Raw genomic sequence first — 111,302 nt, forward strand, 5'->3', positions numbered from 1 at the left:
CCGCCTCTGCTTGTGAGGCGTTATCACAAACAACACAAATGCCCCGTGTAGCCTTAACATACTGTACTGTGGAGGCAAGTGCTTTTAGCGAGCACCTATGAAGACCGGCACGGTATACTCGGGGATGGATGGTCAGCACCACTCCCGACTGCCTTTGGCTCCCCAGTGGCGATGTTTACACACCGCACCAGGTACTCAACTCAGGCTGAGTTCACCTAGGGGATGGCCAGATACCGGTTCAGATAATTGTCACTGGTGTTGGCCGTGAGCGGGAATCGTGGGGAGGCCCATGACCGGTTCAAATAATCGCCACCCAGGGGTTCGTAGCGCAGCGCGCTAACCGCTACACTTACCGCTCCCCATTGTTATCACAGCCACAGTGGCACACCCAGCCCCAATTCCTCCCACACCCACGAACAGAGTCCACTGGTGTCCACTAACAGCTCCCTGTGCAAGGAAACAACACCCAGGCGAGTTTGCAATGCCTCACCACCCTTCCTCCCAGCCCTCACGCCGACACTTATGCCCCATGTTGGGTTGCCACCTCAAAAGTACACAAAAAAATAGACATTACCAGAAGAGGGAGAGAACTACACACACAGATGCACCATCTCGAGTGCGAGTGGTGTATTGTTTACACAACACTGGGGCATTTAATGACGTACATATTTGGCAGGACACTTAACGCAAACAAAAAAGATGACGATCCCTGGAAAACCAGGACAGGTGGCAACCCTAGTCGCATGAGGCCACCCTTCTTCCAGGTCACCTTCATTTATCCCCACCCAATGTCACCCCCCCCCCCCGCCCTAGGATATTCTTCTTCCAATGCTATCTCCCTGTCCTTCTGTACCTCGGGTGGCATCCTTAACTGCCCCCTTTCCAACCTCGCATGGTGCTGCCTCTCTCTCGTGCTCGACTCCCCCCCCCCCCCCCCGTAGGAAATGGGTCACAGGTCCATTCCAGCCCATTAATCCGGAGGAATTTTGGTGGGCAAATTAACAACAGCTGGCGATATATATATAAAACTCCCGCAGCTATATTTTTGCGGGTCTTTTCAGTTATAAATAACACGAAAAGAAAAAAAAATCTACAAATGCAAACCTTTTTTTTTTTGGGGGGGGGGGGGGGGAATGCGTAGCTAACAATTGCGGTATTTGAACAACATGCAAAATGCATGATTAGTTAATTTGCTATCAAAACAACGCATGGCCTTTCAGAGAATGTCTTTAAAACCAATGATATAATGTTTGCGCAAAACACGTATTTTAAGTTAAAAGTGATTGAAACCACAGATGGGGTGGAGTAATGCATACAAATTGTGCTTTTCAGTCATGTGAATAGTCGGTATATGGAAGACAACATTGTGACTATTGCACCTGGAATGTTTAGTCATGTTCTAAATAGAGGGCTCCACGGCAAAATGACCAACAACAGAGACAACTAGATTTAGGAAATTGCGGTAAAATTTGGAAAGAATTTTGATTTTGGTATAGCTAGGATTATGGTTAGATTAAAAGTGAATTCATTACTTTAAACATGGAGATTATGTGACCACTAAAAACTTTACGAAGGTCGCAAAGCTGTTTTCAAGACAATTTACAAACAAAACAAACCTCATGTACAACTGGTTTGCTAATTAAAATAATTGACTGCCGGAGGGACACAACTGAAAACATATCAGAATACAGATACATATATACACACACACACGCACGCGCGTGTGTGCGTCTAACCCGGTGTTTCTCAAACTTGTTTTGGCCCGCGGGCCACTCAGGCCTGGAGACAAAACGCATTCACTTCTCGCTCTCTATACCAGTCATACTAAATGATTCATATTACCGGGAGATAAAAAGGTCTTAGTTTTTTTTTTATATAAAGCGGTGGGGGGAGGCATTTCGATCTCAGGATGAGGGTAGTTTAATCAGGGCAGTTTACCCAACTTAATTTTTTAAATATAAAATTTCACGAGTCAAATATCAATTAGTGCCCGAAACAAAAGGTAGAATAAACATTGTCATTAACTTCCGGATCAACCTGCATTTGCATCACAGCCCCGCGGACCACCTAGAGGGCTGTCGCGAACCGCACGTTGAGAGCCACTGCCCTAGAGCAGTGGCCTGCCAGCTCTAGAGCAGTGGCCTGGCAGCTCTAGAGCACTGGCCTGCCAGCTCTAGAGCAGTGGCCTGCCAGCTCTAGAGCACTGGCCTGCCAGCTCTAGAGCACTGGCCTGCCAGCTCTAGAGCAGTGGCCTGGCAGCTCTAGAGCAGTGGCCTGCCAGCTCTAGAGCAGTGGCCTGGCAGCTCTAGAGCAGTGGCCTGCCAGCTCTAGAGCAGTGGCCTGCCAGCTCTAGAGCAGTGGCCTGCCAGCTCTAGAGCAGTGGCCTGGCAGCTCTAGAGCAGTGGCCTGCCAGCTCTAGAGCAGTGGCCTGGCAGCTCTAGAGCAGTGGCCTGCCAGCTCTAGAGCAGTGGCCTGGCAGCTCTAGAGCAGTGGCCTGGCAGCTCTAGAGCAGTGGTTCTCAGGCTGCGGTCTCGGAATTCAAACGTATGAAATAAAAGAGGCGATCAAGAACGCGGGAGGGGGGGTGTGGGGGAACTGATTTGACGAAGAAAAGCAACGTACCATTGTGTGTAAAAAAATAGCTTTTATGGATCAGAACACGAACAAAGAAAGGAACAAAAGCTGAAAAGTGCGCAAACAAGCACGTGGCGACAGTGGTGAGAATTGCACCATGTGTCGCAAAGAGGAGCACTTGGATCAGGTTTACAAAATAATGCAACAACGATAGACGCCACATTGACTGCTCATCGAGTGCGGTGGGCCAGGGGACGACATGTCGCCGGAAGGAATGACTGCCGGTGCTACAGAAGCACGACGGAGACTGCCAAAGGAGAGGACACCCACTGTGGAGGAGCAGCAGCAGCAGCAACAAGATCGACTCATGCGCATGAGTCGGATGGATCGTGGCAGCGCAGGTTCATGAAGCACGTTTGAAGGCGTAGGGGAGGGCTTCATCCAGCAGTGGGTAGACAATGGCTGCAGATAAACGAAATACTAATACGCATTCAAACTGGTTAAGGTATATTTTTTACCAGGGCAGTTTACCAAATACAGTACTAGTATACATTAAAACTGCACTTAAACTGCAAGCGAGTTAAAAAAAGCATACGGCCTGCATATATTCAAACACCGAATGTTACAGATACACAAGAGGTTGTGTCTAATTTATGCTGGAATTTCAAATAAGTGGGGATTTAAAGGGACAAAAAACGGTTAAAAAAAGGTACAGGCTCCAATATTTTAATATCCCAAGGCACTAATTCACGACGCTACAACAGTTGCAATTTTTTTATCACGAACAATTCAGGTGTCACGCAGCCACGCACTGGCCTGGCAGCATTTGTGTTGCACGGGACACCCGCACACCGGCATGGGACAACTGGTAAGGGTGAACTTATTATTATTATATCTGACCAGCTCATCGTCAGAGGAGCGTGTCAATGCAGGAATGCCGTGCACGCCACCGCACCACGGGCGCTAGGCAGAATGCAAGACCTAATGTAAACAAGGAGGGCCAGTGTTGGCAGAATGGAGCGCAGGAGGCAGCAACAAGGCTTGGGACACGTGGCATGAATGAAGCCAGGTTTGGCAGAGGCCCCCAAGTTATCATATTTCACCGCTCGCACTGTGACGAGTGCCACCTGTTACCTATTTCACGTGATCTTTTTCTCCCCCCCCCTACCCACCTCTAAATTTGAAATGCTTATCAACAGTGTGCTACAGTTATTGCACGTATGTTTAGCTCAGCGTGCGCAGCTAATAAGCATTTCAAATTGACAAGTGACAAATAGAGTAAGCGGGGGGGGGGGGTGTTATAAATGCCCCCAAACAGGTGGCGACCCCGTGTAACCTTCGTCTCCCCGGCCCCCTGACCGCCACTCGTAGGGCGTGAATTCACAAAGCGCCGTTATTCCCCAATGCCACGCAAGAGGGCTTCACAAAGTGTCCTGAAGCTGCAAGGGCCACGGAGGAACGAAGTCCTGCGATGTGTTTTCGGGCCGTGGTGTCCAACGTTACGCTCCCAGCACGTGCAGCCAAAGGCGCCGTAACGCCGCACGATACAACCCGGAAAAAATGTCACAAAAGAGCTGCACAGCACAAATCGCGGAAACCCTGTGCAGCGAGGGGCAGTGTTTAGATTTGAGGGGCCCCCAGACAAAGCTAATGATGGGGCACCCAGCCACGACTGACAGCCTACAATTACATGTGATAGACACTACACTTGGATGTATCATGGCTTTTAGATTATATGGTCAGTCTCTGGGTTAGTAGGCAGCGGCCATATGATTTTAAAACATATATTTGTTATTTTTTCCCTCCGAGCGTTATCCCGCTTGCGCTATTGGTGTCACGTCATGAGATGAAGCGACCCGATTGGAACTCGCGTAGGCAGCGCAATGCTTTGTGTGAAAATAACGGCCCACGGGTTTCATATGCATATCTCTGAGTTCCCTTCAAGTGACTTCTTGACCACACAGTCGGGGGGGGGGGGGGGGCAGGACTTCCCCACTCACCCTGCCGCTATGCATAATGCTGTAGCATGGAGTCCAACCGATATTTCGCACGTTCGATTAGAACTACGTACGGTGCAAAAGAGGTTCAACCTAAAAAATGTAACCTCAAAGCTGGAATTTAACTAAATTAAGTACAGAACCAAATTTGATACAATGGGGTTTACTTTGTACCGGCATTGGTGACCAGTCCGAGACCATCGACTCGCTGAACTTGCATCACGGATGGGCTGCCTGTATTGAACCCAGGCTCTTGGGGGTGCCAGCTCAGCACTCCGTCCTCTGAGCCACTCGGCCACTTCCACTGCCTGACCTGGCTGATGCTTGTATTGGTCGCGTGGATTTTCCTCTCAGTCCTCTGGTTTTTTCCTCTCCACATTTAGAATGAACATGCGTTTCTAGTATTTGGCTACTGATATATATTTTCACGTGATAAGCCACCTCATTGGGCTATCATTTGTGGCCACGTCGCTTCTGAAAAAGAGCTATATAGCTCAGTGGCATTACCTGGTAAAATTAAAAAAAAGTTTAGTTTAGTTTGACATATGCTCGAGCAAATGCAGCGATGCCTCCCTGGGATAAGATCTCCCAGTGCGCGATCAGTTACACTCGGTTGGGGCCGTGCAGGGAAGCGGAAGCTGGTGTGTGGGCCGTCTTAACCGAGGCGTGGGATGAAGCTGCTTCGCCGAGCGTTGCCTGCCGTGGCGCACACGACAATTTATCTGGAGCAGTGGAACGCCGGAGACGGCGTGACGTCCAACACCGCGGACGGAGAGTGGAACGCTGTGGCCATTGAGTCCGGCGTCGTGGCTGGCGCGCAGGACGACACGGCTTGCGCGCGGTGAACTGCGCTGGGAGAACGGGTTGCCTCGGTCGGTGTGCACGGTGGGAAGAGGGCAGCAGCAGCAGGGCTGCTTGGCTCTCTCCACGCTCTCATCGAGTGGATCTCCTTGCCCAGGTGCAGCAGGGATTTTGCCAGCTGGCAGTCCTGTTGCCGCATTTCTAACTGCACGGTGTACAACACACACACGCGCGTGCACAATAGACAATCATTCACCCGAAATCCTACGGCCTTTCACTGGAAAAACCACCTCTGCAGTACTAAACTCTACTGACCTGGTATCAACAATCAAGGGGATTGCCCTGTCCCCAGACGACCTGCTTGTCAGTTTTGATGTGGTTTCCTTGTTCACCAAGGTGCCTGTGCCTGACACCATCGCAATCATTGAAGACTTGGTTCATCAAGGACTGAATGCTGGGGTACCCCCCCTGGTGAGACACTGCTTAACCAATACATACTTCACCTGGAATGGAACCTTCTACAAGCAAATTGAGGGCACCCCAATGGGCTCCCCCTTATCTCCGGTTGTAGCCAACATCTTCATGGAGAAATTTGAGACGGACGCCATCCAGACTGCGACTCTACGCCCGACCTTATGGAAGAGGTACGTAGACGACACTTTTGTCATCTGGCCACATGGCCGGCCTGCTCTAGACCAATTTCTCGACCATATCAATTCCATACACCCAGCCATCAGATTCACCATGGAAGTCGAAAATGATGGCAAGCTACCCTTTTTGGATGTCCTAATCAAAAGGAGACCTGATGGTTCAATGAGCCACTCTGTCTACAGGAAAGCCACCCACACGGATGCTTATCTAAAACCGGATTCCCACCACCATCCATCCCAGAAGAATTCTCTCATCAAGACTCTATATCATAGAGCCCAATGCATCTCCGACCATGAACACATTTCCAGTGAACTCAAACACGTACGCCAAGCTCTTAAGGCTAATGGTTACTCCGACTACACAATCCGCAAAGCCATCACTCCAACCACCAAGAAAGATCCTGTTGAGGAGCCTTTCAAGACCATCACCTTACCCTACATTGCTGGGGTCACAAAAAAGATCTCCAAAATCCTGATTAAACACAAGATCCAGGTCCGATTCAACACAGTACATAAAATCCGTGATCTGGTACCGTCTGTAAAAGATGTGGTTCCAGACATACAGTACCCTGGTGTCTACAAACTAAGTTGCCTCTGTGGTAGCAGTTACATTGGGGAAACCAAACGACATGTCTCGGACCGCATCCGTGAACATAAAGCTGACCTGAAACACTGTAGGACAAACACCTCAGCCGTGGCAGATCACTGTTACAACTCAGTGGGCTCACATGACATTGACTTCTCCAAGACAGAGGTTCTCTGCAAGCCATCTGGCTATCATGAGAGATTCGTACATGAGGCGATCCACATTTACAAACACAGAGACAATTTTAACCGAGAAGATGGATTCTGGCTTAGCAATCACTGGAAGGACGTAATAAACCATTTTGATACACATTAGGGTGGGTAGAATAATACATAGTGTTATATTAAAAATGTATAAGGTATAGGGTGGTTTATAGCAATACAGTATGTAATTTAATGTTGGTTTTGCCTATGGAAGTATATAGTACGGTATAGACGCGTGTGATGTAAGAGAATAAAGTTTAGATGGAAGCATATTATATAATTTTTTACAACGTAGAATTTTTCATGTATTACTTACTGTTAGTAACTCAGCTTATTGTAGAGTATAGTAAGTTTACTGATGATGCTATGTAGTTTATACTTTAGTTTGTCATGCAGTTTATACTGTAGTTTTTTACGTGGTTGTTTAGTAACTACAGCTACATACTATTAACATTCCTTTCCTTTGTTAATGCTCCCCCCCTTCCCCCCCCCCTTTGATGCTGCTAATCCTGCATAATGCACGGGCATAGTATTGATTTGGAACCCGTGTACTTATGTAAGGCTCAGCTGACCTAGAGGAGACCCAGAACAAGATGAGAGACCACTTCCCACTGACGTTATCAGGTCGCCAGGGTTTCAGCAGTGCGCTAAGTTTCAGACAGCAGACAAAACCGCGTAAAAGGCATTCAGCCTTTGTGCAAAAGCCATGACCATTTGCCTCAAGAGGTGCATTGTGGTCCTCTTCGTCTTAAGCCACCAGACTCGAGTGACCTGGCAACCGACGACACGAGACACGCGTGTGACACGCTGCGGAGAACATTACACTTCATGCCCCCATTGTGTCTGCAACTCGGTTGGAATTTACAATATAACATACACGCTGTACGAATTCGTATGATATATATATAAATGATGTAGCACAAATCCGTTTGGAAATATTGTTCGATTGGGTGAATGAAGCCCCCCCCCCCATCACACCGTGTCAGCCATGGGGTTGTTTGATCATACTTCGCTGTGCTGGTGAAGATTGTTTAAATTATTTAGATGTTTTGGCTGCTACAAATTTACATATGATAAGTCGCTTCGTTTGTGGCCAGGTCACTTCTGAAAAAGAAGGTAATCGGGGTTTTACCTGGTACAATAAATAATAGATTAGTTTTACTTTTATAAAAAGTTATTTGCTTACCTCTTTCTACTGTGCACTCCTATCGTGTTTTTGTATTGTTTGTTGTTGTAACTTTCTGACCCCGTGCCCCTACTGCACATATGTGACAAGGAGCTTTATATCTCATCGGATTCCTCCAGTATAAATACATATCCTGATTCTGATGATTCTGATATGAGGGGGCAGAGGGGGGGGGGAGGCAGGACCAGCTCAGCTTTCACGATCCATGTTCGCCACGGCTGAAAATGTAACTCGGGGGTTTTATAGCGCAATGCGTCAACCACTACGCCTTGCACCAAATAATTGTATTTCATGTATGCACGTATGTTGAACTTATTTTGCACCATATGTAGCCAACCGTGCTCATCAGAGGTGCGGGGGAAGGACAACAAACCAACCACAACAAGCAATTCGAATTAAATGAGTTTTCAATCGAGATTTTAAAGTGCATATCTCCAGTGGCCTTCTAATATCGGAAGAAAGAGCGTTCCAGACGGCCGCAGAGGCGCATCTGAAAGCGCGCGATGTGGTGACCGTCTTTGTTCGATGGTTAGCCAAAAGCCGCTGCGAGGATGACCAGAGTTCGCGTGGTGGTTTATGCTCCTTTCAAAGTGTTGCCAGCTCTATAATACAGGGTGCTTCAAAATAATGTTAACACTACCATGGGACTATCGTTTTTGATGGAAAAGAACGAACACTGTAACATGATAAGAAATGTGATGCTATTAGCTTCTAAAAGTCAAAGAGTCTCCACTTGTTCGCCATCATTGTCAACACGTGCCTGGAATCATCTCCAGGTGGCACAATTCTTGTGGTATTGTTGCAAATTCTCAGAAGTGTTAAACACATTTTTGAAGCACCCTATATAATTATTTTGTTAGATAAATGGATAAATTAACGCTGATGAAATAAAAAGGATGTATTGTAACAAACACATATTGGACAAATAGTGTAACAGAAGGGAATACATTAATTATGAATTTACTTAGCTTTAATTATCACGAGTGTCTGAAATTTAAATGCCTACTCAATAGATGTTTTTACAATGCAGAGCTGCTTTGCTTCGTGTGGTAAGAAACTGAAGGACCTGGAGAAACCCCATCACGCGCATGAGGGGACAACAGTCGAAGGTCCACGATACAGATGCTTGCACGAACCAAGTTGCTGTACTGCCGCCTTTTGTTTGCGACCAACAACATGCCAGCTTTCGATATGTTCGTAATTTTGAGGTTGAACGCAACGGAAGTTGTCCAGCGCAAATGTGAAATAGTCGATGTTGAATCTCTGTTTCCCTGAATCCCTGATTCAACCGATGCCAACAGAGATGTCGGGCAGGAAGCAAAGTGAAGATGGTTGTCACGGCGACACTGGACCGATACTCTTCGATGCAAAGCGACGATTCATCGGTGAGCATCAATACAACAGATAACAATGCACACATTTCATTGTGTGAGAACCATTTGCGTGCTGTTGATGGAAATTGTACGCAAATTACATGCCCATGTGTCATATAGATTAGACGGTGGTGAAAAATATGGCACTGACATTTTTTAAAAAGTATACAAATAAAATGGGAAAAACGAGACAAACAATGATGATAGATATTTGATTCAAACTATGATATGCAAACGTTTGCAAATTCACCACATAACTGGGGGGTGGTGAATTGTTGCATACCACTGCATGACTGCTTTGGTAAAAGAATGTTGTTTAAGAGGTCAGGGCTTTAAATAACGCTTGGAAATGAGGCACATTAATTTGCGAACTAGCCAATAAAGCAACCATAATGCAACATTAATTTAAATAATCGAATAAAGAATGTCATAGTGTAATTATAATGCTAATTGGACATTATTAGCACGTACATTCATGACTAATTTAGCCAGGCACAGTTCAAGCGAATAACATCAGCACCTCTTGTCACTAGATACCGAACGTGACGAACTTAGAACGCGGACGAACTTCCACACGACTCGAGATGAACGTCAATATGGAATCAACGTCGAAGCCTCACCAGTTCAGTCCTGATCCAGCTCAAGGCCCCCTCGATCTTGGCCCTCCTCAGCTCCTCGCTGGCCTCCCGGTGTGCCCCGTGTGGCCGCCCCTTGCCCTCTCGCGCCCCGGAGCTGCCACCCGGGTGCCCTTGCCCAGCCGCCGGGTTCTGGAACGCGTCCCTAAGCCGGTGGCGGATGCTCTGCAGGACAAGCTCGGAGACGGAGTCCTCCTCCAGGTCGCCGTGGCCGGCGTTCATCGCCGCTGTGCCGGCGTTCTAGGGACGCCGTCGGACTCCCTCGCGGACGACGATGACCCAGCAGCAGCAGCAACAAAGCTCCCTTTAGTATGCTAAACCTCAGAATGCCACGAGGTCCCACGCGTGAATTGAGGAGACAGCTCGGGGGGGGGGGGAGGGGAGGCGAAAAAAAAACAAAAAAACTTTCCTCGCTGATAATCAGGATGCAAAAAGGGCTCCACACAGAGAGAGGGACGACCGTCGTCTCGGTCGACCGTTAATCGAGCCCCGCACAAGAGAAGTTGGTGTGTGAAGGGAACGTGTTTGACAAGCTTGACCGCACACCAATATGTAGCGGCGCGGTCCCATGCTGGTTGTGTTGCCTTGCGTGGGGCGGCCACGGATGCATTTGCATACCGGCCACATTTTTACGGTGCCGTTTGCGCGTTGTTTCGCGTGTGTGGGGGGATTTTTTCCCACCGGAAAGCAGAGCCGCTGGAAACCAACATTTACTTCGCCTCCTCGACGACGCGGCGTGTGTAGCCAAACCTGTGAATGTGCCACTTAACGCTGACGTGTGCATGGAACGGCAAAATAAATGGGGCGCCTTTGAAAGGGCCGCATAGATAGACGGCGCTGTGCAGTCGGGCCAACGTGTTGAAAATCCCAGTTCAACATGTATTTCATTTATAAACGGAATGGATTAATTAGAAATGTCCGGCTCTGCCAAAGGCCAGAGAGCTAGTCCCAAAACGTGTCAGCAGTCAGGGTGGATATCGTCTGGAACGCTGCATTGTTGTCGTTGCTGAATATTGAACGTGGCTAAGAATTTGACACCAGTTGTCAGCTTTCAGCTGTCTGTGACTGAATTGCACCATGGCTCACTGCAGTCAATTATTCCGTGGATTAAAAACAACATAGTTTAATCTAAAAAGTTAAAGTAATTATTATAAATTAGAGTAATTGTAAGTAAATGTAATAATTGCAGTAAAATAATTTTTGGCAAAATGTTGTTATTTTAGTATAATTATTTCTAGGTTGCTGTATGAAATGTAGGAAATTACACTGGTAGCACGGTGAACCTGGTGACCTGAGTTTGCTTCATGGCCACGGCTAACATCCGTGGCGAGTGATATCTGACCCCCTGCTGGGCACCTGCTACTTCACCAACTTACAAACCCACGAGGGCGGTGAAGTGAAGGGAAACAAACCCCATGGCAGACACGGCATGGGGAGGGGGCCTTCATCCAGCAGTGGATTTGCCAAAAGGCTGTACATTATTGCTTTATTACCTTTTTTTTCAAAATCCGGGAAGATAGTGAATTGAATATACTGTGACCAATTTGAACTACTGGATGCAACTGGGAGTGTATTGTTTATAGTAATATCATGGACAGAGCTCGACGGAAGAAGACCACGATCGCCAACGTGTTTGAGAATGGACATGGCGCACACAAAGAGAGAGACGTCATTATGATTGTGATTGTTATGGCACAGGCAAACCTCCCTCGATGTCTCCGTCCTCCACTGAATGTTTTCTCAGCAGTGAAAAGCCTCTTCGAAACACGGTCGTGCACAACTTTTACGGCAACGAATCTTCTGCACTGGGCAGCATTTTCGTCTGCTTTTTTGTTGTTGTTGCCAGTTTTCACGCCGTAAATAATCGTGAAGAAAGCCCGGAGACCCCCATCGCTGTCCCTAGGGGGGGGGGGGGGGGGGGTCGGGGTTGGCGCGGTGGGGGTGCCGGGAAGAGAGGGGGGGGGTCAGGCCTGGCGGTGGTTGCTGTGGGAGAGAACCGGGCGCTGAGCAGGGCACGGCGATCGTCTAAATCAGTCATTTGCATAATCAGAGCGCCACTGTGATGCCACACTTGTGAGAGATTCAAAAACAAAAATGAGCATATTGCGGATTGTCACTAGCCGGGAGATGTTGGCTTAAGTCTAGATTGTTGTCCGTCGCAATGTATAGGCGAAAGCCTACGCGTTGAACCGATCGTAACTATTGCTAACACGGTCGGGCTTGTAACAAGGCGTCGTCCCGTTCACCGATTAAAACCGATTCTCGTGCTCATTATACACGTGTCGAATTGTGCGCGCAAGAACAATTAGCGTGCGACGTAGGCGAATCACATGCTGTTGTGACATTTATTCCAATGGATAACCATAGCTATGAAAACAATAATGAAAAAAGATTAACGACAGTAAAAACGTCGCAGAAAAACGATAAACACTCGCATCAAATCGCAAACCCCCGAAAATCGCGGCAGTTCACATGCCTCGTCGAAGCCAATGAGTTTGTGTGGGTCAGTGACCATGTGTGTTGGTGTGTTGGTGTGTTGGTGTGTTGGTGTGTTGGTGTGCACTCACAATGAACCAACTGATAAGCCCTTGCGTCGGTGCGGCCTGCAGCGTGAAGTGTGCTGTGGCTTCGCAGAATGTGCTACAATCTGATGTGCTTCAGTCCACAGTGCATTCACCCACTGGACCATACACTTGTATATATGTACATACACACGTATAATGAGATCCTTAAGCCCCCCCCCAACACCTCTGTCCACACATTCGTATAAATGGGTACAACCAACGGTGAGTCAATCGCGAAAGGTGACATGTCGTTGGGTAGAGTGTGGGTACTCCCAACTTCTTCAAAGATGTCTAGCCGGTGTGGAAGAGGAGCCCAAACTACTGCACCCTCTAGAGAAGTATCTCTCCCCAGGGAGTAACAAAGCATGGAAGCGGCAAAACACATTCGCAGCGCTGCATATACATTAGAGCAGAACACACAATTTAGTTCGAACGGTCGTCGCGATCCTAAGCCGACTCATCACAACACAGCACGTGGCTGACAATCGCCGTCACTCGAATGAGAAGGCGGCGCTTCAAATGTCTCTCTCTCGCGGAGCGCTCGTGCTGGAGTCAAGGGTCAAGGTCAAGATGATGCCGCGTCCCCCGTCTCGCTCTGCGAGCCAGCGAGCGAGCGAGTCAGCCATTCATCACGGAACGTCACCGTGGCCAATGAAAGCGATGCTTTGCGGACTTTGGGATTAGAGTAAGATCTCATTCCCGATGGGTGGAGAACATTGCCACAATTGTTGTGGAATGTTTGCCCTCTTGGAAGCTGCACAAGTTACAAATGTATGCCGAGTGTATACGCGTGCAGCGGTATATCGATCGTATAACAAAGACTTGTGCATTATATTTACGAGTACAATAAATGTATATGTTTTCGTAAGATTATGTCCACTTTCCTTAGTTTAAATGCTTACGTAGTGCCGGTGCTAATAATATAATTAGATAATTTATTACAGCCCCTTGGGGCCGTCCATAAATGACGTCACACACTTAGGGGGGGTGGGGGTCAGACATTTGTGAAGATGTGTGACGAGGGGGGGGGGTTGAGAAATGTGACGTCACATCAAAATGCGCAACTTTAAATAAATATAGACAACACGTTCTACTTAATTAAATATACTTTTTTATAAAAAAAAAATTCTCCTACAACATCAGAGTGCAGCGCCACATTAAATACGCACTACAATGACAATAGTTTAAAGCGATTTGAAGCATGTTAAAAAAAAAATTTGGGGGGGGGGGCAGAGCTTTGTGACGTCATATTTGAGGGGGGTCTGACTTTTTGTGACGCCGTGTGACGAAGGGGGGGGGGTCAAAAATCGTCCAAAATTGCGTGACGTCATTTATGGACGGCCTCCTTGTCAATCCCGCCGATGGATGAATCCGTGTCCACGGTGTGCCGGTCATCGGGGCTGTTTGACCATACTTCACCATACTTCACCATACTTCACCATACTTCACCGGACAGATCGGTGCAGGTTGGTGAACTTGGCGAGGCCCAGGATCGGATTGATATGTAAATTGCCACTGATGCTAGCCGTGGCCGAGACTCAAACTTCGGCGGCCAGATTCATAACACAGAGCGTCAACTACTCTCCCAGTACTCCCCATTTCCTGCGGTTTGAAAACATCACTTGTACTTTGATTTGTTTGTCTATACTCTGTCTACTCATGTGCTGGTGTTTCTCTTGTTATGCCGTTTTCCCTTTCTTTACGTAGTTTTTGCAACTTTTTTTAAACCGAGATTTCACTTGAAATAGACTTGTATTGTCAATAGTCGATCATCATCAGCAGACATTCTCTACCCACTGCTGAATGAAGGACTCCCCAAGCCGTCACCATCCCTCGTGGTCCTGCAATGCCACAATCAATCTCATTATTCCACGGTAAAAGTTTTGCGTATTCTCTCCTTCGGCTGCCATTCCATCACTAGTCTTGATATTTCAGAATGTCAACCTTCGCAAACATTCAATCATATTATGAGGAGCAGCGGTGCAGTGTCTGACGCACTGTGCTCTGAAACATGGATTCGATTCCTGGGCGTGGCAAACATCAGTGGCGAGTGAGATCTGAAAAAATTCCAGGCCCTCTCTTCCGTAACCCGCACTGGCCAGCGTGGTTATAAATGACAAAACAAATCCCCGTGAATGACGTGGCATGGGGAGGCCTTCATCCACCAGTGGATTGACCAAGAAAAAGTAGTCAATTATTATTCATAGGATTACAATAGTTTGAAATAACTAGTCAGTTAAAAACACGCAGAAAAAAGAATGCTTATTGCAAAAAACGTAATTGTAAATTATGTTTCAAGATGTTAACGAATTGTACGGTTTATTGTTTGATTGGATGTCTCACGTTTCGCTCCACTCGCTGGGAGCTTCCCCGGGAAACTAAAGTTTCTTCAGGAATGCAGAGGAAGCTCCCAGCACGAGCAACGAAACGTCGGCTTTCCCGCCGGACAGCACACGGGCACCACCCGGACACAACAACAATAAAAACCCACGTCCAAGTGCTGCCCGCAACAACCGCGAACACCCTGCGTGGTTGGCATCTTCCGTAACCATCTTGGACATGTTCGTTCGAGGTATCTTGGACATGTTCGTTCGAGGCAGCGCTCTCAACAGCACACTGCAATCCAACCGCGCAGCTTTCAACGGACCGAGCGAAAAAGCGATTTCAATGACATTTATTCAAACGGCAAAAAGATGTATAGCGAAGCCCTTAAAGGCTGTCTGACGCGTCGCCTCCACGACAAAGGGCCTGGCCGTTGTGTTGCTGCACTCCTCGTGCTCGTGAAATGTTCCATTTAATCCAACCATTGAGGGCAACCTCGAACCCCCCCCCCCACCCCCTTGTCCTCGTCAGGCGCTAAACCCCCACACACTCAACTTAACACATTCACACGTGAAGGCGCGGCAAGCCAGGAGGGGATTCTGCCCCCCCCCACTCCCCACCCACAGATGCCCCCCAGGGCGGGCGGCAGTGAGGTTTCCCACAGACCCGCATAAAGCGCTGCTGTGCGCCGCACAGTAAATCGAGATGGGAAAAAAGTACAAAATACGTGGGTGCAGTCAATTGCTTTGTCAAAACCCAACGTTGCGGTGGGGTTTTTTGGGGGGGGTTGGCGTTGTTTTTTATTTTTTTATTTTTTTGTAAGCTCCATTACAGTGAAGATTAAGAACCCTGCTGTTGCGTAAAGGTTAGCAACACTGGGATTTGGAAATCCAGAGGTAGCCGGTGTGAGTGGATCTCCGCGGCGAGGCAGTTGAAACAGTAGGGCAGGCCTCTGTCCGCTCAGCGGCATGAACGTGGACACGGCAGCAGGTCGCGTGGGGGAGGGTAAAATGTGGTCACCGACACGACCTCGAAGACGCGTGAAAGAGCAGGACACATGACACTGCAGGGCATCTCGAGAGCTCGCTCGAGTGGAGGGGGTTTTGCCAGCAGTGGCCTGAGTGATGTAATTGCTGGCCTGCACCTTTACCTTTTACAGTAAATCAGAAGTGGACATGAAGCCCGTGGCCTGTGACAATTCTACAAGGCATTGATTTGTTTTTAGCCAGGTATCCCTTGAGAGATCGTGCTTGGATGGGCAACCAATATGCATAACAGGTATGAGTTACATGCTGCTGGGGGACTACACTGTGGGCAACAGAGAACAGTGCAGCAACATCTATTGCATGTACTGCTCCTACATGTTGGCGGCAGAGTGACGCAGTGGTTACATTTGTGCCTCAACGTCAGAAGCCCCGAGTTCAATTCCCGACTCAGGTGTCGATCTGGGTGGCGTTTGTATGTTTTTCCATGCCACACTGTTCTCTATGATTTCACTGCGGGTTCTCTCCTTTCCTCCGACCTTTCTGATTTAAAAATAAAGAACAATGTAACTGGTATTGGCCACGTATCACTATTGATAAATTACCCGCAAATTTCTCAAGGTGGAATACACATGAACTTGAATAGCAAGATCCACCACCCCTCTCCCCCCATCGTGAAATATAAAATACTGTACAAACGTGATTCAATGTTAAATAATAAATTGACTCTGGCAGGTAACTTCTTGAAACTGACCACAGTACAATTACAATTAAGTTTCAGAAACGTTCAACGGATATCGGGTGAATGTCGTGCTAATGTGTGAAAAGACACGGGCGTACATGAGGGCATGTCAACCGCAACTCCTGCGTGATGTCACATCGTCGGCCTTGGCCCTGGTGGCCTCATTTAAATTACATCTTGCTGCTCCTCATCCTCCCTGGAAACTGCCTCTTAACGATAGTTTGGGGGGGGTGGTGGTGGTGGGGGGGGGCACACAGGGAGCAATGTTGTTTATTATGGGGCCGTGTTTGCAACCCTCACCCCGAGACCTCACCACTGAATGACCGCTGCTTGTAACTGGTCATTGCCCCGCCAGACCACAGCTCTTGAGAAAAGAAATCTCAAAATGAAGCCACGCACAATGTACATTGCCTGACTCGCATTCCGAGTGGATAGCTGCCTTCGTCCGTCCGCACAAATGAAAGGAAAGGACAGATTGGCTTCGAAATTCCTGGGACCGCGGACAGGTTATGAACCTCTCTTGGAGCCTATTGAGATTTCAAACATGTGTGTAAGCCAAGAGAACATTTCTGGAATTCCATAGAACATTTTTTTTTACAACAAAATGACCCGCGTAGCTGACATGAACTCACTTTTGCTGAGCGTGCATTAACAGCCAAGGACAGGAGGCCCGCGGTACCCTGCAAAGAGTTCAGAGGTCAGAGAAAGCCATGCCAGACAGGGCAATGACCATGCATCTATTCAAACACGGCCGGACCTCATAATGATTCACTGTTTGCAGTGCAACGAGGTTGCAGTTTAGATATGGAGTTTATTATTAAAAAACAAAACCTCTTTACAAACCGTAAAGATAAACTGCAGCACTGCACGGCAAAATGTGTTAGCGTTTATTGCTCAACAGTTTAATATATATAGGGGTTCTAGCCATTGGCTGAAGTTATTTACATCTTTAAAAAAAAGTAGTTCTGCTTTACTCAACGTTCCACACAAAGTTACATTGTCTCATGAAATACTGTTAACCTGAAAAAACGTTGATTACATCGATTGTTGAAATTGTGTTCAATGTGCACAAACGTAATAAAAGCAAGATTGCCAAGGTTTGCACAATCGGCCATGGTGTCATCGGCACATTTTATAGCAGCAATCACTCAGTTGGTAGACTAAAAAACCGTGAAGTTACGACTTTTATGAAGGCGACTTAACGAACGTTCCAGATTGACTGAGGTCAATGACTTGCTGGGATTCCATCGTGCGTTTGATGTATGTGCACGGCAGTGGCGCAACGGTTTGAGCACTTGTGCTCGAAACCGAGCTGAGTTCGATTCCCAGCCATGGCTAAACAGGATAGCAAAGGTTTCTGGAATGAGACAAATATACAGAAATAAAAACTCATAGAAGAGTGGAAGCATGTTAAGTTTGACAATGGATGGATAACGGATACAAGAGGTGAGAGTTCAGGTATCTGGGAATACATTTAGGATGATAACGAAAATGACCATGGGAAGGGTGGCATTCAGCAGGAACAAGTTGCTGCTTATAGGACGGATGAGAACGCACTTCAGGAGGCTGATTGAAATCCCTCATATGGACCTTGGTGTTGTATCCGGCACACGTCGACATTAAGAGATCAAATCGTAAATATAAAATGTTTTGAGATGTGAGTTTTGGAGTTGAATGGAGAAAATCATCTGGGCAGGGAGGATACCGAGGAAGCGTGGAGTGGGTTCACTAAGAGCGGAGTTTGATCTTAACAATTCAAGGAAGGCAAGCGACGTGGATTGGGCATATTGTGAGTGACAACGGCCTTCTGAAGAAAGCTCGAGAGGGATGGTTTGAAATAAAAATAAAAACAAAAGGTAGAAAAGGGAAGGCATTGCTCAACGTTTTCACAAATGAATGACACGAAGGACAACGTGAGCTAAGAACCTGCCCTTAGGCAAATTAACTTGAGAAAAATAAGATGGACGAAGCAGCGTCAAGATAAAAGGAATGAAGTCACTTGAACGGCCTTGTCTGAAATCGACAAATGCTGATGCCATCAAATAGATAATTATATAAATAGACCGTTATCGGTTGTCACAACCTAGCTTCAAGTTCGTTGAACTCGTGTTCTGAGCACACACACACGCACACACACATACATGCACACACACACACATGCACACGCACACACACACGCACACACATGCACACACACATGCACACACACACGCACACACACACGCATACACACACACACACACGCACACACACACGCACACACAAACACGCACACACACGCACACACACGGAGAGGCCAGGATGACAAAGTTCCCTCTCTGGGGTTGTTAGCCGAGTGTGTGGGGGGTGCTGCTATGCCGATGTCACCTCAGGCTTTGGGTGGCATGGGTTTTGTGGATTCATGTCGAGGTTTGTAAAACTCCCAATCTCACCTGGCTGTGAAGTGGGCCAGAGATGAGATTAACGAAAACAAAAAGATTCATGAACCCATCCTTCAGAAACTCTAAGTGCCATCCTCTCACACGAATGGATTTTCTACGACTACTGTGGTTTTATTGAAGGAAATTACGCAACCATACAGATGAAAGAGCCTCTTAAAAATCATTATGATCCTCATTCAGGCTTTGCTGGATCAGCGAAGAGTATTGTTACATTAGATTAAACCTTGCTTTGCTATTTATTGATATTTTGATCTTCGTAGCATCGACATGGACAATGCAGCACGGGCAGGCTTCATAGTTTACAACCTGCGGTTTGTGTAAAGTCACTAAAGAACCAGGGCCGTTGGGATTACAGCGCAGTGCATTAGACGCAATCAGCACTGATATACAAAGACGAAGACAAAGATCGCCTTATAGACGCATCAGACTGTTGGGGCAAGTGCTGTTAGCGAACACCTATTGAGGCCGGAACGGTACACGAGAGGGTGGGTGGCGAGCACCACGCCCGGCCTCCTTGGTCTAGCCAGTGGTGATGTTTTACACACCGCACCGGATACTCTTTTGAGGCTGAGTCGACCTAGGGGAGGCCCAGGACCGGTTAAGATAATAGTCACTGGTGTTGGCCGTAAGCGGGATTCGAACTCGGGTCGCCAGGTTCGTAGCCACCGCTCCCCAAGATAATATAATATACACACTCATCAGATCAAACACATGTACACCATTACATGAATACATTTATGAAAACACAAGGATACATGTTGATGAAACATGCAGATATTATAACGGCTCAGCTGGGAACATTTACCACTCGCACTGATATTAGCCGTGGCCTGGGAATCGAACTCAGGTCACTGGGTATGAAGTGCAATGTCTCTTTAACACATTCACGTGTGTAACACAATTATAGCCAAATATTATCCTTAAAAGATTGTCATATTGCAGGATATTGATTTCAAAAAGAAATCTACTCATTATATCATCTTCAAGTAATCCACTAACCCCATCACCTGCTCAATTGCAAAGGTTAACCATTCTAAAGGCACCTTAATTCATCAAGAACACTGCAAACATTGGAAAACTATCATAAGCTGTCGTGTAAACCTGTACTCAATTTGGCTGCTCTGCAGCTGGGGAAGTTGCATTTGTGAGAAGGTGGCTTTCTCCTGGACATCTGTGAAAAAGAGCTTCATAGCTCATCGGATTTCTCCAGGATACATTAGGACTCTTATTCTGATATTGCAACATTCGTGTATGACAGAGGAAAACATAAAAATAGCATCATGATGTAGATCTCTCTCTCTCTCTGGTGTGCTTTCATGGATGTGCCACAAGTTGTCTGGCACGAATTGCGACTCAAAAGAAATAACTCTGATTGGCCTACATCACACAGCAGCAGCCAGCAACGCCGCACAATCCAGGGAGAACCTGAGCTGCCCAAATTATTTCCCGAAGAAGCTCCCAGCTCGTAAAACGAAACGTCTGACATCGTGCCAAACACGCGATGCAATCATAACGCAACACGCAAGAGCTACGCGGCACAACCGTGTAAATCATCGCAGTGGCATCTCGCCGTGCTGTCTTGAATGCGTTTGGCTCAGAGTGGCAACTCTGTTGCGGACATAAAGTTCTGTTGAATGTCTCCTGCAGAACGATTGTCGGGTCTCCATAAATAACTTGTGGCCCCTTAAGGAATATAGGGGTGCATTCATAAACTGGTAAACGGAGGCCTCCCCACCCCAATGCCACCCTTCATGATTCCAAAATACAACTTCCTACTCGACATGAGCCCGTCTCAAATCTCCACCTCTGCGGTGGTCACCCTCTCAGGCACCTTCTCCCCATTCCATCACCAGTCGTATCCATGGCCCAAGCCTCTAAGTTCACACTCATGATACAGAAAGTGCTTGCCACAAACGATCACGGAAACTGCAGTCATCATCCTCGCAGCCGCTTATGTTGAACTTCTTTCGCAACATACGTAACACACCGTGCTCATCGGAGGTGCGGCGCGTGGCTAAACATCGAACAAAGACCGCAACTCCATCGCGTGCCTGCGGGCGAGCTGCTACGGCCGTGTGGAACCCTCTTCCGATATTAGGAAGCCACTGGAGCTACTCACTTTTAAGTAATAAATGTAAAACTATTTCCTGCGAACTGATTTTTGTGTTTAGTTTAGCGCGGCTGGCTACGTGTGGTGCAACATAAGTTAGACATGCATACCAAAATATCAACCATAATGGAGGGTTTTTTGGGTTAGATCGTGTAAATATATAATTGTCTTCTTGGTTCTTTCGGTAAAGTCACGTAGAAGGGAAGTAATAAAATAATAAAAATAAAACATAATAAAACAATTTTGGTGAGAATTGTTTTATTATGTTTTATTTTTATTTTTATTATTTTATTACTTCCCTTCTACGTGACTTTACCGAAAGAACCAAGAAGATGAATCCCTGCAGTCACGAAAGCTTTAAATCGAAATATATAATTGTGTCGTTAAAACCCGCCACCACCCGACACAGTCAACTAGTAAGAGTTGTCACGTAAACAGAACATGCCAATTCGTCACTAGTACAGCACACCGGTGTGTTGGAGAGCCAAGCCACAACATTTACAATCTGAGTTCGACGTTTCGCCAGTAATTACAACCAGCTTCATCAGGCAACCCTTACTAGTTGGCTGTGTCGGGTGGTGGCGGGTTTTAACGACACAATTATATATTTACACGATCTAACCCAAAAAAGAACCTCTCATGGATACATACAAGCTCACTTAATTGTCTAAACATTCAGTATCAACATGATGTCTCGAACTGTTAGGTGTTCCCTGATCCAAATATTCATCCTTCTGCCTCTCTGGTAATTACAAGCATGTGCCTCTCCATGTTTCTTTGTGCACGCTTATTGCTTTGTATCATTTTATTTTGTGAGTATCCATGACTCTTCCACTTGTATCAGAGCAGGCATCGTGCGGCAACTGAGAATGCCTTCTTGAGTCACATTGGCGTGTTGCTCTTGAGTGTCGAATCGAATTTCCCATAACCACTCCAACCTGCCCTTACTCACCTCTTTGTATTAATCCAAATACCAAATTAGGCATTTGGCAGAATTTTTATTTCAAGTCAAAGTAGTAACTTTAAATATATATTTTTTTAAGTTAGCAAACAGCCATGCTCCATGCATTACAACACTCCCCACCCTCTCACTTAACTGACTCCCCACCCTCTCACTTAACTCACTCCCCACCCTCTCGATTAACTCAATTCTCGACCCCTGCTCTAGAAAATAATCAAACAAAATGTTGAGGGTCTCAAGGAGGAAGGGGGTGGAATGGGGGGGCGGGTACCCCCATTGCCCCCAGTGCCAGATTAAGCTAGTGCGGGGCCTGTAGCACACGTTATTAAGGGGCCCTAAATTAAAACAAACCCATAAATATTAAAACACAAATTTGTAACTTGCATAGTAGAGTAATTGTATTTTTTCATTTGCTATACAGCCAGATAATGCGACAAATCGCTAACCTTAAACACCCAGTCGTTCATAAAAGTTGAAAGCAGCATAGTACTATAGTAATAGAGCAAGTGCAGAATCACAAAACCGGAATTGATAGCTTGAAAGCATTTAGCGCGGGGCCCTTGGAAGTGCGGGGCCCGTAGCTACTACATATGTAGCTACATGTGTAGTAGCTACTTTTGCTATTGGGATCATCCGGCACTGATTGCCCCCCCCCTTCTGTCACCTACATCACTGCCCTCATTCAGCTCATTACCTGCAATCCCCTCAAACTCACCTCCCTGTCCCAGTCGAAAAATTATTCTGCTCGAGCTGACTTACGCTACAGGGAATTTATTCATAAATAAAAACACGATTTATGTTTGCACAATATTGTCGATTTCTCATGCGGTAGTATATTGTTTTGCTGATTTAGCTTTGATTCATTGCTGCTCTTTATTTTACTTGTTTCTTGTCGTTGCTTTTGTAACTTTGGTCACCCAGGTCACGCTGGCAAATTAAACGTATCCGGGTCTCCTGATTTCCTCACCTGGTTAAACAAAATTTACTTGACAGAATGAAAATATCTGAAAAATATCTGAAAGATATCTGTCATTCAGCCGATTTGAAAGCAAATAGAACATTCGGTTTGTACATTCATTGGAAATCAATTCCCCTGACCCAGTGGATATGTCCCAGGCTGTATACGTTACGCTACTTTATATTTGCATAGAACTTTAAACCATGGATATATTACAAAGTATTGTTTTATGCATACACACGAAATAGCCTACACAGACTGTTGGGAGAAATTATGTTCGTGAGCACGGCACGTGAGCAGGTACCGTCGCTTCCACACCTCGCTCGGGCGTCACGGTGGTCAGATGTTGACTCGTCGGTTCGATCCCGACCCTGACGTCTGTTGTATATGTTTGAAGTTCGCACGCGTTCCCCGTGGTCGCGTGGATTCTTCTCCGGGTCCTCCGGGGTTTTTCCCTCCGCGTTTAGAAATGTGCGTTTCAGAAGTATTTGGCTACGTGGAATGTCCACATAAGCCACTTCGTTAATCTATCCTTTGTGGCCAGGTCGCTTAAAAAAAATAGTTATATAACTCAGTGGACCTCGCTTGGTTTAATGGTTGTGTTTGTAGTTTAATTGAAATCCGAGATGACGTAGGAGGTCCAAGACCGGTTCAGGTGTCACTCGCCACTGATGATGCTGTGGCACCGGCTCCACCCCACCAAACACTTGAGCCGCAGCCATCACTGCTGATTCCTTTTGTTTAACACTATGGCCGCCCTCCCTGTCGCACTCATGCTGCTACGGCACTGTCGTAGTCAAGTTGCCAGATTTGCAACACAGTTGCCCGAAATGACTTTCGCGTCGCTGCTCCGACACACAAAGGCAAAGATCCCCCGTACAGCCTTTAACAGACTGTTGGAGCAAGTGCTGTTAGCGAGCACCTGTGAAGGCCGGCATGGCACAGCCCACGAGGGGATGGGTGGCCAACACCACATCCCGGCCGCCTTTGTCTCTCCAGTGGTGATCTTTACACACCGCACCAGGTGCTCATTTGAGGCTGAGTCGACCTGGGGGAGGCCAGGGACCGGTTCAGAAAATCGTCACTGGTGTTGGCCGTGAGCGGGAATCGAACTCGGGTAACCAGGTTCGTAGCGCAGCGCGCTAAACAGCTACACTACCGCTCCCACCACTCTCCACCACACATACACGGACACGCGCAATGCACACACGCGCGCGCGCACACACACACGTGCATGAGCGGAGGAGGGCACGTTACACGTTTACTGTCCACACATTTTTCCATTCACCTTTGGCACCGCCCCTGCCCTCCTGAAACGTGAGATATAAAAGGGCGGTGGAATCGTTGGTTGGAGCTGCAGCACTCAATAGACTCTAAAGCCTCGTCCCACTCTCTTCTGCCCTCCTCTGCCCTCATCTGCCATGGCGTTCAGCGGCAAGTGGAAGCTGATCTCAACCGAGAACTATGATGAATTCATGAAAATCTGCAGTGAGTATATATCATCGCCTCCAATTGCACTTCGTTAAAATTCCACTCCGGTTACTTTGATAGGAGGGCAAAATCAGAAGCGGTGGTTCAGTGCTGACAACCAGTGATTTAATAATGCTGCGGAAAATAAATCTGCCTGCTGTAGGTTATTGCTGATCTCTCAAATGTCATTGCATCTGCCTTTCGGGTCAAAGTTCGCCAGTTGAATCCACACATCGTGGCTTTTTTAGGTGTTTTGTTACATTAGTTTGCTAAATCCATTGATTGATGAAGGCGACTCCAAGACCATGCCAGTCATGGGGACTGTTTGACCATACTTGACCGCACTGGTCAATGCGAGTTTGGTGAAAGGGGGAGCCCAGGACCAGTTCAGATTTCCATCGTCGCTAATGTTTGCTGTGGCCAGAAATCTAAATCAGGCTGTTGGATTAATATTTAATCACGCCAGGCAGTGTTCTACTACACCATGTATTATTCCTATGCGTGATTTCCTCAAAAAAGGGAAATGTAAATTGGATATGAATAAACGACTTGTTACATAATTCGCAACAGGGGAGCCATTGTGTGCTGGGAACACGAGGTTTTCCGTGCGTGGCTGGGAGGTGGCTGGAAGATGGCAGTACAGCAAACAAAGAGAGGTCATTATCTTTGCGGAGTATTGAGCGTTATATCCACTTGCATGTGCGTATTGTCTCTGGGTATTCCAGGTAACCTCTAAACACGTCAACGCACTCATTGCAGAAACCACCCAAACATCCTGAGACAGGGGCAATCAGACGAAAAATAGTCCTGACACTCGGTGAGGCGTCCCAGAGCAAATCAAAGATTCAAGGCGCAGCCTTGCGATTGTTTTCTCAAGCCACTGCTGGCAAAAGGTGCCTCCAATCAACGGGTGCTCTAGAGAGAGAGAGGGTAAATCGACTTGACTCACCCACGCGCGTTGGCAGAGGGGGGCAACCCAAACTTCACGCCACCACACCTGCCGACCAACCGTGGTTGCAAATGGGAAAAATAAAAATAGCAAATACCCATGACGTGCAGATGCGATCGTGCAAAAAAGTCACTGTTCGTCCGCGCGTGCCCCTTTTTTTCCTTCCGTGAACGCAGAATTCCCCGACGACGTCATCGCCAAGGGCCGAGACGCCGTCACGGAGACGACCATCGAGCAGACCGGGGAAAAGTTCGTCGTGAAGACGGTCACCAACGGCAAGGAGGTGGTGAACAGCTTCACGCTGGGCCAGGAGGCCAGCCTCACCGGGACCCTCGGCACCAGTGCCAAGGTACGAGGAGACCGCCGACCCCTCGCTGGGACCACCCCTGGGCACGTGGGGGAATTCATCACTATGGTAGCAGCAGAGGGGTGGGGGGAGGGCAATTTCTGCGGTAGGAGTGGACGTGAGGTGGGCAACCCCAATATTTTTTCTATATTTGGCCAATGCCCACAAAATATTGTTACGCCTGGTCAGCAAACGCACAGTCGTTAACCACGAGTTCTGGCCAGTGCCGAATTAAGCTAGTGCATGGTCTATAGCATATGTTATAAAGGGGCCCTAAATAAAAAAAACACGTAAATATGAAAACACACATTTTTTACTTGCATAGTAAAGTAATTGTATTTTTTCCATTTGCTATACAGCCAGATAATACAACAAATCGCTAACCTTAAATACCCAGTCGTTCATAAAAGTTGAAGGCAGTATAGTACTAGAGTAATAGAGCAAGTGCAGAATTACTGGACCGGAATTTATAGCTTTAAAGCATTTAGCGCGGGGCCCTTGAAAGTACGGGGCCCGTAGCATATGTAGCTTTTTTTTTGCTACTAGGATGATCCGGCACTGGATCCGATCATGTCTGTCTGGTGCTCGCTGAGCTGCATTGGCTACCGGTTGCCAAACGAATACATTATGAGGTTGCACTGATTACATACACAGTGCATAAACCATCACGCAGACTCCGGTCATCCTCGCAGTGGCTTTTGGTTAACGATCGAACAAAGACGGTCACTGCATCGCACGGTTTCAGATGCGTTTCTGCGGCCGTCTGGAACGCTCTTCCTACCAATATTAGGAAGTCACTGGAGTTGTGCACTTTTAAATAATCTATATTGAAAACTAATTTCTTTCGGACTGCTTTTTGTGGTTAGTTTATTGTCCTTCCCCCGCACCTCCGATTAGCACGTTTGGCTACGTGTGGTGCGAAAGAAGTTCAACAAACGTACATATAACCCTTTGCACAAATGCATGTAATTTGCACCTCCATTCCACACGCGACTCCAGCCACGGGACACGTGGGGGTGCATCTGTAATAAATGTGACGACATTGACTTCATCGATCAGCAGTGTGAAATTCGCACAGGTTCCCAGAAAATAAACTGTTCTGGTGCCAGTCAAGCACCATTGCCATACACCTAAAATCTGACTGTAATTCTCATGAATGCATTAGTGTCTTGGTTGTTCGACTGAGAATGTCTCACCGGTTGATGTCTCAGTGGTGAGAATGATGGGCTCATGATGTGCAATCATGCGTGAATCACCTTTCTCTGATCTATTATGTGTCCATTCAGTGCATCGCCGTGCTCGAGGGAGGCAAGCTGATCTACAAGGTGGACAAGCTGACGCACATCCAGGAGGTGAAGGGCGATGAGCTCATCGAGGTAAGCACGAGCACGACATCCTAAGAGGCCCCCCGTGTGTGAGACACTGCAGAAAATACACGTAATAAAACGTGGGTGTGCTGGCTGGTCACATGTCGTCATACATTCAAAGTGCCACGTGTACAATAATAATCAATCAGTGTCTCTTGTCTCTAGGGCTCTCGTATACCGCTTATTTATCTCTCTTTCGTCTCAATAATCTGTACTCTGTTTTAGCAGGCCATATCTCTCAGAGGGCCATAGATGGGTGAGTCACTCCAAGAGCTGTTATGGGTCAGACCATTGCTCACAGGCGGATAGAGTGCTCTATATTCGTGTGCATGATGAACCAGTACCACTGGCTCACCGACAACAGTCTATAGGTGCCGCTGTGGCGAGATGTTAACTCCCTCGTCTGGTATGCAGGAGGTCGTAGGTTCGATCCCGATCCCGATCCCGACTCCTGTATATTAAGAATTTGGATGTTTCCCCCGTGGTCGGGTGGATTTTTCTCCGGTTCTTTCGTTGTTTCCCTCCACATTTATAAATATGCATTGAGAGTTTTTGGCTACTATAAATTTCCACAGAAGTCACTCTTGTTGAGCTTTCATTTGTGGCCAGGTCACTTCTGAAAACGAGCTGCATAGCTCAGTGGGCCTTTCCCAGTAAAATAAAAAAATGTTTTTAGTTTTTTCTATTGTGACTTTGAGATGGAAATGTATTTCAGTCTGGTATATCATGAAACCATTATGCATGTGAGATATCTACCTACCTGCAGAGTCAGCAGAGTTCAAATATACGTCCGTATAGCAAATAGGCTGCTTGACGCCAATATTTTTTTAAGTGTCATCTCCATTTGTACAAGGGTCTCTTTCCGATGGTTTTTGTTGACCACGTGTTTGGTTTTGTTGTGTTTGGTGTACCCACCCTGCAGAACGTGACGGCTGGAAGTGTGACATTGATCAGGAAGCACAAGCGCGTCGCATAGACGCAACACTCCATCCTGTGTGCGCCAGTCAGGAGCTCCCGAAGCCACGTCCATATCACAAACTTTGTCCGCGAGTTTGTTTTTTAAAAATCGGTAATGGTGACATTTCATCAATACTCACGTTACAGCTCTACACACATTACAAAGCCACCAAGGCATGCTTGTTTGTTTTTCTATGGGTGGCTTTTTTTCTGTTTAAATTGAAAGTTGCGAAATAAAGGTTTCTAATTCCAAAATCTTTCCACTGGATGCGCTGTTCATGAAGTGTTCTTGTTTGTGACTTTTAAAGAATGCAAAAAATAATGTCAAGTAGCACCGAGTACAGGGACTCCTCTACTTAAGAACGAGTTAGGTTCCAGAGGTCTCTTCGTAAGTCGATTTGTTCGCAAGTACAACTTACTCCTGTCGATTCCAAACATGTTGTACGACATGTACACTAAACATGGGGAATGGCTTTAAAAGTTGTATAATCTCCTGCAAATGTACGATTCTCAGTCCGAACAGGCAACTGGACATACGGACAGGTTTGTTCTTATCAATGAAAGTTCGCAAGTCGAATGTTCGCAAGTAGAAGAGTCTCTGTACTTTCTAGTGACAAAAAATAGACGCGTGTGAAAAGTATTCCTTTATCGAGAATCATGCGCCACAGTCACAGTCGTCTTTTCCCCATGAGAACAGCAATCAGGTTACTGGGAAACTCAATCACGACACGTGGTGAGAGGAAGGTTATTACACTGGCCACGCATTGTTATTCACAACACTACGTTTTGTTGGTTTCACTTGACATCTGTGAAAAAGAGCTTCATAGCTCATCGGATTCCTCCAGTTTGAACAGATTCTGATTGGGCCAGCGCATTTTTAACCAAGGCAAAATTTCATTTTTTACAAATACTCTCAAATTAGGATTGTTGTTAAATCAGGACGCTCGTAAGTTGTACCCCTGAGCCCTCATAGGCTACACCTAAACCCGTTGCCGTGTGGGATTGAAAGGTCTGCCGCACGCAATATTTGTACACACTCGTACAAGTACACACGCATCTCTACAGACAAATATAAGACGCGAGACAAAATCCCCCCGAGAGCCTTTAACAGACTGTTGGGGCAAGTGCTGTTAGCGAGCACCTACGAAGGCTGGCACGGCACACGAGGGGGTGGGTTGCCAGCACCACGCCTATCCGCCTTTGTCTCCCGAGTGGCAATGTTTACACACCGCACCACGTACTGATTTGAGGCCGAGTCGAACTAGCGGAAGCCCAGGACTGGTTCAGATAATCGTCACTTGCGTTGGCAGGAATCGAACCCGGATGGCTAGGTTCGTAGCGCAGCGCCGCTGGCCGCTCCCCGACCGCTCCCCGACGGCTCCCCACATACACACAGATACAGACCCCCACACAACACACAGATGCAGACCCCCACACAACACACAGATGCAGACCCCCACACAACACACAGATGCAGACCCCCACACAACACACAGATGCAGACCCCCACACAACACACAGATGCAGACCCCCACACAACACACAGATGCAGACACCCACACAACACACAGATACAGACCCCCACACAACACACAGATGCAGACCCCCACACAACACACAGATGCAGACCCCAACACAACACACAGATACAGACCCCCACACAACACACAGATGCAGACCCCCACACGACACACAGATACAGACCCCCACACAACACACAGATGCAGACCCCCACACAACACACAGATGCAGACCCCCACACAACACACAGATGCAGACACCCACACAACACACAGATACAGACCCCCACACAACACACAGATACAGACCCCCACACAACACACAGATACAGACCCCCACACAACACACAGATACAGACCCCCACACAACACACAGATACAGACACCCACACAACACACAGATGCAGACCCCCACACAACACACAGATACAGACCCCCACACAACACACAGATGCAGACACCCACACAACACACAGATGCAGACCCCCACACAACACACAGATGCAGACCCCCACACAACACACAGATGCAGACACCCACACAACACACAGATACAGACCCCCACACAACACACAGATGCAGACCCCCACACAACACACAGATGCAGACCCCCACACAACACACAGATGCAGACCCCCACACAACACACAGATACAGACCCCCACACAACACACAGATACAGACCCCCACACAACACACAGATACAGACCCCCACACAACACACAGATGCAGACCCCCACACAACACACAGATACAGACCCCCACACAACACACAGATACAGACCCCCACACAACACACAGATACAGACCCCCACACAACACACAGATACAGACCCCCACACAACACACAGATACAGACCCCCACACAACACACAGATACAGACCCCCACACACACACAGATACAGACCCCCACACAACACACAGATACAGACCCCCACACAACACACAGATACAGACCCCCACACACACACACAGATACAGACCCCCACACAACACACAGATACAGACCCCCACACAACACACAGATACAGACCCCCACACAACACACAGATACAGACCCCCACACACACACAGATACAGACCCCCACACAACACACAGATACAGACCCCCACACAACACACAGATACAGACCCCCACACAACACACAGATACAGACCCCCACACAACACACAGATACAGACCCCCACACAACACACAGATACAGACCCCCACACAACACACAGATACAGACCCCCACACAACACACAGATACAGACCCCCACACAACACACAGATGCAGACACCCACACAACACACAGATGCAGACTCCCACACAACACACAGATGCAGACCCCCACACAACACACAGATGCAGACACCCACACAACACACAGATACAGGCCCCCACACAACACACAGATGCAGACCCCCACACAACACACAGATGCAGACCCCCACACAACACACAGATGCAGACCCCCACACAACACACAGATACAGACCCCCACACAACACACAGATACAGATCCCCACACAACACACAGATACAGACCCCCACACAACACACAGATGCAGACCCCCACACAACACACAGATGCAGACCCCCACACAACACACAGATACAGACCCCCACACAACACACAGATACAGACCCCCACACAACACACAGATACAGACCCCCACACACACACACAGATACAGACCCCCACACAACACACAGATACAGACCCCCACACACACACAGATACAGACCCCCACACACACACACAGATACAGACCCCCACACACACACAGATACAGACCCCCACACAACACACAGATACAGACCCCCACACACACACAGATACAGACCCCCACACAACACACAGATACAGACCCCCACACACACACAGATACAGACCCCCACACAACACACAGATACAGACCCCCACACACACACAGATACAGACCCCCACACAACACACAGATACAGACCCCCACACACACACAGATACAGACCCCCACACAACACACAGATACAGACCCCCACACACACACACAGATACAGACCCCCACACAACACACAGATACAGATCCTCACACAACACACAGATACAGACCCCCACACACACACACAGATACAGACCCCCACACACACACACAGATACAGACCCCCACACACACACACAGATACAGACCCCCACACAACACACAGATACAGACCCCCACACAACACACAGATACAGATCCTCACACAACACACAGATACAGACCCCCACACACACACACAGATACAGACCCCCACACAACACACAGATACAGACCCCCACACAACACACAGATACAGACCCCCACACAACACACAGATACAGACCCCCACACAACACACAGATACAGACCCCCACACAACACACAGATACAGACCCCCACACAACACACAGATACAGACCCCCACACACACACACAGATACAGACCCCCACACACACACACAGATACAGACCCCCACACAACACACAGATACAGACCCCCACACACACACACAGATACAGACCCCCACACAACACACAGATACAGATCCTCACACAACACACAGATACAGACCCCCACACACACACACAGATACAGACCCCCACACACACACACAGATACAGACCCCCACACAACACACAGATACAGATCCTCACACAACACACAGATACAGACCCCCACACAACACACAGATACAGACCCCCACACAACACACAGATACAGACCCCCACACACACACACAGATACAGACCCCCACACAACACACAGATACAGACCCCCACACAACACACAGATACAGACCCCCACACAACACACAGACAGACAAGTTGTGCCACCAGCGGCGTTACGGGGCGTGTGCGCCCATGGTTGGGTCACCACTCGCGCGCGTTTCCTGCAATGTGTGCTTCACTCAGCAGCACCGTAGAGATCAGAGGTTCCTAACCCGGGGTGCACGCTGCACCCCCTGGGGTGCACGCTGTACCCCCTAGGGTACGAGATGCCCTTTCTGGGGGTGAGAGACGTGGCCAGATTATTTATAGAAGGTGAGTCGTCGAAAAAAAATTAAGCACGGGCACATATTAAAGTAAAACGACTTTGCTTCATTAAAGCAATGTATTTGTTAATATTATACATTTTTTAACGATTGAGAAACAGAGTGAAAGGCTGCAGTAAAGGTTAAGAACCACTGCTGTCGATATTCACTATCATGGATCGTGATCATTTACATAAAATAAAATTATGAAGATGCTCAATGAATAATTAGAGAAACGTAAGTTAGATGTATTGCACATGTAATGGCTAGCAGACCTCGAGATTTCAATTTAGCTTCTGAACATATTGCCATGCGCAAGTATAGAATGTATTGATCTTAACAAATAAAGGAACCTATTAATATTAAAACAGCAATGACATCAACAAATATTTATTGAAAAATAATTTCATTATATTTTGGGACATTTCAAAGAACGTTATGGAGCAAAAAAAAACTAAATGTATAATCTTCCGTGAACCATTCTTGTTTTACATTTTTACGCTTTTGCATTTGGGTCCCTGGACCTAAATGCGTTTATTCATGAAGAGGGGGACAGGTTCGCGTGACGATCGTGCATTGAACTTGGGGTTGCGTTGGAAAAGTCAGCATTGTTGGGGAGAGGGACATTTGAAAAGGTGGATGAGACGGGTCGTGGAGCCTCTGCCTCTTAGCAAGATTGGAAACGATTTCATTTGTTGAGTAGAATCTCACGCAACCACGAAGCTAAACAATTCAATCACGTCTTAGGGTGAATCTCTACTCGGGTTGTTAAGATCGTTTGCTAATTATGCTTTATAACCGCATTTTTAAAACCGGTTTTTACCGCCCATATAGAACGTCTGGCAATAAACATTCATGATTTCCTTATTAATTTGAACACAAAGGGAACCGCTGTGGTGTGCTGGTTAGCACAGTGGATTTGTAATGAAAAGGACATTGATTATATTCCATGATGGGCCAAGTTTCGTAGATACCACCCCATCCCTGCACGTCCACGCACCAGTCAAACGTGCAGCGTGGGTATGCATGCTACCTCTTCTAAGACGTCTGAACAGCGTGGGGGAGCAGATCACACACCCTCTTGAGCTCCCTCTAGTGGAGGCCCTTCCGCCAGCATTGGTGCGAACAAGCAAGCAAAGCAATTGATAGATTGTATAATTTACCTTTCAATTGAGAAACGAGGGCGCATGTCCCATGCGGTGACTTAGGCCGTCGTGTTGTTTGTACGTTAGCGCGTGGCCAATCAGCACAATCATTACTGAAGTTCCACTGGGAAGGATTACCGGTTCCCGACTCTTTAAACCAGTGATCGATTCTGATAATGGTTACCGGCTCTCGTTTTTAACAACACTAATCTTTACACGTCTACCAGCTGATCAGCAAATAAAACAGCATTCGGGTTTAGATTTACTATCCCAACATTATAACATAACATTGGTGATGGCATTTCTTTCCTTTCCTTTGAGCCACCTCCAATGGCTCAATTTGCAAACAGAAGACACACCAGCATAACTTCACTCCGATTTTTATTTGAGAACGCAGCAGCACATTCCATTCAGAGCTGATCCATCATGCGGTGCGACCTTGTGTGTAAACAGTTTGAAAAGGCGAGACTCTCTCAACATAAATCTATCTGCTTGATGTCAGCACACACCTGAGGACTGATGGCAAAGAATGTTAACACAGAAGGCTCCTCATACTGCCATTTAAAGAGGGCTAACATCCCATTACAGCACCATGGTGAATATGTTAAATAAGAACTAATGCTAAAAGGCAGTCTCGGTGAAGGCAAAGAGAAGCGTGCTGCTCATGCAATGCGAATACTTACCAAGAGTATAATTAATTGCGTACTAATTGGCACGAAATCAGTTTCATAGATCTTCCGCAATATAAATAAAAATTAAACTCAATAATGCAACTGAAAAGCAATGGGGACGCCAGTGTGTTGGGGAGCACATGTTTTATACTAAGGCATACCACCTCCATCCCACTCTCTTTGTTATCATCACACAATTATGGAGCTTGTGAAATCTAGATTTTAATCACGTGGTGGAGAAATGAACTGCGGCAGTTGGCCAGAGCTGTGGATTGACGCCTCGGACATGCAAAGAGTGCAGCTCTCCGAAACGACGGAATAACTCGTTGCAGCGAAATTCACACGCAACCATAATCACACAGCCCTTTGAAGGCCTCCTGGCCATGGGGGTTGTTTGACCGTGCTTCGCCATGTAGGTGTGTGGGCTGGTGAAAGCGGTGGTTACTAGAGGTTCTGATATCACTCACCGCTGATGTTGGCTGCTTACCAGGTGTATAGTGCAGTGCCCTACCCACTGCGCCACGACTCTACCCCACACCGCTCTATATATATTAATGTTATTCTGAGTGATATATTATGTTAATGCACTTTTTAAAAATAATAATCATGATTCCGAAAAAGAATACGTTAACAACTCAAATATAACACTTTCTGTACCATTCTTTGGCAATGTGACGTCTTGAAAGGACTGAAATACAGAAAAGTCACTAAAGTGTAATTAATTATTATCTGGACAAAAATATGTTTGAAGCTTAGATGTAAAAGTTTACGTTATGAAGAGAAGTAAATAATTTGAGGCGTCAACAGATGCTACCATTCACAGCACAACCCCAACCTAAATCATTTTTTGGCAAAGAACATTAAAGCCAAAGGGCAGAATCCAGAGAACATTCAGACCCCCGTTGACTCATTCTCTCTTAAAATTACGTGATCAGGCTGCGGGTTTTCTGAAGAGCCCGTGCCAGGGGCTGCGATTGTAGCTACAACCACAGCACGGTACCACAGCCACTCCACAGCTGTCTCTCCCAAGCTACACCCTGGTGTCCCAAGCTACACCCTGGGTTTATCCGGCAGAGGGCGGCAAACATTGAGGGCACTGCCTGTATGGCGTTGAAGTGGGGCGAAATATGAGAAAAAAAACTGATCTGGAATTTTCTATGACCGGGTCAGGAGTGTAGGAGGTGATTATAGCTGCAGCGAAATGTTGGGTTTCCAAGTCATCTCGAATGTCAACTTTTTAAACGAGACCAAAACAATGCAGGCAACGAGAACTAATTTCAAAATTAATGTTTGCCGTGCCAGATTTGTGTGCTCAATTGAGTCCATAACCGATGGGATGAAAACTGACGCAGGAAGATGCACAAGAGCAAAGCCCTGGGAGAGCAACGACAGAGAAGGCGGCGAAAGATCGGAAGAGGCGGAGGGAAACGCGTGTCGACAGCACATGAGGAATCGCACAATGCTACCGATGATTAATGAGTTCAATGTCTTACGCAGTGGTCAGCATTCGAGAGCGCGAGCGTAATCCCTCTGTGCTACCTGCAGGAGCCCGGGTAACGGAATCACAACAGCATTGCTGCCGCCAAATGACACTGTCGGCCCCGGTGAATAAATGCGGCACTCCCACACGCACCGCACTTTCACGTTCAGACGCAGGATTTGCTCATTCAGTAATTGAGAAAATGTTGCGTTCGTTTGATATCTTCCTTGCTTCAGCCACCCCAGTCGACCGTTGTGGTTATACAGGACCCCTTGGTAACGCCGTACAGTTAAGATGCTGTGTGCGTGAGCACGGAGTTTCTTCGTCAAGGGAGCGCCGGTCACTCCTCCTTGTCGGTTACATTCAGCTGCACGCACCACAAAGCCACACGTTAGACGCAGTGCCGGATTGTCCTCGTAGCAAAAGTAGCTACATATGATACGGGCCCCGCATTCTCAAGGGCCCCGCGCTAAATGCTTTCAAGCTATCAATTCTGCTTCAGTGATTCTGAACTTGCTCTATTATTATAGTACTATACTGCCTTCAACTTTTATGAACGACCAGGTGTTTAAGGTTAGCGATTTGTCATATTATCTGGCTGTATAGCAAATGAAAAAAATACAATTACTTTCTATGCAAGTAAAAAAATTGTGTTTTTATCTTTGTTTTGTTTTATTTATGGCCCCTTTATAACATATGCTACGGGCCCTGCACTAGCTTAATCCGGCACTGGTTAGACGTCGCTCACAAATACAAATATCCCCCGTGTAGCCTTGACATACTGTTGGGGCAAGTGCTGTGAGCGAGCACCTATGAAGGCCGGCACAGCACACGAAGGGGTGGGTGGCCATCACCACGCCCGACCGCCTTTGTCTCCCCAGTGGCGATGTTTTTACACACAGCCCCAGGTACTCGTTTGAGGCCCAAGACCAGTTCAGTTAATCGTCACCGATGCTATGAGCGGAAATCGAACTCGGGATGCCGGCTTCGTAGCGCAGCGTAGCGCAGCATAGCGCTAACTGCTACACGACACACACACAACCCGCGATCCCTTTGCCGTCAATATCCAAGTGTTAGCCCCTTCTTGAAAAACAGCTTCATCAAGGTCGGAGTAATACTGAATCGCACAATTAAGTATATATGGGGCAGTGCTAGAGGTGACACACATTCAAATCCACCCCATTAACGCCTTAATAAGTAAAATCTAAATTCCAAATCTATTCCAATTGTGCTATTCATATTGTGTATTGAAACGAAGTATCCACTCGGAATTATCGCAGGTCAGTGCGACTCTGTGGGAGGACGGCCCTTAATCCACACAGTCGAGGTGGACTTTCACACATGGCCTGCGAGACAGAAATGTCCTTCACATAACAGTGCAATGGATAACTTTCAATTTTCAGAGCTGGAATTTAGCAAAAATGACTTGAAGACAAAAGTTGTATGTAATATTTTTGTGCGCAGTCATCTGTGGCTGGACTGAGACATTCACGACATTTGAGGGCCCAGATTTGAAGTCAGGGTCGCAGCAGTGCCAGCTGAGTGCTTTGACCTATGACCTCTGAGTCACCCGGCCACCTCCAATGCTGTAGATTGTCTGCGGCATTTGGCTCAGATACGTAAACAAAAATGCCAATTCTAGATTTGAAGTTTTCGTGACTGCAAGGATTCATACTCTTTGGTTTTTTCGGTAAAGTCACGTAGGTAAAAATAAATAAAAAGAAAAATAAATAAAATAAAATGTTTTCATTTTATTTATTTTTACCTACGTCACTTTACCGAAAAAAAATGCCAATGTTCATTACAGTGCCTGCCACTTGAACGAACATCCTAATAGCTATAGGTGCCTCAATGCCACTATTACTGCCAACTGTTATTGTGAGTGTTTATTTAATTATAAACCATGACGAGAAAGTGTTGTGGATTCACACTTCAACACACCGGTGGGTTAAAGTAGTGAACTATTTGTTTTTCGTCAACGTGACACATTTTTTACTGATTGGCCGTGTCGGGTGGTGGAGGGTTGTGACACATTTATGAATAACGCGATCTAACCCAAAAACCTTTATTATAAAATAAAATGTAATTAATAAAAACGTCCCATTGCTGTACCTAACTTTTCTGCAGTAATCACCGCACCTGTGTTGACCTTAGAAAGAAAACTGCCAAAAAAATTTCAATTTCAGTAAGTGGAAAGGAAAGTTAAAGCAATTGGTCAAAAAGGTAAAAATCATTAGAACATCGTAATATCTTCAATGATCATTTTAAAAAGAAAAATGCTTCCTTGATCATAACTCAGGGCTGCTATTGTTACACATATATACAGAACGCAGCTGAACGCCATTAACCCTGGCTATCAACTTTCCTGTACTCTGTTGTTGTTGTAAATATAATTTTTTAAAATACACTCCCATAACTTTACGTCTGCAGAATACACATCATTTTTAACGTCGAATACAAACCATATTGACCATTCTACTCACCCTCTCAATTACCGCTCTTTAAAACTAATTGTTCACAAGCGATTCATCTGCTTTGAGTGAACGAGATGAATACGTTTCCGTGGCACTTCCATGAGGACCGCGTTAACGATTTGCACCCCTTCGTAAAACCAAAAAAAAAGAACGGTCTCATAAATCCCCACTTGGAAACATCCCTGAAGAGATTTGTAACGAGGATCTCAGGACTAAGACAAGGGGCTCCCAAGACAAGTTTTGCCTCCGTCTCCTTGAGAACTGAACAAAAACAAAATGTAAATACCCCCACGGATGACGACTCTTCCGGGTGGAGGGAATCTGCACTCGCTACAAGACGACACGAGAGCCGATGCTGTTTTGTTACAGTTGAACGCGTTAAGAGAGGGGCGGTGAGGTGAAGCGTTCAACTGGGAAACAATTCAACATCCGATGCCCCTTTCGTCTTAAAGAAGCTCGTCGCAAAGTAAGCAAGGCAAGGTTTGTGTGTGTGTGTGCTTAGTAACAAAAATGCCTGGACAGTATTGGCATTAATGAAACAACGTGGGAGTTAAAACAAAAAACAATTAAACAAGAATTAAGAGGCGATGGGAAAAATACAAATCATACGAAGGAAAGACACAACAAGTTTATGAAATACAACAAATTTAATGAGGACAAGAAAACAGCATGCTACGTTCACAACGTCAATTAGCTCAAGAACCACATGCTCATTATGTTTTAAGTGTTGAGGAGGGTTATCACTTCAATTCCAACCAAAACGTAATCATAATTCCAACATGCTGACACATCATATTCTGAGGCAAAAAAAATACTTGAACAATGCCCACATGCCAATCGATGTTGCACAACAGTGGAATAACTGGCGCAATCACACATACATATCTGACATACAGTCGGGCACACTGAAGCAAATACGGGCATGCACACAAACACGTTTGCACGTAGGATGGAAAATTATGGACGGGCAAATACGTTGCACATGGAAACGTGTTATGATGATATCAGTAATTTTGGACTTAAGTGAGTGTGCTAGGTGTAAATATGGAGCAACGTCCAATGGAGGGAAATTTTAAATAAAATAACTGAGAGCAAGAATGAAGATAACTCCCGAAAAATAAATCAAGCAATGAATAAATGGAGCAATGAATTGATGAAATAATGAATTAATATCATTACTGATTTTGCAACAAGGTAAAACAAACATTACCTTTGCCATGCAGTGTTTTTTTTTCTAAATCAACCTAAGAGGAAGTAGAGGACATATTCTTTCTTGATAGCAACGGTTGGTTGGAAAGCATTTTAGTCAAAACGGAATTATCAGCTCCGATTTATTGGCTATAAAATGGCCAGGTTTTCTTTTTATCAAGAAATAGCACGGCAAAATTTTACTAAATATTAAATTGAACAAAAAGAGCAAGGATCAGCTGAGAAAGATCCAGCTGAGAGAAGTCTTTCCTGAAGGCCTTGAGGGGCCACTTTGAAGAGCTACTTTCTGCTGTGCGAGTACTTGGGTTTTTTCGAAGTCTCCTCAATCTCCTTTCCCTGCTTGCAGACACTTACGGTGAAGTCGACGGTGTCCTGGCCATACTTGTTCTTCACTACCATGCCATACTTCCCCGTGTCGGCCATTGTGATGTTCTGGATGATGAGGTTCGCGAAACGCCCCTCTTCAAAATTGATGACGTAGTGCTCGCTCTTCGAGAGCACTTTGTCGTTTTTCAGCCACGTGGCCTCTGGCACCGGCTCCCCCGCCACGGAACAAGTCAGGTTCAACGTCTGCACCAAACGGCAAGAGGCAGTTTCCAAGATGACAACGCTTGCAGTGGTGGGGGATGGGGAATGGGCGCAGGTGAAGCAGTTTTAATTTTGACTCAAAGCTTTCGTGACTGCAGGAATTCATATTCTTTGGGTCTTTCGGTAAAGTCACGTCGATAGGTTCAAAGAAAATAACAAAAAACTACGACGTTTCGATTGCAACACAAGCGGTCGTCATCAAGAAATGAATGACGACCGCTTGTGTTGCGATCGAAACGTCGTAGTTTTTTGGTTATTTTATTTGAACCTATCTATGTGACTTTACCGAAAGACCCAAAGAATATAAGTTTTAATTTGAGAAGTGGGGCACAGAATGTAGGTATGCGTTTTGGGCTTCTGTCGCACCATAAGTAGCCGACCGTGTTAATCAGAGGTGCAGGGGTAGGACAAAAAAAGCGAAACACAAAAAGATCTAAAGAAATAAATTTTCATTCTCGATTTGAAAGTGCATAGCTCCCATGGCTTCCAAAGATTGGAAAGGGACAGTGTTCCAGATGGCAGCAGAAGCGCATCTGAAAGCGCGTGATGTGGCGACCCTGTTTGTTCGATGGCTAGCCAGAAGCTGCTGCTGCTGCTGCAAGGATGACTGGAGTTCACACGATGGCGTATGCTCCTTGGTTTATCCGCGTTAAATCCCTCCAACCCACCCACAGCTGCACAGATATCCTAACGCCTGCGTCATTCCCTCCAAGCCACCTACAGCTTCGCAGATATCCTAACGCCTGTCTAAGACCAAATCCTTGACTTATTTACCCTGCAGTTAATCTTGATGATTTAGCTTTATCCTCATCCTTTTTCCTTATCCCTTGGCCAAAACCCTGGCTCGAGTGTCAACTTTAACTGCAGCTATAGTCCTAGCCCAAACAAATTCACATTTAGGCATTAGAAGCATGTGTAAGGTTGTGCTTTGTGTGGTTCAGCACCTCACAGTAAATAAATAATATTTTAGTTTGCGGCCTTGTTAAAAAATGGTAGTAGTTTCATAAAGTTTAATAATTCTACGTATTTATTTTTACAGGATATTTGAAATATTCAAACATCTAAACTTTATTTATTTTTTACTAAAGAAAACAATGCAACAAGAAGGACAAAAACAGATTTCAGAGGTTCCATTCCAATCTAAAGTTCAAACAGCAGCTGCTTTTGTGAATGTCCATCCTTACCTTTCCTTCCATAATGCTGACAACATCAGGCAATCCTCCTACGATCCTGGCATGGTCTGCAAGAACAGCATCGGGCATGGGTTACAAATACGAGACTTTTGCTTAATTCCATTGTTGAAGATTGCTCATAAGAAACACCCACGCTTCTGAGGCAGATATCACCAGGCCATAATCTCTTGCAATTGAAATAACAGCGTAAAGACAAACCTTCACACTTGCAGACGAGCCAACACACACGCATGCAAGTGTATCATGACAACTGATATGTCACTTAAATAATCCGTGCCTCGATAGCAGCAACGTCTGTCTGCAGGACACGCACGCGCACTGACGCGACTTTTCATTTTCGCGGATGCACTTATCCTCTCCGAGAGCCTCAAAGATTATGACATACAGCAGCGAGATATCAGCACAAACACGATCACCGACTCTTGTGTCACACGACATCTCTTGACAGCGGGGATCACATCATGTCACAATATAGCGCTAAAGCCAGGCTCAGCTGCCTATATTGTCAACGTGCTCAAAGAATGGTACGAATGCCTTTGCCGTGAGTGGCTTGGATGAGGGTAAAAGACTGCCAGGCTGCAAATCATTCTGAGAGAACAATGCGCGCAATGTTGTGACACAAAGACCCCCCCGTGTAGCCCTAACAGACTGTTGGGGAAAGTGCTGTTTGCGAGCACCTATGAAGGCCGGCACATGAGGGGTGGGTAGCCAGCACCACGCCCGGCCGCCTTTGTCTCCCCAATAGCGATGTTTACACACTGCTACACCAGCTACTCATCGGAGGTTGAGTCGAGCTAGGGGAGGCCCCCGGAACGGTTCAGATGATCGTCACCGATGTTGGCCGTGAGCGGGAATCAAACTCGGGCCGATGGGTTCGTAGCGCAGCGTAGCGCTAACCGCTGCACCACCGCTCCCCACACACACACACAGGCACTGTTGGTTAAGGGAATTCGTAAACACTGCACCCTCGCCTCACTGTACTCACTTTTATCTGCATTGGCAGCAAGCCTGTCCAAAAATGAAGAACATTCGCAGTCAAATGTTAAATAAAGACACAAACTGGCAAACGCGACATAAATAATACGTGCACAGCCTGATGTGTCGACCCACTGCTGGACGACATCCTGACCCACGCCTGGCGGGCCGCGATGTGTATTCGACCATACTTCACGTTTGCCAGTGTGGGTTGTGGTGTACAGAACAAGGCGGGTAGGTGGGGGTGGGTAGGTGGGGGGGGGGAGTTAAGAAAAACGATCAACTTTTGCTGCCCTGCACCTCAACTGCGCACAACGCCTGTTACACCGCGTGTGGTGTTCACCCATCTGAGTGCTCTCCAGGGTCAACCCTGCTTAGCTGCCCAGATCTGACGGGATAGGGCGCATCCCAGGCGATCTGGCCATCGGGAGAAACCCAAGAGCGCCACGCTTCACGCTGCTCCCCCTCGTAGAGTTAGAATGCACGCGCAGCGACGGTGCTCACGGAAGGGCGAGTGAGAATTGCGGCCGCTGTTTGTGGGTTTGACCCCCAGCGTGAGAGTGTTTGTAGCACGCCGACTCACTCGAGCTTCTGGTACTCTTCCAGCAAGCTAGCGAAGGCTGCGAACGAAAGGAAATGAAATTCACGCAATTTAGAGCGGACAAACCAAAAAAGAAAAGGCGGTTAAAGAAAATGCATTCAGGCGTTCTTATTTCAAAACAATCCTGCAAGCTATAACTTTAAAAAGAGTGGGCGCTCCCTTACGCTGTACGTAGGAGTCTATCTGAAGATATAAACAGCCAGACAGCCACACAGGCAAAAACAAGACACTGGTGATCCCGTAAAGCGCAAAGGGGGCGAACAGAACAATAAAATACACATCTAGGAAGCGCGCAGAGACGACAAGAGAACTCGTCGAGACCAACATTCTATTTCTCATGTTGCAGACGGCTACCCCGCCAGCATCCCGGACGCGTGGCAAGTTACCTTTCCCGGAGAGGTCAATGGAGAGTTTGACCGTCTCGGTGCTGCCTGTAGCCTCCAGCCGGTACGTGCCCTTGTCCTTGTCGACGGGAGCTTTAATCTTCAGCCACAGCTCCGTGTCCGAGCTGCCGAACTCCAGCCGCTCCGACTTGGTGAGTTTGCTCTCCCTGCTCCGCCGTCACGCCAGTGGGGACCAGTCACCCGCTGTGCATTAGGTTGGACTGCGCAAGAGCCACTTGTGCACTAGTCGTGGCGCGCAATTAATGTTCGCTTGAAGCAAAGGGTGTGGGATCCGTGGGTGTTCGCGAAATCGGTCGACAAGTCAAGCGCGCACTATCTTACGAGGCAGATTCGTTAGAAACGTTGTAAAATCTGGACTGCAATGTGCGAAATGCGGGTTTTTGTGACGCTGTCAACGATCACTTACGCGTGGAACCAGGCGCTCTTCACCTCGGGAAGGCAGTGCTTGATGGTGGAATGAATGCGGACTCCCTCCTCCGTGGCCTGAGCTTTCAGTGCTGCGGCCGACTTGACTGCGAGGGATGCAGAGGGCAGTGGGAACAACGATGGCAAGGGCGGCATGGGTGGGCAGAGCACGGCAAGGCACAGTGCGCACATATCTACACGCGTTGCCAATCACTGTCCCTACATCCCAGAAGAATGTTCAGTTTGTAATAAATGAGTTAAGGGTGGCGGAATCAATCCCAGGTCTGATTTTTTTTTATATTCCATAAAATGTGTTTAATTCCACATCCTCCCTCGCATCGTACATTGCGACATCCTGACGTTCTGGACGGCATTACCAGGGGCATCAACGATATCAGACGCACCGCACTCATCAGAGTAGGCGGGGTGGGTGGCCAGGTCATTGCCGTTCTGGGCTCAGGTATTTAAGACTGTTCTAAGGTTTATGAATGGACCTCATGAGCTTATAGCTCTGATTCTCCAGCGCTGAGATTGGGCTCAATATATATTACTAGCATTTTGCCCGTCCAAGGACGGGTGTATTGCAGTAAATCTGAAACTTGCAAGCATCAATGCGTGTGCAATTTGTAAGGGCGCGGTGTTAATTTGGAGGACGTCACCTTATAATGATTATTAATTAGAGGGGCTGTTCGATGTGGAGTGACGTCACGAGCGTTAAGGACAGACATTCCTGGGTGATTATATCAGGTATGTTATACAGCATGGGGGTATCTCAGTAGTTCTGTGATATCTGCTTCTGTGGGACAGTCCCTAACACTTACGAGTGTTGGCACTGATCTGCAGTGAAAAAGCAATTGCAGGGCTCTGCAGTAGAAACGTCACCTCAATACGAGATGCCGATTTGAGTACAACAGGATGTAAACTGGTAAAACGACAAGTTAAATTGCGAGAGAGACAACATTATTCATGCCATAGGTGCATTCTAGTTATTTATGGGAATCGGCACACACGTACGCAGTCAGAATCAGAGTTTGTATTTATCCTGGAGGAACGCGATGAGCTATAAAGTTATTTTTCACAGATGTCCAGTAGGGGAGGGTAAGAACGTTACAACAGCACACAGTACAAAAACGTGATAGTAGTGTAGAGTACAAGAAATGTAAACAAATCAGCCACACACATACAAATACAACTTAACCATCCCCATCCTACCAGGCAAATCCCACTGAGGTATTAACTTATTTTTCAGAAGCAACCTGGCCACAAATGATAGCTCAACAAAGTGGCCCGTCATTTGGACATTTATAGCACCAAAATAATCGAAATTATCTCAATGCCCGTTTCTAAATGTGGCGCGACAAAACCAGAGGACCCGGAGGAAAAAAAATCCACGCCGTGGAGCCAATGTACCGGAGCAGTGCAGAATGGATGACTCGTCGATTGCGGGTGTTTAGTGATTCATCCAGAACAAAAAAGTGAGATGGGGAGCTAGAAACGGCAAGGGAGAGCCCACACCAACTCACCAATCATTTTGCAGACTTCCTTAATGACTTCATCAAAAGCTGCCAAAACAAGACCACACCAACAGACACATCTTGCTGACAATCTCGTCATCATCTGTAAATAATATCTATGACTTTCAATATCAATGACTCACAGTTTCGTGAGGTGGTTGAATTATGAACAATCATCACCTCTTATACATATATAACATTTTAACATATTCTCTGCAGTATACATCGGTGTCTAAACATAGATTACATTATTAATTGCACACGTGGGTTACAAATCAGAGTGTTGTTGACAAACGCGGTGTCGCACCGTGGCAACGTGGATGATTGTAGGGTGGTATCGCTCCATGATTGTACCCAGAGCTGGGCAGTATTTTAAATACATTTTACTGTTTTATATTTTCTTCATCACTATCAATAATGCATTAATACGCATAGCATTGACAGTGCATTGCATGTAGGTCAAAAGGTTACAAAGTAAAGGTGGTGAAAATTGTCCAAAGTAACATTTTACGTCTTATATCCCATGTACATTTGCAAGGGCATTTTGTAATTAAAATAGTTTTTTTATTGCAGTATTTTGTAGTTCTGTATTTTCCAAATACAATTCAAAACGCAGCACATTTCTTCACGTGGCAGCTACTCCAATTATCAAGGAATTCAGCGTGTGCAGGATAAACACAGACAGGTGACACGTGTATATGGGTGTCTCTGTGCCTACATGTGTCTTTGTCTTATCTTATCTAAATGAGATTCATATAGCGCCTTTACAAAGGCAGCAATTATACAATAGCACATAGCGCGACAATAATTTTAAATAAACAATTGGGTTATTGTACGTGGTGTAATGTTGAAGCAGCTAGAGCAAGATGGATCGATAAAGAGGGATTGGGATAGGCCTGGTCGTAGTTGGGGGGCGACAGAAAGCTGGGGGGGGGGCGGGGGGAGGGGTGCTGAAAGGTGATCAACCAACACTGCATTGGGAAGACAAAGGGGGCAGCGGGGGGCCGCGGGGGGCAGCGGGGGGCAGTGGGGGGGGGGGCTGGAGCCAGGAGAGAGAAGGGTGCCACGGCTACGGAGTCCCCCACATCACCGCCGCCGACGTCTGCGACATCCGTGCAGCGCAGCAGCGGACTGTTTGTGTGTCTGTATTTGCATCTCTTGGTACCTTTAATCTCAAACGCGCGTGTGGATATTTCGGATATACAGGGTGCTTCAAATGTGTTTTTTTTGTAACACTTCTGAGAATGTGCGACAACGCCACGAGAAATGTTGTGCCTCCGGGCTCTGGAGACCACCTGGAGGAAATTCCAGGCACGCGTTGACGACGATGGCGACCAAGTGGGAGAGACTATTTGACTTTGTGTAGCTAATAACATGACATTTGTTATCATGTAACAGTGTATTGTTCGTTCTTTTCGCCATTAAAAACGATAGTCCCATATAAGCGTTAACATTTTTTTAAGCACCCTGGACGGTATTTTCAGACACTTATAAATGTATTTTTTTAACTTATATTTTACCATATGTTGGTGGAGTGGTGGCACAGCGGTTCGTGCACCAGCGCGTTTGGACCTGGCAAGACCAGACTTCAATTCCCGGCCACGGCGAACATAGGCCGCAAGTGATGTCCCAAACAGCCCTGGGCCTCCTCCCTTCATCAACCCGCACTGACCAGCACGGCGAAGTATGGTCAAACAAACCTCGCGACTGGCATGGGAGGGCCTTTATCCACCCGAGGATTGAAACAGAGGGCTGTAAATTATGACAATCGTTGTACGTTATGTTTTGCTACCAATGAACGGTTCCTGTGACTTGTCAGCCATACGAGGCACCGCACTACAATAACCGTGTTAGTGCACGAAGTGCAAATGAATTATTCTGCCATTTATTTTCGTATTTATGCACGAAACAATATACATAACTCAGCCTATATTGGGTCTCAAAACGGTGTTTTAGGGGTGTTTTGGGGAACATTCGACCGATTAAATGTCATCATTTTCAATTTTGCATCGTATTTAGGCGTTCCAAATACACGTCACAACGGATGCCCTTTGCCTTGCTCTGGTGGCCAATGAGGGCGGGATGGTGGCGTGCGCCGAGCGAGCGAGCGAGCCGCGGGGAGCTTCACTCACTCTTGCCGGTGAACTGCAGGACGCTCGAGTCGGCCCCTCGCTCGTCCTTCAGCTGGAGCTTGTACACCCCCGCGTCACGCTTGGTGATCTGCAAACGGGCCGCCAAGCGTCACTCGTCATCGTTCCACCCTCACCCCCGGCGGGCGCGTCGTCGTTCGTTTGCCATTAATCACGTTCGCGAACTTCACACGCGCGTGCGGTGTGTGTGTGGTGTGTGTGTGTGCGGTGTGTGTGTGTGCGGTGTGTGTGTGGTGTGTGTGTGTGTGTGTTGTGTGTGTGGTGTGTGTTGTGTGTGTGTGATTTGTGTGTGTGGTGTGTGTGTGCGGTGTGTGTGTGTGGTGTGTGTGTGCGGTGTGTGTGTATTGTGTGTGGTGTGTGTGTGTGTGTATTGTGTGTGTGTGGTGTGTGTGTGTGCGGTGTGTGTCTGTGTGGTGTGTGTGTGCGGTGTGTGTGTGTGGTGTGTGTGTGTGCGGTGTGTGTCTGTGTGGTGTGTGTGTGTGCGGTGTGTGTGTGCGGTGTGTGTGCGGTGTGTGTGTGTTTGCGGCGAGTGCGTGTGCGGCGTGTGTGTGTGTGGTGTGTGTGTGTGCGGTGTGTGTGGTGTGTGTGTGCGGTGTGTGTGGTGTGTGTGTGCGTGCGGTGTGTGTGCTTGTGGTGTGTGTGCGTGCGGTGTGTGTGTGTGTGAAATTATCTGCAATCAATGGTGGTCCCCCCCGTCGAGTGACGGCGATGTTTGCTTTTCCTTCGACCGCACGGCTCGCTGCCGAACTTTTTTTCTTCCCATTCTCCCGCGTGCTTTATCACCTTTCGTTTAATTAAGCGGGGCCATGGGAGGACGAAAAAAAACCCTGCTCGTTGGAACTTAGTTCGCACTCCTGCCCCAGCAGACGAGGGCTTTCCGTCGAAGCCACCCCCAGGTGACCTCAGTTCACCGGAATGTGACTCCATCTCCTCTGTTTCCACTATCACCTGGAACTGCCTTCCCGCAGCTGTCCATGCCGTCGACTCCATTAAGCAAAACAAAGTTACGTTTCATACTTTACCCAGGATACCCACGTTTCCACTTGCTTCGTGCAGCATCTTGAGATGAATGTTTTTTTTCTTCATTAAATCCAAATACTATTTTATATTGATCACGTGCTCTCAGCAAAGTCCACCAATCAGTGGCCTGGCCTACAGGATGCGCACCGCCACGCCTGGCCACTGCCGTACGCAACCGACTTTTCAAAAGTCCTCAGGCTTCGTGTCCGCTGCTCGCACAAACCTTGGCGATGTGCAGAGAGATGATTCCATCCTTAAAGTCGTGCTTCTCATCCACCATGATCTGCTTGCCGTCCTTGAACCACACGGCACTGGTCTGCTTCTTGATGTTCGACACCTGTGTGAAGGACAACCGCGGCGTCATTGTCTCCCTCGGAACGGACCGAGCCACACGGATGTCCCCGTGCCAAAGATCGCGCGTGCACAAGCGACTTGCTGCTCGCGAGTGTGGTCGAGCATTTTATCGATTACGATATTTTGTTTCACAATGACGCACGGTCGTGTTTGTCAATCCGCTGCTGGATGAAGGCTTCTTCCCACCCCACGCCGTGCCTGTCGCGTGAGTTCGTTTGACCGTACTCAACCACGCTGGGCAGTGCGGGTTGGTGGTGGGAGGGTGGGGAGGCCCAGGACCGGTTCAGATATCACTCGCCATCTATGTTAGCCTCGACTAAGAATCGAACTCAGGTTGCCAGGTTCATAGCGCAGTGCGCTAACCTTGCCTCTACCACTCCACCCACTTAATGTGTTGATTGGATTAAAGGAGGTCTGGTTACAAACCATGTGCCCAATCATTTAGCGCCTGCATATTTCTGTGACCTGTCAGATATACAGAGGCTGTCAACAACTCTCAAATTATACGATGCCTGAAGTTTGTGGATCCAAGGCACGGAGATGTTTGCCAGCATTGCACCAAGACTTTGGATCGCACTGCCTGTGAACATCAACGAGTCTACGAGTGTTGACATCTGTAATACAAATCCCAAGACTCGTTTTTTCACACGAGTTTTCTTTCAAGAAACAGTCTTATTTTACTGCAGGAGGCTTTTGTTTTTTTTGTGTCGTCGCTTAATGTTGTCTATTTTTTGTTTGCATCATTGTTTGTGTTATTTATCGTCATTCGATAATGCACACCTAGATGTTTGCTAAAATATTGGGAGTGCATTACAAGAAAAATGTTCGTCATTATTATTATTGTCTAATGTATTTTTATTTAGGCTTGCACCGCATGCTGTTTGGCACGATGTCCGACGTTTCACTCCACGTGCTGTGAGCATCTTTAGGAATTAGATCTCCCAGCACTTGGAGCGAAATATGGGACCTCGTAGCCAACAAAATCAGAATGTTTATTAATACTGGAGGAATCTGACGGGCTATAAAGCAATTTTTTATTTTTAGAAAATAAGACACGGTAGAACCCGAACGCATATTGGACAGTTATACAGCACAACTGCAACAACAACAAAACCGACGCAGTGGTAGGATTTGTCTTGACTCTCTGGTGGGGAGCGCAACATTGCACCTTGCAGATGAGACGCACGTTACAGTCCTCCATGACCTCCCAGTGAGCCTGCTCCACCACGTAAGGCCCTGGATCAGAATCAGAATATGGATTTATACTGGAGGAATCCGATGAAACAATCAAGCTCTTTTTCACAGATGGTCCAGCAGATACACGGACGGGCAAGGGAGCTGAATTATTTGTAATAATAATAATGATGCCTTTTATTTACCCAGGGAAGCCTCACTGAGGCTCAACACTCTTTTGCAGATGAGTCCTGCATTTTGGCCAATTTGACCAATTCTGTAAACGGATGTCTGGCTCAATGTGGAAAGAAACCAGGGAGGGAAAAAAACAATAAAAAACGATGGGATAACACTCAAAGCTCTGCAAAGATAGATTCAAAAATCCATTGCCAAACTACAATCTCGTGGCCACCTCGAAGCCCAAGCCTACAGCACTTGCTATTCCCACGCAGTCTCCCATCCATGTGCTGTATTAACCAGGCTCAACGCTGTTTAGCTTTGGAGATCTGATAAGATCGCGCACATTCAGGGTTATTTTGTCATCGATCTTTTTTTTGGCCAGTTGCATAAAACGACGTAAGCTATTTTTCGTGTGTTTTTTACCTTGCAACCTTGTAACGTTTTACTTAAAATAAACCCAACCGAAACATTCTACTTAAATGGTCTTGTGCATAAAAGCCACTACTATCTCACGACACAAAGACAATGTTGTTGGTTGTGGATCAACTTAACAATAAATGTGATGACTGCAACATCACAAGCATTGCTAAAATTGAAACGTCTTCAATACCACCCGATGACTCAATGAAGCTAGGTGTGACGGCAATTTGAGAAAAAAACATATTTTTGTTTAATTAGTTTTAATAACCAAAAAACTTAACACATTCACCAATAGCGCTGCCTTTAAGGCCTTTAAGGCAGTGTTACTGACAAATGTGTTGAGTTTTAGTTTGTTGTTATTTGTGCTTGAGCGCCACTGCCAACGCAGCAGCATCACCAAGCAATGTCTTTAAATTGTTCGAATTGTTCACAAATGGTACCGTTCTGATGTCCTTATTCCCAATAACATTTACCAAGTGTTTCTCAAACTCCAGTTCTTTGCTGACCTTTGTGATTACCAGTGACGGGTGCATGCATTGTGCAGGGACTTTCAATTGCATACGGACGGAGAATATTGGTAAAGTATGGGAAGGCCGCACCGTGGAGGTTCACGAGGCCTGTGGTTTCAGCATCACTGCTTATATATGACATGCAGTAGTTGCAATAACACGTGGTATCAGAGCAGCATTCGTTCAACAGGCCTGACCCTGGTGATGAGACCCAGAAGTTTGGAAGCGAGTCCAGAGTTTGTTAGCTTAAACATGTGCAACTGTTTAATATTTGTCTGGAAACCAGACCGATCTGCTCATTAACGCTTTTATACACAACACCATTGTTGACTGCGCATTGTTAACTAGGTGTCGAGCATTGCAATGAATGCAAGCAGAATGCTCAAACGGCACACATTCACCTTGCTTTCTCTTCCAGTCTTTCTTTGCCTTCTCCGACTGCTCCAGAAGCTTTTTGAAATCTGCAGGGACACAGCACAACAATGGCACGTCCATTGCCTTACCACGTGGAAGCACTTCCAGAAAGTGTCCACAGTGAAAGGTCCATACAGAGACGACGGCTTATCTTAACAATTATGTTGAAAGTTATCATGAATGCTGCTGTTTTGATGATGATTATGATGATATCATTGTAAACTCTTGACAATTAAGTTGAGACGCTGATACTTTTGATGATGATGAGAATGACATCAAGATTCATTTACAGGAGTGACACAGGTAAGTGCAGAGAGGATGTGCTGAATGTATGTATGTTCAACTTCTTTCACACTGTACATAGCCAACTGTGTGAATCGGAGGTGGGGGGAAGGATATAATCTAAACACGAAAAGCAGTTCTAAAGAAATTAGTTTTCAATGGAGATTGAAAGTGCATAACTCCAGTGGCTTCCTAATATCGGAAAGTTGACCGTCGCCCTCCTAACCCTGACAGCGATGGATGGATTGTTACATGTACATTTTTAGCAACACCAATACAGCCAGCTATTGGTAATCCCTGCATCATGGAGCACACTGAGAACCCGGCAGCCAGGATCGACCGCGTCGCTCCCAACGCTGACGAGCTCACCGTCGCCCAGCAGCGGCAAGCTGCTCGCATTCTCCTTGCCGTCGTCCTCCTTGAAGACGACGCTGTAGGAGCCCTCATCCTCGGCAGTGATGGTCTCCACGAGGACCTCCACCAGCCCCGTGGCCTTGTCCACCTTGATGTCATACTTCTGCTCGGTCAGTGAAACATCCGGAGAGGAGATTTTTTAAAACATTTTTTTAAAACTATTTTTATTTTACGAGGTAAGGCCCGCTGAGCTACGTAGCTCTTTCCCAGAAGCGACTTGGCGACAAATGATAGCTCAACGAAGTGGCTTATCATGTGGTAATGTAGAGCAGCCAAATACTCTAAACGAATGATTCTAAAGGGTAAAACCTATTATATTTTGATACAGACAAGAGAGGTCCCATGATGGGACGGAGTGTGTGGAGTCACCTCATTCTTCTCAATCTCCTTGTCGTTGAAGATGCACTTGACGTCGGCGGACGCGGACAGGTCTTCCAACTGAGCCGAGAACCGCACGGTCCCGTTGTCCTGAACCTCCACGGCAAGAGGGGACTTCACCGAGGCCGCTGCACCCACCGGGAGACGAAACGAGAACAGAGATTCTCATCTTAACCCGAGAGAATCTTAGGGTAAGTGCTATTGGTGAGCACCTCCCTCCACTCTAGGTCAGAGAGTTTGTTAGGCGGAGGCCCAGGGGCCTCCACCAGTGGGAGGGCCTCCAGAGATGAAGAGAAAAGTTATTTCACTTATGAATGCCGAATTTTATTTGTTGTTTGCCTTGTAAAAATATTTTTTTTCTTTAACTTTGTTTTCCTTTTGAAAATATTACTGGGGGCACCACAGTACCTGTAGCCCAAGGGGCCTACACAATCTTCATCCGGCCCTGGCTACCGCTGCATGATAAGAGCGCATAACCACGTCATCAGCTCAGGGGGGTGTGGCAATCGGTCAGGTGGGGCCCCAATATTTGATTTGTCTCGCACGGTCGCACCTCGGCTGTTAAATATCGTGACTCGTGCCTAATCACATCGTTACGCTCACGGTCTCAAACATTTAACGCTGTAGGGGCGCTCCGTATTTGCAAAATGCAGCCACTGACCGGCGTGATGAAGTATAGTCAAGCCACTGCAGCTCCGTAGTATGGTGGTTGTCAAGGGGGCCCCAACTCGTAGCTATGGCCACCAGGGGGACTAAGGCCCCCCCCCTGCATGCTCGTTACGTTACTGCGAAGACTGAACACCAATCTCTTCTTTTTATTTTTACAGCCCCTTTCTCAATCTACCGCCGGATGAATGCCTCCCCATGCCGTGATCGGTCACGTGGTTTAACTTGACTATACTTCACCACGCCGGTCAGTGTGGGTTGGTGAAGGGGAGGGCAGAGGACTGGTTCAGAAATCACCCGCCACTGATGTTTGCCGTGGCTCGGGAACTGAATTCGGGTGGTCGGGTTCGCAGCACAGAGCACAAACCGTTGCGGCACCACTCTCCGCCTCAATCTCTCTCGTGTTGCTTCTAAAAGAGAGGGGCATTTTGTGGGCTGTAAACTCGCCGTGAAGAAAAGTATCATTACTCACGTTTGCCCTTCTTACTCTTCTGCTCCTTAGGCTTGCTGGTCTCTGGAAGCACTGGTCATAAAAATAAACACAAATAACTGAATTGGGAAGAGGTAAGTATGTATGTCAAGCTTCTTTTGCACCGTACGTAGCCAACCGTGCTAATCGGAGGAGCGAAATTGTAAACAAGTGGACTTGAACACTTTTCAAATGATAAATGCAAAATGTGAGACCCTTTCTGGCAGAACAATCTCTCCATGCGGCACCTCCTTGCAGGTGAATAATAACGTCGAAAAAGCACCCATAAAAAAGCCAAGTCACCCAGTCACGTGAGACATTAATCACATTGCCGCACCTTCGATTAGCACGGTTGGCTACGTACAGTACGAAAGAAGTTCAACGCACGTACTTAGACACTCGTAAGCAGCAGCATGCGGTTTGGGAACTCGAAAGAGGTGACGAAACAACACGTCTAATAATACACAGGCCTTTGTTAATCCACTGCTGGATGAAGAGCTCCTCATGCTGGGTCCCCAATGGCGGTTGATTGACCAGAGGAGGGACCGGTGCTTTATATATAATTCGCCACCGACATTAGCCCTAGGTGGGAGTCGAGCTTATGCGACTGAGTCTGCTGTAGCGCGGTGCGATAAGCACGCCACCCACCATTGCGCGAAAGCAAAAAAATGTAAGCCAGATGACATTTCGAGTGGTGTGAAAACGCAGGCTGGGCAAGCCACGGATGTCGGTGTGCAGCGATCGTGAGCTAATGTGGGCTAGACCTGCCAAGCCACGAGCCACCACGGGCCCATACTCTTCCGACATCTTCCCTCGGCCTCCAGCGTTCTCCGCAAACACTCGGAAGAGGTACGGTTGTCCGTCCTTGAGGCCTCCCACCTGCACACACAACATCACACACAGGCGCCCATGTGGAATCATAGTCAGAATATTTATTTACACTACAGTGGGAATCCGATGAGCTATTAAGCTCTTTTTCACACGTGTCCAGTACGGGGCGGGTCAGAACGTTACAACAATAAAATACAAAAACACGATAGGAGTGCAAAGTATAGGAAATATAAACAAACCACGTAAAAATATGTACAAATAAACCGCCTGTGTTGCGATCGAAACGTCGTGGTTTTTTTCTATCTACGTAACTTTACCGAAAGAACCAAAGAATATATCACAACCTGCATGGCACACGAAGGGGGGTGGTGTCACCAGCACCACACCCAGCTACCTTTGTGCTGATGTTCACACGTTACACCAGGTACTCATTTACGGCCGAGTTGACCTAAGGGCAGGCCAAGGAATGGGTCAGATAATCACCACAGATGTAAGCAGAAGCTGGGAATCGAGCTCGGTCCACGGGGTCACTCGTGCAGTGTGCTCCCCACGATTCAAAAATACTCACGCAAACACTAATTAACAAAGATAAAGATTCCCCTATATCCTTAACAGACTGTTGGGGCAAGTGCTGTTAGCGAGCACCTATGAAGTCCGGCACGGTATACTCGGTCATGGATGGTCAGCACCACTCCCGACCGCCTTTGTCTCCCCAGTGGCGATGTTTACACACCGCACCAGGTACTTATTTGCATCTGAGTCGACCTAGAGGAGGTCCAGGACCGGTTCAGAAATCCCTCGCTGGTGTTGGGCGTGAGCGGGAATCGAACTCGCGTCACCCGGTTCACCGCTACACCCCCGCTCGACAGGTAAACACACACATCCACAGAAACACACACACGCGCGCAGGTCCACGTGTTCTCGCCCTCCGCCCTTTTAAATTGCTAAAGAGCCCACCTCCCGCGTGGCCTCACCTTGACGCGCGTGCCGGCGGAGGGCTTCTCGTCCGAGCGTCTCCAGCTGACGGCGTCGGCCTCCGTGAGCTCCACGTGGTAGAGGGACACGGCCGAGGTCCCCGCGTACAGCGGAGGCTTCCACGACACCACCATCGCGCCGTCCTTGATGTCCGAGAAGGCCAGGCCAAACGGGGGACCTGCAGCACCCCGGGGGGCACGGCCGCCAGCGGCGTTACTTTAGTTTAGCACGAAGGTGGAAGGCTTTCGCGACCAATATTATCCATAAGAAAGGTTTTTTTGGAGGGGTTAGATCGTGTAAATATAAATGTGTTGTTAAACCCGCCATCGCCCGGCGCAGCCAGTGGGTTAGGTTTGTTACGTAAACAAAATGTGCCAATTAATTAGTACTTCGGCACACCCGTCTGTTGTAAATATCGTGGGTTTACTCTACGACACAAAGGTGTGCTGAACTAGTAACTAATTGCCACGTTTTGTTTACGTGACAAACCTTACTAATTGGCTGTGTCGGTGGTGGCGGGTTGACCGACACATTCATATTCGCGCGATTTCACCCAAAAAAAAGCGTATTATGGAGTGTTACTATAGTCAGCAGTCTTCTCACTTTAGTCGACGTCGAGCTGATGCAACATGTGGAATATTTATGGCCCCTTTTGCCACGATAAAAAAAGTCCCATAAACATAGCTGCGGGGGGTGCCCTTACCGGGCTCGGGGAAGGTCCACTTCTCGCACGGGAAGGTCTGGCTGGGCTCCGACGGGCAGCCCAACCCCCCCGGGTTCTCCGCACTCACGCGGAACTGGTAGCTGCTGTGCTCCGCCAGGCCCTGAACCTGCACGCGGCGGGGAGACGCGAGCAGCGTGGTGTCAGCGAGCTCGGGGTCGGCGCCGCCACGCACGTTCCGCCTTTGCGCCGTAACAGTTTCACTGTTTGACCGCTACGGAGAGGATTTATTGCTCCTGTGAGCAGCCCTTTGTCAATCCACTGCTGGATGAGGGCCTCCCAACGGGCGCGCGGGGGTCACGGGAGTTACTCGAGCATCGTGCTTCACCGTGCCGGTCGGTGCGGGTTGGTGAAGGTGGGGATAGGGTTACCCCCTATTCCACTATGAATCAAACCCGTGAATATTTCTCAGTCAGCCTAGGTCAGGGGTCAGCAACTTGTGGCTCTGGAGCCAGATGCAGCTCTTTAACGACTGCTTCGCGACGTTATTTATGAAGGAGCACCGTCTCCTAGTCACATGCATTGCAGCTCTTGAAATATCGAGTGGTTTTTCTTTTACCGAAGTCTAAAAAAATGTCTCTTCTTGTTATTTTGGTTGCCCAACCCCCTGGCGTAAGTCTGTCGAAGCTGTGCAGTGCGACTGTAACAAGGCTCAACACGACGCCGGTACCAGATCTCGGTACAAATCAATTCCTGGCGCCCGCAGACTGACGGCAGCACCAGGGCTGTCCGGGTCAACCTGGAGAGGTGGCAACCCATGGTGGGCAGCGGGGCCTACATTCACCCCCTCTGGTCTTGGCACCTGGTAGGCCCACAGTGATGGCATCACCTTGGCTCCCTCGATTTAAGTCCGAAACCGGAAGACTTCTTCACAATTCTGGCAAATCGCCTGATGAAGCTGCCTGTTGTAATCACCAGCGAAACGTCACAGTACTCGAATTGTAAATGTTGTGGGTTGTACTCTCCAACACAGCGGTATGCTGAAGTAGTAATTGGCATGTTTTGTTTAGGTGACAAACCTGACGAATCGGCTGTGTCGGGTGGTGGCGGGTTTAACGACACATTTATATTTATGTGATCTAAACCAATTTTTTTTTATGGAAAGGAGTACAATACAGCAATGGATTTTGCTGCATTGTACTGCTGTCCACCATGCAATCCTTTCGATTTTTTTAATATTTATGTTATCTCGGATTTTATATAGCGAGGGTCGAATTTGAACCGTGTGTGATCGGCATCGCGCTCGCTGAAGGTGAATGCCTTTAGGGAAGTCGTGTACTGTATATACAACTGCGCACAATTATGAGTCACTTATAACTGCTTTGCCGTTACTTATTGCCAATTGTGGACTCAGACTATTGTCCTATCATCTCAGAGTCCCTGGCACGTAATAATATGCTACACAGTGGCAGTGGGGGTCGCAAAATGCCGATTTATTACTAATAAACCCCAATGATCCAATCGAAATTATGGATTTCGATTGAATCATTGGGGGGGCATGTGCCCCCACCCCACTGGCTCCGCCAGTGCCACGACCCCCGGTATACCAGGAGAGGTAGTCAACATGCCGCCACCGCGGCGCCTGGCGACGTGCAGACCGCACAGGAAGATGAGGAGGAGGAGGAAGATGAGGAGGATGAGGAGGAGGAGGCGTGCGCTTGCCTCGTACACCGTGTCGTCGACCCGTCTCGCCTCGGCATCGTGCCAATCGCCCGGGGAATCACTCCCTGCCTCGGGCACGGCGCGCGCCTCCACGCGGTAGCCCGTGGCGAGCGGCGCCTTGCCAGGGGCGGGCGGCTGCCAGTGCAGCACCATGCCGACGCCGGAGCAGTTCAGCAGCGAGATCTTGCTCGGCGGCGGAGCGGTGGCTGGAGGATCAAGGGGTGGCCGTGCGGGTTATAACGAGCCTCGGGAGAACGACGACACGAGGGAGCCGAGTGAGGGCTGCTCGCGACACGCACGTAAATTTTATTATTATGGATAATATTGGTCGCGAACGCCTACACATTCATGGGCAATCTTATTTAGTTTTGACCTAAGCCAGTGTTGGAAACTCCACCATTCCGCATTGCTATGTATGTATGTATGTTGAACTGCCTCGCCAACTGCTAATCGAAGGTTCGGGGGAAAGACAATGAACTAAACACAAATCAGTTCTACAGCTGCAAGCTGGCATGTGATTCTGTGAGGCAGGACGGTTCTCAACTGCACAATAAAAGCTTGGGGAGGCCTTCATCTAGCAGTGGATTGACAGAGGACTATGAATTAATTATCAAATATAATTGTACGTGGTTTTCTTTGTAATTTGATCCTTATGGCGGTACCCCGGGGTACCAAATAATACAAACTGGCCGAGGCAATTAAAGAGTTTATTTCTGGGACACTATTTTTCTCCAGGGGTGTACTTCACTCCGCGACTGGGGTACCAATCAATCCGACATCAGTGCCACTCCGCTATGTCGAAACGCAGCGAGGACGATTGCGCCGAAACTCTGAACGCTCGCACGCACCGTGGTGGTGCATCGTGTACAGCTCGTCGAGATGAGTCGATCGCCGCATCGCCGACCATCAACAGACTAAAAATGACTGCATCACGGACATGATGCGAGAGCTGGGGTACAGTGGTACCCTGGGGTTCGGCCATAAGGTTCATTTCTTCTAATACAGGCATTCTAAGGTAATATTAAGGTCGTCTTTACAAGTCACACAAAGTCTGTCATTTCTCACACGTCCTTAGAATGCGATGGCACAAATATAATAGGTTAATTGCTCGAGTGCCTTTGGAAGAGGTGAAGGCATCAGGGTGGGACCACGGATCCATAGAGAGACACAATCATTGTCCTCTGTCCCATCTGAACGTTAATGGCCTCAAAACATCGGCTGAAAAAACATGGATAAAAATTAACAGTGGTGTCCTCCCGTCCACTTATTTGCGTGTGTGTATTGTGCGCTTGTGCGCACATCACATAAATAACGCTATTGCTTTTAAAATTATATCGTGATGAATGTGACTGAAACTATATATATGTACTCTATTGATCATTTCCATCTTCGTAATGGTACACATACAGGACATGCAATACCGCCATGTAATTTAGCTCCATGTCATGTATAGCTGTCTCTGATGCGCATTTCGAGTTGTCCGGAATGATTTCGGACAATTTGCCCGACGTGCCGGCAGCGTCTTCAGGACACCACGTGTGTGTGTGTGTGTGTGTTGATCTTCTTTCGCACCGCGCGTAGCCATCTGTGCCAATCGGAGGTGCAACAAGTTGCAACAAACGGCAAGTTGCCACGGCCCAGAGAACACCGCAGAGGGCTCTAAAGCGCGGCCGCGAAAAGCCGGCGTGGCAAAGTCATGTCGTTTACGGGCGCACCTCCCTCCGTATTCCGACTCCTCGTCACACCTGCATTGGAAGGGCTCCGTGCTTGACACCGCCAGATCTTTATTATTCTCCGGAGTCAGAAACCGTGCACTGTTTGACAACGAAGCATTGGAAAAGCGACGCGATGGAATGCAAGCAGCCGAAGCTTTTTTTGTCAGCGGAGGACGGCGCTGCCACTTACGGTGCGGGGAGCCGGCGCGGACACTCGCAGCCGCAGGTTGACCAACGCTCTTCCCGGCGGCAGGAGCAGATTTAGCGGCCTCATGCAAACTCACTCGTGAAGCCGGCTCAGGGGTCTGCGGCTGATGCCCACTCGTGGGCAAGTCTTGGCAACACAATTATATATTTGGATCTCAGTTACGTCACTTGCCACACACACAAACACACGGTGATAAAAGCAACAACAAAAAGCATATGAAATGCGTTTCACAAATCGTAAATATGAATATGGGGAGTTACACATTGAGAGCTTACGGTTGCAGTTGGTAAGCACGCTGCGCTAAGCACACAGTGACGACCAGAGCTCAATTATGGGCTTAGGGTTTCATCAGCGGTGGATGATTCCTGAAATGGCCCTGGGTCCATTCTATACCGATCTGCACTGACCAGCGTGGTTAGGTATAGTAATACCATCCCCGCATTAAATCAACAAACACCCTTATTGTTCACGTCACCACATTCTATCCGAGCCTAATGAAACTGGCAGCTTTTACCGCATCACTCTTATCACGTTAAAAACACATTGAACACATTTGCAATACGCTGGGAGTGGGGGGGGTGCAGGGATTTTACTGCAACCGATCGCCACCATTTAGTAACAACAAATACGCGTCAAGTAAAACGACCCTGTAATCAACCATTTCATTTCTGCATAATTTTGATCTTCTATATTTAAGCGTGCTCCAGTTTTCATCGGTCAATATTGACATGATTAATACTTCAACGGTCAATATTGACATTGTTAATACTTCATCATTGTTATTGGTGTCAAAGAGCGAAGCATTTTAGTTCACGTTCTCCGCCGACTGACCGACCGCGCACGAGCGGCTTGAGGCGGCGGGAGTCGGGGGTAGAGAGGGGGGGTCACCGTCGGGGGTAGGGAGGGGGGGTAGGGAGGGGGGGGTCACCGTCGGGGGTAGGGAGGGGAGGGTCACCGTGCTCCCGTGTTTCACCACAGGGGTACGGCCACCCGTGCCGTGAGCGATGGGGACAGTGAGGGGTTCCGAAGGTGCCGGTGTGAGTGGTGAGTGAATCTGTGTGCGCCCCCCTCCACCCTAACTCTCACAAGTATATTCCGTTCTGCCGAGAACTAAATGTCCTCCACCTTCGCAAACCGACATTCACGAACGTTGGTCACCCTCTTTGGTTTGTCTCTTCACCAAAAAGTTATTTTGCGTGTGACCTCATTTCCGTCCATTTGCAACTAAAACCGTAACTTTAAGGACACTTTCCAAATGTGTTTGTTTCGTTGCAGTATTTTATACTCACCGATGAAGCAATTTTTTTGCCTTTCTAAGGGAGAATTTATCTCGACCCAAACTCAACGTAAATAACTCGCCCTAACCCTAGCTGTAATGCAAAAAAAAAACAATTTCGCTGATTGGAACAAAAATATTCGTTGCTCTGGAGGTTCAAATCAGTAGTGGTGGGGTAGTTCTCTGGTGGGAACAAATATTGCTCCCTCTAAATATATATGTTTAGGATAATATTGTTTTCCCTTTTCTGGCTATAAAACAGGTGTTAAGATGTTAAAACATCAAATTGAAACCTTTGCAAGGAATCATGTCTGCATTAACCACATATACTTGTGGTGAACATGCAAACTAAAAAACATGCTCTGACAGAATGTGCATTGTCTTTGAAACTGATTGGTCCACACCAGAGACGGCTTTCTTTAGAGCCTAGTCTCAAACGGCGTTAGACCAGAGGACGCCAAAAGGCGACCAGCACAAAGACAATGCCACCATCAGGGCATTGAGAGCTCGGGGTGACCAGCTACATCATGGGACCTCCTCCTTTGTCAGTATTTGTTGAGACCAGGAAAGGTGTGACCTTAGGCAGTACATTATTTCTCCTGTGCTTTTACGAGTATATTTGTCATTTCTCGGAATTGACATTTCGCGTTGAATTTACAAAGTGCGTGTATAGACTGCGTGCATGAGGTTCGCGAACAACAGTAATTAGGTGTGAGTGTACCGATTTGTTTGTTAAACACCCTACACTTCGTGTTAAAACTAAAAAAGACACTGGGTTAATTTTTTGCTGATGTGAAACTAAAAAGGTACCCGGGTGGCAAAAAGAAGCAGTGAACAACAGGAAGAGGAGCGAGGACTTTCCTTTAGAAAAAAAAGTTTCAACCCACAGACATTACCTCACGACAGATTAGAATTGCACATTTTGTGAACAAGAAACCACATACAAAACAAATGCCACCACCAAAAGTCAACCAACATGGAAACCGTCAGGAAACATTATCATCTCGGGATCTTCAAAGTCAAAAGTTAAATGTTTTAAGCAAAAAAAAAATTACGTTTGTGTAACCTCAAAGTGCAATCTTTAGCCCACATGTGCGACAAGAGGAGCCAGCTTGAGTTTTCCAGAAGGCTCGTACCATCTGTGTCCAATACAGTTATTGTTAGCTGAATGCAAAGTTATTCATCATTCAATTACCGTTCCTGGACACATTGTGCCATCATCCAGGACACTGCGGGAGCTCAGCTGACTTCCTCTCGGCCCCGCAAACCCGGTGGAGTCTGTTGACTGGTGACTTTACACTACGCACAGTGCTGGCATGTAAAAATGTACAAATAATAGTGGTTTAAAATATTACGTTTTTAAAACATTAATATTTTTTTAGTCTTCTGCCCAATAATATGTCTTTGGTCCAAACTGCCTCCATCATGTGCAATATTGAGCTTTCTCATCACTAGAAGGAATACAATGTATGTTTTATGTTGTTAAAGTGCACTCAAAAGTTTTGCCTCTTTTTATATGTAAACTATTTTACGCACAGGGAAATATATTAACACAATGACGCAGGGAACAGTTCTCTTGTGCAATTACGAGACAACAAAACCTTCACAGACAGCTATCATGTCATGATGATACACAATCCACAGTGGATAGAAAAAAAAAACGATATTTGAAAGAAAAAAATCCCATTACGGAAGAAGCTTCCTTCTCTACCCGACAAAAGAGGTTGTCACGACTTTAGCAGCTCAACCAAGGTCTACACTTTACACATCGTTTCAGGCTGAACTGACTTGAGGCTCACTCAGGACACACAAACTACCATATTTCTGGGAGATTCCGCCACAACACGTGGTGAGCTGGCAGTCCCCATCGCTACTTCATCCCCAATTAATGTGACATCACCGCAGTCCGCTCACCCTCATTGTGAGGAGCGTTGCCCGCCTGATGTTGGTTGCACCCATTGCCCACCTGCTGCCCACAGGCTCCGCCCGCTCCCGTGCCAACTGCGCCCACTGCTCAGGTAGCCCCGCTCATGTCACGCGTGGATCGTGAGGCCAGAACAATTTTCAACGGGGCTTACTAAATTGCAATAAGCACCAATGTTTCGAGACGTCGGGGGAGGGAAAAAAAGCTGTTTGAAACCACCAGGGGACCGTCCTGGCCAAACCAGGACATTTTAGTAGCTGCAGCCTCAAAGTCAACACGTTTGTTTTGGTGAACACGCAGTCGCCTTTACGGCAATAAATTTGCCAACCCAAAATGCGCCATCCTGCTATTGCACACGTGTGAGGAATAAAATAATTCTGTGCGGTTAACGAAATCATTCAAGGCAAGGTTGTGGCTCCGAGATAGAGCGTCTTGTTTATTGACGGGGGCATGGGCTGCGCCTCTGCGCGCACGACTCACCCACAGGTGCCTCCACCTTGAAGGGCGCCGACTCCTTGGAGAAGCTGCTGAAGCCGGCGGCGTTGACGCCCCGAACGCGGAACACGTACTCGCCGCCCGTCTCCAGCCCGTGCACCACAAAGCTGCCGGGTCAGAAGCGCGCGTCGCCGCCCCGATTAGTCGCGACGCCTCCAAGGGAGCGGTTTCTGGCCACGATTCACTCGTTGGTGAAAGTTAATCAGAATCAGAATATTTATTTGCAATTGATGTCCAGTTGGGGCAGGTCAGAACGTTACGACAAACAATACAAAAACACGATCGGAGTGCAAAGTATAGGAAAGGTAAACAAAAAAATCTAGAAATGAAACTAAACTATTTGTATTTTACCAGGTAAAGCTCACTGAGCTATTGGCTTCTTTTTCAGAAGCGACCTGGCCACAAATGATAGCTCAACAAAGTGGCTTATCAAGTGGAAATTTATAGCAGGAAAATAGTCTAAATAATCGAAACGCACGTTTCTAAAGGCACAGCCCTGTAATTGCCTGCTCGCACCACTGCTGAAGGAAGGGTCTCCACTAGAGGGCGCTCTAGAGAGCCCCTCTAGAGAGGGTGGGTGTGTGATCAACTTTCCCACGTTGGCCGGACATCTAGGAAGAAGTTGGCAGTATTCACACTTTACCCTCCCACACGCAAACCTTCCGATCGACTAACTGCGGTCTAACCGTGGGGGGGGGGATTTAAGAAACGTGTCCATCGTTTCAACCGCTGCGCTGGGAGATTGAAGCGGCAACCACCGGATTGTAGGTCCTGTGTGCCAACCATTCCACTGCGGTGGGCAGCGTCCAAAACGGACTCATTATGAAACCCTGGGGGCATGAGCTGCTTTTAGAATAAGCCCGTTTCGTGGGCCAGCACACATGGAAATAGGTGTGGAGCACTCACGTTTATTTTTCCGTTTAGACAGGTCCAAGTGCTCACAGCACGGATTGTTCTCAGCTTTGCACAAAATCGCAGAGTTGAGCTTCTATATTTAACCCAGGAGATTGAATGATGTGCATTGTATACAGTCCTTTCTCAATCCACTACTGGGGGATGGCCTCCCGATGCAATATGGAGGTTGTTTGACCATACTTCACCATGCTGAGCAGTGCATGTTGGTAAAGGGGGGGGGACACAGGAACGGTTCAGATATCACTCTCCACTGATGTTCGTCTCAACCAGAAATCGAACTCGGGTGAGCAGGTTCTGAGTTCAGAGCGTTGACCGCTGCGCCACCGCTTCACACCAAAACACAAACGCTGCCGAGACTCAAGTAAACATGGGCACGGGGCGCTAAAGCGTCACGTGAACGGTCGGTGAAGTTTCAAATCAACGCCAGCGAGGATCGCCGATCGCGGCCTGATTTATCCAACAGGCAGGGCAGGCCACAGGGCAGGCGATCGGGCCGAGACGATGAGGACATATTCCTGGACGATGAAACAATAAATGGAACCGTGGAACGGCGAGCAAGCCTCCGCATCTTTCACGGCCAGTCCTTGATCTCCTCTGGGGATCACGGTGCCCTGTGAGGAAGCAAAGAGCAACAACAACAACAACAACGACGACAACAACAACGACGACGACGACAACAACAACAACAACGACAACAACGACGACAACAACGACAACAACAACATCGAGCAGGGTGTGATGGTGCCATGTCGCCAGGCCGTTTTGTTCCCCCCCCCCCCCCCCCCGGACGTATGGCACGCACTTGTTGCGCTTGACGGGGTTGTTGTTGCTGATTTGCCACTCCTTGGAGTCGCAGGCGCGAGACTCCAAGTAGTATCCCAGCAGCCCCTGGGCGGTGTCGGCCACCTCCTTCCAGTTGAGCAGCACCGAGGTGGCGGAGTCCCTCTCAGGGCTCACGCTCTCCGGGGCCGAGGGCGGCACTTGGGGGAGAACGACAAAGAGGTGCGATTGGTGAGCGCCAACTATGGGGGGCAGGGGGGGTTGGTTGCAGCGTTATGCGACGCATGGGGGGGGGGGGGTCCAGCCGACCACAAGGAGGGCCCTCCGAATGCACGGATAAACAAGTGGAAACAAAACACATTTTGAAGAAAAATTTGGAAAAAAATTTGTATCCAACAATTGGCCATGAATGCCAAAAAAAAAAACGTCGGTACAAATGAACGATTATTATTTCCGAAAAATACTCACTGACATGCAAATGAAAGCAAGACGCGCAGAAACTTAATTGTGAGTATTGTACCATGAAATTGTTGAATTAATACTGTCACTGCGAGACTGTCTTCCTCTGAGCCCGATCCACTGTGCAACTAAAGTAATACATACAGTGTAGTTATAGCCTACGTGATATTGTCTACGGGGTTAAAACCATCCCTAGATATTACAGTAAAAGTGAGTCGGGAGAAAGGAGGGGGGGGGGCCACAGTCGCATTGTGCTTAGCCCCCCCCCCCCGCTGAAATAAGTAGTCGTGTCCCTGGGCACAGGTATCGCTAGACCCCTTGCTACACACACGTCACCACGCTGTGCCATTCATCACGTACCGTACTTGTGATTCTTTTTTATTCATAATAAATAGTTACACATTCAAAGAAGGTGCTGTCGCGCCCAAACAACTCGACCGTGCGGAGCAGCTGCAAAGGTCGCAGGTGAGCTTCGAGGTCACGATCGAAGTCCGAGCGACGGGTCCAGCGACTGAGATGTGTCTATTTGCGTAGATGCGCCCACCTACTCCAACACGTTTGGCCAACTTGGAAGAGCAGGCCAAATACCCTCTATTGGGGCTCTCTGGAGATCGCTCTCATAAAGGCCATTCTGCCAGTGGCGTGAGCAGCCAATCGCAGGGCCGCACTCGGCACTGTCATTACTTTCAATGGGTTTTATATCGAAAAAAATGCATCTTGTAAAAACTATTACTGGTTCATAACATTTCTGTGCAAATGTGCTTGTGAGGTTACACAATGAAGTGTGTGTTGTAAAATAGAAATAGGATAATAATGATGATGATGATGGATAAGAATGAGAATTATGATGATGAATCGGAACGATGAATGAATTAACAATGATCATATTTGATTTCGATCATAATGGTTCAGAACGATGGCCGATTGAAAATGATGGATGATGGTTGAATGACGACAACGATGGTGGTTCAGAATAATGGATTCAGAATGATAAATAATGAACGATGAAGAATGAGAACGATAGTCGGATGATGATGATGATGCTAATGAAGTGTTTTTTTTTTGTATATCAAACACCAAAGAGCCATACTCAGTTTGTTGTGGGCCGTGACGGGCAGCGTCTCCTCGGAGGGCTCGCTCAAGCCGGTCGAGTTGCAGGCCAACACGCGGAACCGGTAGCTCTTCCCCTCCACCAGCCCGAGTGCCGCAAAGTGCGTCGACTTGACCGCGACGCCTCCGTTCAGCCGCTCCCACGACTCCCCTCCGTCCGTCGACTGCGCACGCGGCACAGACCTGCGTGAACGCCGGCCTAGAATCCACAGTGACTTTGCCCGTCGAGTTCTCGCCTTTTCCTAATTCAACTCATCGTGAAGACAGACGAGTAGCAATTTGAAACCGTCTCTTCGTCGTGTCCTCAGGGCATCATTTTTATTCTTTTAGACGATAAAAAAAGTAAGTGTGAAATACTGCTGCTCTGAAAAATTTATTCAGGAGCCACTCAGCAGCTGTAACCCTTTTCCTAACCCCAATCGTGTTCATCGCCTCTCTCCCAATCTTGATTAGTGCACACCAATTCTTCTTTCGTATGGCGGGAAGTCTTTCACCCACGTTTATATGTCCATGTTGAGGTTGGTAAGCTGATGGACAGCCTCAAGAGCAACCTGGTGAACATCTGAATGCTGTTGGCAAATGACCCAAGCAGGCATTGGCGTGCTATGTGGTCCATGATTTGATATTGATGACGACAATTGCACTGTGGGTGCACCCATTAACATTCCTAATGTTATACTGTACCACCTGGGTCAAAAACACAATTGTGATTGGAGGCAGTTGTATTTTTGTTAACGGTGACATTCTCCACCACAGTGCTACTGGAGACTAAGCATTTCACATGTGTGCCTTTAAATGCTGTGTTATTAATAGGAATATAATAATTCGTCAAATCGGTGATTAATTTTTTTTATTCTGCTCACAATTCCTGCACCAAACTGTGCATGTAAGATGCAATTATCCGTGATTTGTGAAGATTATATAAACATTTTAGGCTCATGTTGTGTTTAAGCTAATGAAGAGGACAAGATCTCTACAAATGAGACCCAAAATAAGCAAGATACTTTAAAAAAAGAATGAATTCTTGAATGGAATCTGGACCCCAACATACTGACAATTAATTGAATTGGTGCCACAGAGAATTGTTGAATACCTGGCTATTAAAAGAGACCGAAGCGACAGCCAGTAATACAGTCAGTGTTGCGTTTTGTTTGTTGCCGGTGTGATGGAGAGATATTCCCAGAGGGAAGGTTCAGTGAAAGGGGGATGAGATTACTTCAGCCGTAATTGCTAGGACCGTTTGTCTGCCTAACCGATGTGCTCATGTCACATTGGGCCGCGTGGAAGACTTTAGCGAAGGACCTCGTGCTGTCTACCGGTTTGTCTGCCAACTCGTTTCCAAATGAGCATCAACATTCATAATTGCTCCACCACCCACCCTTGCCTCTCTTGCTGCCTTAACCACAGGTTGTGCTCACGTACGCAAAGGAACCATAAATAAACTCGTGCGCGCACACCACACACGCACGCTGGGGGGTGCCCTAAATAAACGTGACAGAGTCCATGGAGGTAAGGTGCGAGTGAGCCGGGGAACAAGACGACTTATGTACACATTAGGGCCTCGTGATCCTGAGGGAGCGCCTCTCCCGCCCACCCTCGACAGCATCCTGGCACAGTGATCCAATCGATGCTCTGAACCAATAATGCTCCAAAGCAATGCATCATGAGTTCGTACATCATGTTTCTTGTTGCGTCCAACTTGGCCCATTTTCGTTCAGACCGAGTGTCCTTCTTGCCAACGGCATCTGCCAACTCAGCAGTATTTGTTTAACAAGCCAAGCTCTGACGATGAGAACCCAGAATGTCGAAACCAGTCCAGAGTGTGCTCGCTTAAACCAATGCTGCTGGATAATATCGGTCTGGAAAGCCAGTAGTCCGATGGACAAGAAAATAACACCGTATTGTGTGTGTGCGGGTATACACAACGGAGTCCTGCTGATATTTGCACTTAGCCATAAATGCTCCACAGCAACGCGGTGTTTGTTTCCTATCAATGTTGAATACATATTTACATTATTTCTATCACTTAGGGTGGAGCAAGCAGCGAGTACCGCCCCACACGATGACTATTGCGCCGGCATGGCCTTCGCAGTGCGATGACGCCGCTTAGGGAACTGGGGAACGCAGCGAGTGCTCATCATGCGTGCCGCCGCAGCGCGATTGGCGGCTGGCCGCACTTTCATTGTGCATCACTGACCGCGCGTGACCTTTGAAAAGTACTTTAGAAGTGTCGTCATTGCGGACGATGCTCCTGACTGCCAATCCATATCGGCTACAAGCCATCCTCTTGTTATGTGCAAGCCAGTTGCCCGTTGTCCGCCGTTAGCTGCCCCATGCCCAACTGATTGGCTTCTACGTACTGGGGTGGTGCGACGTCGTGACTCGGGTGATCCTCCCGCGCCGGTTTTTCGCGGTTGCGCTCCCCGTGAGTTTCCCGGTCGTGCCGCGTGTCGCACGGCGCGATGACCAACGTTTCGCTCCACGTGCCGGGGGCTTCTTCAGCAATTGACCGTTTACACGCCAGTGCACAATTACTTTTCTTTGTCAGGTCAGTGTGATTGGACACACATATACGAAAGTTTAGGTTATTTCGAATACTTGGCTGCGAGAAATCTCCACGTGATAAGCCACTTCGTTCAGCTTTCATTAGTGGCCAGGTCGCTTCTGAAAAGGAAACTAATAGCTCAGTGGGCTTTACCTGGTAAAATAATAAATAATTATAGCTCATCGGATTCTGCACGTACAAATAAACGATTCTGATTCTGGTCACGGCGTATTGTTTTATCGTGCGACAACGTCGTGCCATTGTTGACTATGGATAACGAAATTACGGGACTCGCTCGTGTCGAGCCGAGCACCAGCCCACGAACCCCGCGGACCCCGAGGAGCGCGCGTACCTTCTCCACATAGTAGGTGACGGCCTCGGAGCCGGAGGAGACCGGCACCTTCCAGCCGAGCACCGCGTAGCTGCGGCTGATCTCGGTGACCGCCACCTCCTGCGGGCAGCTCGGCACCGTCGCGTCTGCAGGGCGGCACGCGGCCGTTCAACACGACGACAAAGATCCATGCCCTCTCTCTGCGTCCGTGCAGACTGCTGGGCCAAGGGCTGCTAGCGAGCACTGATGAGGGCCAGCGCATCCCACGAGGGGGCTGGGTGTGGCCAGCACTGATGTCCAGCCACCTTTGTCTCCCCAGTCCTGGTGTTCCACGCACCAAACCGGTTGCTTATTTGAGGCTGAGTGGAACTAAGGGAGGCCCCGGAACGGTTCAGACATTCACCGCCGATTTTAACTGTGGGCACGAATTGAACTCCGGCCACTGGGTTTTGCAGCACAATGCGCCAACCACGACACTACTGCTCCCCGCACACAGCAGTGTAATATGTACATGCAGCGGTGTTATACACAAACAGAAGTGTAATACACATGCACGGCAGTGCAATTCACTAAAACCTATCAAAGCCGAATTTGAGAAAGTTGGAATTCAGCGTATGCCGGAAAAGCTACCTATTCCACGTGTTACTGGGAATGTGGTAGACTGATGCAATCAGGAGGCTGGTGTGCTTTGAAGCCTCGGTGGACCAAGTTTTCTGATAGGGCTCTCATGTTTTCCACATTAGTTTGACAGGTACTTTACAAATTAATAAAATCTTCAGGCCTGTCATAAAATCTGCAGCCATTCCCATTACAATGATACGTGTGTATGCTGAACTCCTTATGCACGGTACGTAGTCAACCGTGCTCATCGGAGGTGCAGGGGAAGGACAACAAACTAAACCAGAGCCGTGTTAATGAGGAATGAGGTGTGTTTGTATTTTTTGCATTTGATAACATCAGCCAAGTAAATGCGGGAGGCCAGTAACGACGACGATGATGCTGACGATGATGAAAGCAAAACCGCAGCTGCAGTTCAGGACATCCCTCTTACCCGTCGGTTCCTCTTCAGTCACAAAGATTTGTCCAGTCCATGGGGCAGCAGGGGTTCCTATTGCATCAACAGCAACAACAACAACAACAACGTTCCGACACTCGCATAACACATTCACACACCCGCAGGATACGCATGCGTAAACATATCCGCCGCGTCCTTGCAGCCGACACGGGTTCGGGCACCCTTGAGCTTGGCGGCCTCGTCCGGGTGCAGAGCGATGACGGGCTCCGAGGGCCGCGACGGGAGGCTCAGGCCGGCCGCGTTGACGGCGCGCACGCGGAACTGGTACGAGTGGCACTCCACGAGCCCCGCCGCCACCCAGCGCGCGTACAGCACCGGCGCGTCGTTGCAGCTCACCCACTTCTCCGTGTTCACCTCGCGCCTGCCGGGCACAAAGCGCCGTCACCTCGCGTCACTCTCCGCGCAGGAGCTACCAGGAGCTCCATTCGCATTTTGTTGTTGTTTGTGAAGGTTTTATGAGTTAGGTCGCGTAACTATAAATGTGTCGTGTACCCACCACCACCCGACATGGCCAATTGACATGAGGGTTTGTCACAGAAACAAAACGTGCCAATTCGTTACTACTTGAGCACAACCGGTGAGTTGGAGCGTAAACCCACAACATCTGCAATGTGAGGACGACGTTTGGCTGACGATTACAACCAGCTTCATCGGGCGATTTTCCAGATTTGTGAAGAGGAAAAGAATCCTCCCCATAGAGATTAGTTAGCTTAACACGTAGGCTTTCGCGACCAATATTATTCATTGAAAACTGTTGTTGATGTTGTCATTTCCCACAGCTGGGCAATGGCCTCTCTTCCCACGTCTTCCATTCATTTGCTTTGTTGATGTTTAAAGCGACCAAATTTCTGGGAGGCTCAACCGGGACACGTGGTGAGCCGACAGACCATCTCTCTCCATCGGCCCCATCCACTTGCATAACTCTACACCAACTTGATCACGAGCTCTGCCCCACAGCGAGTGCTCTTCCGACACTGGCCCCGTCTAGCGCTCACAGGGCCCTGCCTTCCATCTTTGCCAACTGTGCCCAAAACTCAGGGTGGGAGCCCTTCTCCCGCATCATGAGTCAAGTTTGAGACAAGAACATTTTACACTTCGGGACAAAAATCGCATTTTTCGCAAATGCTTGGAGGACACTGTAACAGCCCCTGTGAAATAGGGAGTGTTGTCGGCCAAACCAGGACATTTGGTATTTTTATTTATATGATGTGTGAAAACACGGGCACAACAACCGTTCCAGGCACATGTGAAAAATATTTGCGAATGCCTCAGAAGCCAACAATGGGCTTTACTTGTTAGAAGAAGAAAAAAACTCACTGAAAGTGGTTTTCCATTCTAACTTGCTCAGGACAGCAATTATATCTCATTTGTCGCCTTGAGTCAGCAGTTGAACTTACACATGCCTATGACGGCAGTAAGTTAGTCAAAAGGACAAAGGCTTTTTCCTTAGCACAAAGTAGTACATATGTGATTGACTACAAATAGATTAAAAGCTCATTTGACCTCTGAACTAACTTTGCCCTCACGACCTTCTGGTCGTTATATGCAATGCCCTAACCACGTATACACGGGACGCATTCCCCCTACGCTGGGATGTTAAACATTGCAGGGAACAAATGAATGAGCTCCATCTCGTGTTGCGTAAGAGAGGTCTATTGCAGTGACTTCAGAAGTAGTTCTGTGGTGCCATCCTCTGGAGAAATCCCATGGTACAATGTGAAGCCCTGCTTAACGGGCGCCACTGTGGCGAGATGTTAACTACCTCGCCTGCTTTACAGGAGGTCGTCGGTTCGATCCCCACCCTGAACCATGCATATTTGGAGTTTGCATATTCTCCCTGTAGTTGTCTGGATTTTTCTCCGGTTCCTCCGGTTTTTCCCTCCACATTTAGAAACATCCCTTTAGAGTGTTGGGCTGCTATAAATTGCCACGTGATAAGCCATCTTCATTAGGCTATCACTTGTAGCCAGCTCGCTTCTGAAAAAGAGCTATATAGTTCAGTGGGCCATACCTGGTAAAAAAAAAGAGTTTATAGTGTTATTGAATTAATTTAAAGAGGACTTTTTTTTATTGCCAATGTTATTCGAAACGTGCCAAAGATGCGATGGAGTCGGGCGGAGCAGTACGTCATGTCGTGTGGGAGAATGGCCCACTGAGACAACTATCGCAGAACTACATCCGAGGTCTCTTCAATCAAACATTTCATCTACGCACGAGAGGGTGCATTCTTCATGCGATGGGGTTTTTTGTGTGCAGTCATTGGCGACCAGACTGAGACCATCAACTCATTGCACTTGAAGAGCCCTCTTTTATCACCAATGGCTGAAACTCAGGTTTGAACGCAGAATCTCAGCAGTGTTGGCTCAGTGCTCTTGACTTCTGGGCCAACTGTTCACCTCCCTCCGAGAGGACACATACACATCATGACTTGGCCCTGATGGGATAATTTGGAGAGAGAGAGAGAGAAGAATAGCAAAACAAAATGGCATCTGCTTGCGGCACTGACCTTTCAACAAAGTAGCCGGTGATGGGGCTGCCTCCCTGGCCACTGGGAGGCTTCCACGAGACGATGACGTAGTTGCGGTTCGGATCGTGGATCTCCACGCCAAGCGGAGCAGGAGGTGCGCCGGCAATTTCAGCTGCCGCATCTGTAACACCGCCGGTGGTGGGCAGGGGGGGGGGACACACAGGCACATGGGAAACCTCACAGGCACGAGTGAGTACGTGCAGACAAAGATCCCCTATCGTGTGTAGTGGGCGTACAGACAGGACGTTCACATTGGTTGTTACAATGGCAAAAACTGGCTGCTTTCTTCCTCTGTCCATATTTATGCCTTCATTTCTCCAGTCCAATTTGTGGCAAAATGTGTTCTCGTGTCGGTGTGAATAACCTTGGTGAAGAGTGTGTCGCCTTGTCCTCGATACTATGGAGCATAATATGTCATGTTACCTAGTTAATTGTGTTATTATACTCTTACAACTTCACCCCTTTGTTAAGCAGCGGCCACAATCGAACAGTGAGTCCTTCAAAGAGGTCAGCAACAAATTGAGCTCGAGTGAGGGCAGTTAGCAAGAGCTGAGATGCTTCTTGAAACATTTTTTGTAGTTGCTATTAGACGCCATATCAATCCAATTCGTGTTTTATACAAGATAGGAAAGACAGGCGAAACAATGCGAGATCCATAGACCGAGATGTGTGCAGGACAGGTTATTCAGTAAACCCGTGGCAACGGTGGGGTCCCATAGTGAAGCGCCCCATGGCATGGCCTTTGACGGTCTTGTTAATCTAGGTTTGGTGTTGAGGTGGCGGGGTGGCTTAGGTGTCAGGCTTTCGAGCGAATACCACAAAGAACCTTGGGTTAAAATCCCGGTTTCAGTCACCTGTGATAAAACAAGTTCTCAAGTCTAGCGAGATGATGATGGTCTCAGCATTGTGATCAATAACTGCACACACACACACACAAAACCCATTACATTAGATTTGGCGTTTCACTTAGTTTGGCACTAAATAAAAATGCACCTTTGAGAGGAAAAAAAATTGGGTTGCACCGCGTGTTGCCCGGCACGATGAATTCAGATCCTGAACAAGCTGCCGGTGCGCGCGGAGATGAAACGTCGGGCCAGCGTGCCGAACAGCACGCGCTTGATCCCCGACGTCTTAGTCGGGGAGCAAAGCGCGCCGAGCCGCCGCGTACCGCGCACGAAGACGTAGGCGGAGTGGCGAGCGGCGCCGCCGGTGGTGACGACGCGCACCGTGTAGAGGCCCTCGTCCTCCTTGTTGAGGTGGGCCAGCACCAGCGTGGCCTTCTCCCCACTCCAGTACAGCTGCACCCACTTGGACTCCTCCAGCTGCACGTCTGAGCGAGCACAGCGCACACGGCCGTTGGGGGGGGGGGGGGGGGGGGTGCCGAGTAATTACTTTTAAAAGGTAAAGACGCATCCCTGCAATGTCCTGCTTGTGCCACTGCCTCGACTACCCGGGATTTTTGGCCTACTCTTCCTCGCTAGCCAGGCGTCTTGGAAGAAGCCGCAGTACCCACACTTTACCCCCCACCGCACGTGACCTGCCAATCGACTAACTCTGGTGCACCGATTTATACTGCTGGCTGGACAGAGGCGGGGAGATTAGCGAAAGCTGCACCGCCGCTTCGTCTGCCACGTCGGGATAACGAGCCGTCTACCCGCTGTGCAAACTATTGCACCAACAACAGCAATTCACAGCCCTTTGTCAATACACGCTTGGGTGAAGGCCTCCCCACGCCAAGTCATACGCCAACACGCTGGCCAGCGTGCAGTGGCTGGTAGGAGGTGAGTCCCTGGACCAGTTCAGGTCTCACTCAACGCTGATGTTAGCTCTGGCCAGGAATTTAATTCAGAAAGCAGAGCTCGTAGAGCAATGTGCTAACCGCTGCACCGCCGCTCTACCCCAAGGTAAAACCTTCAATGACCAGGATACAAAACCTTGAGATTTGCATCTCACTTACTGGCAAAAAGGCAGAAATTCATTAGTTCCATGTAAAATGTACAACATCAGCAGACATCGTGCGTTAATAATGCACGCCAGAGTAATACATGATATTAAACAGTCTAACTGTGATACATAAAAAAATTCTGAAGCAAAGAATGGCATAGAATGGTATAAAATGTCATAAAAAAGTACCACTTTGATTTAAGAGTAAAGCATTATACGCAAAGGGGAGTTACGTGGCATATTTTATATATTGCTCCGCATAATGTTTCAATTATGTATTCTTTCCTGTGGCCGAGGTTGGCATTGCGAGCGTACAGAGAGTGCAGCGAGCATGGGTGGCCGATGAGAGCGGGGGTTAGGGCAATAAGCCGGCTTCACGGTCTCAGTGAAGTCACCAATGACTGCAAACAAAAAAATCCCCCGTATCGCCTATTAACAGACTGTTGGGGCAAGTGCTGTTGGCGAGTAGCACCTATGAAGGCCAGCACGGCACACGAGGGGGGTGGGTGGCCAACACCACGCCCGGCCGCCTTTGTCTCCCCTAGTGGCGATGTTTACACATCTAACCAGGTACTAATTTGAGGCTGAGTCAATCTAGGGGAGGCCCAGGACCGGTTCAGATAATGGTCACTGGCTTTTGGCCGTGAGCGGGAAACGAACTCGGTTCACCGGGTCCGTAGCGCAGCGCGCTAACCACTGCGCCACCGCTCCCCACTGCACATCAATGACTGCACACACACACACACAGAGAAAATCTGAATTCTGTGAAATCCGTTTCTGTGGGTAGTCCCCGAACACACAGGGTTGTACTGCTCTGCGAGAGTTCCTAACGAATTTCATAACACGATGCTGAAAGTACATCTGGGAATTTGTAATAATACCACAAGAAATGTGCCTCTGGACTGGAGAAGATTCCAGGCGTGTGTGTTGACAAGGATGGAGAACAAGTGGAAACTCACCTCATTTGCCAGTAAAAATATGATAATTGTTTTTTAACCCTTCTATCTGGCAACAAAACTGACACCTTTTTACATGACTGCAGGTATTGTGGTCTATGCAAACATGACTCCTTGTAAAAAGGTGTCAGTTTTGTTGCCAGATAGAAGGGTAAAAAAACAATTATCAAGTGGAAACTCTTTGACTTTTTGAAGCTATTAACATCACATTTGTTATCATGTTACAGTGTATTGTCCATTCTTTTCCCATTAAAAACGATAGTCCCATATAAGTGTTAACATTTTTTTGAGCACCCTGTATCTTAGCGTGCAGATGGCTGAGTCATTATACCGTGGCCCGATGGATATTTCCCCATCAAATATCCGTCGTATGAGGATTGCAGCGGTTGTACAAACACAAACCGTTATCATGGCCGCAAAGGCAGTGCCAAAAAAATGCCTGGGCACGAATCTGACATCTGTTTATTGCGTAAATATTTTTTTTGTTTTCCAAGCTTAATGCATGGCGTGCGTTGAATCTAAATTATTTTCACATCGTGTTCATGTAAGTGCTGTAAAACGAGGTACGATATAGCAAAAAACATGAATAATTTAAAGGGGGGAAAACACAACTCGTAAAATTAATGGAAATCATGCGTGATGGAATGAACGATCTGATATTATTGGCCACAATGGGGAGTGAGCATGGATTTCACTGAGCCTCTCAGCCACTGTCACAGGCGATTTCCTTCTTTGTAACAGTCACTTTTTTTTCTCTTCACCATCACATCCGGCCGTTCTCTCCGTGTCGTGTCATGAAACAAATACATTTGCATTTAACACTCCTGCAGCTTGTCATTGAGCCCACAGCACTCTGTTCAAGAGCCACATCAATAGGCCTCTGTATCCATACTCGCGACAGACACCATTTACATGTGGTGGGGATATGCTAACGACCTCGGTTGGTATATAGGAGGTCGTGGGTTCGATCCTGACCCTGACCCTCACGCCTGTATATTTGGAGTTTGCATGTTCTCCCCGTGGTCACGTGGATTTTTTTCCGGGTCTTTCCCTCCACATTAAAAACATGCGCTTCGAGTATTTGGCTGCTGCAAATTTACACATTATAAGCCATTTCGTTGGGCTATCACTTGTGGCCAAGTCGCTTCTGAAAAAAGATCTATATAGCTCAGTGGGCCTCACCTAGAAAATAAAAAAATGTGTTTTTTACATGACCTTGAAAAAGAGTACAGGCGGTCCCCGCTTTCACGACGTCACAATGTGTTCCTAGAAACCCCGTCGGAAATCGAAACCCTATTTCCTCATTGACTGTATAAACAGTGAAAACATCACTTTCTGATGAGGTTTTTTCCCTTTAATCGGACATGTTTAACAAGGTTTAATGGGTAAAAATCCACAAAAAATTATGAGAATAACAAAAGCTCCACGCCAAGTCGCATCGGAAACCAGAATGACTGTTCAAATGTGTTCAGAGTCATGTATGAAGATGCATCATAAATAAAATGTTTGCATCGTAAATGGATCCTTGGTTGAATTATATAAACGTCGCAAATGTGGACCGTCACCAATCGGATGGTCGTAAAGTGGAGACCATCTGTATTTTTCCCGTGTGAATAAACTACAACATAAAATCATTAGAACCACAACATCTTGAACTAGTAAACAATAAAATAACAACGGGTACTTTTTATATACAGTCAATGGTAACCAGGTCTAGACTTTAGCACTCATTGGTGTGGGGCGTTGTGCCCCTGCCACTCCCTCCTTAGACTGCCCTGGGACTCCTTTGTGCTGCCCCAGCTGCCCCCGGCTCATTGTTGTTGTTGTTGTTGTCGGTGCTAGGCCCAGGTTGCTTCATCCCGGGCTGTGCCATGGTGCTGCTTCATCTTTTCTCTCCGATGTTTCCCTGCCCTGATCTCCCCCCTTTTCACCTAATCCCATAACGTAGTCCCCGCTTTTGTAACACTTCTTCTGACGTAGTTGACTTTAGACGCTATGTATATTCAATTTGGTCTTTCTTCTCGTTATACTTTCATTCTAACCTAGCATTTCAAGGGTGCCAGTTCATTGCTCGAACACAGAACTCGCCACCTGAGTCACACGGGCCCTTCCACGTGTGTGTGTGTGTGTGCGTGTATGTACTTTCATTAAAATTAACGAGAGGCCCCTACCATCACGGAACCACTGGATTTCCACGCGAGCCTTGTGCAAGTTTGGCACGACCACGGCGGTGCAGCACAGGGACAGCGTCTCTCCCTCCCGGCCGAACGTGACGCCAAACTTTTCCATGATGCGCACGTCGAACTCCAGCCCTGACACCGTGGGCAGGGCTGGCACTGCAGCAGAGCGGGTGAGATGGGCAGCAAATGGGTTGGAGAGGGAAGGAGAGACATGAGCAAGAAGGAGACAACAAGACATTTCATCTGCAAATGTCCCTCCGTATATTTTAATCGGCTGCTGAAATGGAGACATCTTCACGCCGTGCGGCTCATGAGGGTTATTTGACCATACTTCACCACACTGATTTTAAGTGCACCCGCATCTTGTCCCACAATTACCTGGAAGATTGCCGGGGCAAAACCCACTCTATTCCAAAGATGAATGCATTCTCCAAGGGTATAGAAATTAGATATTTGCATCACGATTTATCACAGCCATTCTCAGAATGAGATGTAAAAATCGCTCTCATTAAGTTTATCATGAAGTTTATCTCAACGAACTTAAACCCAGCAACATGAATTCGATTCCTCGCCATGGCCAACATCAGCGGCGAGTAATATTGGAACCCCGTTCTGGCCATCTCCTTCACCAAACTGTGGTGACCAGCACGTTAAAGTGTGGTCAAACAACCCTAAATGACCGATACGGCATGGGGAGGCGTTTAAGCTATCAGCGGATTGACAAACAACTGATTATAATTATTTTATGCAATGGGCACAGTTTACGCAATTCAAAAGCTGAATATATGTTTCTATCTGCGTATACAATACAAACTTACAACTTTGCAATGACATCGATAACATTTGCCCAGTTCTCGTAGGTCACATTACTCGTGCTAATTTACATTTTATTAACACTCTTAAGTGTGCTCGGTGTCAACGGTACAACCATTCCACAGTGGCAATATTTTCCATCCCATTATCTCCGGCTTTCAAGTGGCCGCGCGGTGAATTCTTTGGCGCAGTAGGAGCCAAACTATTTTTAAACGGCATCTCCGCTGATAAAGTGCTGCAAGCAAATTGTGTGGCATTAGTCAGGGACTGACATACGCATCATACTACGAGCGTCCATACCTTCTGCTACTGTGGCCGCATGCCCGACATTTATAACAGATTCGCATTGAAAGGAAATTATATTTCACTGCAAAGCTATAAATATGCTAATTCGTCCGGTTATATAAAGAGAGAGCTATTTTCACGAGATTTGGAAACAAATTGAATCCTGTGACAGGTCTGTCTGAAGAGCTAGGGACAGACAAGTACACTTAAATGCCTGCACAATATGTTACACGTAATTTTTTTGATAGATTATTTTCCTATTCATTTCTAGTCTGTATTTTTCCGTATTACTTCAAGGCGGTTGTGTCGTTGGTGCGTGCCTGTGAGCCGCCACTTTCGAGGCACGGGATGGTGGATCACGCGGGTTTTGTGAGAACTCCCAAACCCACAGGGTGGAGAGGCGCTCAGCGGACGACAGCAGTAGAGCGAATGAGCTGTTGAACCCATCTGTGTGGGCCTTATGAGTTTTATTTCCTTATACGCATGGGGTTTCTGCAGGTACTCTGGTTTACTTACAAATGAATATGTCTGTTCATAATGTTCAACGTACCTAATATTGCACTTATTTATCCAGGAGAGGCACATTGGGTCACGTGACTCTTTATCAGGAGGGTCATGCCCCTTTTGGGTTTTTATCTTAACATGGTTTCAGCCAATTGATGATGCGTGTTTATTATACAAGTGTGCGAGTGAACCGGAGAAAACCCACGCGCGTCAGAGGTGCAACACTCTATCCCCATACAGGTGGAAACAGAGGGCGATGAGTCCACTTGCTGTACTGCCCTCTCCTGGCGAGACAGGGCAGAGGCACGGCGACGCCCACGGTATCGCAGGCCACGTGCGTAACCACCGACCGCACGCTTAAATGAACACAACCAAACACCCTAATGCAGGTCCCTGTTGAGACTGAGATGGGTGAGGCTCTATGAGACATCAGCATCTCCAGTTAGCGCGGTTGGCTACGTACGGTGCGAAAGAAGTTCAGCATACATTATTATTGTTTTTCCACAAGGCTGCATCAGGGGAAGCAGAGGGCCGTGTAGTAAAATCCACCATGCGTTGGCTGTGTGCACCCATGACTATTGTTATTATTATTTTTAGGCTTTTGTACCCAGGAATGCCTCACCGAGTCTCCAGACTCGTTTTCAGGACGGTCTTGCCAAGTTGTCACCGTCCGTGGATATGTTGCTGTGCATAAACCAAAAGAGGTATTTTTTTTTCATAATTGGGATGTTTGGCCAACACTTAGTACGTGGAAACTAGAAACCGGAGAAGCCCAATGCAGAACAGAGGGAGAACATACGACCTTCACACAGATAGGTGCCTGAGTCGGCAATTGAACCCAGGCTCCCTTCTTGCTGAGGTGGACAAGTGTTACCGCTGTGCCATTCCTGCCACTATGCCGCTACGCTCCCAGTCTTGACCAACGTGACCAGCGTGGTGAGGTATGGTCAAAAAACCCCCGTGACTTGCACTGCGTGGGTAGGCCCTCAAACAGCTGCGGATCGACCACCGTGTCTTGTATATCATCATGAATGACGCTATCGTAATTGTAAAGAGAGTCGCACGTATTTTTCCGTGGGATTTTGACACTTAACGAAGGGGCTTATCGAAAACGAATTCCAAGTACGCACGACACACAACGTCTCGAGAAAGAATATTGAAATCAGCGCTTCTGAGCAATTTGTACGAGAGCCCACGCACTCGTCCTCAAAGCAATCGCTCGCAACAAGTACCACGCTGGCTTTACGAGTCAGCTGGAGGAAGGCCTTCGTCAGCTCCCGAGTGCGTGTTCTTTGCAAGAGGCACTCTTGGGCATGGATGACATTCAAATCAATCCCCGGAGCAGACGCCAAGGGCTCGGTTCGCAACAAGAAATCCGCCATCTGGCACGACCGTCCAGGAGTCTGTGAGAACATCTTGAAGCACGTTCATAAAATGTATTTTTTTTACATATTTATATAATGTGATTCATGGAGTTGCTTACACTTTTTTTTTTTAAGATGCCATGGAAAAGGTGCAAAGGTAATAGTGCAGTCCTGCTCTTTCTTTCCTATGCCTGGCATGAGAACCCCTCTACCGGGTTCTTGGCCTACTGTTCCACATTGGCAAGAAGTAGCAGTACGCACACTTTACCCCACCAAACGCGGCCTGCCAATGAAATATCTGCGGTGAACCACCAAATGACAGTGTTAGTTGGACGGAAGCAGAGGGGGGGTTGAGGAGACTATTGCTTAAATTATGCTGCATTTCCGTCAAATGCTTTGCACGTTGCATTCTGTTTCTCAAATGTCCGTAGAAACATATACCCTTGAAAATGAGTTTCTCTTAAAAATTGCTAGCATAACCGTGATAAACATTCTTCAATAAAACCCATGCATACAGAGACATTAAAAGATCGGCAGTAAATAATGAGTGAATGATGGTGATTGACAAGAGAAGGGGCTGATGGATAGAAGTTATGGCGCTGGTGGTGGTAATGGCGATGATTATCTACACTAATGTGTGTTCGGGTTGTACCATATGTTGTTTGGCATGATGTCCGACGTTTCGTTCCATGTACCAGGAGCTTCTTCGTGCCAAGTAACATGCGGTATGGTCCAAAAACAACATATGCAGACCCGTGCAGCACATCCGCAGATTCATGCGTACTCACGGTCAGAGAACAGAAACTTTCTTTTAGGTTTGCAAATCACGCCAGGCTGATATATTAAAAAAATTAGAAAGCCAAAAAAACATACTTTTCTTATTCATACATACATATATATGTAAATAAAATAAATGCAATGGGAAGCATTGCACCTCCAATTTCCCATATCGGAAGATTTGCAAACCCAGGCCAAATTGTTTTTAACTGCCTCTGAGCAAAAAGGAGGTGCTCTGAGCTCAAGCGACTCACAGTCAAAGGGGAAAGTGGAGATCCCGGAGTAGAAGCAGGTCTCGTCAAACTCGCTCCTGAATCCTGGTGTGACACAAAACACGGGAGTTGAGTTCCACCAAAAGGAGGAAATGCCTGAAACTGCTTCGCTCGCTCGCTCGCTCGTTCGTTTATCCCCCCCCCCCCCCCCCGCGATCACTCCCTTCAGCTATCCGAGGTTACAAAATCGAGCGGGACAATGGTGACATCAGAAAGAGCCGAAAGTTGGATATTCCCCATTGATTTGTGGACATGGTGAAAGCGAGGCCTGCAACAAAACCGCAACGCCAGCCGTTTGATTGAATTGTCACAAATATTTATGGTGGCGCTACGATTCAAGACCAAATAGGTTCTTGATCTCATTTTTTACCGTCTCCCTTTCTATTTTGTGTATTTGCATCTCACGTTTTGTCTTGTTCGTATTACTTTTGTCAACTCAGTTAGCTCGTCATATGATTTACATATAATTAGTATAAATCGTCAACAATCAGTTCTCACGTGCACGCCTACTCCGACATCGTACCTAATGTGACAATAATTACACAAATTATGATTAACCTTGCGCGATACCATAAATTTTTAGTACCACGTCTGAGTGGTAAGATAAATTCAACTGAAGGCAGGAGGGAGAGAGAGGGGGGGGGTGGTGAGGTGAGGTGGGTACTCACTTTTCACCACCAGAGTGGCGAAGCTGGACGTTTCTCCTCTGGTGCTAATGGCCGAGACGCGGTACTGAGCCGTGTCATCCTCATTGCACCTGCAATTACATGAAACGTTAACTGAGCAGCCGCCCATGGGCAACACTGTACAGCGATAGGCAAAGTCGTTTGCATGGCGCGGCCGTGCCATGAGCCGTGCTGCGGCTACTCCTTTCGCATTGTGAATGGTTCCATTGCTGTGAATGACCTGCGGACTGAACCTACTTGCTGTACTGCCGTCTCCTGGCCATCTCGCAGCCTAGTATGCACTGATGGTTGCCCATGCAAGTACTAGTCACAGTCAACCCTATTTAGCTTCTAAGAGCCCAGTGAGATTGGGCACATCCACAGTGAATTGGTCACAGGCAACCACACATCAGATGGGTTGTAAAGAATCAGTATCCAGAATTTGCCAATGGGTAGGAGAGACAGAGGATGATTTATACCTCAACTCAAAATATTATAATTGCAAATCCTACGTGGTGAACTCTGACACCCTGCACATTGTTATTGGCCAAGTGATGCAGACAAGATCATCAATAATAAGAGAAAACTAAATCAACGTTATTGTATATTGTCCTTTGCAATGCCAAGTTATGTAACATGGTTTTACTGTTGAAGACTCAGCACCAGCACTGACTAAGCTGTTGGGGAATTGGAGTGGGACTTTTTCTACTTGACTCGCCATTCATGTAATATTACAGATCAGCCATCGCGAGGCCTGTGGACATCCCTTCAGCCTGGCCTGCTGATGACTGCAGAGCAGGCGCCCTCCTTTACACAGGACATGGACAACGCAGATGGAGCTGAAATCAGCTCCAGGTGCAGATACTCGACGGGTCGTTCAATCGCAGGACCCTGACGCACGGCGGCAACTTGGGGACGTCTTCATCCAGCAGGGAATCGATCATGCCCAGGAGTCGGCAACCTGCGTCTACGGAGCCACATGCGGCTGTTTGAGGATGATAAGTGACGTTATTTATGAAGGACCCACCGTCTCGTACTCACATGCATTGCGGCTCTTGAAATATTAAAGTTTTTTTTACCGAATTCGAAAAAAATGTCTCTCCTCGTTACTTTGGTTACCGACCTATGATCCCTGCTGATGATTATGATGACGATCATGATGACGATCATGAGCTTGACAACAGAATCCCTCCTCGATGTGAGCATCAGACTCCTCGACCGGAGTCAGGATTTTTCGATTTAAAGCTTTCGTGACTGCAGGGATTCATCTTCTTGGTTCTTTCGGTAAAGTCACGTAGAAGGGAAGTAATAAAAAAAACAAATTAAAATAATTATCTTATTTTATTATGTTTTATTTTTGTTATTTTATTACTTCCCTTCTACGTGACTTTACCGAAAGAACCAAGAAGACGGAGTCAGGATGTCCGTGCGCGTGGCTTCTGGGCTCTCGGCCTCAAGGAGCTGGGGGCCCTTACCAGTTGATCTCCAGTGCGTGGACGCCGTAGTTGCTGCTGATGCGGTACTTTCCCGGCTCGCGGTGCACATCCATGGGCTTGTTGTTCTTAAACCTGCAGCGCAACAGAGACACAACCGCGCACATTAAAGACGCAGCCGACAAGACTAAACTAAACTAATTCTTTTTTACCGGGCAAGGCCCACTGAGCTGTATAGCTCTTTTTCACAAGTGACCTGGGCACAAACGATAGTTAAACGAAGGGGCTTATCGCGTGGAAATTGATATCAGCCAAATACTCTCAAAGTGTGTTCATAAATGTGGAGGGAAAATCCGGAGGACCCGGAGGAAAAATCCACACGACAATGGGACGAGCATGCAAACTCAAAATATGCAGGCGTCAGGATCGAGATTGAAGCCACGACCTCCTGCATACCAGGCGAGGAAGTTAACATCTTGCCATCAACAAAACAAATGGTCCTTACCTCGTAGAGATCTAAAGAAAGAAAGAAAACATTCCGGCCGTTTGCGAATCCACTCCTGGGCGAATGCCTCCCCTCGCCGCGTTGGAGCATGGGGATAGTGTGACCATACGTCACCGTGCTCGTCGGTGAGAGGGGATGGGCTGGGGCTATCCAGGACCAGTTCAGATAATATATATCGTAGAATAACATGGCAATTAAAATAGCGGCGGTCTTTCTACTCTCATCAGCTACTCTTCCACGCTCAGATGTCTTGTAAGAGTTGGGAGTACCCACACTTGACCCCACCACACGTGACCCCACCACACACCACCTGACAAGTGAATAAATGTGGTGTACCCGAGTATATTGTGGGGTGGACAGAGGCCCGGGGGAAGGGTTGGTTTAAGAAAATTGCGTCATTGTTTCAACTCTTACTGCAGGAGATGGAATCGAATTGGCGACTTCTGCATTGCAAAGTCCACTGTGCTGACCGTTACATCGATGTAGCAGCAGCAGAAGCAGCCCACATGCATGTCCAGCAGCAATGCGAAAAAATACATTTTCCTTCAAGTAAGACGCGGTGCATTAGGCCGTTGGTCACATTCTGCAGGTTCCATCTATTTGTATGGTTTGGCAGATTGGGCAGATGGGACACCGTGCCAGCCCAGTGGCAGGCAACACTAAGTCCTCACCACTTGACGTGGGGCGTGGGCCTGCCCTGCACCGTGCAGTTGAAGCGTGCGGTCGACTTCTCCCAGACGACGTGCGACCGCGGCTTCATGAGAAACTCGGGCGAGTGCTGCACCTTGTCATCCCGCACGCGCTCCTGGTACTCCTCGCTGTCCAGGATCTGCACGGTACCCATCGGGAGTCATCGTCAAGCAGGGCCACGTCAACAGGGAGACATCAACATGAAGACATCAGCAGAGAGACATCAACAGGGAGACATCAACAGGGAGACATCAACAGGGAGACATCAACAGGGAGACATCAACAGGGAGACATCAACAGGGAGACATCTGCCGATCTATTTATTTATATAAATTACACTTGCTAGGCCACAGTTCTGAATGCCCAAAATGTCAAGCGTCCAGCAACAAGAAGCAGTCCTATTAAAGCTGTAGCAGAAGACAGTTAACAGGTTTTCTTGAATTGAGCAAGGTTATTATAATATGTTTGAAACAACAACAACAAGGATTCTGGGAGGGAATTCCAAAGTCGAGCGGTGTGAGGGAATTAGCAAAGAGAGAAGCGGAGTGAGAATAGGTTTTCCCCTTTTTTCTGGCAACAAAACGGGTGTTGAGATGTTAAAACACCAAACTGAAACCTTTTACAAGGAATCATGTCTGCTTTAACCACAATGCTTGTGGTCAGAATACAAACACAAAACACACTGATAATAGATGCATTGTCCTTGACACTCATTGGTCCACACCAGAGACTGGTCTAACACCTTTTGAGACGAGGCTCAAAAGAAAGCTGTCTCTGGTGTGGACCAATCAGTTTCAAGGACAATGCATATATTATCAGAGTATGTTTTTTTTTGCATTCTGACCACAAGTATTGTGGATAATGCAGACATGATTCCTTGTAAAAGGTTTCAGTTTGGTGTTTCAACATCTCAACACTTGTTTTGTTGCCAGAAAAAAGGGGAAAAACTATTCTCATATTTTGGTACTGGCAAAGGAGTTCCCGAGATGATAGAGAAGGGAAGTGTTTTGACCTCCAGCACAGCGGTGACTGAACACGGATTGGATGAGACGGAACACTCGTACAGGGATGGCCTAAGCAACTCAAAAAGCGCATGACATCACGTCTTATCTCAACCATCCCAATTCCCTGCTCACAGTCTAGCCAAGGGGACACCAGTGGCAGCTGTCCCTGTGTGGCGCAGGATGACTGTAGCACCGGCCAGCACATGGATATCAGTCCTCCCGGCAGGGACGATGTTCCTATGCACGAATAATTTAAGTTAAACAAAAATATATTATGGACCCAAGCTGGTGACACACGTGGCCTTCCTCTTTTTTACTGAGTAACTATTCACGGGATTTGTTTGTTTTTTTACAACATCCACCGTGAAGCTGATGGCGGTTATTTATGTTGAATACACGTGCAGCATTAACCGGGGCGGCCGCTGGCCTCGAACTGGAAATCCTCCGTAGCGAGCGGCAAATGTACGCCACCGCAGACCCACGTCACCACCCCAGGTGTCATTGCTCCTATGACACCTAAAGAGCAGATACTATGTTCCTTCCCTTACTCGCTCTCTCTCTCTTGGTTGCACCGCTTGACTTGCGGGTGCTTGGGTTGGCGACGATTGCAAGCTGTGTGCACTTACTACAACAATGATAAAACAGAGTATTGTAGTATGACGATGCGGTTAACTCACAGCAGTAGTATACAGTGGTTGCAGTTAGGCAAAGGCACGCTCCAGTCTCAAAGTGTCATCAATTTGCCCTGACGCACCTTCCTGCGCAGAGCGAGCTGGGCGGCTTTCTTGCGGATCTCCTTGCGGGACGATCTGACGGTGCGGGCGATTTCCTCCAGCTCCTCGTCCTCCTCGGCGTCATCCACGGACCACGCGTGGACGCCCTGCTGCTGCTTCGCGTACCCCTGCGCGTCCCCCAGCCTGTACCCCTGCGCGACCCCCAGCCCGTTCCCGATCACCTCTTGCTGCTGCTGCTCACGCAGCTTCTTCTCGTGGCAATCGAGACACACCTCCACCACATGGTGCTGATGCTGATGATGATACTGCTGCTGCTGCTGATGATGATACTGCTGCTGATGCTGCTGCTGGTGATGATGATACTGCTGCTGATACTGCTGCTGCTGCTGAAGATGATGATGCTGATGGCTGCTATCATCATGGGCCAAGTGGCTCCCGCTGTCGAGCTGCCGATGCAGCCCTTTCACCTGTTGCTGCTGCTGCTGCAGGTGCATCCCCTCGGCTTCCCGGTGCTTCAAGCTGCTCTTGATGTGCAGCTGCTGCTGCTGCTGTTGGCGGCTGGAGACTTGCAGCTGCTGCTGCTGCTGCTTGTGGCTGCTCGTCACGTGGAGGCTCTCCTGGTGCTTCTGGCTGACCTGCTCCTGGCGCTTCCGGACGCTTCTCCGCTGCACGAAGCCGCCTTCGGACTCGGCGTCGTCTTCAACGCTGCTCGCAAAGTTGAGAGAAGCGGACGCGGAACGTGGGCGCAAGTGGTGGTGAAGTCCTGTGTTGAGAACCGCACGTGAAATGTGTTCGCAGTTGCAGGCACACTACGACGTCGCACATCTGGCCACATACATCCCGCCCAGATGAATTAACCCGCGTAGGTGTCCAGTTTCAAGTTTATTTTAATCAGATGAGAACGGAAGAGGCCAGGATAATTACGGATTAAGTTCACGTATCCGACCTTTTCACCCATTTGCCTATTCCTCAGCACCTAGGTTGTGTGGCCGATGGCTTGTGTAAAAAAACTTAAATTTTTGTATCTGGTGGCTACGCACGCCTGAAATCCAGCAATTTGAGGGTGAGGGTTGGTGGATCACGCGAATGTTGTGAAGCTCCCTTCCTGCTGGCATCGACGAGGTGCCATACCCTGGCTCCCCAGGAGATGGCAGTACAGCAAGCGGGCTAATCGCCATCTGTGTCCATCTGTATGTGTGAGTTTTCTCCGGGCACTCCGGTTTCCCTCCCACGTGCACAAGCACTCGCACATCGGCTTAGAACAACGCAAAATAAAAACCTGAAAAATGATTTTACGACTCAGTGTGGCTCTCATGGATACATTAGTAAAAAACAATATTATATAAGTAAATGAGGACATATTATCTGCTTCTCTAGTCTTTCAACACAGCCTCACAAGAGACTCCAACCGGCTCCACGATACCGAAGCGCTCATGACACCACAGGGCCTGTGTGAATGCACACATGGCCCTGTGGGCCTCCCCTCGTCCACCCACTCACCGCTTCTTGTCCTTGCGCAGGTACTTCTGCATGATGCTGCGTGTCTCCGCGTAGCGGTAGCTCTGGTCAAAGTGCTCATGCTGCTTCTGGTAGAAGGGAAGAGCGGCGGCGGTCTCCATCCTGAGCCCGGCGGTCGTTGTCGTCCCCTCAAATCACAAACTCCACGGCGCTGCAACCCACGTGTCACGCAACGGCCATGATTTTTGAGAACGCGATTTGACTCAGTAATCGTTCCCGTCACACGCCCGACCATCCCGCATGCACGTTCTTCTCGCATTCGTTCTGTCTCGTTTGTGTCGGCTTCTGTTTTCTCCCCTGGCCTAAACGTAACATGGGAGGTATCATTTCGTATGCGCTTTTCGTACATCGCTTCAAAAGGGTTCTCGCAAGCGTTATTTGTTGCATTTATCTGGACTGTAACAATCAATTGCAGTTGAACTGCTGCACCGTTACACGCCGACTATACACATCATCACAATTTATTGATAGGGGATATCAGTCAGCCCGTCAAACCCTTTATTTATACAGTCTGTTCTCCTATTAAGCACGTTGTTTTCAAAACGCGAATTGGATATAACGCGATGAATGTATTAGAGAACATTTTTTGTTTATAACGCAGATGCGAATTGGATATAACGCGATTGAGCGAACGGAACTACGTCGCGCGAGGAGGAATAAGCGGCTGTGCGGCTGCCTCAGCATAGCAGCGTCGCACAAGGCAGCGGGATGCTGCTTGATGCTTCTAGATGCTACCCACACACCTCGGTTTTTGTTCAGCCTGCGTACGCATCTCACGTGTCATCGCGGACTGCGATTTACCCCTGCATTATATATTATTTATTATCACGCATTTTTCTTGAGGCGGTGTTCTTCAGGCACGCGACTGCCGCCTTATAGGAGAACAGACTTTCTCGGTTTTGCCCGTTGTCAGGAGTGAGAATTGTACCCCGAGGTTTCAATGTTGGCACAATGTCAACGAGCAGGTGGTGGCCCCCTTCTGAGAGAACGCACTCGGACGTTCTGCGGCTCGCAGGTCCGTGGCTCAAATCAACCGGCGAAGGACGCCAACACATCCAAGTGGGTCTTGTGCTGGCCTCGCCGGCGCAACGCCTGTGGCCGGGGACTTCGCCGGGAAGCAGCAATTCAACTGAGACGAGGGGCGATGCCGGATTAAGCTAGTGCGGGGCCTGTAGCACGTGTTCTAAAGGGGCCCTAAATAAAAAAACGTAAATATTAAAACACGTAAACTTTTTTACCAGCATAGTCACATAATTGTATGTTTTCATTTGCTATACAGCCAGATAATATGAAAAATCGCTAACCTTAAACACCCAGTCGTTCATAAAAGTTGAAGGCTTTTACTATAGCAATAGAGCAAGTGCAGAATCACTGAACCGGAATTGATAGCTTGAAAGCATTTAGCGCGGGGCCCTTGAAAGTGCGGGGCCCGTAGCTGCTACATATGTAGCTACTTTTGCTACGAGGATAATCCAGCATTGACGAGGGATGAGCACGCTCCGGTACCCCCTAAGCCACACCCGAGGCTGGGCACGTCTATATATGGAGGCCGTTAGAGTGGCCACGTTTCTGAACGCCCTTCGTTCACCAGGCGTCCGGAGACAGCTCCTAAAGCGATACCGTCCCAGCCCAGCAAACACCCCGCGGGGAGTGACGACTGCGCGCCGACTTTAGGTCGCATCACAGCTGCCGAGTGCGAATTGATGGTGGTGGATGGTGGTGGAGGAGGGCGGGGGTGGCGGGGGGGGGGGGGTCCTATCCGAATCGCTCGTGCGAATGGGGCACAGATGAGATGTTAATTTATTAAGTAAGTAAAAAAATTACCCCCACTGCATTTAATAATAATACTTTTATTTTACACAGCGTCATTCATGCTACCGGGATCCCATAACGAAGTACATGAATTAAACATATATTTATATTTCCCGCACCTCCAATTAGCACGGTTAGCTTAAGAAGTGCAACATACATAGAAATGGACCAAATCCCATATTTTGCCACTACCGAGCAAATGTAAACCCCTACTACTACCAAACAAATTAAGAAATTAATCTTCAAATAAAGAAACGGCACCAAAACACAAAAATTACAAACAACAACAACAAGAAGTTAGCACAACAAAGAGGTCTAACTACTACACAAGCCCAGGCCACAGTCCCAACTTCCCAACCAAGCCTGGAGACCTTCAAGGGCGGGCCAGTGGCGGAGTGCCAAAAAGCCACCACTCATGTCAATCGCTCCATGGCAATTGCAGCACCTGTCACAAGCACCGCCCTTCTGGTGAGCTCTCCCCCCCCCTCCTCCCTCAAGCCCACGCCGTGCAGATCGTGAAGGTTGACTGACGAGACTGCGCCACGCCTGGTGAGTGTGGCTCGGTAAAGGCGGGGAGGAGCATTAGACCTGGGAGCGTACAGGTACAGTACAACAATAGATGATACTGGCCTGCCCTCTGCAGCATGTCGCCCAGTACAGCAACCCTATGGGACCTACACGTGCGTGGTGATCACCTCTCGGAACACTTTCCAGACTCTAACCCGGCTTCGCTTCCCAGATGAGACGAGATGGGGTGGATTCTGGACGATTTGATCAAAGGCATTAATATTTGCATGCTGCGAGCACCGACTGAAAACTCCACATGGTCTTTGATATATAATTTTTTTTTAAAGTTATTGCATAAGCTAATAGGCCTCTTCTGCATGCCTGCAAAGTCGTTTTAATGTTTCAAGGTTACTTTCTCAAGCATACACTCTAACAGCTGTTCAACTGCGTTACAGATTGCCTCCGTTGAAATATGCACAGAAAAAATTGAAATATGATCATCCATAGGCCAGGCACTGCAACTAAATAACATTGCAATTTATAGATCATTGCCATTTGCTGTGGGTAATCTAATTGTCGTTCATAGTGTGTATAATATTACAAATTGAAATGAATAGATTTCAAGAATACACCTGCAGTCATTTAAGTGGATGGGACGCCTTCTTTGAAGAAAGGGGTGTTCTTGAGATCACGTCCACAATGTATGATAGATGTGACTCTTAAGCATGATTATTAATGTTTTAAAACATAAGTTGAAGCTGTTTAGCTAAGGACCACTGAAGAAGAGAACAAAGTGGATCCAGATTGCTATTTCTCAGGTTCCAAAGTGCTCTACTGAGAAAACATGTGTTTTGGAAAGACAATATCCAATGGTGCTAACGTAAGCCATCAACATTTACCGTAATGCGGAATATTGCGGGAAGCCAAACCGTGAGTAAAAATCGATAGAAATCTGCAAACGCACTCAACTTTCCTTGAGAATGTGTTGTGGCATCTTGAGTTAATTACAGACAATACAATAATTAGTAAGTGCAACATTTCAACTGCAATAAATTAGCGAATTAAAATAAATCCTCGTATTTTCCCAAGTATTATTCTAAATGTTCTGCCAGTGTCGTATCATGAGGCGAAGCATTCATTCGAAAAACTATCGTAGGCGTGCGCATCACCACATGTATTCTTAGAAAACATCCCACGGTCATTTATGTCCGTGAAATATTGTTGCGCGTTTTAAATAGCACTATCGCTAAATAACTACTTCTGAGATTCCTTCATTTAACCTCTATAGGGGGTGCACTTTCCCACGCACCCTTCTACAGAAATGTTTAATGTCATATAACATTAAAACCCGTATTTGTTATTCCCGTAGCTGAAATTTGGTCAAGTTCAGTGATAATCCAAATGTGCGATGTCACTTGTGCCCAGACTTACATCATTGACTCACGGTGTGTTGACAACTTGGTTTATCGAGTGACTGCCTGAATTCAAACGCAGGATGTCAGTGGTGCCTGGTCACCGGCTCAGTGCTCTGACCTCTGAGCCAAAAGGCCACCGCATATACATTTGTATCATAAAGGAGCACCTAACATAACACTCAAACCACCGTGGTCTCTGGAACCACCAATACAACACGACAGACTCCACTCTCTGTATCCTGTCCTCCCCATGCACATGTGAATCAGGTGGTATGTTTTCACAAGTCAGAAAAAAAACGTGCACTACACGCATTTATCGATTTACGGACATTAAATCGGTCCCGAGAGGCTGGGGATGGAGGAAGCATGTTGAAGGTTGTTTTGAAAGCCCATTATCCGCACTGTGCATCCTTGATAGAATTACTGCCGTGTCAACAAATGGACCAACAACTATTGTAGAGTTCCAACATAACCCAACTTGACTTTGGTTGCGCTCTCTTTTTGCTTTCCCATAAATGTGCGGGATTTGTGACAGCTACTGCAGACCGTCGGTAAAATAATCATCCGACCACTACTCCTCACTGGTGTTTCACGTAACCATTAGTTCATGCGGTATAACGATCATTGAAAGCCCGAGGTAATCCACTGCTCGAGGAAGGCTACCCCATGCCGTGTTGTATATGAGGGTTGTTTGACCATACTTCACCACGCTGGTTCAGTCGAGGTTGGTAAAGGCAAGGGGGGCGGGGGGCGGGGGAGAGCTTGGTGGACCAGTTGCGATATCACTCGCCACTCATAAAGACTCAAACAAAAGGTTCATCGCGCAGTGTGCTAACCACTGCGCCACCACTCCACCCCAACCATTGCATGTTGCTACGTCATTTGGAATGTATCTAAAAATAAGACTCGGGGCCATCAGGGGAATTGCATTTGAGCCACAGTAAATATGTATTCAGCAAAATGCATGCGGGATGTATTTCATTAGGGGGCATCGTCACATTTTTATTTTTAAATAGGGACCCCTGACAACTCTGCCCAGGTGAGTTGGCAGCTACGAGGCCCGATCCCTGTGCTGACGTGGCCAATCGCAAGTTCGCCTATTCACACCGCCTCCTAGTCAAGCTAATCCCATTCACGTCATCACCTAATGAATCCTGCGAGAGATGAACACTCACTCAGGCGGCCCCATCAATGCGTCACTTAACACCAGGGGTCGGGTATCCCTCGCCCTTCTCACGATTAATCCCATTAATTAGTGCGCTCCTCGGGTCAATTGTCTCAACATGCATTACTAATTACGTAACCACCTGACGCACCCTAATGACAACCACAGGTCTTTGTTTTATGAACAAACACATCTAATTAAATAAATAAAGTGCCATATTACAGGTTAATTATGCTCGGATAACTTTGACGCACTATTGATTAAGCCTGCCGATTGCATTCCATGTAGGGCTGAATTTCAATTTCCACCCCCGCCGCACAAAAAAAACTCATCACATACAATTAATATCGGACAATTACTCTCTTGCACGCGAAGATGCGCGATTGGTGGGAGCATTTGCGATGTGACAATTTAACTGATTCGTCACGAGTTGCGGCCAAGGTTCAATTCAAGGGTAGATGATTTCGCCTCGTTTGTGTCCGTCTCGTTTGTTACGGTTATGTGCGCCATCCCGCCTCAATGTAAATAATCGGCTTACCATTAACAACGTTATCGATTCTTACGCAGCTGAATTGATGCATTGTACCGCGAGCATTTAGAATCTCGATCAATTAATGACTCGATGCGCGGTTCGTTTACGCTGTCATCCGCATACCCGCGAATGGATAAGGTTAAAAAAAAAAGTTTGGAGATTAAGTCATTGAATGGCAAAGTGTAATGACCGTTTTAAAGTTCTCAAATGTAACAATTATTCAAAGAAATATAATACTATCCTATTGTAGTTTGTCAATCCAACACAGTGCCACATATAGAATCGTCCATAGGGATAGTTGGAAGACAACATAACTCTAATTAAGCATTGAGCAACGATTCTATTTTGATACCTCTGGCAAAAGACTTGGACTGCTGCTGTATTGTAGACAATTCCAATACGCTGACGAATACTACTTAAGCTATTTTCAGATATCTTAAAATACCCAAATACCTATGTATACAAACTAACACTTAACTTTCATACAAACGAATACTGTATCCGATACGACTCGATGCACACAACAACAGTGTGCTGTATTTAAATCTGAAATCCTAAGTCTTGGAGGTAAACATCGGCACGACAGGTAACATCACCGTCGACAGGATATACGAAGATTTCATGCCGATGCAAACTCGTTAAAGGTTTGGAAACACTCTGAACAGCCCCCAGACTCATTATTAATATGAAATCCCTTTTATCACCCTGCAATGACGCATTCGCGTTTTACATCAATGCACTTTTTTTAAGTCTGTTGTTACATAGGATGTCAAATACACACACAACAGACTGATTAGCAAGTCTCTCATTTTATAGGTGCTAATACTAACATGATCATTGTTAACACGAATGTTATTGAATCGTCCACATGCGTTTGCTATTATGTAACGTCTATGTACGCTACATGAATTATATGAGCAATTGGACAAAAACAGTCATGATACCAATACACATGTAGTAAATGTGTGCCGTCTACAATTTGCAGTTTTATAATATTCCTAATTTGCTGCTTGAGTTACCTTTTACATCACGGGTTGATTAGAAGTAAAAATAGATGGGGTTTTTTATAGTCACATGAAATGACTAGGTCGTCGTTTCGGCCGACTAGCCTTCTTCAGGAAATATTGACACTGAAATTTCCCGCTGATGAACCAATCAATGTATGAAAAACAGTTTCAAGACGTATTATTGTAATTACCCGCTTAGCTTTATAAGGCAACGTTATCGTTGACAGTGACAACTATCACGTTTTGCGAAGCGTACAGCTTTGTCTGTGTTGATGTGCAACAGGTCCACGACTCACACCTTGACCCCAGCCATCAGCAACCACTCCGAACGTGCCGAGAGCGGCCGAGTGGCTCAGCGTGAGAGCGAGCAGCTCGCAATCGGAAAGGTTGCGAGTTCAAGACCTGGTCGAGGGGGTGGATTGACAACCCATCATCTCTCTGTGATAGATAAAATTATTCCCCACTTTGTGGGGAAGTCAACTGCGGTTATCCTATGGATAGACTCGCCCCTGGCACAGGAACGGGGCATTTCCACCACCGACTCAGGGCTGTTAACGTGCGACGAGCAGCGCCCCAATGCTCAGTTGTGTTTAGATCGTTGTCCTCTCCCCTCCGATTTAGGCCGGTCGGTTACGTGCCGTGCGATCGAACTTCAACACGCGTGCGCTTGGGCCGGAGGTCGCTTTGCCTTGCCCGACCAAACTTCGCCTTGTTGGGTGCACGCGAATGCTCGAGCGTGAAACTCACCGGACGCGAAGAGCAGCCCGCGGTCCAGGACTCTGCGATGGTGGTTGTGGCACCCGAGCAGACGCGCGTTAGGTCTCAGCAGTTGAAGGGCAAGGGCGATGGTGCTGCGATGGGATGGAGTGGTCGTGGTGCTGCTGATTGTGCTAGTGGTGACAGGTGGGTGGGGTGTGCCTACGAACGGTTGGTTGGCCGGTAGACATGCACTCCAAGCTGGCACAGGCAAAGAGGGCTGTAGAGGCAGCAGTGATAGTAGTAGTAGTAGTAATAATAAACACTGTAATACCTCTGGGTCGCATCTCGGGCATGCGAATACTTTCACGGCCTTGTATGGTGGCGCGCGGCTGAGGAGGTTAAAATATAGCCCGCAGAGCTCCCTGGATAATATCGAAGAAACTCTGCGTCTGCGCACGGCTGGTTTGGAATGGGCGAGTGAAAAGGTTTCCCAGAGCCATGTGTGGTCTCCGTTTCGTCCGAGCTCAGCTCTTTGTGCATAACTTAAAACTTCGTTTTTGCACCGGCCCATCTTGAGCGAGAAGCTTACAATTTAGGAACTTTGCCGGCAAGCATTAAAGGGCACCAGCACAATTTATATTAATTTGTTATCAACATTACCATAAACCGCGTCTTAATCGCTAGCCGTCAATCATGTCCCGGCAAATTTAGGGATGACCTCCCAGACGAATTCCCAATTGCCAGCTCGGATTATCTTCCCATAGGCGCAGTGGTAAATCAGGCGGCTCCATTAGTGGCCATCATATGAGCCCTTTTAAGAGGCTGCAGCAGTATTTTAGGTCCAGGCATGTCAAAACGACGAGACTTTCGTGAAAAGTAAAACCCATATAGCATTTTAGCATAAAGGTTATAAAGCCCCATCTTTATGTATACAAAAAAAATGCTTTATATTTTTTAAATAAAAACGTATGTATGCAATTCTGCAAGTGGATCAGAATCTGCATGTTTATTTAGATCGGAGTAATCCGATTAGCAAAACATCTCTTTTTACAGATGGCCCAGTAGGAGCAGGTCAGCAGCAAGTGACAGTATTGAAAATGTCTGAACACAGGTTGCAAGGTCCCAAGACCTATCTGTTGACAGACCCTGAAAAATACACACTGACAAAATAATTGCATCAGAATTGAATACCAGTGTACACAGGGCGCTGCCCTGCAAATTAATGTAATATTTGAATGAGTATTTTTATGTAATTAAGAAACGTGATCACCCCCCCCCCCCCACCTAACGTTATGCCGCAGGCCTTTGTTCTTGTGTGCAGCAAAAGTCTAATAAAATATTTTTGTTAAAAATAACAAACTTTTTTTTTATGCTTAATAGCATTTTCCAGGCCTTCAATAAATCATCCTACAAACAGCTACGAGGTGAGACAAATACAATGTGCAGGTGACATTTTTGCTTTAGCGTATGTGGCATATGGTGACCTCCATTGCAACAGATGGATACATCCTTGATCGCGAGCTTTGCACAATCACTGCTGTCGAAAAAAAAAGGTCAGTCGAGGCAAAAACAGCAAGCACTGCAGTGCAGCACAGAGCTGACAGCTAACGAACAGCAATGTTCTCAATTCATAACGCGGGTGGGGGGGAATGCCATTACGTGATCACCACTTTATTGCCACGCATTGCCTTCGGGAGAGAGTCAAACCTGACAGAAATTTGCGGCAGTGTTGAACCGCTCTCGCAACGGAAGTGCTTTATTGCACCTCTGTTGTTCATTAAAATGTTTGCAATACACGTTGGTCACCAGTGGGAGCAATGAGCAATGCAATCTATGCCAATATTCTCCCCAGCTCAACGCAGAGCGACATTTTGCGAATTAGTGCTCACGCCTTCTGTCTGATAACAAGAATGTAATGCTATTATTACATCTAGGAAATAATTACTGAAAAACCATTATCACAGTGCATGGTGTATATACAAATATAACATAACCTGTTAGATTGCCAATAATTTGCAAACACTTGACTATTACATTGAGCGGTAGGTGCAGTTTAGGTCATAAAATCTTACAACGAAAAAAACAAATCAATTGTACAAGTGAAAAGAAAACTCAGACAAGAGAAATCAAGTTCAAAACTTTATTTAAACAAATGAATGATGGCGAATGTGGCCTTTATGGCAACAACTAGTACTTAAATGTACTGCATAGAAGGCAACATACAAGGACATTTACATATGCCATTCTAACATTCAGAAAGCCACAACTGTGCACTTCTAGGTTAAGCTATTATTACTTGTAGCAAAACATATTTTATACTGCACAACCAGTTAAATTACATGTAAGTGCCTTAACAATTAAGCCAATATAGTAACAATTGGAACCTGTACACAAATTTGTGTACAATGCTCGATTTCACATTTAGTTTCACATAGCTTTGGAACCAACTGTGCAGCGCAAAAAATACTGCTCTCAAAAGTATGTATCCTTTCTGCAACATGCAAGTAACTTCAGGTGACACCAGTTAAGGTTACCTACAGCTCAAAACAATATTACTTGGTTCACCAAAAAAGTGTTGTTTTGTAGTTAATTCTCCGTTAACCTTACGGCGCTTAGAACGTTACAAGTGTTGTAATGTGCATTACCCATTCAATGCTAATTGTGGCCTTGCCAACCAGCTACACTACCACCAAATTATTACAATGTAAGCTATAGAACTATTTTGAGCTGTATTGCACCACCCTGTTATTTTGGCAGACAGGTAAGCTTCTGATCAGGAATGTGGTTATTATCTGGAGATTGTAGCAAAATAAACAACTACATAAAACCAAACAAAATAGTACAAATAACAAATACCAACACAAGTGAGGAAATACATAACTTTTACTTGTACATTAACAACAGGCTCAAATAGCAGGCAATAACATTACTATTTTTTTCAAGTTTATTGTCAAACCCTATTCAGTGAGGCAACAATATATGCAGATGTTTGGCAATTTTAACATGTAACTCAAAATTCACAAACCTTTCATGGAAACCACCCAAAAGCCCAATGATAAAATGCTGTTCACATTAAAGAAGCGTGTGTGTCACTGTATCCAGATCCATTCAGCACAGAATACAGATGGACTTGCTCTTTATCCCTCCAGCTCATCCTTCAGCTCCTTGTTTTTGCGAACCTCCGCAGCATGCTTCTCCTGCACATCACACAACCAGAAACACATTTTCAGGCAAAGATGTGTCATTTCAGTTGGCTACATTGAAAAAGTGATGGTTAAAACACTGCACTATGAACCGGGCTAGCTTGGGTTTGTTTCCACTCCACAGCGACCATCAGTGGTGAGTGATATTCAAACTGGTACTGAGTGCACCCCCCCCCCCCCCTTCACTAACCTGCATTGACCAGGGTGGTGAAGTATGGTCGAACAACCTCAATGTCTAACACAGCAAGGATAGGCCTTTACACAGCAGTGGACTGACGAAGGAATGTATATCATTCTATTATTAATAAAAACTGCACCCCACCTGAGTCTTGTTGCCTGGACAGTCCCAGCTCTGTGACGGGTGCGATTTTAACAAATCTCTGCTCTGAATCTATCATTACAAGCTTGCACCAACATAAATAAGTCAAAGCCCATTTTTGCAAATAAAAATTACCCCAAAGCCAGCTGACATTTTTGGCAAATGCTATAAACGACATTGAGGGGCTACCGGTCACAGCAACTGGAAGAACAGAGATCTATATTGGGTTGCAATGGAGCACTGCGATGGTGATGGACGTGGCCGGGCAGCCCAGGGCTGTGGTGGTGCATTCACCTTCTCCTTCAGCCGCTGCATGAGTGCGGCTATTTGGGCTTCCCGTTTCTCCTTGGTCACCTCCATCTTCTGGGACAGCTTCTCCTCGGCCATCTTGCTGAAGTTGTTGTTCTCCTCCATCACCTTCTGCTGCACCTCCCGCTCGTGCTCGCGCTTCTCGGCCAGCTGCTTCAGCACCTGGGCCTCCTGCGACTGCGCACACAAATTGTTTGTGCCCATTGATCGATCTCCGGTGTCGTCGGCATTCCGAGCGTGCCCAGTGCTTTAATGGGTCTAGAGTTCTGTGACGGGGGGTTATATTGTTGCTGTACTACTAGTCAAATGCATTTTAAGATATTGCTCGGATCCACGGCCATTGTAGCATAGATTTTTTTGTTCATATCAAGACTGCCCTGTCAATATATACCATTACTGCATATCAACCAAGTATTAATCCTTCTATGATCATATTTTTTCTTGAACGTCAAAAAATCTTACAAAAACAAAGCTCAGCGAGAGCTTGGACAACCAAAACTCAAAATATCTGATGGATGTGAGATTAATCAAATTAAGAGATCAAAAAACAAATCTGAGCTGTCATGGGTTTACAAAATTATAGTTCACTTCCATATCGGGTATTTACTGTAACATCCAACGGTCTTGTAATCATGATATTCCACCAAAGTATGCATCGTCTACGGTTCGGTTGAAACCCTAGGAACCACACTGCATTCACTGTTTATTTTTGGATGTAAAGCTTTCGTGACTGCAGGGATTCATATTCTTGGTTCTTTCGGTAACGTCACGTAGAAACGTCGTGAGAATTTTATGGTTTTATTTTTATTATTTCCCTTCTACGTGACGTTACCGAAAAACCAAGAATATTTACTGTTTATGTGAATGTTCTCTGCTAGTCTCATGTGCCACCGGGTTAAAGGGCAACTTGGGAATGTTTCCAACCCCTCCAAAGGTTAAAAACATGTCCTTCGTTCCCGTCATATCTAATTTGTTCGTGAGGCCTTACCTTCCTTCTCTCTTCAGCAGCCTCCAACTTCTTGAGGATCTCCTCCAGAGAAAGATCCTTCTTTCTTGGCGGAGACAGTGGGATTTCCGCATTGCTAGCGGACGGAGGTTTCAGGATGACTTCAAAAGCATGGCCCGAAGCTCTCTTGCTCAGCTCCTTCACCTCCATGTCTGCAGGCAGTTGAAGTTAAATGTTAGCATGAATACGCACATCCAATTTGCTGGAATATAGTGAATGTACATGTAAAAACGATGATTTTCTTTTATACAGCCACGAAAATAAGCATATTCAACATTCAGAAACGGAACAGAAACACGATTTCAAAATCAAAAAGGACTCACAGTCGATTGTCAAATGAACAATAAGTTAATCCATGCATTACAATACGAAGAGTATGCATGAAACTTACATTAGCTGCACTTGTAATTCAATCCATGACTGCAATTCGACTAAATATGTTTTGGGGTGGTTATGGCAATAATTACATCTGCTCATATTTATCCTATGTTTGTAGATCTAGCATTGATGTTGTGATATGCAGCATATCCATGTCAGCAATAAACAGCCTCAGCTGAATGTTAAGCAGCTTTATCGCTGTACGCATTTAAAACCAATCTCTGCTGTTGGTATTTGGGAGTAAATGCAATTGTGCACATTTCAATTACAGTACGTGCAGACTCATGCAGGCTCATGTTGACTGTACAGGTCTCGTGTAAATCGCCAGAAAACAAAAATGTCTCCGGTCCTATAGATTTCGTGGAAATAATTTTGGTTCACAGAAGCAGATAGGGGTCAGTTATGGCATTACAGGGACCTCACCAATAAAACATGTCAAGCAGCATCCTTCCAAATCAATTTACCCTACAATGGGACTAATGTATTTCATCTAGGGTGGTGCAGTACTGTATTATGAAATACCAAATCTTCAGCCAAAAAATGATTACAGCTGTTTAACATATTAAGCCATTTTTAGAACAGCAAATCAACTAAAACTCGCTGTATGCGCCAAAGGCCACATGCAATGATATCTCCAAACATATACTCAGAGCAATCTCTTGGAGATGTGTTTATAAAATATGAAAAGGACAACACATTACTCGCAGAAACATGCAAACAGCATGCACACAAGAATGTATGAAGTTTGGAATTGTTACTGACCACCATATTTATATACAGACCCCGGGCGAGGTTCAGAGTAAAAACAAGAACACAGAACCGAAAGCATGGAAAGTTCCTTCATTTTGTCCTTGTAAGCTAGACGAAGAGGAAGCAAGAGACGGAGGTGTTAAGGATATCACAAGCAAGTACACAATATACACTATCGACTCTGTAGATGTGCAGTAGGAATAGATAAGGGAAGGTTGTAGGGGGGGGGCCCAGATTTGTAAGAGACCTGCAATGGGAGACCACGCCCAGCATGTGACAATGAAATCACGACAGCTTTTACGAATTCAATCATGACAATCGTTACCATGAACTGCATTTTAACACCTTAGAAATGATACTGCACACACTATCGAGGCTAATAATACCACAGCCTCGCGAAATCGGTCATTTTTTTAAATCTATTACATTCAAAGTCAATTATATATTTCCTCAGAAAAATAATATTCTATAAATCTCTTTGGATATTTTAGACACATTTGGTAAACAATCACTACAAATATACATCGACTGTATCTATACACATAAAAAAGCATTGCGTAGGTAAAATTGTCGATCAGTTACCATTTAAGGCAGCAGCATGGAAGAGTATTAACCATTAATCTATACAGTATATATGGGAAATGTCGCGTGTGTAACGCATGTGGCCGCTCTCGTGCCATTGCGGTGGCAATTAAACAGCATAATCAGACAATGCGTTGTTTATACCCCCGATTCACCCGAGCAAATACATTTTAATCGCGAAACATTTTCAATAAGGTACCAAAACCGTTTTACGAAGCCGAGCTCCTGCACCATTAAAAGAACCGATACATAGCAATTACACCGTACCGACGATTACATCTCTTGCAACGTAGTTTAACACTCACAATTATACAATTTATGCATCTAAAAGCATAACGGGGGGTTTTCTAGTTTCAAGGGTTACACAATTCGGTATGAATTGCAATCGCTTTCACACATGCGACTGCGCTTGGCATCGCTCTCTGCTCAGGGTGTGGCAGCAGCCCCAATGAGAGGAAGCTGCTGTCCATGGTGCTGACTGCAGCGCACGCATCAGGCATTTCATTCCGACAAAACACCCCATATCCCCGGTACGCTATTCGTTTTTTTTCCTCACGCGCTTAATATTATCCCGACTGTATTTTGTTAACAATTAAGGTACCATCATTTTTAAAACCATCTAAAAATGTAAAGGTTTTCAACAAAAGCCCGATGTAATCTCGTGATATGATGTAGAATAGCAGCTTGGTTGGAGACAACACAATGCTAAGGAGCCGCTCCTATCTCTGTTGAATCTTACCTGCGGTCTTGGAAATGGTAGCCATGGCGGATAACGGTGGGATGAAGGCTGAGAGTTCTCAACACTGCAGTAAGGAATGCCTGTCTTTATTCAGACACTGACTCAGCACCACTGGGCTGATACACTGCAGTGGGGGAGAAACCATCAGAAGCAAACCATCACAAGGTCATTACAAAAATACCAAATCAACATCTTCCACCACTATTCATTATAAGCTATTTAGCTTACAATTTGTATACACGTGTTACAATTTGTGCCGGCTTTCATTTATAAAATAAGTGTATTGTATTGATGTTGTGCGACTCCCCCTGAATATAATGGTATGGTCCTACACGTAGCATTTGCTGTCTTGAGCTTTTTTTCCTTTTTTCTGCAGAGGCAGTTGATCAGATATTGCCCTTTGTGTATTCGTAAAACTGATTCGATTTCGTGCCACCTTATTCTATACTTTTAAGAGTTTGTTTCACCCCATGTTCGGGAAAACAACTGTGCAGATACTATTACGAATGCAAATGTTAATGCCACACCCATGCATCTTGCAGATGTATTAATGCAAGTGTGAGTACACCAAAATCTGCATTGTAATGCAACACCTTGAACAATAATACATATTATTCTGCAAACTATCGAAGTTGCAATAAAATATTCTTATATATAAACAGATTAGGTATTTGTGCTTTAGAATCTCAATAAACAATTAATCTGGCAAATACTGCTGCTTTTAACACCGATTTAAAATATGCAATATTCTTAGTCTAAAAATAGCTGGGGGGAAATACATATTAATGTATTAGATATCATTACAGTATATGTCTGTTAGTAAGGATGTACATACAGGTGCAACGATAACATTAAAAGAGATGTACACAATGAATACGTGAATATAATCCCCTAAAAAACTGCAGTATGGAGAACACTAAGAAGGTGGACATGGCGTGCAACACGTGAAATTCAACTGCAGTACTAATAATACAATAACCTTCAAACACCACAGGCGTTTTAAAGTACAAACATGAATGGATCACAGTAGACCTGCGTACACAACCATAAGTATTGGGTGGACATCCGAATATTTCATACTGGAGGAATCGGATGAGCTATAAAGCTATTTTTCACATATTGTCCAGATGAACATCTGTGGACATCATATCACCAAAATGCACAGGTGGTATTTTTATGTAGTCTGCAGTTTACATAAATGCCAGAAATTTTGAATGCCACAACAAGCACTCCGCTCTTAAAATGCAAACTAAAATATTGGTTAGGGGACATTTTCTCGAATTGTAAATGTTGTGGATTTACTCTCCAACACACCGGTGGGCTTAAGTAGTAACTATTTGACGTTTTGTTTACATGACAAATCCCTTACTAATTGGCTGTGTCGGGTGGTGGAGGGTTTCGACGCATTTATACTTACGCGATCAAACCCAATGACCTTTATATTGGTCGCCACAGCCGACGTGTTAAACTGAATCTTATTTATCCAAGCATAATAAGCCAAGTGTAATCTATTGTTGCGAGGCTTGAATCACTTTTCACATTGGCAGAATGGCCAGCAAGCGTCGCCTGATAAACACGAATTACGAATAGTCTTTTATTTAAAAACACACCGCTGTAGACTGATACATTATAATTAGTAATGTAATATACGCGAAGCCCTTTTGTGGATTCACTGCTGCGGCATGAGGGCCTACCCACGCCGCATGGGTTTATGTGACCATATTCTGGATTTGAAGCTTTCGTGACTGCAAGGATTCATACTCTTTGGTTCTTTCGGTAAAGTCACGTAGGTGAAACAATAAAATAAATGAAAAGAACTAAATGAAATCACAATTTAAAGCTTTCGTGACTGCAGGGATTCATCTTCTTGGTTCTTTCGGTAAAGTCACGTAGAAGGGAAATAATAAAATAAGAACCAAGAAGATAAATCACGACGTTTCGGAGGCAACACAAGCCCCCCTCATCAGGTGTAAAACGGCATACTTCACCACGCCGGTCAGTGTGGGTAGAAGTTCAGCACAGCATAACACAGTAACAAGATTGTTCATCAATGTCCTCTGGGGCTTCCCACAACGCAGCCTCGCAGCAGCCTGTAGCTCCTGTTTTTCAACAAATCACGATCCACGTTCAACCTGCGTGGCTTCTACGAGCTGGGTAATTCCGGGCGATGTAGTCACAGGGACAGTACTGTACAGTATATGAAACCAAACATATGTATTGTTTAAAATGTACTTAATTTTGTATAATTTTAAAAACCAGCATGTAAAGTGTTTATTCAATAACAAATCATCATCGATAACCCTGGCCGATTGTGATTACACGCTTTTATTATTTAACTCACTCCGTCTGTTGTCGTATCCTTAAAAAAATATTCAGACGCTGTCGCCTCGACAGACCTGGTTTTGACCTGAGGATGGCTGCTTGCGTTGTGGCCGAAACGTCGTGAGAATTATTTTATTATGTTTTATTTTTATTATTTTATTACTTCCCTTCTATGTGACTTTACCGAAAAAAACAAGAAGATGAAAAAGAGAAAAATATTGTAACTCAATTTTTACACACTTCCCAATGTGCTATCGACTGCAAACTTGGTATACTTATGTCATACTGATGACAAGACTATATTTTATCATTAAAAATTAAAATATATATTTTTTACATTTTACACGCTTTTATTTGTCGTCGTATCCTCAAATCTTGTAACTCAATTTCAACCGTCTTCCCAATGTCGTATCGACTGCAAACTTGGTATAGGTATGCTATGCTGATGACAATACTATATTCTATCATTAAAAACAAATATATTTTAAAACAATCTATTAAACGGCTCTAATTGTCCACGCTCAACTCAACGTTGCCTGTAAATCACCACGTGGCCCCTGACGTCACGGCAAGCCTCGGGGAGCCACGCCCAGGGGCGATGGGGGCAGGGGAGGGGCAGCTCGGACAGTACATTTCATTAAAGCGTTTTTTTTAGTATTTTTAAATATTTTTTTTCTAAACGTTTAGAATATTTGGTAAGATGACATTTTATTTCACTAAAAAGGACGTCTTCATTGTATTCTATGGCCACGTTAATGAACCTCTTGTACAGCGAACCATTTGTCATCGACCACGGCGATTCCACTGCTGGATGGAGCACTGGATTTGTTCGCCGAGCACACGATGGGATTTGTTCGCTTCACGGTGGGAAAAGCCTTGTATAGTTGCGGTAAAAAAACTGGAGTAGACGTGTAATTCAAAATTGTAGATTAACAAAAATGGCTCAAAAACACATGAAGCCTAGAAAATGGGGGTCTTCTCAAACGCCAACCTCGAAAAGTTGATTTTTTTACCAACAAATATTAATTTTGTAGTATATTTAAACGTTCTTACACCGGGCTCATTCCGCTTACGGAGCGCGTTAGCAACGCTATAGTGCTTGGCGACAGCGATAACGAGGGATAGATAATAAGGGTGGCTGGATCATTTAAAATTCCGAGGCCGTGGCCTGAAAGCCCTCTCTGGTCCAGACCGCACGACGACTCAACACCCCCCCACCCCTCTCCCAACACAGTGTGCGGCCGCGAAGATTTAAAATAAAACACCTGAAAAACGCGGGTGATTTCATAATTGCGACGATTCTGGTAAGGGTGTGTATGTATATACTTTACAAGCAAAATATTTACCAATTTCGCAACGCGGGAGTTTATAGCAACGACGCCACAGCAAATGTCCTTTTTGGTCACGCGACGTCCAACGCGCCTTCTCATTGGTTGGGTGTTCAGGGGGCAGGAGGGGAGGGGTTAACGTGGGGGGGGTGAGGGGAGGGGGGAGGTGGGGGTGTAGGGAGTGATGGTGGGGGTGGAGGGGGTGGAGGTGGGGGGAAGGCCGGGGTGGAGGGGGGGATGGTGGGGGTGGAGGGGGTGGAGGTGGAAGGGGTGAAGGTGGAGGGGGGGAAGGTGGGCGTGGAGGGGGTGAAGGTGGGGGTGGAGGGGGTGAAGGAGGGGGTGGAGGGGGTGGAGGGGGAGATGGTGGGGGTGGAGGGGGTGAAGGAGGGGGTGGAGGGAGAAAAGCGGGGATGGAGGTGGGGGTGGAGGGGGTGAAGGTGGGGGTGGAGGGGGTGGAGGGGGAGATGGTGGGGGTGGAGGGGGTGAAGGAGGGGGTGGAGGGAGAAAAGCGGGGATGGAGGTGGGGGTGGAGGGGGTGAAGGTGGGGGTGGAGGTGGGGGTGGAGGGGGTGAAGGTGGGGGTGGAGGGGGTGAAGGTGGGGGTGGAGGGGGTGAAGGTGGGGGTGGAGGTGGGGGTGGAGGGGGGAATGTGGAGGAGGGAGAATGTGAGAGGGGGTTACTTGAGGTAAACCGATAACCGGATTAATATTGATTCATAAACTCAACAATACACGCATCCAATATGGTTTAAAATAATAAATGTTTTTGTTTTATTCGTGGCACGCAGTGGTTCTGTGGACCATGGCTGATGATGCTGACCAATGTGGCCCTTACAGCCGCTAGAGGCCGCTACAATCATCAGCAGGCGCGATATATCCACTGCTGGATGAGGGCCTCCCCAGTCCGTCGCCATCTCCTGCGACGTTAGCGATCCACGTTGCTCGCCAGCTCAATGGATCGCTCAAAGTCCCACTGGACGCGTTTTCGAGAACGTTCGTCTCAACCTGGAGAGTTCAATCCAAATGTTCACCAGCCCATTCATTTACCGATTCCATCGTCCGCTCTTCCCATGTCCTCTTGCAGCATCATCTCCGTCGTGTCATCCAGCCGTGACCCTCTTAGGATACGACCTTCATATGCCACAACAGCAGCAGCAGCAGCGTCTCACAAATGCAAAAGGACAGACTGCCACACGCAGCAACGCACCATCCATTACATTGCTACAGGCGCCATCACCTTTACAGGGTGAAGTCATCCAATCCATAGATAATGCCACCACACAGGCAAGATATATCATTGCCAATTGTATCGATACTTCTTCTTAATTAGCTTCGCAGATTCCATCATACGCAGCAGCACACCATCCATTACGGACACCATCACCGTGACAAGGGCGACTCACGCGATCCATGTGACGAGATAGAGAAGGAGACACTAATGTAGTCAATCCTGTGGACATTTGCGTTCATAATGAGACTCACAGACACAACCACATAGCAGCGGCAGCCCATCCCTCACACTCTGCCAGGCACAGAGGCATCACAATTGCAGGTGCAAGTCGCATGATCCATACCTAATGCCGTCACACGCACACACGAGACACTAATGTATTCAATTCTAAGGACATTGCACCACATGAATATGTATGTTTGCATTGCGATTCACTCGGTAGTTAATTCAATTTAAAATGAGCGAAAACAGTAATTTCCATCATCTGGTGGCATGTGGGAGCATTAACAAAGTGCTCAGCTGTACTTTACAGACGTGCACGCAGTCAACATAAAACAAGGACCTGTGCCTATCCCATATCAACATCCAGGCAGCTTTGGCAATGACAAATGAAACGAATGGCTTCTGCTGCTGCCCTGTATTAAGGGCACAACGCCAAGAGACGGTGTCCTGTGCATCGCCGCCCCTTGAGCAAATGCCTAAACGTACATCGACACCGTATAAAGTAGGGACGACGTACACCAATGGTACTGTAATACTGCAGTAATATTCGACTGTTGTGCCGAGTTGTGCCCACAACTTGCAAACCAGAGGCCATAAATCCGATCTCCGGGCAAAGGCAGTTAAACAGTCTGGCAAGGTTCTCGAACACCCCCTGCCTTTGAGTGATGGCAAAATGTATTCCTGTAGCGTCCACTGCAGAGCACACAAATGTGTGTCCTTTCCTGTGCGGCTGGCTGACCCTGCTCTATTGACATGGCACTGCTTTCTTTATCATTTGACCCTGTACCGGCTGCCTGGCTCTTGAACTCACTGCGAAAGCTTAACTCCTTCTGGTGCCCATCAATGCCCGCCACGACGCACTTGTCGACACGTGCAAGGGACGTTGGCTGTGGTCTCTTGTTGGTTCGCTCACTCGACTTGCAATCAATGGGGTGCAGATTCATAGCCCAGCACGGCAGTTGATACATTGGTGGACATTTCTTAAATCATCCCATCCTCTTGTCCACGCAGCAGTATAAGGGTGCGTGTGTTGATGTAAAGTGTAAGTACTCCCAAATCTTCCAGGAAATCCGGCCAGCGTGGAAGAGTAGGCAAAATACCCACCAGCTCACTCTACTGATGACCATTCCTCCAGCAGTGGAGTGAACGGTCATTTTCAGGGCTGCACCTTTATCTTTTACAGTCCAATATGATTTGGACGGATACTTTTTTTAAATGCAACTACATCTGAACACGTTATTCAAATAGGAAGACACATGACTATCTGCAGAGTATATTTGAAGTTGTCGTGACTGCAAGGGTCCATACTCTTTGGTTCTTTCGATAAAGTCACGGAGGTGAAAAAATAAAAAAATAAGAATAAAAATAAAAATTGAAATAATCAAATTTGCCCACTACAGTATTTTTTTGTTTCTTACTGTGGTTGTCCCACCTGATGACGGAAGCTTGTGTTGCTTCCGAAACGTCGTGATTTAATTAGATTATTTCTATTTTAATTTTTTATTTTTTCACCAACGTGAATCTACCGAAAGAACCAAAGAGTATTTATAGAGTGTGAATAGGATGTATTTATAATTAGTGCAGGGAATTATGTGTAGAATTCTGCAAGCCAGAGGGGAGTTAAGGTTCTATATGAGTCCTTCCCAGATACCGTCTCTACAAAAAAGCTAATAATAAAAGTGTGAATATAAGCAGGACAGGGTTATATTGTAGATGTGAATGTGATGGATAATTATTTAGCAATACATCGAGCATGTACAGGGATGTATATGTACAGCCCTTTAACAGTCCACTGCTGGATGAGGTCCTCTCCACACCGTACAAGTCATGAGGGTGATTATGAATATACTTTACCAAGCTGATCACTGAAAATTAGTGAATTCAAAAACTCAGCCGTTGGAGCATTGAAGTACAATACAACTGTGCCTTTTGCACTGCACTGCCCTCTGCTGCTCACCACGTGGCCCTGCATCCTGTAACACCTGTTATGCATGGGTGTTGCCCATCCTAGATGAATACAGGCTCCAACCTGCTTAACTTCCAAGATCTGACGAGATCAGGTACCATCCCAGGTGATTTGGTCATCTGCACATGGAAGACACAAATCAGTTGCCTTGGTTGAGGGAAGAGAGCCCATGTTTGTCTTACGCACCAGCTCGTGACATGGATACAAATTGTTATTTTGCATTTTTGGAAGAAAAAAAACAGAGCAGAAATTTGCCCGATCTCATCAAAATCTGACGAGCTAAGCAGGTTTTAGTCTTGATATTACTCAGACGGGCGACCGTGTGCAAAGTAAAAGGCTCAATACAGCGTCAGAGGCAATATCCAGCACCTTCGACCAGCACTGACCAGCGTGGTGAAGTATAGTCAAATGCTATATCACACACAGCCTATAAGGCGTGGGGGAGACCCTCATCCAACAGTATATAATTGCACTCTCATGCTCACTTGTCCTTTGGATTGCACTCTCTCTTGCCTCGTGGAGGCCACTCTCCGATTCTACATTTGCATGCTAATTTCTCACATTAACATTACTAGCCCCGCCCACTTCTTTATGACCATTGAGCTACACCCATTTCAAACCTTTTGTAAAATAGTCTGCCTTAACAGCAGACCAAGCTTTCTCACCTGATGACGGACGCTTGTGTTGCGCCCGAAACGTCGTTATTTTTTGTATTTTATACCTACGTGACTTTACCGAAAGAACGAAAGAGTAAGTATATATAAATAAAAACGCACGACGCAGGTTCGTGCACGAGATCCAATATCCCTTGGAA

At 46.9% G+C, this 111,302-nt stretch overlaps 4 protein-coding genes across 4 annotated transcripts; 1 reads left to right on the forward strand and 3 right to left on the reverse strand.

The window, feature by feature from the left end:
- Positions 1-2,653: 2,653 nt before the first annotated feature.
- Positions 2,654-25,710, reverse strand: LOC144935725 (uncharacterized). Its single transcript, XM_078862464.1, has 3 exons — positions 25,639-25,710; positions 9,991-10,262; positions 2,654-5,577 (listed from the first exon to the last, which is right to left on the reverse strand). The coding sequence occupies exons 2-3, from the start codon at positions 10,225-10,227 to the stop codon at positions 5,290-5,292; spliced, it is 525 nt and encodes a 174-aa protein (XP_078718590.1). The 5' UTR covers positions 10,228-10,262; positions 25,639-25,710; the 3' UTR covers positions 2,654-5,289.
- Positions 24,428-28,434, forward strand: LOC144935726 (fatty acid-binding protein, liver-like). The gene is made up of 4 exons (XM_078862465.1): positions 24,428-24,574; positions 25,682-25,854; positions 27,138-27,227; positions 28,141-28,434. The coding sequence occupies exons 1-4, from the start codon at positions 24,508-24,510 to the stop codon at positions 28,192-28,194; spliced, it is 384 nt and encodes a 127-aa protein (XP_078718591.1). The 5' UTR covers positions 24,428-24,507; the 3' UTR covers positions 28,195-28,434.
- Positions 28,435-39,678: 11,244 nt separating this feature from the next.
- LOC144935727 (myomesin-1-like) lies at positions 39,679-96,324 on the reverse strand. Its single transcript, XM_078862466.1, has 35 exons — positions 96,184-96,324; positions 88,981-89,149; positions 87,501-88,185; positions 85,724-85,881; positions 84,590-84,682; positions 83,118-83,206; positions 82,432-82,494; positions 78,426-78,590; positions 74,523-74,684; positions 73,334-73,475; positions 70,989-71,188; positions 70,804-70,860; positions 69,774-69,898; positions 66,857-67,040; positions 65,330-65,507; positions 63,598-63,719; positions 59,900-60,043; positions 57,995-58,200; positions 56,315-56,441; positions 55,611-55,789; positions 54,570-54,684; positions 53,809-53,859; positions 52,662-52,798; positions 52,248-52,395; positions 51,584-51,643; positions 50,069-50,136; positions 48,770-48,883; positions 47,509-47,596; positions 45,386-45,424; positions 43,864-43,969; positions 43,440-43,603; positions 43,036-43,072; positions 42,463-42,485; positions 41,469-41,524; positions 39,679-40,266 (listed from the first exon to the last, which is right to left on the reverse strand). Exons 2-35 carry the CDS (start codon positions 89,097-89,099, stop codon positions 39,976-39,978), a joined length of 4,695 nt encoding a protein of 1,564 aa, XP_078718592.1. The 5' UTR covers positions 89,100-89,149; positions 96,184-96,324; the 3' UTR covers positions 39,679-39,975.
- Positions 96,325-98,261: 1,937 nt separating this feature from the next.
- On the reverse strand, positions 98,262-107,171 carry LOC144935799 (stathmin-2-like). Its single transcript, XM_078862556.1, has 6 exons — positions 107,090-107,171; positions 103,422-103,545; positions 102,113-102,208; positions 100,955-101,124; positions 99,952-100,143; positions 98,262-99,332 (listed from the first exon to the last, which is right to left on the reverse strand). The coding sequence occupies exons 2-6, from the start codon at positions 103,444-103,446 to the stop codon at positions 99,273-99,275; spliced, it is 543 nt and encodes a 180-aa protein (XP_078718682.1). The 5' UTR covers positions 103,447-103,545; positions 107,090-107,171; the 3' UTR covers positions 98,262-99,272.
- Positions 107,172-111,302: the final 4,131 nt, after the last annotated feature.

Source organism: Lampetra fluviatilis, chromosome 14, assembly GCF_964198595.1.
Source record: "Lampetra fluviatilis chromosome 14, kcLamFluv1.1, whole genome shotgun sequence".
Lineage (NCBI taxonomy): Eukaryota > Metazoa > Chordata > Hyperoartia > Petromyzontiformes > Petromyzontidae > Lampetra > Lampetra fluviatilis.

Bases quoted from the DNA above. Each gene is read 5' to 3' on its own strand.
- LOC144935799 (XM_078862556.1), bottom strand. From the start codon at position 103,446: ATGGCTACCATTTCCAAGACCGCAG. The intron at 101,125-102,112 runs GTCAGTAACAAT...AACTGCCTGCAG, and splicing joins GTCTGTATATAAATATGGTG to ACATGGAGGTGAAGGAGCTG. The intron at 100,144-100,954 runs GTAAGGCCTCAC...TTGTGTGCGCAG, and splicing joins CTGCTGAAGAGAGAAGGAAG to TCGCAGGAGGCCCAGGTGCT.
- LOC144935726 (XM_078862465.1), top strand. From the start codon at position 24,508: ATGGCGTTCAGCGGCAAGTGGAAGCTGATCTCAACCGAGAACTATGAT. The intron at 24,575-25,681 runs GTGAGTATATAT...CCGTGAACGCAG, and splicing joins TGAATTCATGAAAATCTGCA to AATTCCCCGACGACGTCATC. The intron at 25,855-27,137 runs GTACGAGGAGAC...GTGTCCATTCAG, and splicing joins CCCTCGGCACCAGTGCCAAG to TGCATCGCCGTGCTCGAGGG.
- LOC144935725 (XM_078862464.1), bottom strand. From the start codon at position 10,227: ATGAACGCCGGCCACGGCGACCTGGAGGAGGACTCCGTCTCCGAGCTT. The intron at 5,578-9,990 runs GTGAGGCTTCGA...TACACCGTGCAG, and splicing joins GCTGGATCAGGACTGAACTG to TTAGAAATGCGGCAACAGGA.
- LOC144935727 (XM_078862466.1), bottom strand. From the start codon at position 89,099: ATGGAGACCGCCGCCGCTCTTCCCTTCTACCAGAAGCAGCATGAGCAC. The intron at 70,861-70,988 runs GTGCCCGAACCC...TTGATGCAATAG, and splicing joins CGAGGCCGCCAAGCTCAAGG to GAACCCCTGCTGCCCCATGG. The intron at 55,790-56,314 runs GTAAGGGCACCC...GGGGTGCTGCAG, and splicing joins GTGGACCTTCCCCGAGCCCG to GTCCCCCGTTTGGCCTGGCC.